Here is a 144179-nt window from a genome sequence, read left to right as displayed (position 1 = left end):
TTAATAGTGGGTACATTCTTCATTGAGCTCTGAGGAGTGTTTTTAATGATTTTTGAAATAAAAATCCTGGTTGTAACAATTCAGATACTTTCTAGAAACATCCTTATTTAAAACCCCTGTTTATTTCAGTTGATGTAGAAAAAGGATAAGGGCTGGTCAGGAGTGGGGGATAAGCAGGAAGAATACATCAAACCAATTCTTGTGGTCTGTGTTCTTCCAAGTGTTAAAAAAGAAATAAAAGGATTCTTTTTTGAAACAGTTCCAATCAAATCCTCAATAATCTGTTATAAGGCAAAACCTTAGGAGTGGGACCTGTGTTGAACAAGTTACCTGATAATCAATCATCTTCAACTCGATGTCATGCTGGTTTTAAAATGGCCCCACCTCCTGATTTTCCTGTCACACTCAATGGCATAGTCATTGTCCTACATGCCTCGAGTGAAAATCTTGAGTCATCCTTGAACCTTTAGTCTCTCAATTCTATATCCAAAATACTTCTTACCTATTTCTTCTTTCCCATTCCTCTTATAACCACTCTAGGTCAGCATCTCATTGCCTTTTACTTTGACCAGGGGCTATCTTACTGTTATTGAGAATGCATACGGGACAAGGGAGAATTGGAAGTGGACCAGAGAGGGACGTGTTAACCAGGACTCTGAGACCCATCTCTGCTTCAACCTGATGCAACTGGCAGAGTTGTGGGTAGGGTTGTCAGACTGAGCAAATAAAAATAGAGTATACCCAGTTAAACTTAAATTTCACAAAAATAATGAATAATATTTTAGTATAAGTATGTGGCAACTATTGCATGGAGCATACTTCTGTTAAAAAATTATCTGTTGTTTATATAAAATTCACCTTGAACTGAGCATCTTGTATTTTATCTGGCAGCCCTACTTGTGAGTGGCAGGAAGGGGGGAGGAAGTGGTACCTGAATCAAGGATCAAAGTGCTTCACCTGTGTCTTATCATGTCTAACATATGTCCACATGTCTTGGAACCTAAAAGCCCAGGCAGTCGAACTCCATGAGATATAGATAAATGTTTGAAACCAGGTTCGAAGGTCTGTAGAGAATTAGATCACTTTATCTGCTTAATAGTGAATAGCAGGAATTAGACTTTATCTTGAAAACCACGGTAGTCTCAAGCCAAAAAAAAAAAAAGAGTTTTGAAATATAGATTTTAAAATATTTTACAACGTGAAGTTCACTGAAAGAGTAGGATACAAAACTGTATGTGTGTATATAAGATGTATCAAATATACAGAGATAGAATAGATATATTGATATATACTGTCATCATTACATATTTAATACAAGCACACAAATATACATACATAGAAATAGTAAAAGACTAGAAGGAAAGACACGGATATATTAACTAGTTATTTCTGGGTGGTAGGATTATGACTGAATAACTTACATATTTTGGCATTTTCCAAATTTTCTCTACAACCTTCAAAGAACGGTTGTCTAATACTGCTCGGTCTCAATGTGGAATTTTCTTCAAATACACAGCATGACTTTTTAAATCCTATTTCCCCCAAATACTCTTAAAATCCCAACATACCTCCCAAAGTCTTTCTTTCTCCCCCTCCCCCTGCCCCCACATTCCAAAATCTCCTCAAATCTGCTGTATTAGTCAAAACATGTTCTATTCCAAGTCTTAGAATAACCAACTCAGAGTAACTTACACCTTAACTGAAAAGTCCAAGGATGGTTTTGACTTTAAGCATAGCTATATTGTCAAGCTGAGTTTTTTGGATGTCCTAGAGGGTGGATTTTTGAGTCAAAACAATTATTCACTGGGAACCTTGGTATATTATTATTCCCCTTTTTTAAAGTTACCAATTCAAAACACTTCTTTCTTAATCTTTCTGTTCAATTTATAAATCTCATTATTCTATGTATTAACTGAGCCTATTTTAATAATCATTGGCAATAGAGATTTTACAATGTAATTATGTATATTTCCCTTCAATATTTTAAAACTGTAGTTACAAATGTAATAAATTTAATTTCCTTTTGAAGGACACCCAGATGATTAGAGAAGCCTTCCTATGCACCTCAGTAATTCTCATAAAGACATGCTTATAAATACAAGCTTTGAGATTTTTTACACGGTCAAATCTTATTTTATAATGTTGTAAGACTTCAACTAACAATCAGAAGTTTAAGCATTCGTTACTCAGTTATTCATTTGTTACCCTACCAGGATAATATCTCCATAAGTTTTTTTAAAAGATTAAACTGCTGAAATCTGCACAAATAATATTTCACCACCAAAAACTGCAGTCTTGTAGGTTTGGTTGCTGCATCCCTCAATGCTCAATTCTCAGAGCTAGAGTTTCTGTTCTCCTTGGAGTTAAAGACATTTATCTCCTAGGAGGCAACCACCTTCTCAGCTGGTGAGGCTGAGGTGGCTTGAAAACCCGAGGTTTTGTCTCAGGTGTGAAATCTGGAATTGTAGTTATCCAGGGTCATTTTTGTCAGGACTCTAAAAACTAAGCTAGGGCTTCCCTGGTGGTGCAGTGGTTGAGAGTCCGCCTGCCGATGCAGGGGACATGGGTTTGTGCCCCGGTCCGGGAAGATCCCACATGCCATGGAGCGGCTGGGCCCGTGAGCCATGGCCTCCGAGCCTGCGTGTCCGGAGCCTGTGCTCTGCAACGGGAGAGGCCACAACAGTGAGAGGCCCGCGTACCGCAAAAAAAAAAAAACCACACAAAATAAAAAAATAATAAAAACTAAGCTAAACTTATTTTTATGACTAATGTGTCATGGGATCTGCTTAGAAGTCCACAGAGTTCATGTCTTTGGGTTAAATCTTATTATTTCCTAACTCTTCCACCTTATCCCAGAAAACTAAAGCCTTTCAGATAAACTACTTCTCAGAGTGAACAGTGGATATCTATATATACATGATACACAACAACATAGTGTATATGTATGTGTGTGTGTGCGTATACGGGATATATATGTAGATGTATGTATGTGTATACACACACACACACATGAAATTAACTTCCTTAAATGATCTGATGGTCTTGTGTTCTTCAGCCCTCTAGAAGTATTTATGTGTCTCTCTGGCAGCTCTAATACTGCATGACACATAGCACATGCACAACCCCAGGGGCACCAGAGACCATAATGTGAACCAGACATTCTGAAACTGTGCATCTCTACAAAGATATTAAAGCCATTGCATGGGGTTTTGACATTTTTTTAATTGGAAGAAATCCTGCATTACTTTATGTTATTCTCATCAGCTAGGTTTACCACCCTTAAAAATATTAAAATCTTCTGATTAAATTCTCTCATGTGTCTTAACCTTCAGTGACAGCTTCTAAGATCATTCTAAGGACAACCACAGAGAAAATAAAAAATCCAGGAGACATCAGTCTTTAGATGCAACCTGACCCGGTACAATCAGGGCTGTCTCTTCCCATCTCTCAGTTCTCAATTCTGGTTTCTCTCTTTGTCTGTCTCTCTCTATTTCTCTCTGTTTCTCTCCCTCTCTCTCTCTCTCTCTCTCTCCTACTCTCTCTTTACCTCTTTACCTTCTACTGAATATATTGTCCTTTGTTCTACTAGTATCTTTCTTCCGCTTATCAAAGAAATCCCCAATCCACTTTGATTTCTTTCCTTTTTTTTACTCCATTTATTATTCTAGCTTACATAACAGCCTCACTGAAGCTTCTTCAGTAACTCAGACCTTGCCAAGTTTTATATTTAGAAAATATCAATGCTATAATTTTTGAGAAACACAAATACTTTTCTTAGAAAATATCTTTAAATTCTGTCTATAAGAAGAAATTGGATCAAACACCAACAAAAGAAAGTAATAGCTCTCTCAGAACAAGACAGCAGAGGAGTAATATGCAGATCACCTTCCTCCCACAGATACACCAGAGATATATCTACACGTGGAACAACTCCTACAGAACACCTACTGAACATTGGCAGAAGACCTCAGACCTCCCAAAAGGCAAGAAACCCCCCACGTACCTGGGAAAGGCAAAAGAAAAAAGAAACAACAGAGACAAAAGAACAGGAAGGGGACTTGCACCTCAGGGAGGGAGCCGTGAAGGAGGAAAGGTTTCCACACACTAGGAAGCCCCTTCGCGGGCGGAGACTGCGGGTGGCGGAGTGGGGAAGCTTCGGAGCCACAGAGGAGAGCGCAGCCACAGGGGCGTGGAGGGCAAAGCGGAGAGATTCCCGCACAGAGGATCGGTGCCGACTGGCACTGACCAGCCCGAGAGGCTTGTCTGCTCACCCGCTGGGGCGGCCAGGGCTGGGAGCTGAGGCTCGGGCTTCGGTTGGAGCGCAGGGAGAGTACGGGGGTTGGCGGCGTGAACACAGCATGAAGGGGACTAGCACGCCACAGCTAGCCAGGAGAGAGTCCAAGAAAAAGTCTGGAACTGCCTAAGTAGCAAGAGACAATTGTTTCGGGGTGCAAGAGGGGAGGGGATTCAGAGCACCACATAAAAGAACTCCAGAGATGGGCACGAGCCGCAGTTATCAGCACAGACACCAGAGATGGCATGAGACGCTAAGGCTGCTGCTGCCGCCACCAAGAAGCCTGTGTGCGAGCACAGGTCACTCTCCACACCCCCCAGGAGCCTGGGCAGCCACCACTGCCAGGGTCCTGTGATCCAGGGACAACTTCCCCAGGAGAATACACAGAGTGCCTCAGGCTGCTGCAACGTCACACTGGCCACTGCCACTGTAGGCTCGCCCCCCATTCCATACCCCTCCCTCCCCCCCCCAGCCTAGGTGAGCCAGAGCCCCATAATCAGCTGCTCCTTTAACCCCGCCCTGTCTGGGCAAAGAATAGATGCCCTCAGGTGACCTACACGAACAGGCGGGGCCAAATCCAAAGCTGAACTCCAGGAACTATGTGAACAAAGAAGAGAAAGGGAAATTTCTCCCAGCAACCTCAAGAGCATCAGATTAAATCTCTACAATCAACTTGATGTGCCCTGCATCTGTGGAATACCTGAATACACAATGAATCATCCCAAAATTTAGGCAGTGGACTTTGGGAGCAACTGTAAACTTGGGGTGTGCTTTCTGCATCGAATTTGTTTCTGGTTTTATGTTTATCTTAGTTTAGTAATTAGAGCTTATTATCATTGGTAGATTTGTTTATTGATTTGGTTGCTCTCTTCCTCCTTTTTTTATAGATTTATAGATTTCTTTTTCCTTTTTCTCTTTTTTTGAGTGTGTATCCTTAGGCTTCTTTGTGTGACTTTGTCTGTATAGTTTTGCTTTTACCATTTGTCCTAGGGTTCTGCCTGTCCGTTTTTTATGTTTGTTTGTTTTGGTATAGTTTTTAGCACTTGTTATCATTGGTGGATTTGTTTTTGGGTTTGGTTGCTCTCTTCTTTCTTTTTTTTTTCCTTTCCTTTAGTACTTTTTAATTTTTATAATTATTTTTTATTTTAATAACTTTATTTTATTTTATTTTTTTCTTTCTTTCTTTTTATCTCACTTCTCTCCTGAGCCGTGTGGCTGACAGAATCCTGATGCTCCAGCCAGGTGTCAGGCCTGTGCCTCTGAGGTGGGAGAGCCAAGCTCAGGACATTGGTACACCAGATACTTCTTGGCTCCTCATGATATCAAACAGCAAAAGCTCTCCCAGATATCTCTATCTCAATGCTAAGACCCAGCTCCACTCAATGACCAGCAAGCTACAGTACTGAACCCCTGTGCCAAACAACTAGCAAGACAGGAACACAACCCCACCCATTAACAGAGAGGCTGCCTAATATCATAATAAGGTCACAAACACCCCAAAACATACCATTGGATGTAACCCTGCCCACCAGAGAGAGAAGATCCAGCCTCATCCACCAGAACACAGGAACTAGTCCCCGCCACCAGGAAGCCTGCCTACACAACCCACTGTACTAACCTCAGCCACAGGGGAAGACACCAAAAACAATAGGAACTATGAAACTGAAGCCTGTGAAACGGAAACCCCAAACACAGTAAGTTAAACAAAATGAGAAGACAGAGAAACACACAGCAGATGAAGGAGCAAGGTAAAAACCGACCAGACCAAATGAAGAGAAAGTAGGCAGTCAACCTGAAAAAGAATTCAGAGTAATGATAGTAAAGATGATCCAAAATCTTGGAAATAGAATGGAGAAAATACAAGAAATGTTTAACAAGTACCTAGAAGAAGTAAGGATCAAACAAACAATGATGAACTACACAAAAAATGAAACTAAAAATACTCTAGAGGGAATCAATAGCAGAATAACTGAGGCAGAAGAACGGATAAGTGACTGGGAAGATAAAACAGTGGAAACAGCTACTGCAGAGCAGAATAAAGAAAAAAGAATGAAAAGAATTGAGGACAGTCTCAAAGACCTCTTGGACACCATTAAATGCACCAACATTCGAATTACAGGGGTGCTAGAAGAAGAAAAAAAGAAACAGACTGAGAAAATATTTGAAGAGATTTTAGTTGAAAACTACCCTAATATGGGAAAGGAAAGAGTCAAACAAGTCAACGAAGCGCAGCAAGTCCCATACAGGATAAACCCAAGGAGAAACATGCCAAGACACATATTAATCAAACTAGCAAAAACTAAATACAAAGGAAAAATACTGAAAGCAGCAAGGGAAAAGCAACAAATAACATACCAGTGAATCCCCATAAGGTTAACAGCTGATCTTTCAGTAGAAACTCTGCAAGCCAGAAGGCAGTGGCAGGACATATTCAAAGTGATGCAAGGGAAAAACCTACAACCAAGATTATTCTACTAAGCAAAGATCGCATTAGATTCAATGGAGAAATTAAAACCTTTACAGACAAGCAAAAGCTAAGAGAATTCAGCACCACCAAACCAGCTTTACAACAAATGCTAAAGCAACTTCTCTAGGCAGGAAACAAAAGAGAAGGAAAAGACCTACAATAACAAACCCAAAACAATTAAGAAAATGGTAATAGGGAAACACATATCGATAATCACCTTAAACGTAAATGGATTAAATGCTCCCACCAAAAGTCATAGACTGGCAGAATGGATACAAAAAGGAGACCCATATATATGCTGTCTACAAGAGACCCACTTCAGACCTAGACAAATAGAGACTGAAAGTGAGGGGACAGAAAAAGATATTCCATGCAAATGGAAATCAAAAGAAAGCTGGAGGAGCAATTCTCATATCAGACAAAATAGACTTTAAAATAAAGACTACTACAAGAGACAAAGAAGGACACTACATAATGATCAAGGGATCAATCCAAGAAGAAGACATAGCACTTGTAAACATTTATGCACCCAACATAGGCACACCTCAACACATAAGGCAAATGCTAACAGCCATAAAAGGGGAAATCAACAATAACACTGTGATAGTAAGGGACTTTAACACCCCACTTTCACCAAAGAACAGATCATCCAAAATGAAAATAAATAAGGAAACACAAGCTTTAAATGATACTTTAAACAAGATGGACTTAACTGATATTTATATGATGTTCCATCCAAAAACAACAGAATACACGATCTTCTCAAGTGCTCATGGAACATTCTCCAGGATAGATCATATCTTGGGTCACAAGTCAAGGCTTGGTAAATTTAAGAAAATTGAAATTATATCAAGTATCTTCACTGAACACAACGCTATGAGACTAGATACCAATTATAGGAAAAAATCTGTAAAAACTACAAACACATGGAGGCTAAACAGTACACTATTTAATAACCAAGAGATCATCAAAGAAATCAAAGAGGAAATCAAAAAACACCTAGAAACAAATGACAATGAAAACAGGATGACCCAGAACCTATGGGACACAGCAAAAGCAGTTCTTAGTGGGAAGTTTATAGCAATAAAATCCTACCTCAAGAGACATCTCAAATAAACAACCTAACCTTACACCTAAAGCAATCAGAGAAAGAAGAAAAAAAAACCCTAAAGTTAGCAGAAGGAAAGAAATCATAAAGATCAGATCAGAAATAAATGAAAAAGGAATGAAGGAAACGAGAGCAAAGATCAATAAAACTAAAAGCTGGTTCTTTGAGAAGATAAACAAAATTGATAAACCATTAGCCAGACTCATCAAGAAAAACAGGAAGAAGACTCAAATCAATAGAATTAGAAATGAAAAAGGAGAAGTAACAACTGACACTGCGAAATACAAAGCATCATGAGAGATTACTACAAGCAACTATATGGCAAAAAAATGGACAATCTGGAAGAAATGGACAAATTCTTCAAAAAGCACAACTTCCAAGACTGAACCAGGAATAAAGAGAAGATATAAACAGACCAATCACAAGCATTGAAATCTAGACTGTGATTAAAAATCTTCCGACAAACAAAAGCCCAGGACCAGATGGCTTCACAGGTGAATTCTATCAAACATTTAGAGAAGAGCTAACACCTATCCTTCTCAAACTCATCCAAAATATAGCAGAGGGAGGAACGCTCCCAAACTCATTCTATGAGGCCACCATCACCCTGATACCAAAACCAGATGAAGAAGTCACAAAGAAAGAAAACTACAGGCCAATATCACTGATGAACATAGATGCAAAAATCCTCAACAAAATACTGTTAAACAGAATCCAACAGCACATTAAAAAGATCATACACCACAATCAAATGGAGTTTATCCCAGGAATGCAAGGAATCTTCATTATACATAAATCAATCAATGTGATAAACCATATTAACAAATTGAAGGAGAAAAACCACATGATCATCTCAACAGACGCAGAAAAAGCTTTCGACAAAATTCAACACCCATTTGTGATAAAAACCCTCCAGAAACTAGGCATAGAGGTAACTTACCTCAACATAATAAAGGTCATATATGACAAACCCCCAGCCACCATCATTCTCAATGGTGAAAACCTGCGACCATTTCCACTAAGATCAGGAAAAAGACAATGTTGTCCACTCTCAACACTATTATTCAACATAATTTTGGAAGTTTTAGCCACAGCAATTAGAGAAGAAAAAGAAATAAAAGGAATCCAAATTGGAAAAGAAGTAAAACTGTCACTGTTTGCAGATAACAAGATACTATACATGGAGAATCCTAAAGATGCCACCAGAAAACTACTAGAGCTAATCAATGAATTTGGTAAAGTAGCAGAATACAAAATCAATGCACAGAAATCTCTTGCATTCCTATACACTAATGATGGAAAATCTGAAAGAGAAACTAAGGAAACACTCCCATTTACCATTGCAACAAAAAGAATAAAATACCTAGGAATAAACCTAGGAGACACTCCCATTTACCATTGCAACAAAAAGAATAAAATACCTAGGAATAAACCTACTTAAGGAGAGAAAAGACCTGTATGCAATAAACTATGATACAATGATGGCAGAAATTAAAGATTATATCAACAGATGGAGAGATATACCATGTTCTTGGATTGGAAGAATCAACACTGTGAAAATGACTATACTACCCAAAGCAATCAAGAGATTCAATGCAATCCCTATCAATCTACCAATGGCCATTTTTCACAGAACTAGAACAAAAACTTCCACAATTTTTATGGAAACACAAAAGACCCCGAATAGTCAATGCCATCTTGAGAATGAAAAATGGAGCTGGAGGAATCAGGCTCCCTGACTTCAGACTACACTACAAAGCTACAGTAATTAAGACAGTATGGTACTGGCACAAAAACAGATAAATAGATCAATGGAACAGGAGAGAAAGCCCAGAGATAAACTCACCCACATATGGTCACCTTATTTTTAATAAAGGAGGTAAAAATATACAATGGAGAAAAAACAGCGTCTTCAATAAGTGGTGCTGGGAAAACTGGACAGCTACATGTAAAAGAATGAAAATAGAACACTCCCTAACACCATACACAAAAATAAACACAAAATGGATTAAAGAGCTATATGTAAGGTTAGACACTATTAAACTTTTAGAGGAAAACATAGGCAAAACACTGTATGAGATAAATCAAAGCAAGATCCTTTTTGACCCACCTCCTAGAGAAATGGAAATAAAAACAAAAATAAACAAATGGGACCTAATGAAACTTCAAAGCTTTTGCACAGCAAAGGAAACCATAAACAAGACAAAAAGACGACCCTCAGAATGGGAGAAAGTATTTGCAAATGAAGCAGCTGACAGAGGATTAATCTCCAAAATTTACAAGCAGCTCATGTAACTCAATATCAAGAAACCAAATAGGGCTTCCCTGCTGGTGCAGTGGTTGAGAGTCCGCCTGCCAATGCAGGGGACACGGGTTCATGCCCCAGTCCGGGAGGACCCCACATGCCATGGAGCAGCTGGGCCCGTGAGCCATGGCCGCTGAGCCTGCGCGTCCAGAGCCTGTGCTCCACAACGGGAGAGGCCATGGCAGTGGGAGGCCTGTGTACCGCAAAAACAAAAAAGAAAGAAACCAAATAACCCAATCCAAAAATGGTCAGAAGACCTAAACAGACATTTCTCCAAAGAAGATATACAGATTGCCAACAAACACATGAAAGAATGCTCAACATCACTAATCATTAGAGAAATGCAAATCAAAACTACAATGAGGTATAAGCTCACACCAGTCAGAATGGCCATCATCAAAAAATCTACAAACAATAAATGCTGGAGAGGGTGTGGAGAAAAGGGAACTCTCTTGCACTGTTGGTGGGAATGTAAATTGATACAGCCACTATGGAGAACAGTATGGAGGTTCCTTAAAAAAGTAAAAATAGAATTACCATATGACCCAGCAATCACCCTACTGGGCATATACCTGGATAAAACCATAATTCAAAAAGAGTAATATACCACAATGTTCATTGCAGCACTATTTACAATAGCCGGGACATGGAAGCAACCTAAGTGTCCATCGACAGATGAATGGATAAAGAAAATATGGCACATATATACAATGGAATATTACTCAGCCATAAAAAGAAACAAAATTGAGTTATTTGTAGTGAAGTAGATGGACCTACAGTCTGTCATACAGACTAAAGTATGTCAGAAAGAGAAAAACAAATACCGTATGCTAACACACCTATATGGAATCTAATAAAAAATAAAATGGTTCTGAAGAACCTAGAGGCAAGACCGGAGTAAAGACTCAGACATAGAGCATGGACTTGTGAACACAGGAAAGGGGAAGGGGAAGCTGGGACGAATGGAGAGAGTGGCATGGACATATATACACTACCAAATGTAAAACAGCTAGTGCAAAGCAGCCACATAGCACAGGGAGTTCAGCTCGGTGCTTTGTGACCATCTAGAAGGGTGGGATAGGGAGGGTGGGAGGGAGATGCAAGAGGGAGGAGATATGGGAACATATGTATATGTATAGCTGATTCACTTTATTATAAATCAGAAACAAACACACCATTGTAAAGCAATTATACTCCAATAAAGATGTTAAAATAAATAAATCAAAAAGTAATAGCAAATATTTTAGTGCCATTTCCTGATTTCTTTTACATTTAGAAGGCTGTCTTTAAATCCCTGGGTTTTGTTGACTTACAGTTGGACAACCTTAGCCTTGTTTCATATGAAATCACTGTTTTCTTTGAGCTACTAAAGTTGATGATAAGAAGATGATAAGAAGTCTAAATGGCAATCAGCTACCATGATTTTTACTCATCTTTGTATTCTCCCAAGTCCTGGCACAGGACCCAGCATATGCTAGCATTCATTTAATGTCCTGTAAAAAATGCAAGGAAAACATAGGCACTTGGGCTTCCCTGGTGGCGCAGTGGTTAAGAATCCGCCTGCCAATGCATGGGACACAGGGTCAAGCCCTGGTCTGGGAAGATCCCACATGCCGCGGAGCAATGAAGCCCATGCACCAAAACTACTGAGCCTGCGCTCTAGAGTCCGTGAGCTACAACCATTGAGCCCACATGCCACAACTCCTGAAGCACACGCACCTAGAACCCCTGCTCTGCAACAAGAGAAGCCTCCCAATGAGAAGCCCATACACCACTACGAAGAGTAACCCCTGCTTGCCGCAACTATAGAAAGCCCATGTGCAGCAATGAAGACCCAACGTAGCCAAAAATAAATAAATAAAAACATAGGTGTAATATGCTTATCAAATTAAAAAATGACCTGGAACCAAGGGGACCACTCAATTTGATTAACTGACTAAAATAAGATGCACAAAGGATCTAGGATACCATAGAAAGATAGGGAAATCTAACAAGACAATATGTAACAGAATAAAGTGTTTTCATTTAGGAAATATTGAGAAAGTATGTACAGGTGTGTCCAGAAATCAAAATTAGAACCATTTCAGGAAAGAAGAAAAACTTTTACTCACTGCAAGAAAGAATATCCTAATAAATTTTTAGAGATTGATCAGAACAACTTATTCTAGAATTGTTCATGCTGAGAACATTCCCTCAATCTTTTCCCACCCCTGGTTCTCACTCCAGACCTTCTGAACTCATCCTAAAGTTGAAAATGACTGATCTTAGGTGCAACACTATATTCTAAGCAGTTTTCTACCATGGGTCAGCTTTTCCATTGAAAACAGAAAAAAAGGGATTACTTAAATAATATATTTGCACAGCATCTCACAGATTAAATTTGTTTTACAAGTGTCATTTTATTTGACCTTCACAGTAACCTTTTTTAGTTTTCAATGGAGACATTATTATTCTCTTTTATTTTTATTTTTTTTAATTTTTGCGATACGTGGGCCTCTCACTATTGTGGCCTCTCCCGTTGCGCAGGCCCAGCGGCCATGGCTCACGGGCCCAGCCGCTCCGCGGCATGTGGGATCTTCCCACACCGGGGCACGAACCCGTGTCCCCTGCATCGGCAGGCGGACTCTCAACCATTGCGCCACCAGGGAAGCCCTATTCTCATTTTTATATGAGCAGGTTTAAATTCAGAGAGAATAGGATTTGCCCAAGGGCAGAGTAAGAGACAGAGCCAAGGTTAAAATCAAAAGTGACAGTAAAATAAAGTTGGTATTAGATTCCAAATATGGGTGTTTCCTAATTACAAGGGAGTAAAAATATATGCTCTCTCATGGAAATACAGATAGAATTCATTGACAGAAGCACAGAGATAAGCTGCCCAGGAAAATACCAGACTTTGCCTAGCTCTGAAAATGACCTTGAGTGAATTCTTTATCTTTTAAAAACCCCTTCTTGCTTTCTTGTCTGTCCATAAAACTTAACTATTACATAACTAATAAAAGCTAGTAGTTAAATGCTAGAAATAAGTCAATAAAGGAGTTAATGAAAAAATTAATAACCCAAAATGTGCCTTCCTGAATATTCATGTTTTTCCTATAGAGTTTTTCATACAATAATACATTATATATTAAATAATATTACAGTAATATATATAATAGTCCTTGCAGACAAATCCAGCCCTATAAATAACTCCACTAAACTGAAAGGATATTTTGCTATAGTAATAGTGATCAGTCAACACATAAATAGCTACCACTGAATTTTAGAGAATTTCAGTGTTTAATTTGAGGGTATGGTTTGGCTCGTATGGCTGGGCTGTCCTACCACAAGCGTGACCAGACCATAGGAACTGAGAAAAACATTTATCAAAAGTGAAATATTCAATGACTCCTTTTACTATGTACAAATATACTATGTACCTATCATGATTATGAGGTTGTGAATGAACATTCAGTCTCCTGGTTTTGAACAGAAAAGGTCTTCATTCACATACCAGATGAGATTTTTCAGGTGATGTGTGAGATTTCCCCAAGGCAAGTAAATTGAGACTATATAGAACCCATGGAACTACTAGATGATTAGTGATAAAAATTCCACCATTTTTATGGAAACTGTGGGAAAGTTACAATTTGTTAAGTAGCAGACAAGAGATATATGGCTCACAAGTGAATTCATCTTCACTTATTATTTACTGTCATTTGTTATCCTATGATTCAAAATATTAAATTCAGTCAGAGTGTGGGGGGCTGATTCACTTCTTGCCTTTAATGTTACGTGTCATGTGTGAAAGAATTGCTTTTGCAATATCTACACAAACTGCATCATAGCTCACTGTACTTTTCCCTCACATCATTTAGCATGGCTTGCACTTTGTATTTGTGTGATGATTTCATTGAATCTTATACCTCTCATCCCCCAACCAGATCCTATGAGTACTGGGACCGTGTGTCTGATTTGCATATCATTGCATTCTAGAACCTAGCTAGAGGTGGGGAGTGGGTGGATGACCAGAAGACAGAACGTATGGCTTTCTCCAGTGCACTGGATGCAAAAATGGCACATCTAAGATGGCACACTCGTCCTTGGAAGAAGTGGTGACCAGACTTACAGAAAAAGAAAAAAAAAAAAAAAAATATATATATATATATGTATGATTGCAATGTCATGGGACTTTAGCCCTCCTAGCCATAATTCTCTAACCTTCTCGTTCTCTTTGTTACATTTTTGTTTTAACTATTTTCCACTCACAAATAATGTCTATTCCTGAATATCCATAATTGTCTGTGTGAAAGGTGAGGTTGAGGACACTGCAAACTACAGAGATGTTCATGGAAAAAAAGAGTGATTTAGGACTTCATGGGAATAAAAAAATGAATGGGTCAACAGAGTGCTGTGGCTAGAGGAAGACCAGAGTGGAGTTTTAGAAAAGAACTGAAGCACTGTGTAGGGAATGAAAAGAAGTCCAGTATAAACTGCCCCTAAAACTGACAGAAGCAGCCTCTAGTCTACACCCCCTCTCATAAAGCACATGGGACACTGAAGGAAATCTGCTAGCTTCTGTGGACCTCAGTCCAAAAACAACTGCAAGAGGGCATGTTGTATTCTTTACAGAAAGAGACAGCCTGTCATATTAACCCAGGTTGTTTCTTTACAATTTTGAAAACCTCAACGTTGTAGACAATGAGTCCTCCTTCTAGGGTGGACATTTCTACTTGTTCTCAATGCATAAATAGTATTTTTAAAAATAACATTTTATACACAAGGGTACACAAAAGTAGTCGTCCATGCTCATATCCATAGCTTCTTCAACCCTATATTTTTCACTTCCTTTTTTGACTTTTCCCATTTAGAGGAATTCCCAACTACATCAGAATCACAGTGGCTCGGTGATCTGGACTTGCATGTGTCCAGGCAGACATTCCTATAACGAAGCTCACAACCTGTTTACTCTGCTCTCATATCATCTTTAAAGTTCCCCTCTATTTTCTGCATTTTGCATTTCTTCAGGAATACATGAGTTGTACTTAATGGGACAAAATTAAAGTAAAAATACACTTACTCTGCTTAACGTGAAACTTTCTGAGCAGGCTCAGTGCCTTTATCAGTCATCTCCTCGCTAGGACTCTTTCATCAGATGCTCCTCAAAGATTCTGTCTCTCTTGTATGCCATCGCCAACATCTCACCTCCACCTTTTTTTTTCCCATTTACATCGACGATAAACCTCCACTGTGGATGCAGTCTTTGCTCTGGGATTAGTGTTTTGAACAGATTTCCTAAAGCTCAACTCCCACCTCAGTCTCTCATAAAGAACTCAGATCTTGTTTTTGTTTTGCTCATGCCTGCAGCTGTAGGTTAGTCCAATCCCATCCAGCCCCAAATTCCAGGGATCCCTGCATTGGGCACAGCTCAAGACCTTTTACTTCCCCAACAGGGCCATTCATGACTGTAGGGCCTGGGAAGGGTCCCAAGATGCTAAGGGAGCCTCTGTGAGTTTAAGGTCTGAAAGTTGGAATCAACACACTAATAAAAGAATAAAGAAATTGAAAATCAGTTTGTAAGGTTGTCACTGGGTAAACCATAAAACGTGCTCAGAGGAACCTTTGAAATCACAGTGTTTTAAACTGATATTTTTAAAACGTCAGATTTTGCGTAGACCAAAGAAAGCACTCTGAGTCGACTTCTCTCTTACTCTCATATGTGCTCTAATGACAAGGAATCCAGTGATGGCCTAATATGCCTCACAGATTCAATCAGGCATGGAGTTTAAGAGTAAAGTCAGGTAAATGGGGAAGACCCCCTAAGGTTCCCACAGTGTTTCTCCACCTAAACTAGTTTTAGTGGATAATACTAATACCTGCCTGTCAAGAACAAGCATCAGCACTTTTCTTGACATTCCCTTGAGTTTATTATTTCCTGAAAGTCAAAATATAAATACATTGCTCAGAACCAGTAGAGCACCAAGCCCCTAACCACCATTGATATGTTACCAAAGGATGCATATTGGAGAACCCTGGAAGGGCTGGAAACAGGACAGTTTTTATATTTTGCTATAAGTTGGAAACTCATGGTACATCATGGCATGGGAGGCTGGGTAAAGGAGGAAAATGAGAGCCCTGGGCTATAGAAATAAGGAGAGAGGGAAAGAAAAAAAAGAGGAGGAAGAGGAAGGTGATGGAGAAGAAGAAAAGCAAGAACAAGAAGAAGAACAAGAAAGAAAAGGAGGAGAAGAAGGAGGAGAAGAGGAAGAAGAAGGAAGAGAAGAGGAAGAAGAAGAAGAAGGGGAGGAGGAGAAAAGAACATTAGAACTTTACACCTAGCTAAGCAGCTGCAGGAGGAAGAGTGAGGATCCATGACCATCATACAGGCTTTGCTTCCTTCTCCATTAGCGGGGAGATACATCGGGCAGGAAAGCATCATGAGCAGCCTGAAGAGAAAGAGGTTCAATGACTTCACTGCACAGTGAAGGAACTTGAACTCAGCCACTAGAATCAGGGTCCCGGATGTCGATGTTTGGTGGAATCTAACTGCCAGCTGATCTTTGAGAGCTGCAGTGATTTTCTCAGTGACATAGAATGTAAATGAGTGTTTTGAGACTAGAACTCGTGTCTTCTGACGCCTACTTCCGAACTCTTTCAAGCTAAGCATGGCCTGGTAAGGGACACATCTCTGTCAGCAGACACTAACTTGAGATGCCTTGATCCTGCAGTCCTCCACAACAGACACTATGAAGGTATCATCTCCCTCAGTTCCAAAGTCAGTATCTTTCACTGTAACTTAACAACAAAACAAAATCAAAGAGAGCCTGTGGGATTTACAATAGGTAGAATAAAGATCTAGGGTATGGGGTGTAAAAACTTTAATGAATATTTTTTAAAGGTACCGTGTGATCTGATGAGATTTAACCTGTTCATTATTTTACCTTAACCATCTGGAACTCCTCTGAAAAGTTCCAAAATACACTACACTTGAACAATTTACAATTGCATGGGTTAGTCAAAATCAAACTTATGTAAAGAAGATTAAAGGGCAGCAAAAAAGTTACTGTTTAACTGAACTTTACTTTTACATACTTCATAAATTTAAATTAAAAAGCATGAACTGTGGTTGTATAACTCCCTTGTTTACTTTAAGAAAGAAATTCTACAGAGGAAATTATATCAATGGAAAAGGAATCATGATATCAGTCATTTATTGCTTTAGTTCCTCATCTAACTTGTGTATTTGAAAAATAAAACATATGTATGCCATGTTAGACTAATACTGATAATGTTAAATAATGAATAAGTTATTAATTTGAATAAGCTTGTTAGTTATACCTGCAGAAACATAAAAGAGAAGCATACACTATTTAAGGAAGGTAACTAAAGTAATGACAAACTTCTGTAGAGGTTTTCTTTCCCTACTCCCATTTTGACTTATATTCTAGTGGTTTATGATCACAGTTGGAGTATAACATCAGATAGTGAGTGTTAATTGCCTGATGCTATATTACCATGCTAACAATATTTTTATACTTCAAGTGCCAAATTCTTGAAATTATAGGTGAATCAGAAGGAGGGCGTATAGGCTGAGTCCTGGAATATGGCAAGTCTGACAAGGAGGAAGACGCAAAGGGATATATCAACTCATAAAAAGATACTCAACAAAGGATGCAGCTGCTTGCCAGATCATTTCCATCATCACCACGACACTTCCATCACTCGCTTGCTAACAATTCGAAATGGAGATAACACAATCACAATGTCACTTTATCTAAGGACCACCCCAAAATCTCCTGAGGGCTGAAACAGCAAATTTTGCCAACTTATTTATTCCACCTCTAACACAGAAAAAAAAATGAATTAACAAAAAGTTCAAATGCAAGTTGTCATTTGAAAAAGTGTGACATTAACAGAACTACATATGTTCACCAGTGTTGACACTTATTGCTCTGTAGGCATGCAGAAAAGGTAGAAAAATTCTGGGCAATCGGAGGGGCAGAAAAACACTTTATATTATACCTCTCAAATGGCAAGAGCTAAAACAAGATTTTTTTTAATTCAAAATTGCTTTCTGCAAGTTTCTTAACTAAACAGAGGTCTGAATCACTCTTACAAAATACACAGCAGCACATCCTCATACTAGAGTCTCTGGAGGGGATGGGCCTGTCAGGAGTCACATATTGAAACAATTTGTTCATGGATGTTTAGTTATAGATTTCATATTTTTACCCAGGAAAAAATTAACAGTATTTCCATGTTACAGAATATGTTGGGTATAATCTACAGTCTGGCAGATGCTATATTCTATTCATGATGAAAGAGAATTTGTCAGATGCTTCTGAAACATGTTATTTGCCAGATTATATTCCCTTTCTTATTTAATGAAACCCAATCACCTAAGACAGAAATCTGGAAGTCATTCCATTTTCTTGACTCTCTCTCATCATCCATTTCACATAGATCATAAAGTCCTGCCTACTTTTTGCCTTAGCATCTCTGAAATCCCTCCTCTCTTCTCCATCCTCACTGCTCAGAATTACATTAATTTCTCCCTTAGACCATTTAGGAGCCTCCTAACGCTTTATTCTGTCTCTTTTCTTTCCCACATCCTTTCCACCCTGTACATTCTAGCCCAGCAGAATAGCTCTAGAGCTTGAATATGATTAGTTTACTTCCTTCTGGAATAAGAGCCCTGCATGTTTTCATTGCAGTCTCCCCACCGGTATACACTGCCAGCACAGCCACTGAAACTTCTGCCATTCATTGTATGCGGACTGTTCTCTTACATTTTACTGTTCTCTCTGTTTGTAAGGCCCTTGCCTCCATTATTCTTCTTTACCTTCCAACTCTTGCTTATCTTTCAAAATTCTACATGTACCTCTCCTCTATAAAATCTTTCTTGTTCTATTATTTTCTGAATTCACTTCCTTCCTCATGTTCTCCTAAGCCCCTATATGTCTCTGCTAGAGCATGTAAATCCTTTCGCCTGAGAACTATGTGAAGGCAGGTTCCCATGGCCCCACAAATGCAGCACAGAACAGACACTCAATAAGCTCGATAAGTGGCTGCAAAATTGAACTGATGAACCAAGTCAAATATTTATCAAGACTGTTCTTAAGTAACATTTACTAAGGGAAACAAACAAAGATAAACAGAAATATAATCAAATGACTAACACTGCAAGCAACTGAACATTTCACTAACACAACATTTTACATCAACTATACTCCAATAAAAATTTTTTAAAAACTACTTAAAACATAAAAAGAAAAAAGAAAGTGTATCTTTAAAATATTTTGACACCTATGAACTAAGCTACGTACAACACACAGTTATATGGTATTCTATACAATACAAATAAATAAGGTCCCTCTAATGACATGTCAAATTTGTTGGATGTTCTTCTGAATTACTGTTGTTCCTAGTAACATATGACCTGAATCTTGGACTCAAATTCATGCAGGGTAGTAACAGAGTTCCTGAAAGCCCAGAGCATTTTCTTCAGCCTATGAGAGGCTGGGGTGAAAGTAGCCAAAAAGACCTCAAACGCAAGTTCTGAATTTTAAGCCCAGGTGTATTACTCCACAGGTAAGCTATGGTCTGCTCCCTAGCTCCAGTTCATCCCTTTATCCGAGGTTTCCTAAAGTCTTTAAAACTATCCATTCATCCACTAAATGCATTATGATCATTCCTTTAAGATACTGCCAAAAGGAATGCTTTCCAGACCTGCTCCATGATAAATATAAGTAGAAGAAGAGCAGACTTCTTTCTTTCACATTAATTTTGTGCTTAGGGTCTTGAATGCCTTTATAGTACCTTTTCTTTATATACGGGATACACATAACAGAGTTGGAGACATTGCAAATTTTTAAACTTTTAAATATCTTAACCACCTGGCTCCATGTCAATTTCTTCTGCTTCCCTTCTTCACTCAAATCCATTGAGGTCCTGGTTTCCTTCTTTGTTTCAGAGGATGAAACTCATGGAAAGAGCCCTCTCTGTTTTATACACTACTGTACTAAAACACTCTGGAAGGTCCTTTGCAGCCCAAATAGTTCTAAAATATTGTTCAATATTGTATCATTCACATTTTGTGGAATTATTTTTTACAATATTATACAAGCTTCAGGTGTACAACATAGTGATTCAGAGTTTTTAAAGATTATACTCCATTTCTAGTTATTATAAAATATTGACTATATTTGCCATGTTGTACAATATATCCTTGTAGTTTATTTTGTACGAAGTAATTTGAACCTCTGAATCCCCTACCTTTATCTTGTCCCTCCCAGCTTCCTCTCCCCACTGGTAACCATTACTTTGTTCTCTATATCTGTAAGTCTGTTTCTTTTTTGTCATATTCACTAGTTTGCTTTATTTTTTAGATTCTGCATATAAGTGATATCATACAGTAGCTGCCTTTCTTTGTCTGACTTATTTCACTAAGCATAATACCCTCCAAGTCCATCCATGTTGTTACAAATGGCAAAATTTCATTCATTTTTGTGGCTGAGTAGTATTTGACTGTGTGTGTGTGTGTGTGTATATATATATATATAAAAATATATATACACCACATCTTCTTTATCTATTCATCTGCTGATGGACACTTAGATTGCATATCTTGGCTATTGTAAATAACGCTGCTATAAAGATTAGGGTGCATTTATCTTTTTGAATTAGTGTTTTTGTTTTCTTCAGATATACACCCTGGAGTGGAATTGCTAGATCATATGGTAGTTCTATTTTTAGTTTATTTATTTATATTTATTTGTTTGTTTTACATCTTTATTGGAGTATAATTGCTTTACAATCGTGTGCTAGTTTCTACTTTATAACAAAGTGAATCAGTTATACATATACATATGTTCCCATATCTCCTCCCTCTTGTGTCTCCCTCCCTCCCACCCTCCCTATCCCACCCCTCCAGGCGGTCACAAAGCACAGACCTGATCTCCCTGTGCTATGCGGCTGCTTCCCACTAGCTATCTACCTTACGTTTGGTAGTGTATAGATGTCCATGCCTCTCTCTCATTTTGTCACAGCTTACCCTTCCCCCTCCCCATATCCTCAAGTCCATTCTCTAGTAGGTCTGTGTCTTTATTCCTGTCTTACCCTTAGGTTCTTCATGACATTTTTTTTCCTTAAATTCCATATATGTGTTAGCATACTGTATTTGTCTTTCTCTTTCTGACTTACTTCACTCTGTATGACAGACTCTAGGTCTATCCAGCTCATTACAAATAGCTCAATTTCGTTTCTTTTTATGACTAAGAAATATTCCATTGCATATATGTGCCACATCTTCTTTATCCATTCATCTGTCGATGGACACTTAGGTTGCTTCCATCTCCAGGCTATTGTAAATAGAGCTGCAATGAACATTTTGGTACATGACTCTTTTTGAATTATGGTTTTCTCAGTGTATATGCCCAGTGGTGGAATTGCTGGGTCATATGGTAGTTCTATTTGTAGTTTTTTAAGGAACCTCCATACTGTTCTCCATAGTAGCTGTACCAATTCACATTCCCACCAGCAGTGCAAGAGTGAAATCAAGAAAACACTCCCATTTACCAATGCAACAAAAAGAATAAAATATCTAGGAATAAAACTACCTAAGGAGACAAAAGACCTGTATGCAGAAAATTATAAGACACTGATGAAAGAAATTAAAGATGATACAAATAGATGGAGACATGTACCATGTTCTTGGATTGGAAGAATCAACATTGTGAAAATGACTCTACTACCCAAAGCAATCTACTGATTCAATGCCATCCCTATCAAACTACCACTGGCATTTTTCACAGAACTAGAACAAAAAATTTCACAATTTGTGTGGAAACATAAAAGACCCCGAATAGCCAAAGCAATCTTGAGAATGAAAACCGGAGCTGGAAGAATCAGGCTCCCTGACTTCAGACTATACTACAAAGCTGTAGTAATCAAGCGAGTATGGTACTGGCACAAAAACAGAAAGATATATCAATGGAACAGAATAGAAAGCCCAGAGATAAACCCACGCACATATGGTTACCTTATATTTTTAGTTTTTTCAAGGACCTCCATATTATTTTCCACAGTTGCTGAAACAATTTACATTCCCATCAACAGTGTACAAGTGTTCCCTTTTCTCCACATGTTCTTCAACATTTTCCATTTGTGTTCTCTTTGATGATAGCCATTCTTACAGGTGTGAAGTGATATCTCATTGTGGCTTTGACTTGCATTTCCCTAATGATTAGTGATGATGAGCGTTTTTCCATGTGCCTTTTGGCCATCTGCATTTACTCTGGAAAATGTCTATTCAGGTTTTCTGCCCATTTTTTTGTTTCTTTTTTATTTATTGAAGTATAGTTGATTTACAGTGTTTCAGGTTTACAGCAACGTGGTTCAGTTATACACATGCATATGCCTATTCAAAGTCTTTTCCATTATAGGTATTACAAGATATTGAATATAGTTCCCTGTGCTATACAGTAGGTCCTTGTTGTTTGTAGTGTGTATCTGTTAATCCCAAACTCCTAATTTATCCCTCCTGCCATTTCCCCCTTGATAACCGTAAGTTTGTTTTCTATGTCTGTGAGTCTGTTTTGTAAATAAGTTCATTTATGTCATTTTTTTCGATTCCACATATAACTGATATCAGATAATATTTGTCTTTCTCTGTCTGACTTCACTTAGTATGATAATATCTAGGTCCACTCATGTTTCTGCAAAAGGCATTATTTTCTTCTTTTTTATGGCTGAGTAATATTCCTTTGTATAATATGCCACATCTTCTTTACCCATTTATCTGTCAATGGACATTTAGGTAGCTGTTTATATATTTTGGGTATTAACCCCTTAATGGTCATGTCATTTGAAAATATTTTCTCCCATTCAGTGGGTTGTCTTTTCATTTTGTCAATGATTTCCTTTGCTGTGCAAAAGCTTTTAAGTTTAATTATGTCCCATTTGTTTATTTTTGCTTCTGTTTCTTTTGCCTTAGGAGACAGATTAAAAAAATATATTGCTACAATTTATGTCAAAGACTGTTCTATGTTTTCTCCTAGGAGGTTTATGGTTTCTGGTCTTAAATTTAGGTCTTTAATCCATTTTGAGTTTATTTTTGTATATGGTGTGAGAAAATATTCTAATTTCATCCTTTTACATGTAGCAGTCCTGTTTTCCCAGAACCACTTATTGAAGAGACAGTCTTTTATTCATTGTATATTCTTGCCTCCTTAGTCATAGATTAATTGACCATAAGTCCATGGCTTTATTTCTGGGCTCTGTATTCTGTTCCATTGATCTGTGTCTGTTTTTGTGCCAATACCATGGTGTTTTGATAACTGTTGCTTTGTAGTATAGTCTGAGGTTAGGGAATGTGATATCTTCAGCTCTGCTCTTCTTTCTCAAGATTGTTTTGGTTACTCTGAGTGTTTTGTGTTTCCATACAAATATTAAAATTATTCGTTCTAGTGCTGTGAAAAATTCCATTGGTATTTTGAAAGGAATTGCACTGAATTTGTAGATTGCCTAGGGTAGTATGGTCATTTTAACAATGTTAATTCTTCCAATCCATTAACATGGCATATCTTTCCATCTGTTTGTGTCATCTTCAATTTTTTTCCTCAGTGTCTTATAGTTTTCCAAGTACAGGTCTTTTACCTCCTTAGGTAGGTTTATTCTTAGGTATTTTATTCTTTTTAGTTGTAAATGGGATTATTTTCTTAATTTCTCTTTCTGATAGTTCATTGTAGATGTATAGAAATACAACAGATTTCTGTACATTTATTTTATATCCTGCAACTTTGCCAAATTTATTGGTGAGCTCTAGTAGTTTTCTGGTGGCATCTTTAGGATTTTCCATGTACAGTAACATGTCATCTGCAAACAGTGACAGTTTTACTTCTTCTTTTCCATTTTGGATTACTTTTATTTCATTTTCTTGTTTGATTGCAGTGGCTAGGAGTTACAATACTATGTTGAATGACAGTGGCAAGAACGAGCATCCTTGCCTTGTTCTTGACCTTAGAGAAAATACTTTCAACTTTTTACTGTTTAGTATGATGTTAGCAGTGGGCTAATTACATGTGGCCTTTATTAGGTTGAGGTATGTTACCTCTATACCCACCTTGTTGATAGTTTTTATCATAAATGGACGTTGAATTTTGTCAAAAGATTTTCTGCATCTATTGAGATGATCATATGGTTTTCATTCTGCAACTTGTTAATGCAGTGTATCACACTGATTGATTTGTGGGTCTTGAGCCATCCTCACATTCCCTGGAACAAATTCTACTTGATCATGGTTATAATCCTTTCAATGTATTGTTCGATTAGTTTGCTAATATTTTGTTGAGGAATTTTTGCATCTATGTTCATCGGTGATATTGGCCTGTAATTTTCTTTTTTGTGTGTCATATCTTTGTCTGTTTTTAGTATCAGGGTAATTCTGACATCTTATAGTGAGTTTGGAAGTGTTCTTTCCTCTGCAATTTTTGGAACAGTTTAAGAAGAATAGGTTTTAATTAAATAGCATGCATAACACATTTATTTACTTAATAATTAATATTGATTAAAGTTGGTGATTTGTTTCCTTTGCTGATCATTGAGAATTTAATGACTCCTCCCTAAAAGCATGCCCATTCACACAAAAATCTCATATATAATTAATTTCAAGTGCTTCAAGCACCCTCTGGAGCTTGACCACACTGTGTCTAGAATTGTTTATCAAAGTTTTAACATCAATGTTCCACTTAATGGATTTTGGTTTTCCTGCAGAAAAATCCACAGTAATTCACAAAAATTAAAATTACATCTAATTTGAAATTATTGTTAATAACTATTTCATATCTGTGAGAATTCTGCAAAGTATTTGATGTCTCTGTCAGATAGTGTTGCATAATTGGATACATGTGGACCCAGGAAAAACCAAACAATGTCTTACTGAGGAGTATTTTCAAAGTGCCATTAGTTGATAATTGAATGACTATTTCCTCCTCAAATGCTGGAATGTTGACTGTTAACTTGGAATAGACACAGATTCCTTATCTACTCTCTGGTTGTATTTGGCTCCGGAAAACCATTACTTCATATGCTGTAAAAATATTTGGAAGTTTTTCTAAATTATGATAAGGCATATGACCTTAATTTATCATTTAGGTGAATGAAGAAATTTATCAATCTGTGGGCACATGCCTGTAGCAGAAGCTATAACACTAACCAAATATGCCCACCAATTATTCCCTTACATTTCCCTGTCTCCCCACAATTAAGCAGAACCATGTGTCTCATTCTGGCCAATAAGATGAAAGTGACATTTATGCACATCATTTCCAAGCCAAGGTAGTAAACAGCTGTTGTGTGCATATCCAGGCTCTCTCCTCTGCTGTAGTGACTGGGAGGTTGTGTGCTCCAGATGAGGCAACTAGAGTACGGCAGAACCTCTATCAGATTTGATTTCTCTGTGGCTATATGAGGCCAAGTCTTGGCTGCCTTACAACGGCCAGAATTGAGAGTAAGAAATAAATCTTTATGACTTTAAGCCACTGGAGTTTCATGGAAACTATTACACTGCAACACAGACCTAGCTTGGTCTAACAGTGTTGTGATGGTAGCTACTGGAACATTTGCACTCAGGTCCAATCTGTTTTAGCAATCTCGATATCCTCAGCTTTTACAAATCATGATATTTCAGAATACTGAGCATATCATGCCTATATGTGACCACTGGAAATCTTAGACATGTTTTTATTAGCTTTAGTGTCACTTTAAAATATTTTAGTATTTCCTCACTTCAAAAATATTTCATACCTTTTCCCCTTCATCAGCAGGCATAGTTCAACGTCAAAAGCAGAGTCATCTTGTATTTGCAACAAGTGTCATTATCTTGCATGCTTAAAAGACATGTGATCTAGACTAGATTCTTAATTTTCATGTTTTTCTTATACCACTGAACCAAGATCCAGAGGAAAATTGTTGTCATCAATAGTTAAATAATGTATGGACTGGAATTTAGGTTATATAGCATAAACACTGTGACTAGCAGTCCACCAAAATATTTGCTTCCCTTCGTGAATGCCAGATTTGAGACTGGAAAGTAGCTGGCCATCCAGGCCTCACATCTCTCAGTCTCCTTGGAATTAAGTGTCGCCATATCATGGACTACAAACCACTGGGGTGTGAATGGAAGTCATGAATGCCATTTACAGGACTAGCCCATAAAGTTCCCCAATATAGTGCTCCTTTATGCTCCTGTCTGTTACTGGCAAGCTAGTATGAAGAAGACCCTCAGAGTAACCTTCAAGAGGGAAGAGACTGTCACTCTTGGTCCCTGATGAGCTAGCTATATAAAGCAAGGATGCCCCCAATGTTTTTATCTATCCAGTACTGCTAGTAGGACAAGAAAAATCTAATATAACCTATGATAATTAAATATTGTACACATTTGGGTCTATTTGTTACAGAAGTTAACCTTTTCTAGCATTCTTTGTTGAATACATAAATGGTGCCCAATGGGTAATAATTATCTTATACTTTTTCAAGTGTGTACTAAAAGCATAATATATATCTTAAACTAATTTTTAAAAAATATTTTATCATACTATAGGTTTTCAGTGGTGAATGAAACAACAAATATTGGAAAGTACCACTCTCTCATATAGGCACCAACCTACCCCCAGCACTGATTCATATACAGCATATTACCATGCTTGTTTACTCCATATTCTCACTAGTATTCTGTTAGTATTGTTGGCTCAGATAATTTTCTAAATTATGGCATGTAGAATACTATTTACATCATAATGATGATGATGCTTTAATTAACCATTTAGTGGTAACTACTATTTAGGACTCTAGAAACACAAAGATGAGCAGGACATAGTTTTCCCATTTGTACTTGCTCACAATCTAGCCCAACAATTCTTAAATGTCTTTCTACACACACTTCCTCTTAGAAATGTTAGTGGTTTTTATATGAACAAAATGCTACTGGTCAAATAAACTTGGGAAGCCCTTCAGTAAGAGCATCAGCTCTGGAGTCAGATTGCAGACTCTACCCCATAAGAATCCATGACTTTGGAAAAGCTGTTTAACCCTTCTATTTTTCTGTTCCTTTACTTGTAAAATGGAGATAAAATTTTACCCCTTACTTTATGGATAAAATTAAATGATGAATTTAAAGTGCTTAGCATAGTGCTCGATACATGGAAAGGGCTCAACAAAAGTAGTTATGATTGTTAACCCCTTTTATCTCCATCTTAGAGACTCAGAGTATACAGTAGCGTAGTATAATCTCTGAGAAATCTTGCAATAAACTAAATCAAACCCAACTAGAACAACAATTTTAAAAATGCTGCTTACCAGGGATTTTATAATTACCTGTTTAGATATAGTTATGGGGAAACTATATATATACACATAATTAAAGGGGAAGACTTTATTAACCTTATCTTTATGCTTAATAACATTCAACATAACAATTTTCTATTAACCAAAATTCTGGTTGCACCAGTCAATTCACATGTAGAAGGGCACCTGCTCAACACAGAAACAGTCCTCTTAGAAGAGAATGTCTTCTAAGCTGACTGTATCTTGGAAGATTCCACTGTACTTGAAATGTTAGGCATTTAGTGACAGTTTAGTTAACAAACCATATCATGCTCATTTCTGCTTCATCAAAGATCTGTTTCTTCCTTCACAGATTGAACCTTTTCTTGCATATTGTCGCAGGCTAGACCCAATACGAACTTGCGACAGGTGCTCAGATTTGATTTTCTGGTCAGTTTCACCTAATCAGCTCACTGCTCCTCCCTGATGAGAGTTGCTGGAATGCCTCACTGCTCAAGACCCTTTGGGAGTAGATTTCATGATGTGTGTCTCCAGTTTACTTTCTAATTTTCTCTTGCAAATTTCCTGGAAAATTAGCCAAAAAAATTTTTTTTACTAAAAAAAAGTAATAAATTTAAGTCTGGCAGAGTAACAAGCCCGGAACAGACACTCAATAAATGATGGTTTCTTTTCTCCTTTTTGACCCCCTTCTTGTATCATAGTAATGGTCACTCTAAGGTGGTTTCATGATTATAGGAAATCCTCAAAAATAGGTTTTGGCTAATTAAGAATTTCAGTTTCTGGTTGACTCCTTTATGCAGCAACATTATTTATTATTCAAATAAAAAATTGGTAAAATAGTTGAAATATATTTAATTCATTTATATTTTATATTTAAATCATCTTTAACATGTATGCCATTATTATAAACATCAGTTATTACAATGTAATACTTGCAGGAACTAACAAAAGAACAGAAATTTGCCCCTGAACTAAATGATCCTAAGTTACATTTCTGTGGTTCTTTTTGCTATTATTGTTTCTTTTATTGTTGTTACTATTGTTTGGTTTGATTTGTGAGAAGATTACCCTTGATTTGTGATCTGCTCTGCATTTCTCTATACTATTTCTCAGATCTGTCATCAGCACTTTCAGTGTGCCTGGCTACAGCAACTCTGGTTTCCACTTCCAATATTATTTCTCATTTTTTATCTTGGAAAATAAATAACCAAATTATTAAACTTGAGGTTAAAAGGCACATAAATAAGTTATGAATGCAGGACTGAAATATCTCACGCACAAAGGACATAAATTTGGGGTCAACTAATATGATGACCAGAGATTCTGTTTGTTAATGTTTAGATTCTCAGTGGAATTCCAGAAAATTATTTTGTTAGAGACTTGAATTCTGGATAGGAGCTATTTACTATAGGATTAATGGAACAGAAAACACGAGAAAGCAAATACTTGTTAAAACAGAGTAATCAAAATGAAGAGATGGGACTTCCCTGGTGGCCAATGCAGGGAACATGGGTTGAGCCCTGGTCCAGGAAGATCCGACATGCCAGAGAGCAACTAAGCCCGTGCGCCACAACTACTGAGCCTGCTCTCTAGAGCCCACGAGCCACAACTACTGAAGTCTGCGCAGCTAGAGCCCATGCTCTGCACAAGAGAAACCACCGCAATGAGAAGCCTGCGCACCACAACGAAGAGTAGCCCCCGCTCGCCACAACTAGAGAAAGCCCACGTGCAGCAACAAAGACCCAATGCAGCCAAAAATTAATTAATTAAATAAATTTATTTTTTAAAAATGAAGATATAAGAAGATAATTTTTTTCATAGCTTGTCTTGCTATTTTGCAGCTAAAATACTGTGGGTACTGTATCAGATGTGTTTAATTCTATAAGGTTGAAGATTTCTTCTGCAAGGTAATAAGTAACATTATCATTTAGAAATCATTTTCCCTTTATTGAACATAAACCATGAAAATATGCCTTGAAAGTTTCTGAAACTATCTCTTATTTTAGCGTTTTTTTCAGAGGAAGTTTTATTGGTGAACAGAAGCAGTTTTATTCCCTAATGTGCATAAAATAATTTCTTTTCAACATGAAATTTTCCAATATGAAGCAGAACATAAAAACATAAAATAGGGTTATCTCATAACATCAAATATATAGTAATTAATGTTGAATATAACTACTTTGATTTGTAAATACATAAAAATATGAGTCAATGGAATCACTATTGAAAATGTCCTTAATAGTATGTAATAAACTCATACTCTAACAAAGTAGAAGAGAGTCAATGATTCCTCAGATGGCTAAATTTGAAGTCTGTCTGATTCCAATTTATTATAAGCAAAGTACAAATTTACAAAAGAATTTAATTAGAAAGCAAATTGTGAAACAATTTCTGTACCCTGTATTTAGAAGTCTTCATTACTAATTTAGACTCCTACTACAAGCAGACCTCTTTTCATCGCACTTTGCTTCATTGTACTTACAGATCTTGTGTATTTTACAAATTGAAGGTTTGTGGCAACTCTGTGTCCAGCAAAGCTATTGGCACAATTTTTCTGACAGCATTTGCTTACCTCATGTCTCTGTGTCACATTTTGGTAATTCTCACAATATTTAAAACTTTTTCATTATTAATATACTTGTTATGATGATCTGTGATCAGTGATCTTTGATGTTACTATTATAATTGTTTTGGGATGCCACGAACTGCACCCACATAAGATGGTGAACTTAATCAATAAATGCTGTGTGTTCTGACTGCTTCACTGACCGGCTGTTCTCCAGTCTCTTTCCCTCTCCACGAGCCTCCCTATTCTCTGAGACACAACAATACTGAAATTAGGCCAATAAATAACCCTACAATGGCTTCTAAGTGTTCAAGTGAAAGGAAGAGTTGCATGTCTCTCACTTTAAGTCAAAAGCTAGAAATAATTAAGATAAATGAGGAAGGCATGTGGAGAGCTGAGACAGGCAGAAACCTTGGCCTTTTGCACCAAAGAGCCAAGTTGTGAATGCAAAGTAAAAGTTCTTGAAGGAAATTAAAAGAGCTGCTCTAGTGAATACACAAATAATAAGAAAGCAAAACAGCCTTATTGCTGATATGGAGAAAGTTTTCATGGTCTGGATAGAAGATCAAATAAGCCACAACATTCCCTTAAACCAAAGCCTAATCCAGAGCAAAGTCCTGGCTTTCTATAATTCATAAAGGCTAAAAGAGGTGAGGAAGCTGTCGAAGAAAAGTTTGAAGCTAGCAGAGGTTTGTTCATGAAGTTTAAGGAAAGAAGCTGTCTCCATAATATCAAAGTGCAAGGTGATGCAGCAAGTGCTGGTGTAGAAGCTGCAGCAAGTTATCCAGAAGATTTAGCTAAGAGAATTCATGAGTGTGGCTACACTAAACAACAGATTTTCAATGTAGATGAAACCAGCCTTCTATTGGAAGAAGATGCCATCTAGGACTTTCATAGCTAGAGACGAGAAGTCAATGCCTGGCTTCAAAGCTTCAAAGGACAAGCTAACTCTCTTGTTAGGGGCTGATGTAGCTGGTGACCCGAAGTTGAAGCCAATGTCCATTACCATTTTGAAAATCCTAGGAGCCTTAACAATTATGCTTAATTTGTTCTGCCTGTGTTCTATAAATGGAACAAGGAAGCCTGGATGACAACACATCCGTTTACAACATGGTTTACTGAATACTTTCACCCCACTGTTGTGACCTACTGCTCAGATCAAAAAGGTTTCTTTCTAAATATTATGGCTTGGGTGACAATGCACCTGGTCATCCAAGAGTTCAGATGAAGATGTACAACAAAATCAATGTTGTCTTCATGCCTGCTAATACAGGAGTAATTTTGATTTTCAAGTCTTATTACTTCATTATTTTAGAAATACATTTTGTAAGGCTATAGCTGTTATAGATTATTAATTCCTCTGATAGCACTGGGCTGAATAAATTGAAAACCTTCTGCAAAGGATTCACCATTCTAAATGCCATTAATAACATTCATGTTTCATGGGAAGAGGTCAAAATATCAACATTAACAGGAGTTTGGAATAAGTTGATTCCAGCCCTCATCCTCATGGATGGCTTTGAGGGGTTCAAGACTTCAGTGGAGGAAGTAACTGCAGATATGATGGAAATAGCAAGAGAATTAGAATTAAAAATGGAGCCAGAAGATGTGACTGAATTGCTGCAATCTCATGATAAAACTTTCACGAATGAGGAGCTGCTTCTTATGGATGAACAATGAAATTGGTTTCTTGAGGTGGAATCTACTTCTGGCAAAGATGCTGTGAAGATTGTTGAAATGAAAACGAAGGATTTAGAATACTATGTAAATGTACCTGATAAAGCAGCAGTAGGCTTGGAGAGGATTGATTCCAATTTTGAAAGAACTTCTACTGTGGGTAAAATGCTATCAAAGCACATTGCAGGCTACAGAGAAATCATTTATGAAAGGAAGAGTCAATAGATGCAATAAACGTCACTGGTGTCTTATTTTTAAAAATTGCCACAGCCCCCCCAGCCTTCAGCAACAACCACCCTGATCAGTGCAACCATCAAATTAGGGCAAGACCTTGCACCAGCAAAAGGATTATGACTCACTGAAGGCTCAGATGATAGTTAACATTTTTAGCAATAAAGTATTTTTTAATTGCTTTTTAGACATAATGCTATTGCACACTTAATAGACTATGGTACATTGTAAACATAACTTTTATATGCACGGAGAAACCAAAAAAATTGTGTGACTTCCTCTATTGCGGTGGTCTGGAACCAAACCCACAGTATCCCCAGGTGTGCCTGTTTACCTTTTGCCACATATCTCTACAATATATTTTTAACAACATACATAAGGAACATACAATTAATTATCTCAAATGTATAAAAACATGGTAAGGGACAGTTAAAATAGCAGATAATCTTAAAGATAACTAGTTTAGTTTCTTAGAACTTTGGAGTATTGGATAGTGAGTTTTCCATTTGACTATAACTTGAAAAAATGAATTTTAGTCTCTTTTCTCTCAACATGCCTGAGGTCCAGAAAATTATTCAAACTGACTAAAGCCTATACTTTACACACCTATAAATAAGACTTCCTGATTATCAAACAGTGGCTTCCTCACTTTATTCACTTACTTCACAAATAAGTATGAAGAGCTTACTACATGTCAAGTGTAACTCTAGAGTTGCAGATATGTTATGGACCATACCCTCATGAATCATCAAGTGATAAAACAGATGCTCAGACAAGCAGAAATGCATGATGCCATGAAAGCACGGGGTATCTGAGGAAGCCCTGCCCCAAATGAGGGAGGCTGGGAAAGGCTTCCCAGGGAGATGAGATCTGAAGAAAGAGGAGGATTTAAACCGTACTTGTTTGTTGTGTTGCTTTGGGAAAACTACTTAGATTAAGTAAGACTCATTAATTTTTTCTGAAAAATAATAGTACCAGTGTCACAAATTACTGTGAAAATTAAATTATATCATGCTTAAAAATCACTTAATATAATGCCTGCCATATAGTAAACACTTAAAAAATTTAGAAAGGCTGAACCTCAAACTCTTTGTTAACAATTATAATTATTTCAGTAATAATCACTATTTTAAATAACCACAAATTAACAGATACTATCTTCTGGACACCTCACTGATGTTTTTAGAAAGATTGGTGTCAACACTAAAAATAAATGAAAAATAATAATATCTCATTGTTTAGAAAGTGGCTGATAAATACGAAGTTGCCATTTTTGTGTGTCGAAAATGGTCAAATACTAGCAACTTACCTGGTTCAACCTAAATATTTATGTCATTGTTATTCTCAACGTGAATACTAAGTTTTATCAATATTTTCATGAACCTCAGGAAAGGGCTAATTAATACATACTAGCCCATCTCAAATACTGTGTGAAAAAAAATTTACTCTTGCCAAAAGAGGGCAGAGATATTTAGTACAAGCTAAATTCAGACTTTAGAGATCAGCATTACAAATCATTTCACTTCAAAGTGTGACTGAAGTGATAAATCACTCGTGACAAGATAATGTTTAAAAAGAGCTTGCATTTTCCTTGTAAATATGGATTCGATTTGCAAAGTCACTTTCTTGAAAAGAAAATTAGAGACAACTTAAACTTAAAGAAATTGCCTTACAATTTTCCTGTGATCAAGTAACTAAAAGAAATTGTTGCCCCCTCGCTCTTCTGAGCCCAACAAGTTCACCTATTTTTGTGACTGCAGGTATGAAAAAGGAAGTTCCACATAAAACTCTCCAAGATACAGAAGAGAATGAGATTCTGAGAGATATATATTTAGTTAATGATAAATTTGTTCCATGATATACGATCAATGGCACATTTCCATGAATGCAAAAAGCAAGGGCCCCTTAGCCACAAAGACAAAATCATTAGTGTATGTCACTTCAGTTGAATACTTAATTAGCTTCAAATCATCATCAGTCTAAAACTTAGGTAAATCTTTCCTGTTATAACTGAGTGAAACATTTTGAAGTGTATCTAATCTTTTGAGTAATTGATAATTATGTGAGAGGAAATACTGTGCTAAAAGACCTCAGGATTATGCTTTAGTCCCTCTTGCCACTAGTTTAAGAAGCGCCACTTTCACTTTACTCATATCAACATGTATCCAATGTAAAGTTTCAAATCTATTGCTTTATTTGGAGAAGGTGGTTTTACAGCAATCAAAACCATATTTCATTATGCAGCAGAATTTTCAGAGATGGGGAGGTTAGTGGTGATGCCAAAATCTAGCATGTGGTGCACCCCAATGTTCATAACAGCAGTATTCACAATAACCAATACATGGAAACCACCTAAATGTCCTTTGACAGATGAATGGATAAAGAAGATGTGATATATATGTAATAAAAGAATGTCATTTGGAGCAACATGGCTGGACCTAGAGATTATCACACTAAGTGAAGTAAGCCAAACAGAGAAAGACAAATATCGTATGATGTTACTTATATGTGGAATCTAAAATATGACACAAATGAACTTATCTACAAAACAGAAACAGACTCAAGGACACATGGAATAGACTTGTGATTACCGGGGCAGGAGGTGGGGGGAACTGGTGGAGTGATAGATTGGGAGTTTGGGATTAGTAAATACAAAGTATTATATATAAAATAGATTAAAAATCAATGTCCTACTGTATAGAAAAGGGAAGTATATTCAATATCCTGTAATAAACCATAATGGAAAAGAATATGAAAAGGAATATATATATATATGTGTGTGTGTATATATATATATAAAACTGAATCACTTTGCTGTGCAGCAGAAATTAATGCAACGTTTTAAATCAACTACATTTCAATAAAGTAAATTGTTAAAAAATCTAGCATGTGGAGTGATACCTGTGAAAAAGGCAGAGTAAGAAAGTCCAAATTCTACCACTGCATTAAATCAATGAAAACAGGGCAAAAACTTTCAGAATCAACTTATTTGGAACTCTGGAAATTAACTAAAGACTTGTAGCAACATAGGTGGCACTTATTCAAGGAAAACAGCTGATTTTCAGTAAGAATAGTGAAACTTGTGGCATTTTAACTTACCCCACTCTCATTTCCCTCACCTCAGCTCAGTGGTAGCCTTGAAAATAACAGCCTGCATTCCCAATGCTGGAGGGAAAAGAATAAATCTCATTCTCAGAGAATTTCAATTATTTGTTTTGACCTGTCTGATGGCTCCCTGGAGGAACAACCCAAAACTTTTGTCTTTACTTTGCCTAATTTGAAACTGACCCAGTGCTAAAGTTGCTTCCTGGGGGACATTTGTCGAAAACATTTGTAGGCTGATGTCTTGGTTGCTGCTGCCTGAGATAATGGGTGACAGTTGGGACTATCAAAGACTGTTGTATACTAGCCGAGGAGCTTAAAAAGTAAGGCTGAGGAGTGAGATGTACATGGGGGCTTTGAAAAGCTCCAATACACTGCTGGGAATATAGAAGGTCACACACATGATTAGACCTGTGCAAATGCTCAGGCAAGACCTGAGAAGGTCCTGAGCTTTCATTTCCTGCTAACCTTGAGGTTCTGTGGAAGCAGGAAGGGAAGGCTAAGGCAGAGTTGTAAATGCCCTGGCTAAGCATTGAGAGTAAGAAGGAATTTCCCAACAGAGAGCCAAACTGCAAAAATGAGAAGATTTTTTGTTTGCTTTTGTCTATAGTCATTTAAGGAAATTTCCGTAAAATCACTAGCTAACAGACTTCAAAGGAGACTTTCACAGCCATATACAACAAAGAAAACAGAACTGACACAATCAGTTTAGAAAAGTCACAAAACAACCAACCACTAAAACAAGCAGCAACAACAATAAATCTGGGGAGAGTTGAGAATCTGATTTCCAGAGTTGCCACATTCTAATATTCAAAATGTCTAGTTTTCAAAAAAAAATTAAAAGGTGTGCAATGAAACAAGGAGTATGGATCATACACAAGAAAAAGGAAAGCATAGAAACCTCTTGAGGAAGCCCAGACACTACTAGACAGAGACTTCAATCAGCTATTCTAAATCTGTTTAGCATGCTAAAGGAAGCCATGTCTAAAGAACTAAAGGAAGTATGAGAGTGATGTCTTATCAAACACAGAACATCAATAAAGAGATAAAAATTATAAAAAAGGAACTAAATAAAAATGTGGGGGCTGAAAATACAACTGAAGTGGAAAATTCAAGATGGATGGAGCAGATTTGAGCAAACAGAAAAAAGAATTAATGAACTGTAAAATAAGTCAATTGAGATCATACATTCTGAGGAACAAAAAGAAAGACAGATAAAAAGAAGTGAACAGAGCCTAGGAGACCTGTGGATCACCATCAAGTGAAAAAACATGCATGTCATGGTAATCTTAGAAGGAGAGGAGAGAGAGAAAGAGGTAGAAGAAATATTTTGAGAAAAATAATAAATGAAAACTTCCAAAACTTGATGAAAAACATTTTTTCTGCACTTTCAGGAAGCTCAACAAATTCCAAGTAGGAAAAACTTAAAGCGATCCACACCAAGCACACTGAAATCAAACACTGAAACCCAAGATAAAGAGAGAATCTTGAAAGCAGCAGGAGAGTAATGACTTATCACATACAAGGAATGCCTAATAAGATTAACATCTGATTTCTCATCAGAAACTGCAGAGGCCAAAAGGCAATGAGGTTACATATTTAAATTACCAAAAAAAAAAAACCTGCGAAACAAGAATTCTGTATCTGGCAAAACTAGCCTTTAACAATGAAAGAGAAATTAAAGCATTCCCAAATAAACAAAAATTGTGACAAGTCATTGCTGGCAAGTCATTGCTGAGACTCTAAAGGTAGTCTTTCAGGCTGAAATGAAAGAACTTTAGACAGTAACAACTCCACATGAAGAAATAAAGAACACTAGGAATGGTAACTATACAGATAAAGATAAAAGACAATATAAATGTATATTTAGTTTTTAACTCTTTTTTTCTATCTAGTTTAAAAGAGAACTGCATAAAGCAACAATTTTAAATTGAGATTGATGGTCACACAATGTATAAAGATATAATTTGCAGCAATAACAGCATAAAAGTTGAGGGACAAGTTATATAGAGACAAATTTTTTTTTACTATTGAAATTAATTTGGAATTAATGTGAACTTGAGGGACTTCTCTGGTGGCACAGTGGTTACGAATCCTCCTGCCAATGCAGGGCACACAGGTTTGAACCCTGGTCCAGAAGATCCCACTTGCCACAGAGCAGCTAAGCCCGTACCCCACAACTACTGAGCCTGTACTGAGCCTGCATACTGCAATTACTGAAGCCCATATGCCTAGAGCCCATGCTCCACAATAAGAGAAGCCAACACAACGAGAAGCCCATACACTGCAACGAAGAGTAGCCCCTGCTTGCTGAAACTAGAGAAAGCCCATGCACAGCAATGAAGACCCAACAGAGCCAAAAAATAAATTTAATTAGCTTATTTTTTAAAATCTGAACTTGATTGTTATATATTAAGGTGTTAACTATAATCCCCAGAGCAACCAGGAAAAAATTAACAAAAAGATATAGCAAAAGAGATGACAAAGAAATTTTTTTAAGTACAATAGAAAATATCTATATAACACAAAATAAGGCAACAATGGAGAAACTGAGCAACAAAAGACATAAAACACATTGAAAACAAAATCTAGCATATGATCGTGGGAGTGGATGGGAAAGTCATATGGAGAAAATGATTATTGGAAATGAAAGGTCAAGTAATGGACAATTTGGGGGTGTTACAATTTTTATCCCTTTGGGTGTTAAGGTGGCAGAAAGGATAAGAGGTTTTAGGGAGGAGATGAACGTCCAGGAGCAAAAGTCTCCACTGGGTGAGGAAGAAAGGAGGTGACACCAACAGGGAGGGAGAGAAAATGTTCTAGTCCCAAAGGTTCAGGAGGACAGGCGCCAAAGTTATGGTTGGCAGCAGTGAAAGGAGGTAAGAAGACATACCCCTGATACTGGCCTGTGAGATGAGAGAGAAAAGAAATAAGATACTGAGAAGGCAACCAGAAATCATAGTCTTCTGGGCTGGACAGGGTGGGTCTCAGTAAAGCGAGTAGGTGACAGAAATAGTCACACACACACAAACACACACTGACCTAAGTCTATTTTCCTCCTCTTTTAGCATTATTCCTACAATGTTTCCTTTTCAATATGCGGCAGTGTTAGGACTTGGGTTCTCTAGGTAATAACCAGTAAGTACCGCATAAGAAGAAACACAAAAACAATGAAATATCATGGACTCAGTTCATTAGATTAGTCTTCTAAGTAGCAAAACTAAAAAAAAAAAAATTAGCTCTGTTTTAAAACAGACAAAATATTCTCAAGCATACCTATATTAAGACACTAGCTATTGTAGTAAAAACAAAACTATTTGGCAACGATTAGATATTCCATATTCAAAAGACAATCATATCACTTGTAGTTGAAAAAGGGAATCTGAAAAGCAAAATATTTTGGTAGGCTGAATAATCATTCAGAGAAAACTGCAGTTAGATAAGCAAAGGCATTTACTAAAGATGTTAATAATTACATACTACTATTCACTTTCAAAGAGCTAATCTGTTGAAAAGAGCTTACAAGGCTAAAATTGTGCAAGAGAAAAGATAGGGATATTCAAACGAAAGGGTTCCGTTGCACTGTTGCAGTACTGAAGCATTTAAATGCTGTTTGCTCCAGTTCCTGTTCCTGGCAGCTCCTACACATAAATAACATCACATCAGAAAGGAATTTTGTTTATTTTCCCAATGAATTATTCAAATTCCAGAACAATCCACATATCCTAATGTGTTCTATTCACATTTTGAAACAGCACCTTCTCATTCTCTGAATTTTATCACCTTAATGAACAGTTAAAATCACAGACTAGGAGAATGACAATTACTATATACGTAACCTTGGCTTAGTTTCTTAGCCTCCCTGTAACTCAGCTTCCTTATATGTAACATGCAGAAAATAATACAGTTGGCCCTCCATATCAGCAAGTTCTACACCCATAAATATGGAAAGCCCACTGACCACTTTACAAAGGGTCTTGAGCATCTGTGGATTTTGGTATCTGCAGAGGTGCTGAAAACCCCTTTCCATACTGAGGGACAACTGTATTATCTATCTCATAATATTGGGCTAAAACTAAATTATGTAATACATATAAAATATTTTGCAAAGTTCTCACACGTCAAGCATCAAATGTTAGCTGATATTGTTTAACAGACAAATATTTTTATTTATTTTCTATTTTCTATTAAAAGTAATAAATGCACATAGCTAAAAAAACACCTTTTTTTAATACTCTTTCCTATATCTAGACTAATTCCCCAAAAGCAACACTCTAGGCCAATGATAAAAGCTCAAGACTTAGTGAATTTAACTTGTATAATTTTGTCTGATAGAGAATATTACCAATTTTAGTCCAGTGCAAAAGATAATCCTAAAGGATACAATTTATTGGCCTGTAGGACATTAAGCAATTTTGTATTGACTCAGCATCTTATCCTAATATTTCTTTCTTCAATTGCCTAACAATATTTAGCTCAAACGCTCTTTGAACTTGTCATACCACCTTACTAGTTCCCTCTTCAATTAATGAGTTGAATAATATATTTGACATGCCTTCATTTTATTGTTGTATGAGAGACATTCTTTTTAAAAATTACACTTTAACACAACTAATCCTAATTATTTAACTGTTTTCTCCAGTGGTACTCAATATATGTAAAAATTATTCTAGTGCAACTTCACAATTTATTAGATTTAGATATCTGAGGACAGATTTCTTTATCTAAGGATTTCCTGCTGCGATTGATGAGGAGTCAGTCTCTGTAGGCCAGCAGCTTTTAATATATTTCTGATGACATAATATTTTAATTCCTTTCTGACTGTTACAACATTTAAGTAATAAAATCATTTTATTTTTGGTTTCTTCAGCTTAAAAAAGTATCATTTGATCATTTTACAAGAGGAGACTATTTGGACCATGCCTTACCTTTCCATATATTCTCATTATCTTTAATGAATATCAGTTTGAATAGGATGTGTATAAGGTGATTTTGTGTGTGTGTGTGTGTGTGTGTGTGTGTGTGTGTGTTTTAATGCCTTTCATTATTGGGGGAGAAATTCTCAGCTATGATCTCCTCATATATCTTCTTCTGCCCCATTATCTTTCTTGGACTCCAGTACTAAAGAGAGTTTGGTATTGTTTCATACCTCATGAATGCTCTTTTTTTTTTTTTTAATGTGTTTTCTCTTTGTTTTCATTTCAATAATTTCTGTCAACCTGTCTTCAAGTTCATCAATTTCTTTTCCTGTACTGTATTGAATTTTTTAATAAATACATCTCCAGAATTCTTCCTGATATTCTGTGTTTTGAAATTTCTATTATTCCTATTTGCCTCTTTTTATATTTTGTATTTCACTGCTGAAATTCTGTTTATGAATTTGCTTATCCTTTTCCACCAGATATTTAACATGCCATTCAGTTATTTTAAATTCCTTAAGAGTTCATACATGTGGGTCATTTCTGTGTCTAGTTCTGTTGATTGTTTATTTCTTGAAAAGTTGGGGGGTTTTTCCCATTCTTTTTGAGTGTGTCAATTTTTATTTTTTTTTATTGAATGTGGTTTTTACTTCATTGTGTTAAGGAGAGTAGAGACTGAGTTAAGTGATATTTATGCATCAGTATGTCTCTTCTGTCTTCTTCTGTGGGATATCCACTACCTATACTTTTAAAATATGAGCTTCCGGGCTTCCCTGGTGGCGCAGTGGTTGAGAGTCCGCCTGCCGATGCAGGGGACACGGGTTCGTGCCCTGGTCCGGGAAGATCCCACATGCCGTGGAGCGGCTGGGCCCGTGAGCCATGGCCGCTGAGCCTGCGCGTCCGGAGCCTGTGCTCCGCAACGGGAGAGGCCTCTCAACAGTGAGAGGCCCGCGTACCGCAAAATATATATATATATATATATATGAGCTTCCTGATACCTACTATCATATTTACAAGTAAAATTTAATTTGAGGAATCACTTGTTTCAGACTTAGAACTATTCTACTTCTCTAGAAACATCACTCATGATGCTATTATTATCTTTTCTTTTTTTAGCCTGCATTGAATTGCCAGAACCCATTAAATATTTTCTTAAGTTCTCTGTATAAATTTAAATCAATTTTTGTTTCCACATGAAAATAAGTCATCAGCAATATGCTCATGATGAATATTTCCAGACACTACACAGGAAGTGTTCACCAAGTATAATTCAACTCCAGTATAACGTCATCTTACACATAAATGAATAGTTCCAAGAAGGTTAAATAAATGAAGTCAATTTGGCAATGTTCCTTTTTGAAGTCAGTGAATCATGAAAAATCTTAATCTAATATTTCTTTTCAAAGTATTCTATTGCCCATTATTTATAGAAGATTTAAGATATCTATGTTAAAGAGGGAAAAAATCAAATATAAAGATTTTGAACCATTTAGAAATTGATTAGGACATGGGACAATTTGATTTTTTTTTCTTTTTTTTTTTCTTTTTTTTTGCGGTACGCGGGCCTCTCACTGTTGTGGCCTCTCCCGTTGCCAGAGCACAGGCTCCAGACACGCAGGCTCAGCGGCCGTGGCTCACAGGCCCAGCCGCTCCACAGCATGTGGGATCTTCCCAGACCAGGGCACGAACCCGTGTCCCCTGCATCGGCAGGTGGATTCTCAACCACTGCGCCACCAGGGAAGCCCGACAATTTGATTTAATTCGGTAATCATTGACACCCCAAAATAATGTAAATAGAAACTACAAAAATATCTCAAACTCATGTGATTTTCATTCCATGGCACTAAAAAATTAGAATATAAGAATTAAATTGGATAAACTACCTAGAAAAATTATCTGTATAAATATAAACTAAACAGTATTGCTTAGTTGCCAGATAACATATAGGTCACCCAGTTGACTTTCAGATAAACAAATAATGTTTTAGTATACATATGCCCCCAAAATTACAAGGACAATACATTTTGTATGAAAAAAAAAGACTAATTGAGTAGGAATGAAACCATATAAAAGGGAATATATACATAAGAATTATAGTAAGACAGATTTGAGTTCTGCCCTTATCTAACTACAAACTCTTGGGTGCATCCTTCAATATTCTCTTTATATTAAGACTGTATCTATCATACTCAAGAAGTCTCAGTGAGTGGAATTGGACAAGGCAACATACTATAGGACTTTAGATTCACCTATATGTTAAATGAAGCTCTGCGCCTCGTATTGTGCCTGGTACATAATTAATGCTCAATAATAGATAGTACTATTATATATTTAACTTAAGATGTGCGTGTTTGTGGGAAAGAGAGAGAGACTGACTTAACCTACAAATACTCCCCACTAAAATACTGATGCAAACCCTAAGTCAAGGGGATGCAAAATGCTACAGTCATTCTGAAAACCACTTTGGAAGTATCTCAAAAATGCAAATATACATTTACCAAGTGACCAGCCATCCCACTCCTACATATTTACCCCAAAGCAATAAAAATGCAGGTTTATACAAAAACCTGTACATGAAGTTTTATTGCAGCTCTATTCATAATAACCAAAACCTAGAAACAAATGTTTTTCAACAGGCAAATGGATAAACAAATTGTGGTAAATCAACACAATTCCACTGAAAACTACTGAGCAAAAGATTGAACTATTGCTATACTCAACCACTTAGATCAATCTCAAGGAAATGTTTCAAAAGTTTATATACTGTATGATATATATTTCTATTACTTTCTCAAAAATACAAATTTATAGTGACAAAGCACTGATTAATAGCTGACAGAATTTGGGGTTGTAAGGAGGCTGCAACTAAAAAGAAACAGCTTGGAGGCTTTGGGGGGTTTACAGGAACTGTCTGTATCCTGATTTTGGTATTGGCTATTCATATTTGTAAACGTGTTAAAATTTATAGAGCTGTACACCAAAAAAAGGTCAATGTACTAAGTGTTAATTTTTAAAATAGTATTAAAAATGAATAAGTACATAAGTGGTCTAGACATTCCAATTAAAAAGCAAAGATTTGGGGGACTTCCCTGGTGGTCCAGTGGTTAGGACTCCATGCTTCCACTGCAGGGGACATGGGTTTGATCCCTCCCTGCTCAGGGAACTAATATCCCCCATGCAAAAAAAAAAAAAAAAAAAAAAATTAAAACTTTCAAATTTTGTTGACTAAATATAGAGCTGTATTTATGGAAAATGTATAACATTAAATGCTTATTCAGAAAAAGCAGGAAGGTCTAATATCAAAGACTGATAAAATTAGAAAATTTAAAGCAGATGAAACCCAAAGTAGATAGAAATAAAGAATAATACAAAGAAAAGAGCAGCAATCAATGAAATAGAAAACAAAAAACAATACATAATAAAAATCAAAATCCAAAACATTATTAGACAAGATCAATATATTAATAATTGATCTATCTATGTCTATACTTAGAGACAGAAATAGAGACAGAGGTGAAGGGGGAGAGAGAGCATAAAAATTACCAATATCAGGCATGAAAACTGGAACTCTGACTCTGGTCCTATTAATATTTCAAAGATATTAAGGAAATTTTATCAATAAATTATGCCAATAAATTTGATGAAATGGGTAAACTTCTTGAAAGATACAAATGATCAAAACTGACACAGGAAGAAACAGAATATCAGAATATTCATCTATCTTTAAATATTCAATTTTTAATTAAAAGCTTTCTAACAAAGAAAACTACAGGTCCAGTCACTTCACTCGTGAATTCTATCAAACATTTAGGAAAGAAAGAACACCAAGCCTCTAAAATCTCTTTTATAACAGAGATAAGGGAATACTTCCCAAATAATTTTATGAGGCATCATTACCCTGATATCAAGACTGATCAAGGACATGATAAAAGAAAGGATAGACTTCATAAACATCATACTAAAAATTAAAAGAGAGAAAGTGACAGATATTCATGAACATAGAAACATTCCTAGCAAAACATCACCAAATTAAATCTAGCAATATATAGGAAAGAACATCATTACAAACTAGGGTTACTTGGCAATGAAAAGAAATAATAACATGTATATTATATAGAGAGAAGTAAAACTATTGATTTTCATAGGAAATGATATGCACATAAAAACTAAGGAATATACAACAAAAAGCTGCTAGTGCTAACAAGTGAATTTACCAAGAAAACAGAATACAAGTTCAGTGCACACAACAATAATTATTTTTCTATATACTAGACATAAACAATTGGAAAGTAAAATAAAAACTGGTATTTTATAATAGCATCAAAAATACCTAAAATACTTAGCGATAAACTTAATAAAAATTGTGCAAACTTCCACACAAACTATAAAACATTGTTGAAAGTTATTAAAGACCTAAATAAATGAAGCAGTAGACTATGTTAATGAATTGAAAAAGTTATTGTCAATTTTCTCCAATTTGATCTATAAATTTCAAACAAAATCCCAGCAAGTACTGTAAAAATTCACAAGCCGAATTTAATATTCAAGTGAAAGAACAAAAAATCTAAACACCCAAAACAACTTTGAAAAATAACAAAACTGGAAGACTTACAATACCCAATAAATCTACAGAAGTCAAGACAGTGTGGTACTAACATAGATAGATACATACAGACAGATACATAGTCAATGAGACAGAATTTAAAGTAAAAATAAACACAGACACACACACACATGATCAGTTTATTTTCAACAAAGGAATTAAATTAATTTAAAGTGAGAGGAGAATCTTCTCAATAAATGGTGCTGGAAAATCTATAATCTGTCCAAATGAAAAAAAGTGAATGGCAATACTTACCTCTCACCATGCACAAAATCTAGCATGGACTCAATCATACACCTAATCCTAAACCTAAAACTATAACCAAAGGAGAAAAATCTTTGTGATATTTGAGGAGTCAGAGACTTCTTAGACAAGACACCAAAAATTCTAGCAACAAAATAACAAAATTCATACAGACTTTTTCAAAGCGAAAATATTCTGTTCTTCAAACTAAAAGATCAAACTCTAATTTGGAGAAAATATTTGGTATCCAGAGTATAAGAACTTTAAAACTTATTAATAAGACCCCCCCAAAAAAAAACAGAAAAAAATGAACAACACATTTCAACAGATATTTCAGACAAAAAGATATAAATCTTAAATATGTACATGAAAAAATTCTCAGTATTATTAGTCACCAGGAAAATGTAAATTAAAACCATAATGATATACCACTACACACTCACTAAAAAGGCTAAAATTAAAAAGACCAACAAGTGTTGACAAGGATGTGGAAAAATAAGAAATTTCAAGCATTGCTAGTGGAATATAAAATGGTATTATCACTTCAGAAAACCACTGCTGAGAGTTTAGGTAAACGACCCCATGATATTGCTGCCTTGACATCCATTTTGTGTGATCAAGCAGCCTGCAGGGGCTTTGAACTGACCCTACACTCTCCCCCAAACTCATGCTCTAGATAATAGCCCAGAGAAATACAAGTTCCTGATATGACTCCCCCAGTGGCCCTGTGCTAAACAGTCTCCTCCCACCTCCCAGGGCCTTTCCTCCTGTATACTTTTAGATAAGACCCCCAAAAAGCTTACCAAAACCCTGATCTTCTGGGTTTGAATTGATCTATCTGATCTTAGCCCAGGAATCCCAAAGCACTCCATCCAGGAACCTAATAATGGCATATGCCCCAGGCACTGTCACTTTCTCTGCCTAGATCCTGCCCGACCTCCCTACATGGCCTTTGGAAGCAGGCCCTGTACTTGCTCCAGGACCTGTGAGTAACAAAGTTCTCTCTTTCAATTTCCTTGTGGTCTTTTGTTCAGAAGGCTTACTATCTGACTCCCTGGGGCTCAACTTAACAAATGTTAATCCAACAAAGTCACAACAACCTTGTATATGATTTTTTTTAAATAATGTTAAATATTATGATAGATCTCCAGGCTAGGACTATATAGCCTTCCTAGGAATTACTCAAAAAAAAAAAATGAAGACCTATGTCCACACAAAGACTTGTACTCAAATGTTCAAGGCAACTTTATGTATAATAGCCCCAAACTGGGAACTTCCCAAATGCCCATCAAAACATGAATGGAATGCATGCTTGCAGTAGACAAAATACGGGGTTAATTGTGCACACTGTCTTGATGTCTCCTAAATGCAGCCTCATCAAGAAACAGCAAATTTACTGACTGAACCTGAGGGAACAAAAGTTTCACCACTGGCAAATAAAGACTGTGAGCAATAAAATGGCACTTGTCAGTCCAAATACAAATAACAGCCTGAGGCTCTTCATTTTATCTCAAACCTAAGTCCCCATGGGAATTTCTAATGTGTAGACCAAATTATGGCAATAACCAATGAAGAGGAAAATGCCATGAAGTGTGATCAATAAGGGTTTACCTGAAGGCAGTGATGCTGATGGCTAGAAAAATCCATGGATGTCCAGGGGTAGTAAAAGAAAGCGACCCAATCTAGTATACATCTTTGTGAAGATTTAGCGATCATCGATCTGATCATATAAATTGACAGTTTCTTCTGTTAATTCTCAAGCATCTTTATTCAATGTGAGCATCCCAAAATATAACATGATGTCACAAAAAGACCAAAAAGTGTGTTTTGCATCTCATTAAGTGATCATAAAAAAACAGTTCACTCTTTTGAACTCTACATATGATTAATTCTCTCCACAGGAAATACTCGTATAATTTTCACCTATTCAAAACAGCTACTACATATCATACATTTTCTAAAACATATTTTACAAATTGATTTTCACGAAAAGGAGAGTAATTGCTGGGGAACTGCCATGTTCCCAGAAATGGCAGATAAGAGAAGGGAAACCAAGTCAATTGAATTATTCTTGCTTTTCTGAGCCATAGTCAGAGTCTCAGTCTATTCACCAGAGTCATGATAAACTAGTTCATCTAACATCAATCTATTAAATAATTTCTCCACTAAAATAAATTTGCCAGGTATAACCCAGTGTGATATCTCCAATGAGGAAAGGAAATGCTGATTCCGAAGTAGCTGGTAGAAAGTATAAACACAGTCCAGTCGGGCAACACTGGCAGTCCCTTTGCCCTCACAGTCATAGTGATGAATGAAGGAGGGAACTAAAAATAACTGCACCACAGCTGGTGAGAAGAGGAGCAACAGCACCTGATTTTCTGCAACCCTTTTTGTGGATGCTAACCTGTATATGGCAGAATGAGAAAACTGATGCAACTTAAAAGATGAGGCAGCGTTCAGAAAACTCTAGATATTAAAGAGTAGCATAATAAGCATGGATGACTTGTCCCTAGCTACTGGCTAAGATTTTAAATTCCAGGAGCTTAGGAAACCCAGCCAAAGGATGTAGTCTTTCTTCATTGTCTGTGACAAGATCATGCAGCTGTTCCAAACACAGCACATATCACATGACCAGTGTGTAGAATCCTATCTTGGCAACATACCATGGTGTGAAATGTTACAACTTTGACATAGCAGTCAAGAAAAATATGAAATGAAATGAAATGTATAAAAACAAGCTTGTGCAAGCATGGAAACAGTTTTTGAAAAAATTAGAGTCTTACTCCATAACCTACTCAGGCCAAAAAAGAGTCAAACCATTTGAAGCTGGTTCCATTGTGACCACAATTTCAATGACAGTCCTACTCACTAAATTGTCTACTTGTTGCTTCCTCTCTCCTCCACTTTTCTGCTCTTATTTGCCCATAGATATAGACACTATATTGTCAGGACGATCTTGTTCTTTAGGGGGTTAAAAAAGATCTTAATGGCATTTTTCTCTTTATGATAAAAAAAAAATCTTGTGAATTCAAATAAAGATTGAAATAAATGTAACTATTGCTTGAGGGCCTATTACTAATTATATAAGTGCTGGATACTATGAGCAGGGTTGTACATAGTTTGTGCAGTTGGGCATGTTGGTACCCAGCCAAAGTGCAAGTGGAGGCTGAAATCTTCCCCCAGGATGAAGAGCCTCCTTCCTCTAATTTGTCTGTCCACTGATGGTGCCTAATTGCAATTTGTCTGCTGAAGGTGATTCTGGCAGTGGCACAGCTAGAAGAAGGACCTCAGTCCTGGTTTTCCTTGAAAAAGGAATTCAGCAAAGAGACCAAGATTGTGAAATAGAGACCGCATTTATTAGAAGCAAAGTACATGTGGAAGAGCACATGGGCAAAACTAGGAGCGAGTTGAGCACAATAGGGGTGGCTTAAGTTCCTTACATGGGGGCAGTTTTCGAAGTTGTCTCTGACCAGTCATCTGAGGACCTCTTCTGTGCATGCTTTGGGCTGGGAAATGCCCTTGACTACAAGAATGAGAAAATTATGGTTGCTTTGTCTTTTACCTAATAAGGCCCAACGCTCCTGCTGGTATCTCAAAGTGTCAGCAGGAGACCACTTGCAGCTGCTCAGCCTGGGGCCTATCTATCTCCTACATCAAAGGGGCTGTCTTCTATTAAGTCACACAAACATAGTGGTATGCAAGCAAGGATCCCAAATATGATAAGAAACTAATCAAGTGTAGAAACAAAACAAAACAAAAAACCAAAAACTTGACAGGTTTATAAGGGCCAAGGAAATAAAAAAGAACTGAAAGTGGAGAGTATTGTTTTTATAAAAGGCCCAGAAGGCTGGACCTTGAAGTAAGAGCAAGATTGGGTATCTGGAGAGAAAGCTGTAGGTCAGTATCATGGGGCATTGGAGTTAGATGGGACCCCAGTGAGCATATCCGCAAGAGCTACATCATTCATTCAAATTTGCGTGAGATTACAGCTGTGCTCAGCAACTGAGAAGATACATGTTCCTGTCCCTGTACTTTTATTGCTACAGAAAACTCTTTAAAATTTTTAAGAAAGATATCCCAAAAAAGAGGACGAATTTTTATACGTTTAACTGAAAATATATTTCTGCTCTGAATTTTGCCTCAGAAGAGTACAATTCAGGGTTTTATAAAAATAAAAACTGTCAAAGAAAAGAATGAGTTGATTGGTTGGGAGGAAAAGTACTGATTCCATTGAAGAGTCACATGTACATGTTGTAGAAAAAGATTAAGTAAGGTAATCACAGAGGATGGAAAAAGATATAAAAGATGTAGGCCATGAAGATTTGCCTAAAAATCAAGTGAATGATTTTTAAGGTGAGGAAATCATGCATCTTTTAATGTGGGAAAATGCATCTCTTTTTTCTTTACATAGATGTAGTACTTTAAAATAGCTTTCAAATAACAAATCTCACAATAATGACAGCGATTGCTACATTTCTTCTATTTTAATAACTCAAAGCCATGTTGATCACACCAGTGAAGTTCATCCATGTAAGAGGCACCTTATTCATTTTCTTCCATGCCTCTTATCCTTTCATGAACATTACTGACTCCCTTTCTTTTCAGTGTCTTCATCTTCTGCTTGCCCTTCACCATATTTCTCCCTCCCTAATGTCCTAACTCACTTCCTAACAACCAATAGTGTGAAAAGTCCAACCCAGTACAATGTCTTTATTATACTCAAATATGTGTAGAAATGAGGTCAACTATTTCTGTGCTCACTGGATTTCTTTGTTATAAACCTACACATCCAAAGTCCTAAAGTGTAGCCAGACTGGAACAGATCCAAAAGAATCAACCAGGAACAAAAGAACAATATAAATGAACAATATAAATGAAGCCTCTTGAGGAAAAGAAGTGTTCCTCCAGGGCCATGCATATGCTGCTGCTTTCTCTACCTACGACATCACTCTCCCATGACACGTGCTATTCGGCAGGCTTTCCGACAAGTCATCCTCTAACTTGGTGTCATCCCCTCTGCAAAGCCTGTCCCGACTTCTTACTCTGGGGGGCTCTCACAGCAGTCCATTTAACTAACTGTTAAAGCATTTACCATGAATCCTTGGTGAAAGAGGATCAGGTCTACCCACCTCATCTACGTTGAAAACCTGGTAGAAACAAGACGAAGGAGGGAGAGAATAAAAGGAAAGGAGAAAGAAAAAAAAAAGGAAGGGGAAATGAAAGGAGAAGGAAAAAAGGCAATATGTTTAATTCTGAAGAAGAGAAGCTATTAAAAATATAATAGCTTTATTGAGACATATGAAGAACTGTCACATAAAAAAGAAGCCTCATTCTACATGGTTTAGCAAGAAGACGAGTGACCAGTGATAATAAGATTCAGACAGGCAGTTTCTGACACACCATAATAACAAATTTTATGAAACTGTAGTTGTCGGAAATAGGATAAAGTACTATGTTCTTTGTCTCTGGGTATATCCATAAAAAGCCTGGAAAATTACTTTCAAGAGATGTTGTTGGGGGACGAGGGGAAGATGGCGGAAGAGTAAGTCGCAGAGATCACCTTCCTCCCCACAGATACACCAGAACTACATCTACACGTGGAACAACTCCTACAGAACACCTACTGAACGCTGGCAGAAGACCGCAGACCTCCCAAAAGGCAAGAAACCCCCCACGTACCCGGGTAGGGCAAAGGAAAAAAGAATAAACAGAGACAAAAGGATAGGGACGGGACCTGCACCAGTGGGAGGGAACTGTGAAGAAGGAAAGGTTTCCAAACACTAGAAGCCCCTTCCCGGGCGGAGACTGCGGGTGGCGGAGGGGGAAAGCTTCGGAGCCGCGGAGGAGAGCACAGCAACAGCGGTAAGAAGGGCAAAGCAGGGAGATTCCCGCACAGAGGATCGCTGCCGACCGGCACTGACCAGCCCGAGAGGCTTGTCTGCTCACTCGCTGGGGCGGGCGGGGCTGGGAGCTGAGGCTCAGGCTTCGGTCGGAGCACAGGGAGTGGACTGGGGTTGGCGGCCTGAACACAGCCTGCAGGGGGTTAGTGCACCACGGCTAGCCGGGAGGGAGTCCGGGGAAAAGTCTGGACTTGCCAAAGACGCTAGAGACTTTTTCCTTACCTGTTTCCTGGTGTGCGAGGGGAGGGGATGAAGAGCGCTGCTTAAAGGAGCTCCAGAGACGGGCGCAAGCCGCGGCTAAAAGCGCAGACCCCAGAGACGGGCATGAGACGCTAAGGCTGTTGCTGCCGCCACCAAGAAACCTGTGTGCGAGCACAGGTCACTGTCCACACCCCCCTTCCGGGGAGCCTGTGCAGCCCGCCACTGCCAGGGTCCCATCATCCAGGGACAACTTCCCCGGGAGAACGCACAGCGCGCCTCAGGCTGGTGCAACATGACGCTGGCGTCTGCCGCCGCAGGCCCGCCCCGCACGCCGTGCCCCTCCCACCCCCGGCCTGAGTGAGCCACAGCCCCCAATCAGCGGCTCCTTTAACCCCGTCCTGTCTGAGGGAAGAACAGACGCCCTCAGGCGACCTACAATCAGAGGCGGGGCCAAATCCAAAGCTGAGCCCCGGCAGCTGTGCGAACAAAGAAGAGAAAGGGAAATTGCTCTCAGCAGCCTCAGGTGCAGGGGATTAAAGCTCCACAATCAACTTGATGTACCTGCATCTGTGGAATAGCTGCTAGACAACCAATCATCCCAAATTGAGGAGGTGGGCTTTGAGAGCAAGATTTATGATTTTTTCCCCTTTTCCTCTTTTTGTGAGTGTGTATGTGTATGCTTCTGTGTGAGATTTTGTCTATATAGCTTTGCTTCCACCATTTGTCCTAGGGTTCTATACGTCCGTTTTTTTTTCTTTAAAAAATTTTTTTTCTTAATAATTATTTTTTATTTTAATAACTTTATTTTTTCTTACTTTATTTTATCTTCTTTCTTTCTTTCCTTCCCTCCTTCCCTCCCCTCTACATCCGTCTTTCTTTCTTTCTTTACTTTTTCTCCCTTTTATTCTGAGCCGTGTGGATGAAAGGCTCTTGGTGCTACAGCCAGGAGTCACTGCTGTGCCTCTGAGGTGGGAGAGCCAACTTCAGGACACTGGTCCACAAGAGACCTCCCAGCTCCACATAATATCAAAAGGCGAAAATCTCCCAGAGATCTCCACCTCAACACCAGCACCCAGCTTCACTCAACGACCAGCAAGCTACAGTGCTGGACATCCTATGCCAAACAACTAGCAAGACAGGAACACAACCCCACCTATTAGGAGAGAGGCTGCCTAAAATCATAATAAGTCCACAGACACCCCAAAACACACCACCAGACGTGGACCTGCCCACCAGAAAGACAAGATCCAGCCTCATCCGCCAGAACACAGGCACTAGTCCCCTCCACCAGGAAGCCTACACAACCCACTGAACCAACTTTAGCCACTGGGGACAGACACCAAGCACAACGGAAACTACGAACCTGCAGCCTGGAAAAAGGAGACCCAAACACAGTAAGATAAGCAAAATTAGAAGACAGAAAAACACACAGCAGATGAAGGAGTAAGATAAAAACCCACCAGACCTAACAAATGAAGAGGAAATAGGCAGTCTACCTGAAAAAGAATTCAGAATAATGATAGTAAAGATGATCCAAAATCTTGGAAATAGAATAGACAAAATGCAAGAAACGTTTAACAAGGACCTAGAAGAACTAAAGATGAAATAAGCAACGATGAACAACACAATAAATGAAAGTAAAAGTACTCTAGATGGGGTCAATAGCAGAATAACTGAGGCAGAAGAACGGATAAGTGACCTGGAAGATAAAATAGTGGAAATAACTATGTGCAGAGCAGAATAAAGAAAAAAGAATGAAAAGAACTGAGGACAGTCTCAGAGACCTCTGGGACAAAATTAAACGCACCAACATTCGAATTATAGGGGTTCCAGAAGAAGAGAAAAGGAAAGGGACTGAGAAAATATTTGAAGAGATTATAGTTGAAAACTTCCCTAATATGGGAAAGGAAATAGTTAATCAAGTCCAGGAAGCACAGAGAGTCCCATACAGGATAAATCCAAGAAGAAATATGCCAAGACACATATTAATTAAACTGTCAAAAATTAAATACAAAGAAAACATATTAAAAGCAGCAAGGGAAAAACAACAAATAACACACAAAGGAATCCCAATAAGGTTAACAGCTGATCTTTCAGCAGAAACTCTGCAAGCCAGAAGGGACTGGCAGGACATATTTAAAGTGATGAAGAGAAAAACCTGCAACCAAGATTACTCTACCCAGCAAGGATCTCATTCAGATTTGATGGAGAAATTAAAACCTTTACAGACAGACAAAAGCTGAGAGAGTTCAGCACCACCAAACCAGCTTTACAACAAATGCTAAAGGAACCTGTCTAGGCAAGAAACACAAGAGAAGGAAAACACCTACAATAACAAACCCAAAACAATTAAGAAAATGGGAATAGGAACATACATGTTGATAATTACCTTAAATGTAAATGGACTAAATGCTCCCACCAAAAGACACAGATTGGCTGAATGGATACCAAAACAAGACCCATATATATGCTGTCTACAAGAGACCCACTTCAGACCTAGAGACACATACAGACTGAAAGTAAGGGGATGGAAAAAGATATTCCATGCAAATAGAAGCCAAAAGAAAGCTGGAGTAGCAATTCTCGTATCAGACAAAATAGACTTTAAAATAAAGACAATTAGAAGAGACAAAGAAGGACACTACATAATGATCAAGGGATCGATCCAAGAAGAAGATATAACAATTGTAAATACTTATGTACCCAACATAGAAGCACCTCAATATATAAGGCAAATACTAACAGCCATAAAAGGGGAAATTGACAGTAACACACTCATAGTAGGGGACCTTAACACCCCACTTTCACCAATGGACAGATCATCCAAAATGAAAATACATAAGGAAATACAAGCTTTAAATGATACATTAAACACGATGGACTTAATTGATATTTGCAAATGAAGCAACTGACAAAGGATTAATCTCCAAAATTTATAAGCAGCTCATGTAGCTCAATAACAAAGAAATAAACAACCCAATTCAAAAATGGGCAAAAGACCTAAATACACATTTCTCCAAATAAGATATACAGACTGCCAACAAACACATGAAAGAATGCTCAACATCATTAATCATTAGAGAAATGCAAATCAAAACTGCAATGAGATATCATCTCACACCAGTCAGATGGCCATCATCAAAAAATCTACAAACAATAGATGCTGGAGAGGGTGTGGAGAAAAGGGAACACTCTTTCACTGCTGGTGGGAATGTGAATTGGTACAGCCACTATGGAGAACAGTATGGAGGTACCTTAAAATACTACAAATAGAACTACCATATGACCCAGCAATCCCACTACTGGGCATATACCCTGAGAAAACCATAATTCACAGAGTCATGTACCAAAATGTTCATTGCAGCTGTATTTACAAGAGCCTGGAGACGGAAACAACCTAAGTGTCCATCATGGGATGAGTGGATAAAGAAGATGTGGCACATATATACAATGGAATATTACTCAGCCATAAAAAGAAACGAAATTGAGCTATTTGTAGTGTGGTGGATGGACCTAGAGTCTTTCATACAGAGTGAAGTAAGTCTGAAAGAGAAAGACAAATACCGTATGCTAACACATGTATATGGAATTTAAGAAAAATGTCATGAAGAACCTAGGCGTAATACAGGAATAAAGACACAGACCTACTAGAGAATGGACTTGAGGATATGGGGAGGGGGAAGGGTAAGCTGTGACAAAACAAGAGAGTGGCATGGACATATATACACTACCAAACGTAAAATAGATAGCTAGTGGGAGCATAGCACAGGGAGATCAGCTCGGTGCTTTATGACCGCCTGGAGTGGTGGGATAGGGAGGGTGAGAGGGAGGGAGACGCAAGAGGGAAGAGATATGGGAACATATGTATATGTATAACTGATTCACTTTGTTATAAAGCAGAAACTAACACACCATTGTAAAGCAATTATACTCCAATAAAGATGTAAAAAAAAAAAAAGATGTTGTTGTGAGATTTATATAGTGGATAATGGTTGGACCAGATTAACACTGAAGATACTTTCAAGCTTGGATTATATTCTTTTGTTGAACTTCAACATCTTCAGATGAGGTACTGCATTGGTTAAGGCTATGTATTTTTTTCCCTGTCTCTGTCTCTCTCTTTTTTTAAGTTATTGAGCCCTGCACAAAGGGTAATATTTTCAACAAATATTTATTTTACAAATCTGCAAAGATTTGGAAGAACAAAAAACATTTCATGAAGTCCTTATGGTAAGTTATCACATTACACAGATTGACATCTGAAAACAGTTTTAAAAAGTACAAGGCAATGAGACATACCGCAAGCCAATATTTTTTATGCCTACTGTACATGAGAAAAAAAGAATTTCAAAATATATAAACCATATTCCACAGAAAAATATTTGTGATGCATAAACAAAAGCTATGAGTAGACGACATACAAATAATTATGATAATTTCTAAATATAGGCATTACACATTAATATCATGTGTTTAGCTTGTTACGTGTGGGTATATCGAGATTGTGTTGTGTTGATCAAAAGTTGTGTGACTTTTTTTGCCAATATTTGGAAACTGGAAAAACTTAAAGTGAATTTTTCCATTATTTATTAAGCCCATATGAATTTCAAGGATTATTTATGAGCACAGTTTGATACATTTATAAGGTTCCCAGTGATGGATTTGTTTATAAAAGTATGTTAATGCCTAGAAAATGTACTCAAACAAAATTTTCATGTGAACTTTTCCATCAAAAGGAACACTAATTCTGAATTTATCCTAACGACTTGGATTCCAATCCCTCTTTGGCCAGGTTTCCTTAATGGGTTAGCCATTTCCTGAGCACCCACTCCATGCCAGGGATTTTACATGTGTACCAAGGAAGCCCTGGCTGAGTTCATGCCGTAAGAAATTTCTTTTTCAATTGAGAGAAAACTAATTAGGAACTGGACTGGGCTTGATGTAGCCCCATGTGAACTAGACATCTGATGTCCCACAGATGGTCTTACTTAACACTGAAGAACTTAGATTTTAGGAAAAGAATCTGACGTTCAACTACCGTGGGAACTGGGCACTGCATTGCTAATGCCATGGGTCCAAACTGGAGTCTTACTCCTAAAAAATGATAATGAAAAACCAGCATTTTCTATAGACCTTGAAACTATGCTTTTCATCCGAAAAGTGACAGAGAGTTCAAAATCATGAGCATACTTTATCAAAAAATAACCAAAAATCATGAATCTATGAGTAACAGCTAATTCCTGCAAGCTTCTGAACACAAAGGAGACTTAGAGCTACAACCCTTAATTGTCATGTAGAAAAACAGGTTGTGCATAATTTTATGAATAAAGGCAAACTAATGTCGAGTAGCTTTAAAGAAGATTTTTTTTTTCCATGAAAATGTAATGTTAAATTGATGGTTCAACTTTCAGTAGAAGCCATCTTTAACATTTTTGTTCTAATTTTGGGGGAGCTAGTTTAATCAAATATTGTGGTCTGGTATAGTTTTGACCATTTCCCTCCCCCCACCAAAAAAAAATTTTTAAACACATTAGTGGTATTTTATTCAACTGTGGAACACACGTCCGCCACAGTGCTCTGACTGTTCCACTATACTCTGTATCAGACTCTAGGCAAGCAAAGGGCGTAGATCTAAAAAGGAAGGTTTGTGAAAGGAATCACTATGCATAGTAGTCATCACTGAATAGGCAGAAAGCTTAGCAGACTGAGATGAGGGCCAGGAGGTTGAAGATTTAAAAAATCAAGAGGGCTTCCCTGGTGGCACAGTGGTTGAGAGTCCGCCTGCCGATGCTGGGGACACGGGTTCGTGCCCCGGTCCGGGAATACCTCACATGCCGCGTAGCGGCTGGGCCTGTGAGCCATGGCCGCTGAGCCTGCACGTCCGGAGCCTGTGCTCCGCAACGGAAGAGGCCAAAACAGTGAGGGGCCCGCGTACCGCAAAATAAAATAAAATAAAATAAAAAATCAAGAGATGATTTTCTTTTTTTCCCAACCTTATTGATAGGTAATTAACAAATAACACTGTATAAGTTTAAGTTGTACAACATGATGATTTGATATATGTATATATTGTGAAATGATTACAACAATAAGGTCAGTTAGCATATTCATCATCTCACATAATTACCGTTTTGTGTGAATGTGGTGAAAACATTTAAGAGATGATGTGATTTTGAATGATATGATTTTGAATATGATTTTATGATTCTGAACCTTTCAGTTCCAAGGATTGTTTTTTATTTCCTTAACCACTTAGTTACTAGCCTCCACATCTCTTTTTTGTTCCCTCTTTCTCTCAGGGTTTTTTTTCAAATGTTACGGGATTCTCCTGGGAACATAACCTTTGTAATATGAGTCATATTTTAGAACCAGATCTGATCCAGTGACTATGGGATCAGAACCATTCTTTTATTCCTCATGGAACATAATGGCACCGATCATGTTTTAGAATAAAAGAGGAAGGTAAACAAAACACCTTTCCAACTTTCAAGTAACATACAACATAATGGGCAAAGATCTGGAAAGCGGACTTAACTATTTTTCAGTCTACAAAGAGTTTCAATGGCATGACCGTCCTTCGCTGCACTGATGTCTCTCCTAATTTGCTGAGGAGCGGGGTTGATGGCAGGGGATGGAATCCAGGAAGCTGTATATAAGCCATTGCTATTATTTTCTTCTTTTGAGGAAGCCTGGCATTCTAGGGATAAGGAAGATGTCTGAGCCAAAACTCGAATCTTACTTGATTTACTTCCTTCTCCATAAACTTTTCAACTTTGTGAGTGTTACCCTGGCTCTACACACTTTGCTTCTCCTTTCCTTACTTCCACTAGATGGTAAACTTCTTGAAGACATAATGGTGTCTTTTTTTTTTTCCTCTGAGTGTCCCTCAAGTTGCCATCATCATGCTTTGTACACAAATGCTTAGTGAATTCTTCTTGGATTATAAAGTTTGCATTAATGAAAAGGAAACCATAAACTACTACTATCAGAGTAGTAAAATAAAACTTTCCAAAAGCTACTAGAGTTTAACAGGCTTCTTATCAAAAAGTAAAGTGTTTGTACTCAATTGCCTATAATGTCGTGTGCACAGTAAGCCCATTCAGTGTCGTGTTGAATTTTCCACTGGTCAGATAATGCATGGATAGGGGTGTTCAAATTAACGAGGAAGAGAGAGAGAAGCACTGTAAACATATTAATTAAAAATTACTCCTCAGAAAATCTATAAGATAAAATCTATTTTTATTTCAGCATACGTGGCAGATAACCGTAGGTTGCCGAGAAAAAGCTATTCCCCTCCTGTTCCACTGGCTATCCTCCCTCCCTCCATGATAATTTGAAAATGTCAGCTATTCAAGTTACCAGCTTCAAATGCGTGTAGATGAGACATAAAAGGATTCCACAGAGAGGCTCTTAGTCCTAAGGTTCACTCCCTGATGAAAAGAGCAAGACCCATGAGGACATTTCTCTCAGCCAGTATCCCCTTCCTTTGTATTTCTGTGGGTCCTACAGTGGCAGGCATCTTGCAACCATGAGAAAACATGTGGAGGATGAAAGGCAGCACCCAGAGGCTGGGGAAAAGTGAGGACTGAAGGAGGCTGGCCTCCCAATGCTGGACTCGTGAAGTGGGACAGTGTAAAACCCCATTGTTTAAGAGACATTTATCCAAGTGTGCTGTCCTGCATGTGAGATGCTCCGCTAAAAAGTTTACATACATCACCTCATTTTATTCTTTTCTTTAATTTTTATTTTATAATGGAGTATAGCTGATTTACACTGTTGTGTTAGTTTCAAGTGTACAGCAAAGTGACTCAGTTATACACATACCTATATCTTCTCCCATATAGGTTATTACACAGTATTGAGTAGAGTGCCCTGTGCTATACAGTAGGTCCTTGTTAGTTATCTATTTTATATATAGTAGTATGTATATGTTAATCCCAAACTCCTAATTTAGCCCTCCCCCCTCCACCTTTCCCCTTTAGGAACCATAAGTTTATCTTCTAAGTCTGTGAATCTGTTTCTGTTTTGTAAATAAGTTCACTTGTATCATTTTTTTTAGATTCCACATATAAGTGATAGATGTGGCACATATATGCAATGGAATATTACTCTGCCGTAAAAAAGAATGCAATAATGCCATTTGCAGCAACATGGATGGATCTAGAGATTATCATACTAAGTGAAATAAATCAGACAGAGAAAGACAAGTATCATTTTATTCTTAAAACAGCCCTGTGAGAAGATGTCTGCAGTCTGTTTCAATGAATAAGGAAATCGGGGCTCAGGAGGTTCAGTTCCACCCCAAGGCCATCCTATACGGCAAGCTTGGGGTTCAAAGCCACAACTACCTGAGACCAGACAGTCTATACTTTAATGATACTTTAAAACTAAATGATTGGCTCAATTCTCATTGTTGCTCAATTTCAAAAGGAAACCATGCACAAGCATCTAGTTCAATGCAATTCAGCTTTACTTTAAAAGAGATGGCAGGCTTCCCTGGTGGCGCAGTGGTTGAGAGTCCGCCTGCCGATGCAGGGGACACGGGTTCGTGCCCCGGTCCGGGAAGATCCCACATGCCGCGGAGCGGCTGGGCCCATGAGCCATGGCCGCTAAGCCTGCGCGTCCGGAGCCTGTGCTCTGCAACGGGAGAGGCCACAACAGTGAGAGGCCCGCGTACCGCAAAAAAAAAAAAAAAAGAGATGGCAGAAGACAGCAATATTGGGCAAAGGTCTTTGGGGATGGCTGATAAATCAGGATTCATCATGATGAAGAGTTTTCTGATTTCACACCCTATAACTTGGGCAGGTAACATAATCCCCCAAGAGGCTCAAGTCTGGGACTATGCATTTGTAGTATTCAGTAAGGGCGTCTGCATAAGAAGCACTCAGTAAATATCCGTGTATGAATGAATAAGTGAATGACTGCTGACTATTGGGATAAGTGAGGAAGTACACGCATAAGGATCAGGTCAAATTCATTCTCTGAGTATCCACAGGAGGCTCAAGTAGCATGTAGTACGTCAACTGTTTATTGAAGGAAGGAAGGAAGGAGAGAGAGGGAAGGAGGGAAGAAAGAAGGAACCTAAGAGAAGTCACTGTCATAATTGAATGGCAGCCACACCTGAATACTGAAGCACTGGTCCGGGTCCCTCCCACCACTCTCATTGATTTTTAGGGTCCCAGTGATCACACAGACAATACTTCAATCCTACCATCTCTTCCAGGGGTTTTCCTGATCTTGGCTTCTAATCTCCTTGATCTCCAGTGGCTGGAGACATGGCCCTACAACTGGATCTCTTTGATGCCATTTGACTCCATGTGAATTTGTACAGATGGCTGCTATCTGATCATTGACCTGCCTACTCAGTCTTACATGAATTTTCTGATTCTTGAATATCTATCATGACTTTAGTGCAATACACTCCTGCCCTTTTTACCTTTTTCCTTAGATTTCTTTCTCCTCAGAGTTGCTTCTGGACCTGTGTCCCAACATGTTCCTAGGTATTCTACCTCATTCCCATCTACTATGGTCTGACTGTGTGTCATCCCAAAATTCACATGATGGAATCCTAATGTCCAATGTGGTGATGTTAGAAGGCAGGGCCTTTAGGAGATGAGGGTGGAGTTCTCATGAATGGAACTAGTGCTTTTACAAAAGACATCCCACTATATACACTACTATATATAAAATAGATAACCAACAAGGACCTACCGCACAGCACAGGGAACTATGCTCAATATCTTATAATAACCTATAATGGAAAAGTATCTAAAAAAGAACGTGTATATATATACATATATGTGTATATATATATATATTTACGTAACTGAATCACTCTGCTGTACACCTAAAACTAACAAAAAATTGTAAAACAACTATATTTCAATAAAACATTTTTAAAAGAGAGAAAGAGAGATTCCACTGAGTTCCCTAGCCCTTTCCACCATGTAAGGATATAATGAGAAGTCTGCACCCTAGAAAAGGGCTCTTATCTAACCATGTTGGCACCCTGATCTTGGATTTCCAGCCTCCAGAACTGTGAGCAGAAAATTCCTGCCATTTGTAAGGCGCCCAGTCTGTGGTGTTTTGTTAGAGCAGGCCGAACTGCTTAAGACATTCATACGCATTCATTCTCATTCAAGGTGTTGCTTGAACCTTAGGTGTGTTCATTTACAACACACTAATGCAGTGGTTCTCAGGGTGTGGTCCCAGAAACAGCAGAACAAGCATCACCTGGAAACTGGTGAGAACTGCACATTCTTAAGCTCTACCCCAGACCACCCAGACCTACTGATTCATTGGAATGGGGCCCAGCAATCTGTGTTTTAACGAATCCTCCAGCAGATTCTCATGAGTTCAAAAGCTCGAGGAGCACTACACAAATGATACTAATGGATTTTATTTTGAAAGAAACACATTTGTCGTTATCTTTTAGGTACAGAAACTATGAGAAACACTTTTATTAAATCACTGAAAAGGAGAGGTAATAGACTGAATTTCTGGGCTTAGTTCGGACTTGAAAGCAAAGACTGATATAACAATGAAAACGTTGGTAGTTTTTCTGGGAAGTAATACCAAGAAGTAGGATTTGGGAAGCACTGAGGTCACTGTCCTCAGCAACAAAAATTCAGCTTTGCTAGGGCCTCTCAGATGAGTACAGGAAAAACAAAAACAAAAACAAAAAAACCCACCATAAACAAAAAGGAAAGACAACTGATGGACTGGGAATAAATATTTGCAAATGATGCAACCAACAAGGGCTTAATTTCCAAGATATACAAACAGTTCATACAACTTAATAACAAAAAACAACCCAATCAAAAAATGGGCAGAAGACCTAAATAGACATTTCTCCAAAGAAGACATACAGATGGCCAACAGACACATGAAAAGATGCTCAACATCACTAAGTATAAGAGAAATGCAAATCAAAACTACAATGAGGTAACATTTCACATGGCTCAGAATGGCCGTAATTAAAAAGTCTACAAATAACAAATGCTGGAGAGGGTGTGGAGAAAAGGGAAGCTTCCTGCACTGTTGTAGGAATGTAAATTGGTGCAGTCACTATGGAGAGCAGTATGGAGGTTCCTCAAAAAATTAAAAATAGAGTTGCCAAATGATCCTGCAATCCCACTCCTGGACATATATCCAGACGAAACTATAATTCAAAAAGATACATGCACACCTATGTTCATAGCAGCACTACTCACAATAGCCAAGACATGGAAGAAACCTAAATGTCCATCTTCAGGTGGAATCTAAAACGTAACACAAATGAACTTATCTATGAAACAGAAACAGACTCACAGACATAGAGAACAGACTTGTCATTGCCAAGGGGGAGGTGGGGTAAGGGAGGGATGGATTGGGAGATTGGGATTAGCAGATGCAAATAATTATGTATGTGTATAACTGAATCACTTTGCTGTACACCAGAAGTTAACAAAACATTGTAAATCAACTATACTTCAATAAAATAAATTTTTTAAAAAAGAAAAAAACCCCAGAACATTTCATCCAAAGTCTAGGAGTGTGGAACACTTACCCACTGATTCCTGTCCCCCAGTCTTTTAAGGCTTGCCCAAGGACTACCAATGCCCTTGCACTATGGCTGTGCCTGTGTGGAACTGAGGTTGGCAGCTTTGGTTGTAGAAAGTCCTGAGGCAGAAATGTGGAATGAAGCATGGGAGGCCCCTGAGGCAGGACCCTCCCTGTGCACAGACATGCCCATCACAGCTAGGACTCTAATTCCATGTGGGCTGAGAGGTTGGAACAAAGTGGGGCATCAAAGACTTCTGCTACCACTCCTGTTATAAAATTACCCTGAAGTGTTTATAGGGTTGCAGAAGGGCAAGCCTTAGTAATAGGAGACAAAAGATTGGTAAGTTGCTTTTCTTGTTTGCTTGTTTTTAACTCACAGTAGTTCCATTTTTACTTTAGTTATATTTGACCTGACTGATGAGAGTTACACTTTATGAACAATTACTATTTTTTACATGAGCCATGCTTTATAACCAACCACAATTATCTGATACATGTTTCACAAACCTCGACACCCAGACAAACTTAGACGGGAGTCAGGGTCTGAGAACATGGCTTAGATAATGATGGATAGTCACGAAACATGATAAATAAGTCTACTGATTAAAAGGGTTTTTCACTACATCAAAAATTATGAGTATTTACCACTACTATATATAAAATAGATAAACAACAAGGACCTACTGTAGAGCATAGGGAACTGTATGCAATATCTCATAATAACCTATAATGGAAAAGAATCTGTAAAAGAATACATATATATATATAAGTAAAGCACTTTGCTGTACACAGGAAACTAACACAATATTGTAAATCAATTATACATCGATTTAAAAAATTAGTGTATTTACAAATATAGAGTAGAGACAATGCACAGAGTCATAAGCAGAAAAAAACTGTGGATCAAAGAATTTGCTTTATAGTTTTTTAAATTGTTTTCCTATTTATAAAGGAAGATTCATATTTCTGATTCTTATTTTCCTTTCTCAAAGAGAAAGCTTATGGCATATTGTTTTTGAAGGAGGCATTTCCCTTCTCTATGATTTAAAAAAAATAGGATTTAGTGACACAGTAATCATGCCCAATCATGTGGTCAGTGAATTCAGTTCTTCTGTCTCTTCACCTCCACACTCTGCACACTAAACACCAGAGCCTGCCGGTTGTCCTGCAGTGTTATTTTCCCCTTCCTCCACAGAGAAAGAACCCCCAGTTTTTAGCTAGGCAGTTGACTGATCAGCAAAAAGCCTGCTAATCCCAGCTTCCCTTGCAGCTAGTTGTGACCGTGTGATTAAATCTGGCCAGCGAGATACAAGGAGAAATGTCACATGGCAGCTTTTAGCAGCTTTCTTAAAATCCAGCCTGAACATGCCCTTTGCTCCCTTTTTCTTCTTCCCTTCCTTCCTACTGACTGATACAGCTGTGATGCTTTAGCAACCATTTGATCCTTTAGATGATCTGGGGCAGGGGTCAGCAAACTACAGCCCCAAATTACGCCAGCTGCCTATTTTTATACAGTAACAAGCAAAGAATGGATTTTACATTTTTAGATGCTGAAAAAGCTCAAAGAAAAATAGTATTTCATGACACATGAAAATTATTTGAAATTCAAATGTTAGCACCCATTAAAAAAATGTACTGAAACACAACCACATTCATTAGTTTACTTACTGTTTACGGCTGCTTTCGCACTACAATGGCAGCACTGAGTGGTTACAAGAGACCTTATGATCCACAAAGCCTAAATATTTGGTATCTAGCCCTTTAGAGAAAAAGATTGTTGACACCTACTCTTGGCAACAGTATGCAGAGTAATAAGATAGAAAATAGAAGGAGCCTAGGTCCTTCAGGTCTTTGTGGAGTGAAACTGCTATGCATTCTGGACAAGGTATCACCAGACCTCCCTGTGATAGTGAAACAAACACCTATCTTTTTAAGCCACTGTTCCATAATGTAGTACACTGAATATTGGCCCCAATTCCTCACCTCTCCCTGTATCCCACCTGCTATGTGTCTTTACAGTTCTTCCCACAAAAGGCATAGTATTTTTCCCCAACCCTTACCTTTGGCCTTGGCCAGTGGAATATTAGCAGCTGAGGCTTGAAATGTATTTGTGCAGTTGAGCTTGTCCTATTTTGCTTGTCATTGTCATGAGAAGAAATTGGCTTATTAGCCTGCAGGTCCCTGAAGAATGAGAGACAGAAGGATTTGAAGTTCACCTTCAGATCTGCAGGTGAAGCAGAACTCCACCCAACCCCCGCTGATGCACAGACCTTCAGCCTTAGCTGGAACCACCCCAAGACCTGTGAGCATGATAAATGCTTGACTGCTGCATGCCATTAAGTTTTGGAGTGGTTTGTTTTGACTGATACAGGTGGTCCTTTTTAGTCTCTGTTATTTGCAGCCAAAGCTAAACCTACACTGTGGTCTCTGTCAATTATCCCATAACTGAGAAGACAAAAAATTCTAAGCTTTCTGAAGAGGTATTATGCTATGGAATCCAGCAGACCTAGGTAATAATAATAATAATAATGAAGCCCACCTCTGTCCCATAACATTTGTGTAATCATAGACATGCTATCAACTGAGCCTTAGTTTCCTCATCTGAAATAAAACAATTATTCTATCTACATCATGGTGCTCGCTCAGAATTTAATTACAGACCCCTGGAATTCTCACTCCCGAATCTATCATCTTAATTTCTAACATTTAGTTTCTTCAACCTTTCCTTCCTTACAATCCTTGTATTCCTTGTAGCCTAATTAGTATTTACTTTCAGGAGAAAATCATCCTTCTATATCTGGTAAGCTAAATGCACCACCAAGTGTTGACTCTGAAAGCAAAGAGTCAATTCCCACCTTTTTAAGAGCAGACTTGGTGGCACCCAGGTGTACCCTCAAATCAGCGGTGTCCTGGTAACTCACCTCCACACCCACCCGCCATTTATAGCAGTTGTAGATTTCCATGGTGTAAATATCACAAGGGCTGAGTTCAAGCTACCAAGCTAAGTGTTCCTGATCAGGGCTTGGGAAGAATGTGCATAATGAGCTGTCAGGAGGCAGCTGGCTTACCACTGCCTTCAAGCTCACCATGTAAAGAGGCTACTCACATCTAGAAAGAGTCGAAGAATGAGTGCAAGCAACTGAACTTCCCTTCAGATGCCAGAGGCAGGAAGTAGCCTGATGGGTTACAAACTGACAGGCACAAATGCCTCAAAACCTGGACAATTAATATCACTGTAAGGCAGCGCAAAAGTGTTAAGACAGAAATGGTGGAGCCAGTGATGAGCCAAGGGGTTGTGTAGGTTACTGAAAAAAGGTATTCAAAGTCAGAATTTTCAAACGTGCTCACTCTACACGTTCACACCCACACCCACACAAACACACACAGAGACATTAAAAATATATACTGGAGGGCTTCCCTGGTGGCACAGTGGTTGAGAGTCCGCCTGCCGATGCAAGGGACACGGGTTCGTGCCTCGGTCCGGGAAGATCCCACATGCCGCGGAGCGGCTGGGCCCGTGAGCCATGGCCGCTGAGCCTGCGCATCTGGAGCCTGTGCTCCGCAACGGGAGAGGCCACAACAGTGAGAGGTCCGCGTACCGCAAAAAAAAAAAAATATATATATATATATATACATATATATATATACTGGAATGAATGAGGTGTTTTCAAGTTCTGCTTCTCTGTGACTCAAAAAAGGAGTAATTAGACTCTGTGTTGGAGGACTGTATGCAAAACAATTATTCAGGAATCTTCAAAATTAATTCTGCTCATGTAGCCTTTATTGTAATCCTGTGAAACAATATTATCTTCTCTGTAACAAAACAAACTCTTAAGTGACAAAATTCTATTGATGTCTTCATTCCCTGTTATCCTTAATTAACCCAATATAATAAGCCAAATGTCTGCTTTGAATTTCAAGCTGCTTTTTTTTTTGTAGATTCTATATTTTTTATGAACAAAGGTGCCCTGCTTGAAAATGTTAATCTCCAAAGCAGTATTAGTTACTAAGCTACCAGCTCTATTTCCATGGTTTTAAAAAATACCTCAGACAGAGATTTGGAATGAAGATTTCCAAAATCTGGAACCAATCAAGAAATCAATCCCTAAAAATCTTGTTAGCTCGATTAAGTGTTTCCATCTAAAAAACAAGTTTTACTTTAGAACAAATCCAAATCCTCTGAATTAATTTTCCATTTTCCCTTTTTACTGTTCCAGCACTTCTTTTCATATATGCCTCTGTTTTTTCCAACATGGCAGATGTCTAAAAATTTTAATGAGGGCAGCTTCAAGATGGCGGAAGAGTAAGACACGGAGATCACGTTCCTCCCCACAAATACATCAGAAATACATCTACAGGTGGAACAACTCCTACAGAACACCTACTGAACACTGGCAGAAGACCTCAGACCTCCCAAAAGGCAAGAAACTCCCCTTGTACCCGGGTAGGGGACAAGAAAAAAGAATAAAGAGACAAAAGAATAGGGACGGGACCTGCACCAGTGGGAGGCAGCTGTGAAGGAGGAAAGGGTTCCACACACTAGGAACCCCCTTCGCGGGCGGAGACTGCGGGTGACGCAGGGGGGGGAGCTTCGGGGCCGCGGAGGAGAGCACAGACACAGAGGTGCGGAGGGCAAAGCGGGGAGATTCCCGCACAGAGGATCGGTGCCGACCAGCACTCAGCAGCCCGAGACGCTTGTCTGCTCACCCGCCGGGGCAGGCGGGGTCTGGGAGCTAAAGCTCGGGCTTCGGTCGGAGCGACGGGAGAGGACTGGGGTTGGCGGCGTGAACACAGCCTGCAGGGGTTTAGGGCACCACGGCTGGCCGGGAGGAAGTCAGGGGAAAAGTCTGGACCTGCCGAAGAGGCAAGAAACCATTGTTTCAGGGTGCGCGAGGGGAGGGGACTCAGAGCACCGAATAAACGAGCTCCAGACACGGGCGCGAGCCCGCGGCTATCAGCGCAGACACCAGAGACGGGAGTGAGACGCTAAGGCTGCTGCTGCCGCCACCAAGAAGCCTGTGTGCGCGCACAGGTCACTCTCCACAACTCCCCTACCAGGAGCCTGTGCAGCCCGCCACTGCCAGGGTCCCATGATTTAGGGACAACTTACCCGGGAGAACAAACAGCGCCCTCAGGCTGGTGCAACGTCACACAGGCCTCTGCCGCCGCAGGCCCGCCCCGCACGCCGTGCCCCTCCCTCCCCCACGGCTGAGTGAGCCAGAGCCGCCGAATCAGCTGCTCCTTTAACCCTGTCCTGTCTGAGCGAAGAACAGACGCCCTCGAGCGACCTACACGCAGAGGTGGGGCCAAATCCAAAGCTGAGCCCCGGGAGCTGTGCGAACAAAGAAGAGAAAGGGAAATCTCTCCCAGCAGCCGCAGAAGCAGCGGATTAAAGCTCCACAATCAACTTGATGTACCTGCATCTGTGGAATACCGGAATAGACAACGAATCATCCCAAATTCAGGAGGTGGACTTTGGGAGCAAAGATATATTATTTTTTCCCCTTTTCCTCTTTTTGTGAGTGTGTATGTGTATTCTTCTGTGTGTGATTTTGTCTGTATAGCTTTGCTTTCACCATTTGTCCTAGGGGTCAGTCCATCCGTTTTTTTTGTTTTTTTCACTTTTTAAAACTTTTTTCTTAATAATTATTTTTTATTTTAATAACTTTATTTTACTTTACTTCATTTTATCCTCTTTCTTTCTTTCTACTTTTTCTCCCTTTTATTCTGAGCCGTGTGGATGAAAGGCTCTTGGTACTCCAGCCAGGAGTCCATGCTGTGCCTCTGAGGTGGGAGAGCCAACTTCAGGACACTGGTCCACAAGAGACCTCCAGCTCAACGTAATATCAAATGGGAAAAATCTCTCAGAGATCTCCATCTCAACGCCAACACCCAGCTAAACTCAACAACGAGCAAGCTACACTGCTGGACACCCTATGCCAAACAACTAGCAAGACAGGAACACAGCCCCATCCATTAGGAGAGAGGCTGCCTAAAATCATAATAAGGCCACAAACACCCCAAAACACACCACCACACGTGGACCTGCCCACCACAAAGACAAGATCCAACCTCATCCACCAGAACACAGGCACTAGTCCCCTCCACCAGGAAGCCTACACCACCCACTGAACCAACCTCACCCACTGAGGACAGACAACAAAAACAACGGGAACTACGAACCTGCAGCCTGCAAAAAGGAGACCCCAAACACAGTAAGATAAGCAAAATGAGAAGACAGAAAAACACACAGCAGATGAAGGAGCAAGGTAAAAACCCACCAGACCTAATAAATGAAGAGGAAATAGGCAGTCTACCTGAAAAAGAATTCAGAATAATGATAGTAAAGTAGATCCAAAATCTTGGAAACAAAATAGACAAAATACAAGAAACGTTTAAGAAGGAATTAGGAAGAACTAAAGAGCAAACAAACAATGATGAACAACACAATAAATGAAATTAAAAATTCTCTAGAAAGGATCAATAGCAGAATAGCTGAAGCAGAAGAACGGATAAGTGACCTGTAAGATAAAATAGTGTAAATAACTACTGCAGAGCAGAATAAAGAAAAAAGAATGAAAAGATCTGAGGGGAGTCTCAGAGACCTCTGGGATAACATTAAATGCACCAACATTCGAATTATAGGGGTCCCAGAAGAAGAAGAGAAAGGGACTGAGAAAATATTTGAAGAGATTATGGTTGAAAACTTTCCTAATATGGGAAAAGAAAGAGTTAATCAAGTCCATGAATCACAGAGATACCTATACAGGATAATTCCAAGGAGAAACACACCAAGACACATATTAATCAAACTGTCAAAAATTAAATACAAAGAAAACATATTAAAAGCAGCAAGGGAAAAACAACAAATAATACACAAAGGAATCCCCATAAGGTTAACAGCTGATCTTTCAGCAGAAACTCTGCAAGCCAGAAGGGAGTGACAGGACATATTTAAAGTGATGAAGGAGAAAAACCTACAACCAAGATAACTCTACCCAGCAAGGATCTCATTCAGATTTGATGGAGAAATTAAAACCTTTACAGAGAGAGTTCAGCACCACCAAACCAGCTTTACAAAAAATGCTAAAGGAACTTCTCTATGCAGGAAACACAAGAGAAGGAAAAGACCTACATTAACAAACCCAAAGCAATTAAGAAAATGGGAATAGGAACATACATACCGATAATTACCTTAAATGTAAACGGACTAAATGCTCCCACCATAAGACACAGATTGGCTGAATGGATACAAAAACAAGACCCACATATATGCTGTCTACAGGAGACCCACTTCAGACCGAGAGACACATACTGACTGAAAGTAAGTGGATGGAAAATGATATTCCATGCAAATGGAAACCAAAAGAAAGCTGGAGTAGCAATTCTCATATCAGACAAAATAGACTATAAAATAAAGAATATTAGGGCTTCCCTGGTGGCGCAGTCTTTGTGAGTCCGCCTGCCAATACAGGGGACGCAGGTTCGTGCCATGGTCCGGGAGGATCCCACATGCCGCGGAGCCGCTGGACCCGTGAACCATGGCCACCGAGCCTGCGCATCCGGAGCCTGTGCTCCGCAACGGGAGAGGCCACAACAGTGAGGGTCCCGCGTACCGAAAAAAATAAAGAAAGAAAGAAAGAAAGAAGAATAATAATAAAGAATATTAGAAGAGACAAAGAAGGACACTACATAATGATCAAGGGATCGATCCAAGAAGAAGATATAACAATTGTAAATATTTATGCACCCAACATAGGAGCACCTCAATACATAAGGTAAATACTAACAATACATAAGGCTAATACTTTTTCCCATAAAAGGGGAAATCGACAGTAACACGTTCATAGTAGGGGACTTTAACACCCCACTTTCACCAATGGACAGATCATCCAAAATGAAAATAAATAAGGAAACTAAAGCTTTAAATGATACATTAAACAAGATGAACTTAATTGATATTTATAGGACATTCCATCCAAAAACAAAAGAATACACATTTTTCTCAAGTGCTCATGGAACATTCTCCAGGATAGATCATATCTTGGGTCACAAATCAAACCTTGGTAAATTTAAGAAAATTGTAATCGTATCAAGTATCTTTTCTGACCACAACGCTAGGAGACTAGATATAAATTACAGGAAAATATCTGTAAAAAATACAAACACATGGACGCTAAACAATACAGTACTTAATAACCAAGCGATCACTGAGGAAATCAAAGAGGAAATCAAAATATACCTAGAAAACAATGACAACTGAGACACGACGACCCAAAATCTATGGGATGCAGCAAAATCAGTTCTAAGAGGGAAGTTGATAGCAATACAATCCTACCTTAAGAAACAGGAAACATCTCAAATAAACAACCTAACCTTGCACCTAAAGCAATTAGAAAAGAAAAACAAAAAAAACCCAAAGTTAGCAGAAGGAAAGACATCATAAAGATCAGATCAGAAATAAATGAAAAAGAAATGAAGGAAACGACAGCAAAGATCAATAAAACTAAAAGCTGGTTCTTTGAGCAGATAAACAAAATTGATAAACCATTAGCCAGACTCATCTAGAAAAACAGGAAGAAGACTCAAATCAATAGAATTAGAAATGAAAAAGGAGAAGTAACAACTGACACTGCAGAAATACAAAAGTTCATGAGAGATTACTACAAGCAACTCTATCCCAATAAAATGGACAACCTGGAAGAAATGGACAAATGCTTAGAAATGCACAACCTGCCAAGACTGAACCAGGAAGAAATATAAACAGACCAATCACAAGCACTGATATTGAAACTGTGATTAAAAATCTTCCAACAAACAAAAGCCCAGGACCAGATGGCTTCACCGGCGAATTCTATCAAACCTTTAGAAAAGAGCTAACACCTATCCTTCTCAAACTCTTCCAAAATATAGCAGAGGGAGGAACGCTCCCAAACTCATTCTACGAGGCCACCATCACCCTGATACCAAAACCAGACAAGGATGTCACAAAGAAAGAAAACTACAGGCCAATATCACTGATGAACATACATGCAAAAATCCTCAACAAAATACTAGCAAACAGAATCCAACAGCACATTAAATGGATCATACACCATGATCAAGTGGGGTTTATTCCAGGAATGCAAGGATTCTTCAATATATGCAAATCAATCAATGTGATACACCATATTAACAAATTGAAGGAGAAAAACCATATGATCATCTCAATAGATGCAGAGAAAGCTTTCGACAAAATTCAACACCATTTATGATAAAAACCCTGCAGAAAGTAGGCATAGAGGGAACTTTCCTCAACATAATAAAGGCCATATATGACAAACGCACAGCCAACATCATCCTCAATGGTGAAAAACTGAAAGCATTTCCACTAAGATCAGGAACAAGACAAGGTTGCCCACTCTCACCACTATTATTCAACATAGTTTTGGAAGTTTTAGCCACAGCAATCAGAGAAGAAAAGGAAATAAAAGGAATCCAAATCAGAAACGAAGAAGTAAAGCTGTCACTGTTTGCAGATGACATGATACTATACATAGAGAATCCTAAAGATGCTACCAGAAAACTACTAGAGCTAATCAATGAATTTGGTAAAGTAGCAGGATACAAAATTAATGCACAGAAATCTCTGTCATTCTTATACACTAATGATGAAAAATCTGAAAGTGAAATTAAGAAAACACTCCCATTTACCAATGAAACAAAAAGAAAAAAATATCTAGGAAAAAACCTACCAAGGAGACAAAGGACCTGTATGCAGAAAATTATAAGACACTGATGAAAGAAATTAAAGATGATACAAATAGACGGAGACATATACCATGTTCTTGGATTAGAAGAATCAACATTGTGAAAATGACTCTACTACCCAAAGCAATCTACAGATTTAATGCAATCCCTATCAAACTACTGGCATTTTTCACAGAACTAGAACAAAAAATTTCACAATTTGTGAGGAAACACAAAAGACCCCGAATAGCCAAAGCAATCTTGAGAACGAAAAACGGAGCTGGAGGAATCAGGCTCCCTGACTTCAGACTATACTACAAAGCTGTAGTAATCAAGACAGTATGGTACTGGCACAAAAACAGAATGATAGATCAATGGAACAGGATAGAAAGCCCAGAGATAAACCCACGCACATATGGTCACCTTATCTTTGATAAAGGAGGCAGGAATATATAGTGGAGAAAAGACAGCCTCTTCAATAAGTGGTGCTGGGAAAACTGGATAGGTACATGTAAAAGTATGAAATTAGAACACTCCCTAACACCATATACAAAAATAAACTCAAAATGGATTAAAGACCTAAATGTAAGGCCAGAAACTATCAAACCCTTAGAGGAAAACACAGGCAGAACACTCTGACATAAATCACAGCAAGATCCTTTTTGACCCATCTCCTAGAGAAATGGAAATAAAAACAAAAATAAACAAATGAGACCTAATGAAACTTCAAAGCTTTTGCACAGCAAAAGAAACCATAAAAAAGGCCAAAAGACAACCCTCAGAATGGGAGAAAATATTTGCAAATGAAGCAACTGACAAAGGATTAATCTCCAAAATTTATAAGCAGTTCATGCAACTCAATATCAGAAAAACAAGCAATCCAATCCAAAAATGGGCAGAAGACCTAAATAGACATTTCGCCAAAGAAGTTATACAGATTGGCACAAACACATGAAAGAATGCTCAACATCATTAATCAGAGAAATGCAAATCAAAACTACAATGAGATATCATCTCACACTGGTCAGAATGGCCATCATCAAAAAATCTAGAAACAATAAATGCTGGAGAGGGTGTGGAGAAAAGGGAACCCTCTTGCACTGTTGGTGGGAATGTAAATTGATACAGCCACTATGGAGAACAATTTGGAGGTTCCTTCAAAAACTAAAAATAGAACTACCATACGACCCAGCAATACCACTACTGGGCATATACCCTGAGAAAACCATAATTCAAAAAGAGTCATGTACCAAAATGTTCATTGCAGCTCTATTTACAATAGCCAGGACATGGAAGCAACCTAAGTGTCCAGCAACAGATGAATGGATAAAGAAGATGTGGCACATATATACAATGGAATATTACTCAGCCATAAAAAGAAACAAAACTGAGTTATTTGTCGTGAGGTGGATGGACCTAGAGTCTGTCACACAGAGTGAAGTAAGTCAGAAAGAGAAACACAAATACCATATGCTAACACACATATATGGAATCTAAGGGGAAAAAAAGGTCATGAAGGACCTAGAGGCAAGATGGGAATAAGACACAGACCAACTAGAGAATGGACTTGAGGATATGGGGAGGGGGAAGGGTAAGACTTGACAAAGTGAGAGAGTGGCATGGACATATACACACTACGAAACGTAAAATAGATAGCTAGTGGGACGCAGCCGCATAGCACAGGGAGATCAGCTCTGTGCTTTGTGACCACCTAGAGGGGTGGGATAGGGAGTGTGGGAGGGAGGGAGACACAAGGGGGAAGAGATATGGGAACATATGTATAACTGATTAACTTTGTTATGAAGCAGAAACTAACACACCATTGTAAAGCAATTATATTCCAATAAAGATTTTTAAAAAATAATTTAAATGAGGAAATTCAAGTTCTTACGTTAATTCAGAAGGATGGGATTATACTAATCTATGGCCAGTAAATTATCAATTTAAATCACCAGGCAACCAGAATCCATATTACTCTAAAAATTCATCAAAATACACCAGAGACTGTCTAAACACTTCATAATGTTTTTGGAATTTGCTGTTGCCAGTTTTCATAATCTATATAAATGCATGGGATTTTGCCAGTGAATACAACCTTGAATGGTCTGCTGTCCTAATCTTATCAAAACCCATGTAAAGGAGAGTGATATTTATAGCATGTGATTTGAAGCAGAGGTGGCACCCATTCCTCTAAAGCAAGGCCTTCCCTATTATGTTCTAAATTCCTATGGTTGGGTTTCAAGCACAAGGGCAGGCCAAGGTGGCAGATTTCAGAGTCTCTCACTCCCGTGTAAATCAAGGGAGTTTGATTTTATATACTGACTTTCTGCCAAAGATTTCACTTGAAAATAGAAGATGGATTCTGATAACTAAAAACTATGAAAACCAGTGCTGTAATAGTGTTAGATTTTATACTTAAATCAACTCCAAGCACCGGAAATCTACACCACGTTGATTCCAGGATAGTAATGATCTTGATTACTGTGATTAAGGAGGAACTACACTGTGAACTACTGTGATTAATTTAGGAACTACACTGTGAACCCTCTAATACAACTGCTGTGAGTAGTTACTGAGGTCCCTGTTCACTGCATATGTCATTGCAACACTTGTCATATGTCAAGTAGCAAGACATGAAGAAATTGTTTTAGAATTAAGTCATAAGCCAAGCTTTACCTTATGATATTGGAGAAAGTGTATCTAACCATGTACTTTTTACTTCTACCTCATAGAAACTTGGAACGAAATGCATGTCTCAGAGATAACCATTTTACATAAATAACTATGACTTAAGGTTCTGGTTTCTATTTTGGTCTTTATATATTAACTTATATTTTTACCAGGCTCTATGCTTTATTTTATTTTTTTACAATTTTATCATGTTATGTTATTTAAGATATAGCTTGATAATATATAATGGAGATCTGAAATAGCTAGATAGAAATGTCTCTCTGTCTCGTGAAAGGGCTCTGCTCCATGAGAATGTCCAGAGACTCTGACTCCCTCTATCTCGCTGCTCCCTCAAACCTACAGTGTGGTCCTTATTTGCAAGGTCTATGATGGTGCACCCACCATGTCCATATCCCACCCACGCAGCAAGATGAAGGCAGGGCTGGAAAAGCAGCTCAGACTGTCTCCTTAAGGACAATACGAGGAAGTTATATATGTCAGTTCCACATATATAATATTGGCTATATCTAGTCACACGTACAATTTTTATAACTGTGTCTTCATTTGTGGGTTCCACTGATATAAAAAAGGAAGCAAAGAATAGATATTGGAAGAGGAAAAGAAACATCCATTTTCTTAATATCATAGCCTGTACCATTGATTCTCAAACAACTACCATGCACCAGATTCACCAGGAGTGTGCTGGTTTGAAACCCAAATTCCTGTGCAACCAACGCTGGCTTTCTAAACTAGGATTTCAAGGCAAGAGGCCTGGTAATCTGTATATTTAACAATCATTCCAGATGATGTTGATCATCAGATATATTTGAGAAACTGTAAATTATCTTTCGTGTTTTCAATAAGATATCTGTGCTGAACTAGGTCATTCAGGTATCTTATCCCTTTAAATCATGTTGGAGGTAAAAAGTAACATAAATAATATAGCCCCCAGGCTTATCTGCAACAACCAAGACAGAGCCTTCAAAGAGCCTCTTCTCTAAAGTCAGTGTCTTTTTTTAATGCATAGCAGCCACTTCCTCCTAAATTAGGCTTTTTCATCACTGTTCTACTTGAGTCCACCTCTTTTTTCCTAAAAGCAGCCCCGCTGTAAATTCAACATCACCCTTGACAGTACATGGTGTCCTCAGGAAATTAACAAATAATTACATTGCACCATGACAATTGCAATTTTGGAGGCAAGTGCAAACTGCCCTAGATGATGAATAAAGTGATGGCATCATGGAAGTCTCAAAGTGAGCCTCCGTATGAAGTCTGGTTGGAGTAACTGGAGAGAAGAAGAAAGAACAAAAAAGCCCGGGCTATATGGACAGCAGTCAAAAAAGGCAAAAAGGGTACCAAGGCTTTTTACAGCTCACAAGCCTACATCAAAACCCTGATCAGAAACCTACGGGGAACTGGTATACACACCTCTCTTAATTCCTTCTAATATCATTTTCCTGCTATTGCTGGGGTGGCTCACAGACTGACATGTCTCTAGAAAGCCTCTGCATCAGCTCCCCACGGTGCTGACCTGGTCATCAGCAGAACGGATCATCTTTTCTGTCTGAATTCTTAAGCCAGACCACTCAGAGTGTCAAAGGAAAAGTTCTCACTGTCTCTCCTGAGGCTCCCAAATTCTGCGTGTTATACACAAGCAGACCTCATGGCCAGGATAAACAGTGCTTCCTCCCTGTGCCCCATTAGCCAATTCCTGATTTGTTCCAATAAGTTTGTACTTAATCACATTGATTGTGTGTTTAAAACTCCACAGTATTCTAAAGTAAGTTTATTTCCATTTGAAAATGATGTCTTATTTTTGACTTGACAAAGAAATCATGAGAAATCTGAATAGTATTACAGAAATATATTTGTTGTCACATTTTTAGGCTCATACATATTCCAGAAAGATCGACTTATCCTTCTATCATCAGACTAAAAACCATGCATTCTCAAAACCACACTGACTAGGAGGTTAATAATATCACGTAGGCTGATATATATAGCTAGTAAGGGGTTAAAGCTGTGTCACTAAACAAGTGATATAAAGAAAAAAAGATTCCCATTATAGGTCTTCTAATAGACCTTAGCAAAAAAAAGGAGTCATGAAAGAGGAAAATTTTCTGAGAAAAAGAGCCTTTGGAACCAACATAGACAGAAATGGTAAAGAAGTTTCGGGAGTTGATGCCCAGAAATGTACATTCAAAATGCTGTCCCTGGTACTAAAAAGTAATATTTGATTTGTGTCATTGATTTATATTCAATTGTAACACTAAAGAAGGTGATATTTTATATATAAATATATATGTAAGGTGATATTTATATATAACTGAAATTAGTTTGTGATACAGAATTTAAAAACACACAGGCCTTTGTAGCAATTAAAGCTTCATCTCATTTTCCACTGTGAATTTGATATACAAGATATTCACTAGAGCTAAAATAATTCAAAAATATTTTACATTATTTCTGCAATAAAATATGATTTTTAATATTAGAAATAAGGAGTTAAAAGCATTATATTTTTAAGATGATAGAATTATTTAACAAAGAATTTCAGACAATCAAAATAAAAATTACTAGACTTGATAAGAAAGTTGACTAAGTGACTGGATACCAGAAAATAAAAAAAAATAAAGAATTTTCCCACTATTATTTAGAAAATTGAAAATAAAACACTAATTTAAATACAAAGAAAATGAAAACAATTCTATAAAATGCCTGGGAACAAAAAAAATATTAATTTTGGGCTTCCCTGTTGGCGCAGTGGTTGAGAGTCCACCTGCCAATGCAGGGGACACGGGTTCGTGCCCCGGTCCGGGAAGATCCCACATGCCGTGGAGCGGATGGGCCCGTGAGCCATGGCCACTGAGCCTGCGCGTCCAGAGCCTGTGCTCCGCAACAGGAGAGGCCACAACAGTGAGAGGCCCGTGTACCACAAAAAAAAATATATATATATATATATATACACACACACACATATATATTAATTTTAAGGAATCTATAAAAATAAAAGTCTAATACTTTATTGAGGGATATAAAAAGATTTGAATAAGTTTTTTAAATTTTTTTTTAATTAATTTATTTATTTTTGGCTGCATTGGGTCTTCGTTGCTTCACGTGGGCTTTCTGTAGTTGTGGCAAGAGGGAGCTACTCTTCATTGCATTGTGCAGGCGCACAGGCTTCAGTAGTTGTGGCTCATGGGCTCTAGAACACAGGCTCAGTAGTTGTGGCACATGGGCTTAGTTGCTCCACGGCATGTGGGATCTTCCTGGATCAGGGCTCGAACCCAGTGCCCTGCAATGGCAGGCGGATTCTTAACCACTGCACCACCAGGGAGGCCCAATCTGAATAAGTATTGAACAAAACTAGTTTCATAATTTGGAATACTCAATGTAAAAATACTGATACTCTATGCTTTGGTCTTAAACAGTTACCTAATATAATTCCAGTAAAAGTCAATATGGAACTTTCTCACATATATTGAACTGATTCTACAGTTTCTTAGAAAAAGAAGACAATATAAAGAAAAAAACTGGGGGCTAGAAATGAGCAGGGAAATGTTAATTAGCACTTTAAGATTTTAAAATATAGAATAAAATCAAAATATCATCATATAGTATGGTCAATAATATACAATAAAGTAAAAGAGATGCTGAAAATATAATTAAATATGAAAGCACATATCCTTAGAAAGCAATAGGACTATTCAATAAACTGGTTATAGTATAGAAAACTGGTACCAGATAACTGGTTATAATGTACAAAAATATAGACTTCATGTCACATTTTTTTTAGCCTTGCCATGTGTTGTGTTTCTTTTTAATTCCAGGTTTTTTTTAGATATAATTGACATACAGCACTGTATAAGTTTAAGGTGTTCAGCATAATGATTTGACTTACATACATCATGAAATGATTATCACGATAAGTTTAGTGAACGTCCATCATCTCATATAGATACAAATAAAAACATTTTTTTCTTTTGATAAGAAATATTAGGTTTTATTCTCCTAATAACTTTCATATATAACATATTGCAGTGTTAACTATATTTATTTATATTTTTAAATATTAGAAATAAGGAGTTACATGATCACTGTGATAAGTCTAGTGATGATATGTCACCGTAGAAAGATTATTACATAGTTAGTGACTATAATCCCCATACTGTATATTTCATACCCATGACATTTATTTTGCAACTGGAACTTTGTACATCTTAACCTCTCACACCTATTTCTTTCTTCCCCCCACCTCCCTCCCCTCTGGCAATCACATGTTGGTTCTCTGTAACTATGACTCTGTGTTTTGTTATGTTAGTTCATTTGTTTTGTTTTTATATTCCACATATAAGTGAAATCATACAATATTTGTCTTCGTCCAACTATTTTACTTAGTATAATACTCTCTAGATTCATCCATACTGTCACAAATGGCAAGATTTCATTCTTTTTTATGGTTGCGTAATATTTCATTGTATATATATACAACTTCTTCTTTATACATTTATCTATTGATGGGCACTTGGGTTCCTTCCACATCTTGGCTATTGTAAATAATGCTGCTGTGAACATTGGGGTGCATGTATCTTTTTGAATTAGCATTTTCATTTCATTTCATTTCAGATACCCAGGAGTGGAATTACTAGATCATATAGTAGTTCTATTTTTAGCTTTTTGAGGAATCTCCATACTGTTTTCCATCATGGCTGTACCACTTTGTATTCCAACCAACAGTGCACAAGAGCTCTGTTTTCTCCACATCCTCACCAGCATCTGTTATTTGTGGTCATTTTGACAACAGCCATTTTGACAGGTATGAGGTGATATCTCATTGCAGTTTTAATTTGCATTTCTCTGAGGATGAACAATGTTGAGCATATTTTCATGTGCCTGTTGGCCATTTGTATGTCTTCTTTGGAAAAATTTCTATTCAGATCCTCTGCCCATTTTTATTTGGTTGTTCTTTTGACATTGAGTTTTATAAGTTCTTAGTATATTTTGGATATTAAGCCCTTATCAGATATATCATTTGCAAATAAAGTATCCTATTCCGTATGAAGCCTTTCCTTTTTGTTGGTATTTTCCTTTGCTGTGCAAAATCTTTTTAGTTTGATATAGCCCCATTTATTTTTGCTTTTGTTTCCCTTGCCTGAGGAGACATACCCAAATGTATATATATTATTAAGACCAATGTCAAAGGCCGTACTGCTTATGTTTCCTCCTAGAAGTTTTATGGTTTCAGGCTTACATTTAAGTCTTTAATGCAGTTTGAATTTATTTTTGTACATAGACTGAGAGATCAGTCCAGGTTGATTCTTTTGCATGTAGCTATCCAGTTTTCCTAACACCATTTATTGAAGAGGCTATCTTTTCCCCATTGTATATTCTTTCCTCCCTTGTCATAGATTAATTGACCATATATGTGTGGGCCCATATTTGGGTTCTCTATTCTGTTCCATTGATTGATGTGTCTGTTTTTGTGCCAGTACCATACTGTTTTGATTATTGTAGCTTTGTAGTATAGTTTGAGATCAGGGAGTGTGAAACCTCCAGTTTTGTTCTTGTTTCTCAAGCTTGTTTTGGCTATTCAGGGTCTTTTGTGGTTCCATACAAATTTTACTTTTTCTAGTTCTGCGGAAAATGCCATTGTCATTTTGATAGAGGTTGCATTGCATCTGTAGATTTCCTTGGGTAGTTTGATCATGTTAACAATATTAATTCTTCCGATCCAAGAACACAGTATATCTTTCCATCTGTTTGTGACATCTTCAATTTCTTTCATCAACGTCTTATAGTTTTCTGAGTACAGGTCTTCTATTTCCTTAGGTAGATCTATTCCTAGGTATTTTATTGTATCCCTTCAGCCATTCCAGGTCTTTTAATTAAAACATTTAAACATTAAAAGGAAGATGACAAGCTGAGGACAAAGGTTCATAAAATATATAGACAGGAGGTGGAAGGCTGATATTCTTGATAAATACACATTGTTTAGAAAAATTAAATACCCTGAAAGAAAAATGAACTACTGTAATAAAAAAGAAAAAGAAATATTGATGGCCATCAGGTAAGTGATCTGTTGAGGGCCTGAATAGAACAAAAGGCCAAGGTAAGAGGAATTTGTCCTTTTTTTCCTGCCTCAGTGATTGAGCTGCTACATCTCACTCATTTCTCTGGCCTTGCATTGGAATTTACAGGATTTACTCCCCTGGTTCTCAGACCTTCAGATTTGAACTGAATCACACAATCAGACTGCCAGCTTTCCTGGTGGTTCTGTTTCTCTGGATAATCTTGACTAATAAAACACCTCTAAAGCAATCTAAACACTGGAGGAGAAGCATGGATTCCTATGCTCCTGAATTAACCAAGAAAGTTAAAAAATGGTTATTACACGAAAGTAAGTTATCCAGCTGTTTAGCATCACTCAAATAAATATCTAAATAGGTGGCTGGAATTTCCACTTGAAAATTTTTGGTCTGGTATTATGTAGGCACAGGCTGATCTGTAAGTTCAGAATGTGTCCAATTGACCATGTGACTAGATCCATATATGAAACAAAACAATCTGAACAGCTAATGCCTTTCTCATCACCCTGTTGTGCCTGAAGAGATCACATACAACATTTCACCAAAATCAAAGTGGCAGCCGTTCTCAGCAGGCCTCTGCTACCACTGGGGGAGCCAAGGGAGGTGCTGACTGAGTTACCAACTGAGCAACAAACTGGAAAATGGAAGATCAAATTGCTGGATCCGAGAAAGAATGCAACAGTAACCCACAGCTTGGAATCAAGTGGAAAGTTTACATGTCACCAATTCTGGAGCTGTTGGAGGTATGCCCTTTGTGCTATACCTGCACATAATTTCTTCTGTATTCACTGAAGTTTATGTCAAAGAGTGAGAACTTCTATAAATTCTACCTTCCATATAATTCCACTTTCCCTGTCCTCGTTCAGGAGATTTGTTTTTTACCTGCCTTCTGCCATGACCTTCTCATCCATCTGCTTTCTTCACTCTATCACATCTCTAATCTAGGGGTCTCCAAAGTGAGACCCACATAGCCCAGGGATGATGAAGTCAATGTCCTAGAGTACTGGAAGAAATATGAACTCTTCTCTTTACATTTATTTTTACCTACAAAATTTAATGAAAATAAAATTTTTAAATGATACATTACTTTATATATAATAGGAAGATAACATTAATACTTTTCCCATAGAAAAATTCTCCTATGCGAGAATTGATTAATAAAGAACAGTGCATGGGAAAAATAATAAGTTCTAGGTAAAGCTTAGCTATAATTATTAATAGGGAAGTCAATACTAGCACCCCCCACCGCCTTTGCCAGATGTTCCCTCTAACATGGTAATTCTCCTTTGGGAAAAGAGGGTGTTCTGGAGTAGAGGGGTTGACAGTGATAGTCCCTTCAACATATTGCTTCACAAAGCTGTTAAGGTAGCGTTTTGATGATATTCAGTTGTAATCACACTGGTCATCACTAAATAGTGATAAAAAGATTTCCACACCAAAAATAAATAAAATGAAATAGAACAGTCAACTGAAGAGAGCACTAAACAGTCAAGCCAAAGCCCAGAGAAGAAAATCGGAGCATCGATGTATTTAAGAAGCTGCATTCTGAGGTAGAAACATGATGAACTAGACAAATTTAAGATGGTTATACAATTTTCCCCCAGATAGTAATACCAGCAACCATAAAAATTCTTACCCACACATTTAGAAACTCAGAATACATCTTGCTCACTTATTAAGAGTTTTTACAAATAGTATCAGTGGGTATAGAGCTGATTTATTAAAAATTTAAAATCCTACAACTTCCAATTAGCTTAAAACAACTGCCCAATATTAGGAAAGATGGAAATTTCCTAGGCAAATTTTAATGCAAAACTTTTCTTAATTGGAGGACGGGATTTACATATGAATGAATACCATGAAAATTGAATAAATATTACAACAACCGTCACAGCAATGGAATTAAAGCATCAAGACAAACTAAGACAAGCACTTCATATAGCTCCAGGACAATGTGTAAACTATAGAGTTGTTGGGTTTTTTTTAAGAAATGTATTCAATCACACTGTTCTCAACATAAACAGACATAAATTATATATAGTAGCAAAACTGTATGACTATCTTATTTTATATTAGAGGCATATTTTACTGTTAATAATAAAATTTAAAAGAATTAAAGATGGAATCTTTATTTCATTTCTCTCTTTTGTATAATTTTATAATATACATAATTTTAGTACTATAATATAGTAACATAATTTATAAATAGTAAATATGTAGTGGATTCATGAGCAATCAAAAAAGCCAGAAAAATAAACACTGCTCTAGTCTTTAATTCTCACAGCTGCTAAAGTTATTCTCTTAATACACACTTGAACCATGCCTTATGATTCTTTAAAAATCTGTTAATGGCTCCCCATGGCCTAATGATCAAAAAGCAAACTTCTTAGCAAAATATATGAGTGACCAGGTCAAACATTTTCGGCCTTATAGCTATCTGGTCTTTCCCACTCCCTCAGACATGATTAATTCCCCATATTTCCATAGCACTTGACCTGTAACTCCAGCAAAGCACTCATTTTACTCTGCAGTATTATTAGAAGTATCTATGGAATAGTGACTAGAAGAGGGAACAGAGTCAGGAAACCTCTGGTCTCACGCAGTTCTACTATCGCCAAACTATGAGACCCTGACTTGGCACTTTCTGAGCTTCAATTCCTCACCTTTAAAATGGGATAATATGAGACTCAGAAATAATATACACAATATACATTTTCTAATAAAGTTGTCTGTTTCCAGCAGTCACTCAATACATACTAGTTGAATCAATACACCAATGAGTAAATGATTCATTTTGAGAAATGGACTTATATGTAGAATTTGACCCAAAGTAAATTACATTCTTATTTATATAGATCTCTAAAGGAATCAGGGATTCTGATTAAATATACAACTTAATAGAAGTACTATATGTTACACAGGAATATAATTTTCAAAAAATGTAAACATAACCAACTCAACACTTGTTACTTCATTTAATCACCTTTAATTATTTCCAAGAGACAGTCAAATTATGTTGCCATTTAACACCTAAATCATTTGATTTTTTTTCCTATTTTGGACAATTTTATTTTAGGATTAACAGAAGTTGTACCTATTTGGTTTTCAAAAAGATTATCACTCCTCACCACTAATCCAGAAAAAGGGGGCATTTGGGTTTTAAATGGCCTAGAAGTCTCAATCTACTGTATGTCTTCTCTCTAATGTTCTTCAACACACAGCAGAAATCACTATGGGTGAAGTTTATCTTAGGCCCTTTGTAGGAAATTTAGTTAACCAAGCAATTAAAATAAGTGTAACTAAATTTTTACAAAGTATGTGACCATGTAGCCTGGTGGATGGTGTACGGTTCTGAAAATTGATTACGTTCCTTTACTGATGCAAATCACAAAAGATCCCACCTGTGGACCAGGTTAGTTGATGATGCTTTGAGCCTCTGGAAACCAAAAAGAGCAATGAAAGGGAATTGTTTCTGACTTAAATCATTATGGCTTTTCTCTACACTCCACAAACTAAGAGCAGAAAGCAATTTTTTACCGCACAAACTCTTCCCAAATGCACACATATATTAGAAAGGAGGAAAAATACACAACGAGCATATGCATGACTTAAAGGACAAATAAAGCTTCAAACTCTTGTCTGGGCTCAGGTTGATGACTCAAAACGCTGTTATGACATGCCATGAAGACATCTATTTATATATATTTATGTATTAAATAAATGTAGTGGGATCCATATTTTGAGTAAAATAAAATATGAACATATGTCTGTAAGTATCCCAGAAGCATTTCTCTAGGTGTTGCATGGCTGTGTTTTGCAGAAACTGTCAGAGAAACTCATATGTGTGTAGGGTGGATACAAAGAGAAAAGCAGTAAGTCATTCCCTATAGAATATTGAATGGTTTTAATGCCTCTGGTAGAATCTAAGCTAGGAATATACTGAAATCCTCTGGCTAAAAACATTATTAATAAAATTATTTATTTTGAAAGTCTTTCTTGTTTCTAAAAATGGTACAAGACTCTGGCAAGCCCACCACTAAACTTTACTAGCATGCTTCAGATCTAAGAGCATTCACCTTCATTTATCCATCAAATAGAACAAAGACAAATCCTGAAACTCATGAATTCTGGAAACAGAGAAAAAGGATGTGGAGAAAGGAAAGTAGACAATAAGGTTCTAATATCGTTTACAGACTTTAGCTTTCAACTTTCATTTCAATAGGTGGATAGAAGAATCCTCGACCACAGATTGAAGATATCCTATAAGAAGAAACTTTGCTATTAAGGTAAACAAGACTCTTTAAGAATCACAATAGTAATCTGGGGAAAAAACATCTTAACAAGTTTCATAAGCACTTAAGATTTTCTAATTTTGAATTTTCCAATGATTTTGAACCTGCTGGCATTGAAAAAGATCTTTGGAAAAATTAAGTTGTGTTTACAAGAAACAATATTTCAAAGATGTGCCGTGACCACTCCCCACCTTCCCCACCACCTACAAAACTAATTCACAAAGATGAATAATTAATTCAATGAACAGTTAATTTTTTCCTAAAATTTATATGGATTTAAATATTGAGATGAATCATCTATAATGGAAAAGAATCGGACAAACAATATATATACATGTATAACTGAAACACTTTGCTATACACTTGAAACTAACACATTGTAAATTAACTATACTTCAATTAAAATAAATAAATAAATATCAAGATGAATATATCATGAAATTCATCTTGAAACTTTTTAAATTACTTTCTGTGAACTGTGTTAATTATTTGATAAATCTATCAAAATAAATTTGGTATATTGGGGTGTAGTGGGTGAGATGGCAGTAGGCCATTATTGAACATACCCCACGTTGAAATAATTTATCAAATTGAAAATAGGGTTCTTCTTCGAGTTCATTTTTATTTCTAAAATATATCCTAGGTATATGCTCAAAGTAAACAAAATCCTATAGAACAAGATTCTTTATGCTAAGAGACATATACTCAAATATTTACTGATTAAATGATATCCTGTCTGGGATTATATTCAAAGTAATTCAAAGTAACCCAGAGATGGCGATAAAAGTTGGAGTGGGTTATAGAAGAAACAAGATTGACCATGGGTTAGTAAATGCTGAAGTGAGATAATAGGAAAATGTCAGTGTATTACATTACCCTGTCTCAATTTGAAATGTTATATAATAATTGTTTAAACATTATGCAGATATTAAGTACAGCACTCTTTGTTGAAAAAAAAGAATGGTAATAAGCTAAATATTCATCAATAGAATAGAAAACTGATATAAAAATGTATTGCAACCTTTATCAAAATAGTACACAGCTCTTAAGAGAAAAGGTATATCTATTTGAGCTGACAAGACTGTATTATAAAATAAAATGGAAGGTGCTTAAGTGCATATAATATGTTCTTATTTCCAGAAAAGATAGAAATGTGATATGTATGTGTGTGTGTATATATATGTGTATATATATATATATATACCAATAGAAATATAGATTTATTAATTTGCTAATGCTGCTTAACAAATGGCCCCAAACTTAGTGACTTAACACAAATTTATTCTGACAGGTTGGAAACTCAAAACAGGTCTTACTGGGCTAAAATCAAGATGTTGGATGGGTTACATTCCTTCTCTATGTTCTAGGGGATAATTAATTTCCTTGTTTTTTCCAAATTTCAAGAGGCTACTTGAATTTCTTGTCTCATGGCCCCTCCACCATCTTTAAAGCCAACAGCAAAGCATCTTCAAAGTAGTTTCTCTAACTCTGACCCTCCTGCCTCCCTCTTATAAGATAAGGACCCTTGTGATTACAATGGACACACCTGGATAATCCAGACTACTATTCCCATCTCATGATCCTTAAATTAATCACATCTGCAAAGTCTCTTTTCTCATATAAGGCAACATATTCATAGGATTTGGAGATTAGCATGTGAATGTCTTTGAGGTGGGGGCATTATTCTCCCTACCACAGTTACGCACATATATATCTTTCTAGAGATACATCAAAACTGGTAATATTGGATTCCTCTGGGGAGAGAGGCTATGGCACTGGTGGTCTAAGATAGGAAAGAGATTTACTATTTACTCTATGTCATTTTGCACTTTGCCCTTGAGAGCTTGTTTGGAGGTTCTAGGAGGGGAGTGCAGCTACTTGTATACCCTTGACCAGAGAACGGTCCTCCTCTATCAGGAAAGGTCGTCCTCTTCGACTGAGTGTGCAACTTCAGGAGGGATGCACATGGAGCGGTGAGGGAGGATGGGGACACGCACCTAGCCAGTCGGATCAGCTGAATCCACCCTGGCGATCAATGGGGTGACAGATGTCTCAGCCAGATCACCCTCACATCCTGTCATTTTGCACTTTGAATCTTTCCCTTGTGTATGCCTTATTTGAAAGCATTGTGTTTAAAAGGTCATCATTTAGACAATGTTTTAGGAAGCTATAGTTGCACCTGTCAAAGAAACTCGAGTAAAAAGTTAAAATTAAAAAAAATGACTTCAATGCAAAAAAGACCCTTGGAAGGTTGGATATTAATTTTAAATATTCCTTAAATTCTAAATCTTTTTGTAGCATCTGTTTCCATTTATTTTAAGATGACCACAGTCTGCTTTAAGCCTGAATGTGCATACAGAAAATCTAGCCACAAGCTTAAAAATAATCACCCTGAGTTTAGGATGTACTTCTGAAGAAGTACATCCCACTAAATTATTTACTGTTTAATTAACTCAAATGAGTATCTTGTTCTTGGAAACATGAAAAAGGAAAAGTTGAGTAACAATAGAAAGGAATTTATTACGGGCTATCCCAGATATCAGCCCCACACTCAGGTACCTGAAGTGGTAGGTGCCACGATTAGGAGAGCAGAAACGTGCTCTCATTTGCAGTTAAGAGAATGAAGTGGAGCTAACAGCTACTCTGGTCCATGAAGATGGACAGCATATGTGGAAGTCATCAGGGCAGTTGAGGACAGAACTTTAAAGGCTCAAAATTATAGAGAAGAGTCAGAACCTTGAGCAGTAGTGTAGTGTATGGACGGATGGCAATACAAACATATGGCATGTGCACAAGCATTGTTTGCCAAGTCCTACTAGAAAAGTGACCAGAAGCCACAGACCTTATTTACCTTCCTTTAGTTCTTGGTACGTTTATTTTTAACAATGGCCATTGAATTGCAACAACCAAACCTCTTTTCCATTCTTTTACTCCCATTTCCCTAGACGTTGAATGTTGCAATGAAAACATCCAGTTTTAAAGGCTGTTCTCTTTTTGTTTTTGATCATTATCATTCTACACAGCATGTCTCAGGAAGCGTAAAATGAGATGTTCAGATTCTAATTTATATGAATGAGTTAATGAGGGAGCCAGAAAAAGGTGGTAGCTTAGATACCAGATTCAGGAATGAATGATGTCACATCTCAGTGTGAGATTGATATCTCAGCTGCAATTCCTCCTGCTAACTTCATTCTTAAGTCTTATTCAAATCTTTCCCATGTTTGAGAAAAAGATAAAAATTCATTCATGGGTTTAAGTCGTTTGTACGTATGCCAATTTTGTATTCTATCCCAAAGGTGGAGATAAGCAAACCTTGCTCACAGTTAAAAAAAAAAAAAAATCATCCAACATTTCTGAGATTTTATAATATAGCGTGTACATAAATCTAAGTAATCAACCGAAAATATTTTCATATTAAGTGTTTCATCCTATAAAATACATATAGGCAGATGGGCTATTTCTCAGTGGCACAAAAGTTATTTTTAATTGCTATACTCTTTTCCCACCCCATATTAGTAAATTCAGGCTATAAGGGATTTTGTCCTAGAGAAGGAAATGGGAAATAATATTTTGAGCCCTTGTTTGATGTCAGCACTATGCTCTTCTATGTACATCATTTAATTCTCATGAACACCTTGGGAGGATGGTGTCATCCTCAATTTACAGATGAGCAATACAGAGCACAGGAATTAACTAATTTGCTTGAGAGTGCTCAGTTGGTGATTAAAACCCAACCTAAAGAATTTCGAATCCTCGCATGCCATGTCCATGCACAACATAATTATTCCCATAATATTTTTCATGTGGAACTAGGAGTGTATCTACTAAGAATTATTTTGTTCATTTATTCAAGATTAAAGCACACACCAACATACCTATACAGGTAGTCAAGAACATTCTGTCCTATTGAAATTTTAGAATCTTAAACACCTTTAAAGTTTTCATTAATAAAAAGAATCGGAAGACAGTAACAACTATTCCATCCTGATATCACTTTGATACATTACAATTACAACCATAATTTAAATTATATCTAGAGTGAGCATGACAGTACAGACAACCTAAAGAGACTAAAATTTGACGGCACTTGGCTAAGGTTGAAAAGTTCAGTAAACTGATACATTTTCTAGAGTTTTTTGGTTGAAGGGGCAGAAATTGCTGACTTCCACTAAGATAAGCACACTGTCAGAGGAGCCCCTGTTATCTCTACGGAGGCTATTTAGGCTGATTCCTGTGTGGGCGATTCTAAGCCAAACAAGAACCCCCCAGGCAGCACTTTCCTTAAAGAGTGAGCCAGTAACATTGTAAGATGAGTCCCAGCCTAACAAAAGCTTGTTTCAATTTACAGTTCCTTGCTATTTCTATTGTGTTTGGATTATTAGCTTTTACTTCTCCTTTTCCTATTGGTTTCCTATAGCCTTTGAGACGACTTGCACTCAAAGCCTGCTGAGAGAGGAAGGCTGGGAAAACCACAGGCATTTCCCACGATCACTACGCCTAGAGAGCAGCGAATCTTCCAACTGAGATCCGAGCGGAAGGGTCTAATGTGTCTGCTGGCAAACAGGCTTCAGTGTTTTACCCTTTCTCATCCCTTCTGTCCTGGCCCCAGCCACGCGGTGGCATTCCAAAAGTGTCTCATCACACTTTTCAATTCTAAATCAGTCTTCATAAATCTCTTTCACAGCTTCATCTATTTTCATCAGCAATTTGGACCGGCCCTTTCAAGACCTTTTGACACAGTTCTTTCTAATCGCTGGCCTTGTAGAGCAGCTGTCACTGACAACGAGATGAAGTCTAGTGAACCACTGAATGCCAGCCCTTCCACCAAGTTCTGGCGTCATTATAGTTAGAAACTCATCTACCCAGTACACATTCTCAGCGGGCAGGCAAAGGAAACTATGATTTCCAAGTGGTGTTGAGGAGTTGTATGTGAAAATGATATGCATGCCATTATTTGAGCTATATTTTTGTCCAAGCAAGCTTTCCATGAAAACGATGGTCTGCATTACATTTGGAGGAGGTGGTCAACACTTAGGTAATCACACTAACCAGTGTGTGAATAACAGTAGTAAGAACTCACAAGAATTCATCTTCCAAGCATTATCTAACAAGTACAGTAAGTCCCCTATATATGAACCTTCAAGTTACAAACTTTCAAAGATGTGGACGCCCGTGCACATATCCAATCACGTAAGTTAGTTCACGTGTTTGGTGTCCATTGTCACGTGCATGCAGCCTCTACGAGTGGTTGTACTTTTGTGTACTTTGCTATGCAGTACTGTATATACTACAGTAGTACAGTATCTTTATTTCAAGCCCAGGATGTCTGGAAGCAAGCGTAAAAGCAGCGGATCGGTTTTTCAAGATGGTAGATAGAATTGAACCCAGCAAGGAACCAGAACCTGTGCCCTCAACGTCAGGTGTGAGTGAAATTGCAGCTCGCCCTCCATTTCCTACTGCTGACAATCCTTCAGCTCTACCACCCATCTCTATACTATCCCATCTCCTCTCCCTCCTCCAGTCAGTAACTCTTCTTGCCTGTTCACTCGATGCCAGCCCCTGGATGCCAGCTGTTGTACTGTACTACTGTACTTTTCAAGGTACTGTACTGTAAGATTTGAAATGTTTTCTTTATTTTTTGTGTTTGATTTTTATGTATTATTTGTGTGAAAAGTATTAGAAACCTGTTGCAGTACAGTACCCTATAGCCGATTTTGTTAGCAGGTACCTAGGCTAACTTCATTGGACTTACAAACAAAATTGATTTATGAACACGCTCTCAGGACAGAACTCGTTCGTATGTAAGGGACTTACTGCAGGGGCTAGTTCGCACTGATTGTCATCACCTAAGCAGCCTGCAATGTTCTGAACCATCCCTCCAGATGCTCTTGGAAAAGGGACATGGGGAGGAGAAGAGGTTCTTCTGCTGTCTCCCCATCAGCCCAGCCCCAAGGCTTGGTTCTTCTCACCATCAATGTGAATCAGTGCTAATCAGCTTTATTACTCAGTCAATTTCTCACGCCAGGGATGAAGCTATAGAACCCAAGATGACAGAGAGCTGACTTTTATTTTGTTTTAAAATCCATCTTGGATTAATTCTCACATTTCCCTTCCATCCTACTGGTTGCCACCATGACCTTGGTTCATCAAGATTCATGATATTTTGCTCCTTGGGATGATTATAATGGTAATAGTAAACTTTTCTACATAACTGCTTTTTGATTTATTTGAACCTCACAGTAACCTAGTTGGAATAGATGATAAACCAAGGCTTACAGAAGGGTAGGTATCTAAACTAAAGGCACTCAACTATTAATTATGGAGCCAACTCAAGCCCAGGTTTTTTATTTCAAAACTCTCTGCTGCTTCCTCTATGTTATACTACCTTTCCTTGATGGAAGAGCATGTGACCCACTCAGGGAGATCATTATTTAACACAGAATCCACTTTAATTCTGAATGTGAATCTCTATTTGAAATATACCTAGTTCAATAGCTCCTAAATATGGTAATAATGTTTCACCATATGCTAATATCCTTAATTAATGTTGATTTTAAAATTCTGTTCAAAATGTTTAAATGACCTGTCTGTGGATTAGCAAGCTAGGTTTTCCTGTGTCTGTAATATCTACAACAAAATCTGCTAAATTTGTTCTGAAGGCTCATAACTCCCAAGGAGAATACATATAGCAGATAAACAGCTTCATTTTCTCAAAGAACTTGGATATCACACTTGGACTTGTTCACTGAGACATTGGGAAAACTTCCCATAAAAGCCAAGGGAAGAAAATAAATTTGGAACTTAATTGTGGAGCTTTTATAAAACCTTGGTGACTCAAAGCTAACATTAAAAAAAAAATTATACTCTAGGAAACAAAACAAGGACTTATGACACTACTGTGTTGTTAATGAAATGGAACAAACATTTACTGAAAGCATATTATATAAACACTCATAAAATTAGTACAAAGATTCACAACCCTAACATATGGAGTTGTCCCACTTTCAAAGGAGATGAAGAGTTTTCCAATGGTCCTATAAATTGTTAATGTCAAATCTCTAATTAACACATAGGTGTAACAAGATTAAAAACTCTATGCTCTTTTATTGAGTGCATTCAGCCATTGTGCTGACACTGTTTTCCTCAAATATTAAGTGTTTTACACTCTGCAAGTGAAAATAAACAATTTCCACGAAGCGTAGACAAAGTTTTTCTTTAGTGGGTCCCCCCTTTCTCCTGGTATGCCTCCGGCTACCGTCACCACCTCCACACCTTAGCCTTTCCTTTCTGATGTTTACTGACGTCATCAGCTCAGTGACTCTTAGATATGGTCTCTTCAGTTTATTATTAGAGTTCAAGATAAATTTTACCTTCCCAGTACCGTAGCCCATTAAAAACTTGCTCAAGATAAGTGACAGTTGAATGGTGAATATTTTATGTACTGCAGCAGTCTAAGTGGACAATTTGTCTTCTCTAAGTTGGCTTATAACCAGAAATTTTTCTGGAAAGGAATGGAGCTATTTCAGACTCTCCTTCACAAATACAGGCACCCTGAGTACAAAAGCCAGGGGAACAGGACCTGAGTTAGTGGGTTTCACAGACTACCATTTTCCAAAATCATTACTGGGTCATAGTCATGTTGGAAGGAAAGTGATGTTTTTACTTCTCTGGTTCTCTCTAGACAGGCAAGATGGGGGTACACATATTTGGGGTTAAATCTCAGCTTTAGCCCTTATCAGCCAGGTGATTAAAATAGGCATTAGTTCTATCTGTCTCTATCTCCATCTCTCTTTATCTCTCTGTCTCTCTTTCCCTCTTTTTGAAACTCTATTTTGCTTTCATCTGTAGAAAGATGATAAGACCACCTACCTTAGGTTAAAGTTTAAACAAGGTCATGTATGTAAAGCTCCTAGTACAATGCCTGATCCATAGAAGACGTTTAAAAAATGGCCAGTCCTCATATCTGAGTTTGCATATAAATATTCTGGCCACTCACTGACAAAATGTGGCATATTGTCCTATTTTCATGATGCCTAACCTACACATTGGAGGCATTCATTTTATTTTATTTTTTTATGATTTCTCCAATACCAAGTTTATTATGATGATGATGATGATGATGAATAACAACTACTTCGATTTAGAAAGCACCTTTCTCCTAACAAGCTCAAAGACAAAAATAACAAGTGTTGGCAAGGATGTGGAGAAAAGGGAATCCTCTTGCACTCTTGGTGGGAAAGTAAAGCGGTGCAACCACTATGGGAAACAGTATGGAAAGCCTTCAAAAAATTAAAAATAGAACTATCATATGACCCAGCAATTCCACTCCTAGGTATGTATCTGAAGAAAATGTAAACACTAATTAGAAAAGGTACATGCACCCCTACATTTATTGTAGCATTATTTACAATAGCCAAGATATGAAAGCAACCTAAATGCCCATCAATAAAGATGCAGATGAAGAAGATTTGATGTATATATATATTTGATATTATATATATATATAATGGAATGCTATTCAGCCATAAAGAAGAATGAATGAAATCTTGCCATTTGTGACAACATGGATGGACCTAGATGGTATTATTCTAAGTGAATAAGTCAGACAGAGAAAGACAAATATTGTGTGATTTCACTTATGTGTGGAATCTTAAAAAATAAACAGGCATAAAACAGCAACAGAGGTATAGAGAACAAACTTGTAGTTCTATCTTTAGTTTTTTTGAGGAACCTTCATATTCTTTTCCATTGTGGCTGCACCAATTTACGTTCCCACCAACAGCGTACGAGGGTTCCCTTTTCTCCATTTCCTCACCAACACTTGTTATCTCTTGTCTTTTTGAGGATAGCTATTGTCACGGGTGTGAGGTAATATCTCATTGTGGTTCTAATTGGTTTTCACTGATGATTTCAGTGATGTTGAGCATCATTTCATGTAGTTGCTGGACTTCTTTGGAAAAATATCTATTCAGATTCTCTGTCCATTTTTTAAATCAAATTATTTGGGGTTTTGCTATTGAGTTATGTTAAAGTTGTTTAATAATTGTTTCTGTGTCATTTGTTTAGAATGAACTCAGATTACTTTAAAGACTCTATTCTTCTATTTAATCTCTCTCTCTCTCTCTTTGCCCTTTCTCCCAAGTGGAGGAGCAGGAAAAAAAGACAGAAAAGAATCTTGCTTAGACTGTCAATAAAGAGTCTGACTTCATTTTTGGTGTTTGACTGCCAATAGCGGTCAGGCCCCACCACTCCTCCTTCCTTTCTGCCCCCCAATTGGCAAGCTGATACAAAAGCCCACGTGCTTCCTTCTTCGGTGCCAGCAGGAAGTTCAAACCAGGTAAGCCCCTATCCTCAAGGGAACCTCATCCCAGCTCCACTCCCTAACCACAATAAAAACCCCAAGCCACTCTCCTTTCCCTGCTCTCTTAGGCCATTTTTCTGGACATGCTTGGAAGCTTTCCTGCTCTCTCTGTAAAGCCTCATTACATTGTAATTAACCTCTTTGTGCATGTGTGGTATCACCAGTCTGAACCAGATTTGGGGTGAGGGTCGTTTTGTCTCTGCAGTGTCCTCCTAATAGATTGCCTTCAGGCATTTTTGCAGCCAATAGCAAAGAGGAGGGCAATCTTTGATGAAATTCGAAATCAGAATTTGAACTATAGTGAATGGATTCATAAGATTCAAAAGTAATAAAAATAATTTATGAAATCTGCTCATTATTTCACTAAAGGATTGGAAGCAAATAATTTACCAGGGCAGAGTTGGAGCAGGATTAGAGAAAATAAATATAGTTTACCCCCTCTGTGTTGTGGATCCTCAATTTAAAAGTTATATTTATATTAGGAAGAAAAGCACTTTCAGTTCAAGTGATTTTATGTGTATTCTTTCAGTATAAGTACTTTGTGTAACTTAATAAATAGTATGAGAGAGAAGTGTCTGACAGAAGAACTACATTTTCAGTCATTCTAGAGTTACTGTGCTTTTGAATGACCTATTACAACTATGCAACCTAAATTACCCCCAAATCAAGTTTTTCAGAATTTTTGGGTTTCTCTATATAGACCCAACATACTCATCCACTTATCCCTCACAACATATATAAGCTTCAAGAAGGAGTTTGTTGTCTTAACTTTCTAACTTATCCTGAAAACCTTATACTGTGCTTGGAAAATAACAATCATTCAACTCAAATATTTGTTGAATGAAACACATCCAACCAGATTTATCAAATAACTAAATGTCAGGCACTGTTCCAATTACAGCTACTAAATATTTTGGATTCTTTAGACACAGAATATTATAAATAACAATTAACTGGATGCATTTGGTTACAATGATTTTCCTTTTACTGAGAATGTTCCAGAAACACAGAGAGAGATATGGTGATCAGAATCATGACTTATTTCATGACCTCAAATCTCTGGCCAAAATGTTGAAAGGGGGAGCTTTAGACAGATAGCCAAGTCAGCCCAGTCAGGATCATTCTCCAGAGATTTTCCTAACTGGAACAAAAGGAAGATGGCCAACCCATCTCTGATGTGGAGGATACAGGACGTAAAGTTCAAGAGCTAGAGACAGACTTGTTTTTTATCCTTTGGGAAGCCAGTCTTGAGTGGGAGAGCATAAAATCGGCCAAAGAGGGACTTCCCTGGTGGCGCAGTGATTGGGAATCCTCGTGCCAATGCAGGGGAAACGGGTTCGATCCCTGGTCCAGGAAGATCCCACATGCTGCGGAGTAACTAAGCCCACATGCCACAACTACTGAGCCTGCGCTCTAGAGCCCGAGAGCCACAACAACTGAGCCTGCGTGCCACAACTACTGAAGCCCATGTGCCTAGAGCCCATGCTCCGCAACAAGAGAAGCCACGGCAATGAGAAGCCCACACACTGCAATGAAGAGTAGTCCCTGCTTGACGCAACTACAGAAAGCCCACGCACAGCAACGAAGACCCAATGCACCAAATAAATAAATAAATAAATAAATAAATAAAACATGCACATGTTTAAAAAAAGAAACCACCAAAGAGAGAATAGCACACCAATAGACTGCATCAGCAGCATCATTCCTTACCCACGTCTGTAATGATACCCTCTACCTCATGACTTTGCAGTTTCACCAAAGAGGCCAGAGTCTATCTACCCATCCCCTGAATCTGAGCTTGACTATATACTCAATAGTCAATAGTCTACACAATGAACAGGTTAATGTGCACTAATTGCAAAGCCTTGTTTCTGTTCTCGCTCTTGTGCCTCTGCCGCTGCTGTAAGAACAGGTCCAGGCTAGTCAGCTATAGTACAGAGTCAAGTGCCCTGATAGCCTCAGCTGACAGCCAGAAACCCTCAGACACATGAGTGAGCCCAGGCAAGGTGAGCAGAGCTGCCTCGCCATCTTATAACTGATCACAGACACAAGACCAATAAAAAACTTTGATTGTTACAGACCACTAAATTGGTCTAGAATAGCAATACTGCACAGCATTCTTGTGGGTATAACCAGTAAAGTCCCCTATCCATATGTTTATTGGCCCTTTGGATATCCTTTTTTATGAAGTGTTTATCCATTCAAGCTCTCTGAGAGCTTCAAGAAAACCTAAAAACTTTCTTGTTGTTGGGTTTTTCATTATTGCAAGGATGGGAGCTAGGTTCTTTCGAGTCTCTGCCTTCCTTAAGTCAACTGCAAACATCCTGATTCTTCCTTCTCTCCTAAATCAAATATTTGGGTGACTCGGGAGTCTGTTTATATCATCTGTGTGTTTTTTCTTGATTATCAGCCATATATTCTTGCCTTTTCATACATCTAATAATTGTTTATTGCATGCAGGACGTAGTGTAAATAAAAGAACTGTATAGGTTCCAAATGGTGTTATCTACTATGAGACAGAATTTCCCCCACTCCTTTCAGATAGACAGGATAAAGATCTGATGAACTCAATTCAAATCAGACACTGATCCTGTTGGGAATGAGTTTCAGTTGTAATAAATCTCTGTCTATATCTAGCTTTCTCTCTAAGATGGAACCCTTCCTGGATTTTGATTAAGAGTGCAATAGAGATCCTTCTCCTTAGTCCTGAGATTCCTAGGAAGATCCAGATCTAGATCGCCCCTACAGAATCTTATAGCTTGGCTCTCTGCCCTCCAGCCCCCACCCACCTCCAAACTCTAGCAAATGTCTTGAAAAGGATATTAGCTCTGTCTCAATTCTAGACACCACCTGTAATAAGTCTTGTTTCCTAAAAGCACCATGAGACTGGGAGGTTTCACTGTACCTTGTAATAGTTCCAGCCTAGCTCCTCACAGTACTAGAACTTGGCAAATATCCAGTGGAAAAAGCCACCTGTCCCTTCCACGGTCTCTCTTGTTTCCAGTTTGTGACACCAGCCCTGCATGATCAATGAAAGCATGGCTGGTTTCTCTTTCCCCCAGCAAGTCCAATGGACACGATCAGCTCATCTCGGAAAATTCTTTCACTTCGGACAGTTCGGTTCATCTAGTCCTTGTTGTTTTCAATGTCCTCTGATTTCTTTAAAAGTATCATGTTATTATTTATCTGGCCTTATTCAGTTGCCTCCATGAAGGCAGTGGCCTGCCATAAACTAACATGCCATCCGGAAGTAAACATCTTCTATATCTGTTCCTAACAAATATTTTCAGAAAAAGAAAAAATAGATAAACTTGAGCATGGTATCCAACAGAAATAAGTTGGGAATATATTTAGAAGTTAAAAAAAAATTGATTAATCAAAATATAATATTTCCAAGGTTTGGAAATACCTTAAATGTAGCAATTTTCCTAAAAGCAAAATACTGTAAAATATATGCTCAGATTAAAATATGGGATTTGATTTGCAACAACACCTTTTGTGCCTTACCTATAACACCTCCAAGACCTAAATGTTACCTTATTTCTTTCCTCATCCCTCTACTGACTATTCATACCAACTAATTTCTTCTACTTTTAAATTCCCTCAAGCACTGAAATAAGTGGCATCTCTGAGCAGCCTAATAAATTGGCCTCCCGTGTCAACATTCTTAAAATATCTGTATAATATTTACATAGTGTTTATAAGGAGAGACATTTTATTTTATTTATTTTTTTGTGGTACGCGGGCCTCTCACTGCTGTGGCCTCTCCCGTTGCGGAGCACAGGCTCCGGACGCGCAGGCTCAGTGGCCATGGCTCACGGGCCCAGCCGCTCCGCGGCATGTGGGATCTTCCCGGACCGGGTCACGAACCCGTGTCCCCTGCATCGGCAGGCAGACTCTCAACCACTGCGCCACCAGGGAAGCCCAAGGAAAGACATTTTAAATTAAGGGACTATATCTCTTTTATCTGAAAGCTGGTAGTCCATATATCAGCGGAAACTTGATGTCCTTCTTTGCTCTTCCCCAAAACAACACTCCACTTGGCACAAGGTTATTGTTGAAAGGAAAATTCTATAGAGAAGACAGAAGAGGCCATTTACATTGTGGAGTATACGGTATTTTATGAGAAAGATTGTACATAGATGTGTCCCTATGGTCTCACCTCCATGAAAAAAATACTTATAAAATAATATATGAAAGACAGCAGAAGCAAGAAGAATTAAAATCCTGCAGCCTGTGTAACAAAAACCACATTCACAGAAAGACAGACAAAATGAAATGGCACAGGACCATATGCCAGATGAAGGGACAAGATAAAACCCTAGAAAAAGAACCAAATGAAGTGGAGATAGGCAACCTTCCAGAAAAAGAATTCAGAATAATGACAGTGAAGATGATCCAGGACCTCAGATAAGGAATGGAGGCAAAGATCAACAAGATGCAAGAAATGTTTAACAAAGACCTCGAAAAATTAAAGAACAAACAATACAATAACTGAAATGAAAAATACACTAGAAGGAATCAATAGCAGAATAACTGAGGCAGAAGAACGGATAAGTGATCTGGAAGACAGAATGGTGGAAATCACCGCCACAGGAGGAAATAAAGAAAAAAGAATGAAAAGAAATGAAGACAGCCTAAGCGACCTCTGGGACAACATTAAATGCACCAACATTTGCATTGTAGTGGTCCCAGAAGGAGAAGAGAGAGACAAAGGACCCAAGGAAATATTTGAAGTGATTATAGTCGAAAACTTCCCTAACATGGGAAAGGATATAGCCACCAAGGTCCAGGAAGCACAGAGAGTCCAAGGCAGGAGAAACCCAAGGAGAAACACACAGAGACACATAGTAATCATGTCTCTACAGATGACACATCTTTGTTCTCAACCAAGGGTGATTTCTCCGTCAGGGAACATTTGACAATGTCTAGAGAGATTTTTGATTGTCGTGACTAAGGGTAATACTGAATCCCAGTGGACCAGGGATGCTGTTATATATCCTACAATGCATAGGATAAACTCCCACAACAAAGAACAGTCTGGCCCAAAATGTCAGTGGTGACGAGGTTCAGAAACCATGCTTTAGAGCAAAGAGCAGACATGCTTGCTGCCCACTATAAAATACTAAGTTTCCCTAAGCTCAAGGTTCCCCTCCTATACTGCATCCCACTGTCTATGCAAGTGTCATCTGTCCATTTCTGTGTCATCCGTGAGAACTGGGGCTCAGGGAAATCACCCAAAAGTGCTGACACTTTTGCTACTGCTTTTGTCCCTCAACTCTGACCGAGGAGACTCATTCTTCTACCAGCATTTATGAAACTATGGCAGTTAGACTAAAAGCAGGGTAAAATTAAACACCCTTCACATTTCTTGATAGACTGTTCTATATTTTAGACAATAGAAAATAAATGCAAAAGCAAAGTGCTTTTATTATTTTTTTTACATCTTTATTGGAGTATAATTGCTTTACAATGGTGCAGCTCAGTAACAAAAAAACAACCCAGTCCAAAAATGGGCAGAAGACCTAAATAGACATTTCTCCAAAGAAGATATACAGACTGCCAACAAACACATGAAAAGATGCTCAACATCATTAATCATTAGAGAAATGAAAATCGAAACTACAATGAGATATTATCTCACACCAGTCAGAATGGCCATCATCAAAAAATCTAGAAACAAAGTGCTTTTTAAAAGTGTTTTTCAACCTAGATGGCATAACAAAGGATTCATTTGTTAATTTCTAAGCACTTTTATAAAACTATTAAAAAATAAGCAACCCAAAAGAAAAATGGTCACAGATATATGAGTTACATATTTTAAAAATATAATAGGTTTATGAACAATAAAAAAAAATCTGCCTTGGGCTTCCCTGGTGGCGCAGTGGTTGAGAGTCTGCCTGCCGATGCAGGGGACATGGGTTCGTGCCCCGGTCTGGGAAGATCCCACATGCCGCGGAGCGGCTGGGCCCGTGAGCCATGGCAGCTGAGCCTGCGCATCCGGAGCCTGTGCTCTGCAACGGGAGAGGCCACAACAGTGAGAGGCCCCCGTACCGCAAAAAAAAAAAAAAAAAAAAAAATCTGCCTTGTTCGTAATTAAAGAAATACAAATAGAAATGAAAAATCTTTTTCTCTGATTGGCAAAAATTTTTAAGATTGATCATATCCAGTTTTAAGGGGAAACACTGACTGAAACCACCCACCCTGGCCAGGCACCACAGTAACCATTTGCATGGGTTATTTTACTACAGGAGGTCCTGGCAAGAAACATGGACTAACAAGCCACCACCAACCAGAAGAATTTGGGAAAGGTCAAAAGGAGACACCAGTCCATATGTCCTACTAACCTCCCAGAATCCTCTTCGCTGCAACCCATCTTGGCCGAGTGATGCGTGCACCACCGAGAAGGACGCTGAGTCAGAATGACTGGCCAGAGACAACCCGGAAATTAACCCCATCACCATAAAACCCGAGACTGCGAGCCACTTGGTAGAGAGTTCCTCCTGCGTTCCCGTACCCTCCTGCTCTCCACCCAGGTGCCCCTTCCCAATAACGTCTCTTGCTTTGTCAGCACATGTCTCCTTGGACAATTCATTTCTGAGTGTTAGACAAGAGCCCACTCTCGGGCCCTGGAAGGGGTCCCCCTTCCTGCAACACAATCCTGATGAAGCTTGGGGAAAAGGCACTCTTATCTACTTCAAGTGGAAATATGATTTAGATTAAACATTTTGAAGAAAAAATTTGATTAACCAAAACTTTTTATTCAGTAGTCAGATTTCTAAGACTTTATAGACATACTCTCAAAGTTCACCAAGACCCAGTACATGGATGTTCATTGTATGGTCTCTTAAAATAGAAAAAAACTGGGCTGCCCTAGTGGTGCAGTGGTTGAGAGTCCGCCTGCCGATGCAGGGGACATGGGTTCGTGACCCGGTCCAGGAAGATCCACATGCCGCGGAGCGGCTGGGCCCGTGAGCCATGGCCGCTGAGCCTGCGCGTCCGGAGCCTGTGCTCCGCAATGGGAGAGGCCACAACAGTGAGAGGCCCACATACCGCAAAAAAAAAAAAATTAAAGCAGTCTAAATTTATATTATTAAAGCAATGGTTAAATAATGTTTGGTACATCTAATTATATAATCATATGCAGCCACTGAAAGAATGGTCCAGGTATGTATGCGCTATTACAGAAGGAACTCCAAGATGTGTTAGTAAATGAAAGGAAAAGAATAAAAAAGCCAAATATAACATAGGTACCCTTTTCAGGAAATAAAAGCGAGACACAGACAGATATTGAATAGATAGATGGAGGAGACAGAGAAGATGGTGAAAAAGGGGATGACACAGGTTAGCTCTGAATGTACAGAGTTTAGAATCAAAAGTAAAGTTTTCTATAGTCATGAACTCAAGGAATATAATAAGAATAATGGCACTGGCATAAAAGGGAAAAGGATATAAAATAAAGTAGCATCTGGGAATCACTTACATTGGATCAACTTAAAGTATACCTGAAAATTATATTTTTGTGCCGCTCTCCTTGCCCTTCCACCATTGTCCCTGGCCTCCCTAATCTTCTAGTTCAGAACCTCTGGGTTCCAGGGCTCAGAAATTGGCACTTTCAGCAAGCTTCCAGGTACCCTTGACCTCACAGGGCCTGAAAACCAATAGAGGAGCTCTGAGTTTTATATTGTATGTTGAAACCATCTAGTCAGAATCTCGTGATTGTTTTTCCTCCTGGCTGCGCCATCCAGTCTTGTTCAAAGTCCACTCAACCTCTTCTATCCCTCCTGTGTAAAAGGAAAGGTATCCCCTCTTTGTCAAGGTGTTCTTAACCCCCACCTGTTCATGATCAATAGCTCCCTTTCTCCTTCCCTAGCCCATAACTTTAGTCAACATAAAGAACCACTGGATCATATTTTTGTGGTCCTGAAGGTATGGTTGAATCCATCTTGCAGGTTGTTTTAAAGTATGGGCTTAAGAGGCAAGATAAAAGTTGAACGCAGGATAAAATAAGAGAAAAACAAACGGTTGTTTAACCATCAACATTTAAATGCACAGCTGGGTCCTTGATGAGTTTCAGTCTATAATGGTCTTCATACCAAAGAGAAAAAGAGAATGAACTGGCAGGGATAAGGATAAAGATTGCCTCACAAATAGGCAGCCCCTTTCAGTTTAAAATGAGACGTTGGATAAGAAAGAAGAGTGTTCTGTGAAGAGAGCTGTGGTTCAGGCTTGTGTCGCTTTGAGTCTTCAGAGTGCACACAGTTACAACTGCCGGGGAGGTTTTGTAATAATAAAAGACCTGCTTCTAAAGCCTACCCATCTTTGCAGTACTGAGTAATTTTTACTATTACTCAATTTAGATTGATATGTCACTTTACAAATCATAGAAGGTTCCTTTCCATTAATTTTGCTAAACATTTAAAATGTTTTTGATATCACTTATATGTGGAATCTAAAAAATACAGCAAACTAGTGAATATAACAAAAAGAAAGGAGACTCGCAGATATAGAGAACAAACCAGTGGTTACCAGTGGCGGGGGGAGGGGCAGTATAGGGGTAAAGGAATAAGACGTACAAACTATTAGGTCCAAAATCAACTAAAAGATATAGTGTACAACATGGGGAATAGAGCCAATATTTTATGAAAACTATAAATGGAATATAACCTTTAAAACTGTGAATCACTATACTGTATACCTGTAACATATAATATTCTATAGTAACTATACTAAAATAAAAAATAAAATAAAATAAAATGCTTTCCATTTAGATTTACTCCCATTTGGGGGTGAGTTTCTTTCGTGGGCGTTTTTAAGTATAACTTTTGGCACTTTTAGTACTAAAATGTTAGTCATCATATTTTTAATGTAAAGTCCTTCAAGAAATTAATTACAGGTGATGCCCATTAGACCCAAATACTTGTTACGCAGAGTCCCTCCCAACTTGTAAATGTTTACTGACCTTTTCAGACAAATTTTTCTTACTACTCAGTGTAGAATAGCAGTGCTTTGCCTGAGCAACTGGTTTGTTTTCATCCTATAGACACTGAAGGAATAATTCATCATATTGTCCTCCTACCATGATTTCCTAAAAGCTCAAAGCAGACACTATGCCCCACCTCTAGTGCATGTAAGGGCCGCCTCAACCATGCAAACTGTGAACTAGCTTCTTCCCATATTTATTACTTTTTCATCTTTGTTTTCTCTTTTGCTCAATCAGCTCACTTGCTTGTGTCACATCTTCTTTCTTTCCTTTTTTTTTTTTTTTCCTGTTCAGCGTCTTATAGTTTCTGAGTACAGGTCTTTTACCACCTTAGGTAGGTTTATTCCTAGGTATTTTATTGTTTTTGTTGCAGTGGTGAATGGGATTGTTTCCTTACTTTCTCTTTCTGATCCTTCTTTGTTAGTGTATAGGAATGCAAGAGATTTCTGTGCGTTAATTTTGTATCCTGAAACTTTACCAAATTCATTGATCAGCTCTAGTAGTTTTCTGGTGGCATCTTTAGGATTCTCTATGTATAGTATCATGTCATCTGCAAACAGTGACAGTTTTACTTCTTCTTTTCCAATTTGTATTCCTTTTATTTCTTTATCTTCTCTGATTACCGTGGCTAGGACTTGCAAAACTATGTTCCTGATCTTAGAGGAAATGTTTTCAGTTTTTCACCATTGAGAATGATGTATGCTGCGGGTTTGCTGTATACAGCCTTTATTATACTGAGGTAGGTTCCCTCTAGGCCCATTTCTGGAGAGTTTTTATCATAAATGGGTGTTGAATTTTGTCAAAAGGTTTTTCTTCATCTACTGAGAATGATCATATGGTTTTTATTCCTTAATTTGTTAATATGGTGTATCACATTGATTGATTTGCGTATATTGAAGAATCCTTGCACTCCTGGGATAAACCCCACTCGATCATGGCATATGATCCTTTTAATGTGCTGTTGGATTCTGTTTGCTAGTATCTTGTTGCAGATTTTTTTAATCTATAATCGTGAGTGATATTGGTCTGTAATTTTCTTTTTTTTTGTAGTATCCTTGTCTGGTTTTGGTATCAGGGTGATGGTGGCCTCGTAGAACGAGTTTGGGAGTGTTCCTCCCTCTGCTATATTTTGGTAGAGTTTGAGAAGGATAGGTGTTAGCTCTTTCCCAAATGATTGATAGAATCTGCCTATGAAGCCATCTGGTCCTGGGCTTTTGTTTGTTGGAAGATTTTTAATCACAGTTTCAGCTTCAGTGCTTGTGATTAGTCTGTTTATATTTTCTATTTCTTCCTGGTTCAGTCTTGGAAGGTTGTACTTTTCTAAGAATTTGTCCATTTCTTCCAGGTTGTCCATTTTATTGGCATATAGCTGTGTGTACTAGTCTCTCATGATCCTTTGTGTTTCTGCAGTATCAGTTGCTACTTCTCCGTTTTCATTTCTAATTCTATTGAGTTGAGTCGTCTCCCTCTTTTTCTTGATGAGTCTGGCTAATGGTTTATCAATTTTGTTTATCTTCTCAAAGAACTAGCTCTTAGTTTTATTGATCTTTGCTATTGTTTCCTTCATTTCTTTTTCATTTATTTCTGATCTGATCTTTGATTTCTTTCCTTCTGCTCACCTTGGGGTTTCTTTGTTCTTCTTTCTCTAATTGCTTTAGGTGTAAGGTTAGGTTGTTTATTTGAGATTTTTCCTGGTTCTTGAGGTAGGACTGTACAGCTATAAACTACCATCTAGAACTGCTTTTGCTGCATCCCATAGGTTTTGGATCGTCGTGTTTTCATTGTCATTTGTTTCTAGGTGTATTTTGATTTCCTCCTTGATTTCTTCAGTGATCCTTGGTTATTTAGTAGGGTATTGTGTTTCTACTTTTTACAGTTTTTTTCTTGTAATTGATATCTAGTCTCATAGTGCTGTGGTCAGAAAAGAAACTTGATATAATTTCAATATTCTTAAATTTACCAAGGCTTGATTTGTGACCCAAGATATGATCTATCCTGGAGAATGTTCCATGAGCACTTGAGAAGAAAGTGTATTCTGTTGTTTTTGGATGGAATGTCCTATAAATATGAATTAGTCCATCTTGTTTAATGTGTCATTTAAAGCTTGTGTTTCCTTATTTATTTTCATTTTGGATGATCTGTCCATTGGTGAAAGTGGGGCGTTAAAGTCCCCTCCTATTATTGTGTTACTGTCAATATCCCTTTTTATGGCTGTTAGCATTTGCCTTATGTATTGAGGTGCTCCTATGCTGCGTGAGCATTCTGTAGGTATTCTGTAGTAGTTGTTCCACATGTAGATGTATTTCTGATGTATTTGTGGGGAGGAAGGTGATCTCCGCGTCTTACTCCTCCGCCATCTTGAAGCTCCCTCCACATCTTTCAAAGAGTGACTTAAATAATTTGGGGAACCAAGAAGAATATAAACAAATAAATTAGATTTGAGCCTTGCAAGATCTCCCACTGAATCAAAGTTTTTCCTTATGATGCCCACCTCCTCCTGGTTGATAAATATAATTCTTAAAAATAAAAGTGTCCCTCAGTGAATGCTTAGCCACTCCTCAAGGCTTCAGCATCGTTCGTTCAGTAACAGAAACTTGAAATCACAATTTGTTTCCATTAGTATCCCATGGACATAAAATGCTTCACTGCCTTCCCAGAGGCTAATTAGAAATCTTTGTACCATCTGCTGTTTGTTGACTCTTCAGTGCTGTGAAGCTTTCCTAGGAAAGCCCTAGAGCCACAGACTTCTCCTTCCTTTCTTCCACTGGCAGCATCTGCAGTTAGGAAGGCACAAAACAAATCCCACAGAGCAAGGCTCTTACGGGGTCGCATTTACTGTTTCTCTACTCTTAGCTGCCTAGTGGTTCTTGGTTTTACCTGCCTCTTCATGGAATGTTTCTTTATATTTGTATAGAAAAAAACAGGCTTGCTCTCAATTCTATTTGTTTGGCTTTCTGTTCTTGATTAAGCAGTACCTTTTAAAAGGGTCTGTTCTCTTAGCTTAATCTTATTCATTGAAGTACATTTCAAGCTGGATGCAAATCTCAATATGGGGAGGTAGATGCACGAACGATTTCACGAGAACAAATCAGTGCATCCTTTTAAAGGGGCACCTTCAGATCAGCCGTCTCCCAGCAATGGACAAACACAGACCATGATTTTTGCCTGGCTGGGAAGGAACCAGTGTCAGTGGTGACGCAGGAGGCCGGGCAGGCTAAGTGTACGGGTGACTCACATCCATTTGCGTGTCAGCTTGCTTGTAGTTTGCTCATTAGCATCAGTGCTGGGGGCTAATGGATACTCAGGAGGAAGTCATTTTTCTCTGAAAATGTTTGGCGAAAAGTGGAAATGAAAACCCAATGAGGGTTCTGTTCCTGACAAAGCTTTCCAAGGCTGATAGGGGGAGTGCGTTTGGGGAAGTCTGGTTACAAAGTTCACAGGTGAATTTTGTGTTCTTAGGACTGCCTTCCTCCTGAGATAGGCTTTGAATCACAAAAAAATATTTGTATGAAAAATAAGTAAAGCTAAGTCAAAGAGGGTGTGTTTCTCTCAATTGTCTATCTGTTTGTTTTGTTCAAAATTATTAGAGGGAAAATTTTAACTACTGTGCATTCATTATGTATTCAAGCACCCAGTGGTGTGTTCCTAAATGTTTGACAACTGCCTCTGGGGAAAAAGAAAAGGCCCTGATTTCCACTGTTCCCTGATTTCCATGGTATAAATACACTCATCATGGCCAATTTCAAGCTACAGCACGAGTCACTGAATGTAGAATGGGAAAAATTGCAAACATTCAGCACTCTTGTGAGCTGGTAAGTGTCAGCTCCAACAGTACTAGCCCCCTAAATGCAAATGGCGGCCCATCTTCATATAGAATAAAAGATCACTATCCTTTTTCACAGAGGTACCCAGAAAATCAAACTATGATTCTCTTTGGGTAAAAGATAAAGACACACACACACACACACACACACAGGTACTTTTTCAAGTCTATATTTTTTATTCTCATTCCTGACTCATTCAGCTCTCTTGGGTCCCTCTAGTTGCCCTATGAGTAATATTTGAAAGGTTATAGAAATGGTCAATTCACTGAAGATAAAAACTGTGTCCTCTGCTATTAGGAAGGTTTTTAAAACAATGTGTTTTTTTGTACAATAAAACTTATCACGACACAGAACCACTGACACACTAACCATATAGAGTAGTTTATTGCCTGCCATTGCAAGCTTTTCTTAGATTTTTGCTTTTATATCCAAATGTTTAATGCTTTTGGGTGGTGATTATTTTCATGCAGGTTATAAGAGGATGTGATATAATTCTGGGAATACGTAGAGACTCTATATCTTCATTTGCCTTTGGAAAATGAAGTGAAAATACTGCTACTCAAATAAATAAACTCTAACACCTGATCAATTTGACATCATGGTTGTGGATCTATTGTGCAGAAATCAAGATGAGCTGTAGGTAAAATACTATCAAAATGTTCTATGTTATAATTCCAGAACACCGAGGATCTTAAGACAAAAGACAGCTAAGAAGAAGGATTGTGAATCAGTCTGAAAGGCTTAGAATAATGGCTTAGAGCTTGGGCCCTGGAGCCAGACTGCATGGTCTGAATGCCGGCTCTCTTGCCTGCTAGCTGTGTGATCTGAACGAGTTGCTCATCCTCTCTGTGCCTCAGTTTCCTCCACTGTTAAGTGATGATCATAATAAAACCCAACTCACTGGACTCTAATGAGGATTAAATGTGTCAATATTTTAAATGCCTACATTTAAGGCATTTTATAAATGCCACAGAATGTTCTCTAAATAAACATACACACGAATTTTCAAGGACTACAAAAAACAAATGGATTTGAGATCTAATTTAAATCTTTCAAGGGAGCTGATTTATAGAAGAAAGTGCACTTTAGTCTAATGACTTACATGACCACTCAATATTGCCCCCACTCTCCTGACTCTGCAAATTAATGCTAATACTGCTCTCTGGGTTGCAAGTTTTTAGCAGTCTAGATGAAAGAAGTTTCCTCTCTCTTCCCATCAACCTGGAGAAATGTCTTAAATGTGAACATTCAGGCAGTCTACAGGGTACCATTCTTTTTTTTTTTTTTTTGTCTGTGTTGTGTCTTTGTTGCTGCATGCGGGCTTTCTCTAGTTGTGGCGAGTGGGGACTACTCTTCATTTCAGTGCACGGGCTTCTCATTGTGATGGCTTCTCTTGTTGCAGAGCACAGGCTCTAGGCACGCGGGCTTCAGTAGTTGTGGCACACGGGCTCAGTAGTTGTGGCTCACGGGCTCTAGAGTGCAGGCTCAGTAGTTGTGGTGCACGGGCTTAGTGGCTCCGTGGTATGTGGGATCCTCCCGGACCAGGGCTCGAACGCGTGTCCCCTGCATTGGCAGGTGGATTCTTAACCACTATGCCACCAGGGAAGTCCCCTTTCTGATGATCACAAAGACATTCATGGAACCATGAAATATCCCCTTCTCCACAGTGTGTAATGGCAGTGGTGGGGGTAGGGGAGGGCATGTATAAGGCTCTAAGGAGTTCTGAGGTATCGCTGGTCATATCTGGAATGACCCTCAAAGTATTTCATGAAGCAATGATTCATAGTTCCTGTCAAATATCAGAGTCCTTGAGTTAGATTTAAGTCAAGTATTCTTTCTACTCCGTGAACCTAGGTGATAATAACAAAGTGCTTCAGTGTTAGTACTGCACGTGGATGCGTTGAAAGAAGAGACAAGCTTATGTCTTCTAGATGTTTGACTTTAATTTTCACCTGCCCTCTTTTGGTTCCTCCTAATCTCTTCATACTGCTGACCTCCCCCTAAGTTTCAAATCTTCCTTTCCCCAACCAAAAAAATGGACTTTGTGTCCACCATGTTTCATAGCAGCCTATTCACTGTGAAACTGAGCAGGACCCTGTGGGGCTCCTGGGCGTGAGAGCCTTTCTGTTCAGCCTCTGTGACCTTCCCTGAGTTCCAAAGGGCAGATTCAAACAGTTGAAGAGACAGGGGAGGAGCAGTCAGGAAACAACAGTGCAGACTTGGGGCAGGGTCCTGGTTCCTCCTCAAGGGATACACATGACAATATCTTTAAGCTCTTTAGAGAACTAAAACCCAACAAATGGAAGATGTCAGCATTCTTCATACCAGAGAAAAGCACCTGAGGCCAGATTAAAGGAACCAGAGAAGCTCAGCAAAAGATTACCCAGACCAGATTAAAAGAGTGCAGGCCCTGCACACACCCTGATCCTTATCAGCAACACCATCATTGAATCCTTGCTATAAAACTCCTCACCAAATCTTCCCGGGTCGGGACACACAGTTTTCGAGGGTAGGAGCCCGCTGTGCCCGCCTTTGTCTGGCAAAGCAATAAAGCTATTCTTTTCTACTTCACCCAAAACTCTGTCGCCAAGATTTGATTCAGCACTGGTGCACAGAGGCTGAGTTAGTAACATACATATATAACTAATGTCTCAGAATTTCCTTCCAGCTAACACATTTTCAAAGGACACTGTGGAAATATATCCTCATAATCTAACCATGGGCACATCAGGTGTATGGCAGACTAACAAAAGAACTCAAGGAAATCATTTTGGGTAAGGATGCATTTCCAAAGAAAATATGCTCTCCAGTTTCCTCTGAAACCACACTACACAAGGGATAACTTACTCTAACTGACAGGATTTTCTCCCATATTAAGGCTCCCCAAAGTATTAAACATTTCCCCAAGTTAATTTGGTTTTATTGCTCATTTAGATTGTTCACATTTACGATTACTGAATACAGATTTCTGCAATTTATTTAGTTCTTTTTATTTTTAATATCTAACACATCAGATGAAAATGAGATACCTGATTCTTGAGCCACATTGGATAACAACCAGAACTGATGGAAAAAAGCTGGGATATAGACACTTGTTACATTTTTTTAGACATGTGGACTTTTAAACAGACATTTCTTACATTTTTTAGACATATGGATTTTTAAATGTAACAATAATTAAATCATTCAAGCACCATGATCATTGCAAATAGTCACTACAGCATAAAATAGTAATAACCACAAAATAAGGAGAGGTCATTCTTTGAGGGCCCAATATGTATTCTGTATCTCACATGTGTCATTTCATATGACATCTCAACAACCAGTGGAAGTTAGCTTTTCCTGATTGCAGACATTGATATTGCCTACAGATTATCTATTCCCACCTTCTTTCTGACTAGCCAAACTAGGATTTTATTCAGGATGTCAATATATTCAGCAAAACTATAATGCCCTAGATTCCCTCATTTCTGGGGATAAACTTGTGTCACAGCTCTGGCTAATGAAGCAGAAGTGGAAAATTCTTGGGTTGTGAGGTTTGTTTTCCCCGTGAAAATTCACCTGGCATATCCCTTTTGAACTCCATCCTTCCCTTCTTCTTGCCTAGAATACAGATACTGTGCTTGGCGGTGCACACCCTTCCCTTCTTCTTGCCTAGAATACAGATACTGTGCTTGGCAGTGCACTCATAAAGGTGAAAACCACACACTAAGGATGGTGGAGCAGACCAGTAGAAGCAGCCCAAGGTAATAATTACACGTAGGAAAAGGCTCACCAGCTCTGGACCACCTATGTCCAGACATCTTGATAAATAAGAAAAGTAAACCCCTTGTTTGTTCAAGCCATTGTAGTCAGTTCTGTTATATGTAGCCAAACACAAAAACATCTATACCCCCTTTTTATGAATAAGAAAATACAAGCTTGGGAGTTCCAGTACAAGATGGCAACCTCAGAGTCTCCTGAACTCACCTCCCGCTACAGACACACTGAATCTACAGCAACACATGGAAAAATTCTCTCTGAAAGAAGTCCAGAAACTAGCTGAGTGATTCCTACACATTGGGTGAACAAGAAAAAACCCACATGGAAATGGGTAGGAAAAGCCGAGACACACTCTTGCCATAAACCTCACTCCTGGCACAGCAACATACAATTGAGAGGAAACCCACAATTCCCAGTTTCTTCCTGAGGACTGAAGGATGTGGACCTGCCTGACATCTAGCATCCCAACTTTTAAGACTTCCACCTCAGGGACAGGATCCCAAAACACCTAGCTCTGAAAGCCAGCAGGGTTTGCATCCAGAAGACCCAGAAGACTACCATAAACAAACAGTTCTTAACGATTATAGAGGACTTATCATGGCTATCCCCCTGGGGCTCAGCACAGAAGGAACAGAAAAATAAATGCCCACCTCCCAGTCTTTCCCTGAAAAGGGTCTGTCTGTTTACATTAAAAGTCGTTGCCTGGGGCTTCCCTGGTGGCGCAGTGGTTGAGAGTCCGCCTGCCGATGCAGGGGACACGGGTTCGTGCCCCGGTCCGGGAAGATCCCACATGCCGCGGAGCAGCTGGGCCCATGAGCCATGGCCGCTGAGCCTGCGCGTCCAGAGCCTGTGCTCCGCAACGGGAGAGGCCGCAACAGTGAGAGGCCCGCGTACCGCAAAAAAAAAAGTCTATGTGCATATTTTTGAAGCTGTTGCCTGAAGGTCCAGCTTCCAACCAGCCTGCATCTAGGTGCTGACTGAGATCCTTCCCTTTGGGATAATGACAGTCTTAGGCACACCCTCAACTACTGGGAACCAACAAGAACAAAGAAGGTCGCTTAGACAATCACAAAGGTTTGAGAGACAACCAAAAACTAAGGTGAGGCTGAAAGATAAGGTTCTTCTTCTACGCAAGACCTTTCCATCAAGACTGGGAGAGGTGGCTGTTTTATCTAAGACACAGAGCCCAACAAAGAGAGTTAAAAAAAAGAAGAAGAAACAGAAGAATATGTTCCAAACAAAAGAAGAAGATAAAACCCCAAAACAGATCTTAATGAAATGGAGATAAATGATTTACCTGATAAAGTGTTCAACATAATGGTCATAATGATGTTCAACAAGGTCAGGAGAAAAATGTATAAACAAATTGAGAATTTCAACAAAGACATAAAAAATATAAAGGAGCACCAAAGAGAAAACACATAACTGAAGGAAACAAGAACTGAACTAAAAATTTTTGCTCAGAGGAGAAAAAGGAAAATAAATGAAAAAGAAAATGCATGTCTGAAAACAGTAAGCGGCAAAGTCAAAGTCACAGAGCTCCAAGATTTGCACTCAGCTTTCTTTGATGCAAAGCCCATGCTCTTTCTATTCTTCCATACTGCTTTTATGGACATACAGACATTCCACGTTAGCTCCAGAAAAGACCAGAATCATCATTTTAATCATAAGGAACTTGAGGCCCAGAACAGTTAAATGGTCTGTCCTTCTAAAGTGTGATCAAGAATGAAATACCAAACATAAAAAAGGATAGCTAGTGGGAAGCAGCCACATAGCACAGGGAGATCAGCTCGGTGCTTTGTGACCGCCTGGAGGGGTGGGACAGGGAGGGTGGGAGGGAGACGCAAGAGGGAGGAGATATGGAAACATATGTATAACTGATTCACTTTGTTATAAAGCAGAAACTAACACACCATTGTAAAGCAATTATACTCCAATAAAGATGTTAAAAAATAATAAATAAGAATGACATAGAACAATCCAGTGCATCATCACTGAATATATTCAGAAATCATTAAGATAAAACAAATGGAAAATTAACTTGAAGCCAAAATCAAACATCTTTGATTCAGGAAAAAGTGAGTAAGATTAAGAACCCTGAAAACACAAGAAAAGAAAAAAATGCAAGTTCATTACAACAGATTGTGTTGGCAATGGTGAGGTGTAGTGCTGCAAAAAGCAGATATTTTGGTATCACAGAGGAGGATCTGAGGATTTCCAGGAAACAAAAAAGCTGTAACTGAGGAGCACAGCCTCTGAATGACCCAGGATGGGTCTTGCCAGGAAGGCCCTGTGAAGAATTTCACTTGTATACTCTTACGCAGGTAAGGCCAAACAAAAATTAGCTTCTAAAACTTAAGAATTCAGCATTTAAGATGTATCTTTTGAATATGTCCATAGTCCCAGGCCCTTTTCTTGCTTCACAATCATATCACTATACATATCCTGTGAATAAAAAAGCAGGTTGTTAAGTAGTGTACATAATAGTACACAAACACATGCATGTATACATGCATGTACATAGAGGTAAACAGAAAAAAAAAAGCAATACATCAAAATGTCAATAGTGGCTATTTCTGGAAAGTAGAGTCATGACTGATTTCTTAATATGCCTCATTTGCTTTTCTATATTTTTAAATTTCTACACTGAATATATACTACATTTATAATAAGAAAGTGAATGAAAACATTTTAAAATCCATCTGATGACTGTATGGTACTATAGTACAACACAAATGGACAAATAAAACTTGGGACTTTTAAATATATTTTCACATTAAATATCAATTTAATTCTCACAATGAACCAACGCATAAGATATCCCAGTAAAACCATTCAACAATGAGTTTTAGTATACTTGTTCACCACCATTTTCTATAAGGAGTGAAAAATGTATCAGGTGCAGTAAAAGATGCTTTATTTAAAAATCAGATCATTACTATCTTGCTTAATTTTCCAAAACTGTGAGCTAAATTACAACCGTATGTTATATTTGAACATCTATACGCCACACCAAAATTTAATAAGCCACCTACTCTCACTTAAAATAAACTATCATCGATGTAATTTATTAAGTATTAAAATCATTTACTGGTAGTTGTTTGCTTTAGAAAAGAGCATTTGAACTTAAAATCTCTAGCCTAATGTTGGGGAGGAAGTGATCATAGCATATCCTAAAAGGAATTTTGTCTCAAAATATTGAAAGAAATCTTTTCGTATAAACAGTTTGAATGTTTATTTTGGAAAATGTTCGCTACTGAGAAAATAAATAACTAGGTGAATGTCAGTGCAAATACTATTTAAATACGAAAAATAACATTCAATTCATAGATTCACAGATTCAGAAATATTTTATTTTCAAGAAAGCGGCATTAAATATTAAAAAAAGACAATAACAAACTTTTTTAAACTATTTAAATATTGATGCAAGGAAAAATACGTTACAGTAGACATTTGTCATTTTGGATTGACATTTGGAAGGATCATTTAGGTATCCTATTTGAGGGAATCTCAAACCAACTAAAGAAGCTAAAGAAGGTAAAATAGTCCCTTTTTCAACTCCTAGGCTTGACAAATCAGACACTCAGTCCGTTACTCTGCTGTAAGTGACTCACAGCCTTGACACAGTCTGCATTATTTGGAGTGCCTGATGCTGAATTCAAAATCCTGTGCCTTGATGGTGAGTTTCTCTGAGGAGCAGGGTCCAGAGGCTTCAGTAAGTGGTTATTGGTAACGGCACCAGTACTGGCATCAGACACAGCCACTCCTATGGCCACATCCTTGGCTGGCTTTGTGTCTATTGGTTCCCGCCATTTTCCAAGTCTAGTTCACAATCAATTTTGTGAACTACTCAACAAATATTATTCTCCTTTTAAGAAAATGCTCATGCATTTTAACTGGCCCCGTCAAGACTAAATACTTAACCATGAGCTGTATAGGACGCAAATAACGCAAATTTTATTTAGTTAGGCAAAAAAACTTTGGATGGAGTGAAAGAGGTTATAAGCGAAAAATGTACATGATGATTGGGGAAGCCAAGGCAGTGGACTGTGGTGAATATTTGTCATTTTGGAAGCCCACCAAGTAACACCCTTTCTATCTGGTGTCAATCCCAAAACAAATGGGAATCAAGGCCTCAGCTCACAATAGGGAAGTCAGAGAGACTTCTTTCAGATTCCAGATAATCAGTACATAGCCTCAACCATTCAAGGACTTCCAGCTAGGACGTGGAATATGGAAGTCATGACCTAAAACCTCAGAAAAAGTCACAGCTTACTCATTACGAGTTTGGCAGAGTTGAATGTACATCCACAGAGCAGCAAGTATACAGGAATAACAGAGTCGACTCAGGGCAGTGGCTCTTCAATGCAAGAGCACATGTGGTGGTACCCTGACCATTGCTGTGGAATGATGTTGAATGCTACTAGCCTCCCTTGGTGCCTGTCTGTTTTCTAAGCTTGGTGTTCCCATGTCCCATTGCCTTCATGAGCTACCCAATTTCCTTACAACAAAATTCCTTTTTATCTATTTAGACAGAAATTTCTGTTGCTTGCAATCTTTATCCTTTACTTTTCATCAGATCACTTACCGATTAGTGAGTTTTTTCTTCATTCTCTTCCTTCTACCCAGACTGGTCTTCCCTCACTTTATCCCCTGGTTAATGTTTACTCATTCTCTACTCTTAGCTCAATGTTTGCTTCTTAGGAAGACTTCCTGATTTTTCCCAGACCAGGTCAAATCTATCTATTTGTATATTAACTTATAGCAGTAAGTCCTCTTAAGCATAGATCTTGATTATTCTTCATTTAACAAGTACCTAATACATGCCAAACACTATTCTGGAGGTGTACAGGTCAACAAAAAGTAATTAGGATCTCAGCTTCCATATATCACACATTCTAGAGGGTGACTGGCCATAAGTAAGTAAATAAATTTCATCCAGGAATAAATGATATAAATACATTTAAAAGGAGATGAGATTACGAGTGAACAGATCTTTAGCTGGTATAGTCAGCACAGGCTTATCTTAGAAGTAACTTTTGAGCCCAGACATAAAGAATAGAGACAGATAAGCGAAGTTCTAAGGGAATAACTCTTCAGGAAAGGGGAATAAAATACATAAAGACCCTGAGGCAGGAATGAACCTGAGAAGTTCAAGCATCTCAAGGAAACCCAGTGTGACTGGAACATAGTGAACATGGAGAACGGTTTGAGATAAAGTCAGATAGAGAGAATGTGAAACACTACTGTCTAACAGAAATATAATGAGAGTCAAAAATTCCAGCTATATTTGTAATTTTAAATGTCTTAGCAGTCATGTTTTTAAAAAGTAAAGAGAAACAAGTGAAATTAATAGAAAGAAATACAGAGCTGGAGGAATCAGGTTCCGACTTCAAACTACACTACAAAGCTACAGTAATCAAGACAGTATGGTACTGGCACTAAAAAAGAAATATAGATCAGTGGTACAGGATAGAAAGCCCAGAGATAAACCCACACACATATAGTCACCTAATTTATTACAAAGGAGGCAAGAACATACAATGGAGAGAAGACAGCCTCTTCAATAAGTGGTGCTGGGAAAACTGGACAGCTACATGTAAAAGAGTGAAATTAGAATACTACTTAACAGCATACACAAAAATAAACTCCAAATGGATTAAAGACCTAAATGTAAGACCAGACACTATAAAACGCTTAGAGGAAAACACAGGACGAACACTCTTTGACATAAATCACAGCAAGATCTTTTTTGACCCACCTCCTAGAGTAATGAAAATAAAAACAACAACAACAAAAAAAATGGGAGCTAATTAGAGTTAAAAGCTTTTGCACAGCAAAGGAAACTGTAAACAAGACAAAAAGACAACCCTCGGAATGGGAGAAAATATTCGCAAATGAAACAACGGACAAAGGATTAATCTCCAAAATTTACAAACAGCTCATGCAGCTCAGTATCAAAAAAACAAACATCCCAATTAAAAAATGGGCAGAAGACCTAAACAGACATTTCACCAAAGAAGACATACAGATGGCCAAGAGGCACATGAAAAGATGGTCAGCATCACTAATTATTAGAGAAATGAAAATCAAAACTACAATGAGGTATCACCTCACACTGGTCAGAATGGTCATTATCAAAAAATCTAGAAACAATAAATGCTGGAGAGGGTGTGGTGAAAAGGGAACCCTCTTGCACTGTTGGTGGAAATGTAAATTGATACAACCACTATGGAGAACAGTATGGAGGTTCCTTAAAAAACTAAAAATAGTTCTATTTATATGAACATACCATATGACCCAGCAATCCCACTACTGGGCATATACCCAGAGAAAACCATAATACAAAAAGAGACATGTACCACAGTGTTCACTGAAGCACTATTTACAATAGCCAGGACCTGGAAGCAACCTAAATGTCCATCAACAGATGAATGGATAAAGAAGATGTGGCACATATATACCATGGACTATTACTCAGCCATAAAAAGAAACAAAATTGAGTTATTTGCAGTGAGGTGGATGGACCTAGAGTCTGTCATACAGAGTGAAGTAAGTCCAAAAGAGAAAAACAAATACTGTATGCTAAAATATGGAATCTAAAAAAAAAAAAAAATCGTACTGATGAACCTAGTGGCAGGGCAAGAATAAAGACGTAGACATAGAGAATGGACTTGAGGACACGGGGTGGGAGGGGGAAGCTGAGGTAAAGTGAGAGTAGCATCGACATATGTACACTACCAAATGTAAAATAGCTAGTGGGAAGCAGCAGCATAGCACAGGGAGATCAGCTCACTGCATGACGACCTAGAGCGGTGGGATAGGGAGGGTGGGAGGGAGGCTCTAGAGGGAGGGGATATGAGGGGATATGTATGTATATGGCTGATTCACTTTGTTGTACAACAGAAGCTAACACAGTATTGTGAAGCAATTATACTCCAATAAAGATGTATTAAAAATATATGTATATATTAATACTGTATTTCCACTATAATACCAAGATATTATCCTTTCAGTCTGTAACCACTATTTGAAAAATTATTAACATATTTTATATTCTTATTTTCTTACCAAGATTTTAAATGTTTTGTAGATTTTCTATAAGCGACATGTCTCATTTTGGACTAGCCTTATTCGAAGTCCTCAGGAGCCACCTCTGGCCAGTAGCTACCATACTGGACAGCACAGGAGATCAGGCTGGCCTTCGAAGTCATTGTACGGTTTGGAATTTAGTCTAAATTGAATGAGAACACAATGGATGGTTTTTCAATGAAAAGATAATATAATGTGAAGTATCCGCTAGTAATTTATGGGTTCTTTTGTCCTAACATTCAAACACAATAAAAAATATGTTAGAAAATATTTTGGTATGGTATATGAACCTAATGTTTTCAGCCCAAAATACAGTCAGTGATACTCTACCACTTATTGGGAATAATAGAATATATATAGAAACCAACCAGTTCTCACCTCCCCCACCACTGCCATTCTGGTCCAATCTACCCACCATCACGTCTGGTCTGGATCAGAGACTTTCCTCCCTGCTTCTCTCTTACCCTCTGCTGTCTATTCTCAGCTCAGGAGCCAGAGTGATCTTATTAAAACCTAAATGAGATCCTAAAACCTTCAATGGCTCCCCATATCCCTCCCTACCTGCCTTGGCCTCCTGTTATGTTCATGACTTCATCTCATATTAGTTGCCACCTTGCTCTCTCTTCCTTGGCCTTTCCGGCCTTCCTGATGTTCTGAGAATATACCAGGCATCCTCCTGTCTCAAGACTTTACCCCGTTCCTCTCTCTTTGCTGAGAGATATAACTCTTGCCCTCACTTCCTTCTGTTCTTTGCTCAAATGTCATATTTTCTGTGGAAGCTTAGCAACCCCTTCATTTAAAACTGCACCCATATATCCCACCACTTTCCATATCACCCTCCTGCTTTGTTTTTCCCCATTTTCTCATTATCATCTATCTTTTCTTTTTTTTTTTTTTTTTACTGTTTTTCAATTGTTTATAGACTCTTGTTTCTCATAAGAACATGAGCTCAATGAGGCAAGGAATTTTTTTCATAGGTCTTTTTTATCTCTACATCCTCAGTGCCTGCAAAAATTACCTGGCACATAGATGTACTCAATAAATATTTGTTTAATAAGTTAAGATTTCACCAATGTCTATCATCCCCCTACATTCTAAGCATCCACGAGGAGAGGACCATACCCTCTTTTGCTCACAATTCTATCTCCAGGGACTAGTGCCCTATAAGTATGTATTTATTTTGTAGAAATTCAATAAATATGTATTAAACAAATAAATACACTCATTCTCCTATATTAGATAATATTACAAAGAGAACAATAATTCTTCCATGATAGGTGGACAGAATGACAAACAAAAAGCAACAGGTGGCAAACAGCAATTAAACCGGCTTTCAGTTACGGCACCTCAAAGATGGTGGCGGTTCGTTTATGTGGACTATTTATTATTTTGGCTGGAAAGGAAGAAAACAGTCTGAAAAAATATTAACCTGAGTTTCCTTTATTTTTCTCCAATTATGACAGCTCTACTTCAAGAATATGAAAACCTGGTACCACAGGTTACCATCATTCGCCTCTGATGAAAAGAATTTAAGAACCAGGAAGATGTGAACACCTCAAGTAAAAAGGCTCAAATAGCTATTAACCGTTCCTATCTAGATACGTTAATAAATTTTTCTTTGTAAAACTGAGGTTATCAGTATAGGTTCTACTCTATTTTCACCTAAATCTATCTCTTAATGTTTCATTTGTTAAAATGCAGTTAAAGCAATTTTATAAAGGGGATTCAAATTTGTATATGATTCATGGCATTTTGTCAAATAATGAATTTTTCAGAAGAACTGAAAACAAAGATTTAATGACTTGCCCGGCTTCCTTGCCAGTGTCAATAGGACATGCTTGTTGAGTAATTTTTTCCAAGTGTGAGGAGGGATTTGCTCTTTTCCATTCACATTGCACTTTGCTTTCAGCTAATAGTATGCATTAGCAAGGAGGTGGGCTGAGGTCAAGGGTGCAGCGTGACTAAATAAACGGACCCACACAGGCACTGAATCCATAAACGTGACTTCATTCCTATGGTGCTTTAATCAACTGAATTAAGCAACCACAGTTCATTAAAGATCTAATCTTCTCTACCACTCACACACCTCTGACCTACACGTCAATCCATGCGCTGTCTCTCTGCACCATTGAAACGCCTGGTTTTGGGATAGGCTTAATTAACAGTCAATACCAGAAAACAGCCATAAAAAAACATGTCACATAGTTTTCCTTTACTGTTCTACTTAGCGGAAAAAGATCTTACTGAGAAAATTGCTGCCTTCCCAAACTGACAATTTCATGAGTGACAGAAACATCAAAATGAACACAAATTGTAATGCCGTCTGATTGGCTTGAAGAAGCAGTGTGGTGTAGTAGTTAGAGATGCAAATGGGGTTTCAGACGTTAAAGGTTCAGCTCTGGCTCTGCCTCTTCCTGTTGTGTGACCATTGGCAACTTGGTTTCTCTCAGCCATAATTTTCCTTGTCTAACAAAATGGAGTAATGATATTACTATGAGAATCAAAAGGCCTGATGTATGTTAAGTGCCTGGAATAGAGTAAGCAGTCAGTGCATTTTATTATTATAGACACATTTACTCTGGTAGCTGTTTCAAGAACAGATTCAATAAATCAAGAACGGAGGAAGGGGAACTAACAAGGTGTCGTTGCAACACTTCTGGTCCCCAAAACAGATCTGAGAGACGTTGAACCGACAGAATCGATCATCGTCTGGCATGTGGTGGTCGGGAGTGGTGGAAACAGTGAAATTCAGGGAAAGGGTGCCAAAGAAAGAAGAGTCTAAAAGGGATTTCATGAAAAGGGTATTCTACAGAGTTCTGGAAGAAGAGGTGATAAAACCAGCAAAAGTTGCATGAAGTATTGTCTTTATGCCAAAATCCAGTCTTCCCAGGCTCTTGGCAGCTAGATTCATCCTAAGAGATATACTATAAATCTATAAGAACTCCAAGCTATCCTTGTAAATGAATTGAATACTATTCCCTTCATGTGTTTTACTATTATTTTTCTAATTCATGTCAATGCTGTAGTGATTAATAATTACAATTTCTTACGCATTCTTAAAAAGCAACTTTTATTCTTATTTATACTTTTTAATTCTCAAATATCATGTCATGTTTTGGTAAATGGGCCAGAATATAATTCTCTTATTTTCTTTAATAAGAGTCCTTGCCTTGAAAATAATGGTAACTATGTATAGCCAGTCCTTGGGAACCACTTTCAATTTCAGAATTTTTTTCTGATTATTTGAGATTTGATAAACACAACCATAATGGAGAAGAATTAAGAGGGAAGTCATGGAATCTTCTGCTGTATCCAAACAGTGTCATATTTGTTTCATAATTACTTTTCTTTGCATCCATTATTTCAGTCACTGTGACTGTTCCCATAAATAACTTGTACACAGATGTACATAATTCTGCAGTGTTTATTTCCCTGTTAAAATCTCTACTCAACCCAACGGACCTCCAACAAATACTTGAGTGGAGATCCCTCCAGGTATTTGCAAGAGAATCTGTATCTGTCTGTGAAAGGACTTAGATTGATGAGTCGAGAGGAAACTAATCTAGAAAGAGAGGGAAATGTGAAGAAGAGAGATGAGTTGCAAACACTGCCTTCCTGGCATTTTGACACACCCGGGACATTAGTCACTGGATCTGCATTTTTAGTTAGGTTGTATACAACCAAGAAAAGTTAGCATTATGCAAGTCAGTGAGGACATGGGGAAATAATTGCTACCCGCTCATCTTTCACCACCAACCTATTTCATAGCCTATTTAATAGCTCCCTAAAAAAGAAATTGACTAAGAAAAAATACTCAACAATTATTCGAATAGGATGACAGTTTTACTCATTTTATTTTGTTCCTGGAAGCTCAGAACAAATGTATTCTTAGTCTAGTTAAGTCAATTAGAGTGTGCGTTCCCCTATCCTGCCCACCCCATCACCACCACCACCACCTACACATACACAGAGACAACACACACACACAGGCAAAACACACACTTTTTTGTTTAGAAATATTTGGGTGGAATTTAATATTTGGAGAACATGTTTACTACATGGTATGCATTGTCAGCTCTATAGCTGTGCTTTTCAAAACCAAGGACAACAGTTGTGGACTTTTGTTCTTGGTGAAAATAGCAGAGGTGAATTTGCAATAAGATCCAACTACTCCACCAGAGGTCTATGAGGCCTCAAATTTATTAGAAAAGTTAAAGGACTAAGAGTCAGGAAATCAGGCTTAAATCCAGCTCAGCTACAACTGTGGCCTAAGCTGAGGCCAGTCACCTTGATAACCTGGGCCTCTGATTCCTGGCACAAATGGAAGACTCAGCCTAGATGGTATCTAGTTTCTTGCAGCTGTTGAGTTCATTGCTTCTCTGAGAGGCCTGTCTTGCATATTACATATATATATATATATATATATATATATTTTTTTTTTGGCCGTACGCGGGTCTCTCACTGCTGTGGCCTCTCCCGTTGCAGAGCACAGGCTCCGGACGCGCAGGCTCAACGGCCATGGCTCACGGGCCCAGCCGCTCCGCGGCATGTGCGACCTTCCCGGACCGGGGCACGAACCCGTGTCCCCTGCATCGGCAGGCGGACTCTCAACCACTGCGCCACCAGGGAAGCCCGCATATTTTATATTTTACCAGAGAAGAGACAGCCAGGCTCAGCACCATCCTGATCCTAAGAGAATGCCTAAGCCTCACCTACAAAACACAAGTTTCAATTATTTCTACATTTGTCTTACCCTATGATGAAAACCCAATTCTATTTTGTCAGAGAAGGATGTGTGAAAAATACATATGAAAATGTGAGTAGAATGAGGTTAAAAGTGTAGGCCATGTGAAGACTCCTGTTGACTAAATAGAACCAGTGAAATACCTGAAACATGTATGGAAGGGAAAATTGGAATAAATGACCCATTCAGTCCAAAGAGTTAGCCAGAGAGGTTAAAACAGAGCAATAGGGGGCTTCCCTGGTGGCGCAGTGGTTGGGGGTCCGCCTGCCGATGCAGGGGACGTGGGTTCGTGCCCCGGTCCGGGAGGATTCCACATGCTGCAGAGCGGCTGGGCCCGTGAGCCATCGCCGCTGAGCCTGCGCATCCGGAGCCCGTGCTCCGCGATGGGAGGGGCCACAGCGGTGAGAGGCCTGTGTACGACAAAAAAAACAAAAAAAAAAACAAACAAAAAAACAGAGCAATAGGGACTTCCCTGGCAGTCCAGTGGTTAAGACTTTGCCTTGCAATACAGGGGACGCAGGTTTGATCCCTGTTCTGGGAGCTAAGATCCCACATGCCTTGAGGCCAAAACACCAAAACATAAAACAGAAGCAATATTGTAATCAATTCAGTAAAGACTTTAAAAATTGTCAACATCAAAAAAAAATCTTTATTTAAAAAAAAAAGAACAGAGCAATAATTACCAAATTGTGTTCCACAAGGTGTTAAATATGTTCCTTTTTTTTTTTTTTTTTAAAAAAGAGAGAGTTTGGTTATTATGCTCAAATTAGTTTGGGACTAGATGGGTTAAATGAGTTAAGCAAATTTATTTTTGCTGCAGGACCTCTGAGACTATGGTTTGAAGCCTTTCCCAAACTAACTGACCATGGAACCCTTCTTTCCAGGAATACCTCATGGGATCTCTATGAAAGAAAGACCCTTTAGAATATACTAAGATAAATCAGGGAAACCAAAATATATTGACAAAACATGTCAATCTGCTTTCTGACATATATTAATGAATTGACATATCATCTTTAAGAGATGCCTCCAAATTTGATGTCTACTGGAGATTTTATCCAGCCAGGAATAAAATCATTTGTTTCAAACTGACATTTGTTAAATGTCTGAATGGTTCTCAGAACCCCTGCTATTATATTCCAATATAAATATGGTATGTGTACCTTTTGAAAGTGGTCTTTGATATTTATGGACTGAAGAGCCAAAGAGAAATGGGAGAAAAATGACTTTTGAAGTGATCTATGTTTGTCTTCCATGGAATTTTTTCCATCTTTTTAAAAAGGAGTTCCTTGGCCAATTCTGGCATCTCTCGGGAAACTACAAGCCAGGGTAAACCAGGAGCCTGCTATAACACTTCATTCTTATGCATCATTTAAAAGGCATGCATGCTTCATGTGAATCCAATAACACTAGGCATACGGAGAGCAGGGGTTATGTTAGGACCCCATAAATAATGCTTCATCTCGTCTTTTAGGCTCGACGAACAAAGAAACCTTGTAGAAGGGAGAGGTTACATTTTAGAATAAGGCGTCCTACTTTGTGAATACGTTGAAGAAGCCTTCAAGCCTACAACCACAAAGATAAATAAAAGTCTATAAAACAACACCCTTACTTAAAAACACTGAGATGGATATTTTTGGCAGCAATGATGGATGAGAGGGCTGTCCATGGCCCATAAGCATATGAAGTACTAATATAAACATGAGAGTCTTCTCTAAGAATCAAACTAAGGGAAAAGGCTCAAAGTTGGCATGATCTAGAGATTTTATTGGGGTATTTGGGGCACAGTAAGTGTATCAGTTTAGCCTAAACAATATTCACCTGTGTCTAGCAGGGTGCTACGGGGTGCCTAGTAGGGAGTATTACGTGGGAGATTAAAACCCTTCCTCGGCTAAAACTTACAGAGAAAAGGAACTGAGCACACATGTTTGGTTCACGAATGATGTGCCAGAATCAAAGGGAAGAGATAACTAGGGGGACACCTCAATGTCAATCACTCTTATTTCCCTCATCCCAGAGCTTGCAGGCTCACGGCCAAGTACCAGAATGTGGAAGCATCCACTGAGAAACAAGGGAAAACAAGAACAGCTGAGACAGACTTTCATCACTCAAGCACCAGCAGCACCGGGGCCAGTCTCACCCCCCATAGTAGGAGACACTGGTGGCTGCTGCTGTGACAGATTCAGCAAGACACTCAGCGACAGGCACTGGCAGCCTGGGCACAGACGCTATTGCTTCTAGAATCATCCCCATAGGGCAGCATTGGCAATAAAGCTGCTGTTTTTAATACCAGAAGGCAGTGAGCATAGAATAAGGAGTCAGGGTAAGAGACAAAGAAAGTAGAACAGAGGATGCCACTGGGTGGTTAAAAGGATAAATTTGCTGATGGTAGATGACATACATCTGAAGAACGTCATACAACTATTTAGTAGACGTATAAGTGTGGTCTAGAGTTCTCACATGGGGAATAGGAACAGTGCCAGAGAAATACCAACTGGCAACAATCATAATATTCTATTTTTATCCCCACGTGAGTCTGGCCTGAGAATCAAGAATTACATAAGAAAGGACTGCATAATATTGAAACTGCTTGTATTGGAATGGAGTCCTGGCTGGCTGTGGTCTTCTTGGTAAACAATGGAAAATCTCGCTTAATTAAATTGGCTTAAACTTGGTCCATTGTGCGAGGTTATGAATTTGATAACCTATTAAGGTCATCTCCCTAACCACTATAAAGGTTCTAATGAATATTGCATTTTTCCCATCTTATTCCCAAAGATCAGAGCACTTTGGCATAGTCCTAGTCAAGTTTTATTATTTTCAAACTATAGATTCTAGAGTATAATAAAAATGCATTTTTTGGGCTTCCCTGGTGGCGCAGTGGTTGAGAGTCCGCCTGCCGATGCAGGGGACACGGGTTCGTGCCCCGGTCCGGGAAGATCCCACATGCCTTGGAGCGGCTGGGCCCGTGAGCCGTGGCCGCTAAGCCTGCGCGTCTGGAGCCTGTGCTCCGCAACGGGAGAGGCCCCAACAGTGAGAGGCCCGCGTACCACACACACACACAAAAAAATGCATTTTAAAAAGCCATAATGCTCATCTACTTGAGTATTTTTAATATCAACAAGTAATTTTTATAAAGATAGCTCATATTTTTATAGGTATTTTCAAAGTTCCTCCATCTGATCATGTTATCCTGTAAGAAGAGGTAAGAGATTTAGCACGTAAGGAAACAAATGTGCTGAACTGGCCAAGGACGGTCAATCACTAAGTGATAAAGTTAGGTCTAGAACTGACATCTCTGGACTGCTAGTCCAAGCCAACTCACTGAACCACACCAGACCACCTTTTTTCTGGTACCTTCTCCCAATCTCTGCGTCACTTCAACAAGTTCAAATATTATCCATGCCAACTCCACCAAAAAACTTAAAACCATGAGCTTCTTTAACCTACATTAACCAAGAAGTACCAAGCAGTTAAATCTCCCTAGGGCTTTAAATTCTTTTCAAGTAAAAGATGCTTTTTGACTTTGAGTTTTCAAACTTTGCTTTATTAGTGTCTTTCATGAAAAGAATGCCGTCATTAGTTTATTTGTTTCTGTTCTGGATGTTCTTACAAAACTCTCTGTGGAGTGTTCTTCTCAAGCCTTAACTTTGTTCTTTCCATGAGTTGCACAACCCAGCTACCCAGCCAGAAGACAGACAAGGTATCCCCTATAGAGGTCAGGTTACCCTGTGATTTTATACCTCCAGCACAAGGAATGACCACATTCTAATAGAAACTAATTCACTACAGGATAGAAAGAGACAACAGGGGAAAAAAAAGACTTTCACAGCAGTAAGAAAGTTTGTTTCTTCCTTGAAGAAGCAAATATTAAAGTTATTTCTGTTGCTGAACAGTCACACAAACACTTGGGTGCGCGCACACACACTTATCCAATCTGCTCCCTCATAAAAATAATCTCATTAGTCTCAGTCAGGGGAATCTCTGTACGACTTGTTTTTTGAAGATCAACTCAAATAACTAAATCTAACATAATCCTACCTAAAGTAAAAAGTTATTAAAATGATGAAGATGTCCAGCATGCCAGGATATCTGGAAAGTCCCAAGTTCGTGTTATATCTTGTTGATATAAGAGTTTATACATCCCCAACACAAAAGAAACTACACAGACATTATTTATCATTATCTTCTCTTTAAAAATGAAATGCTTCCTTTTTCTGATATCCTTCAGCAGATGAATAAAATGATTTGCATTAAACTCACATTAGCTCTGCATTATCACAGATTTTTCTTCTTTTTTGCTTCTTCACTTCCCCTGTGGCTGTACTTTAATATAACTTTATTAAATTCAAGGAACAGTTTGGGAAACTAGATCTTATACATCCAAGGAGCCCTCATACTGAGCTCATCCAAAGAATTCAAGAAATGACATTCCTAAAATTTTGCAAGGGATGTTGTAAGCCGCACACAACTCTTTGGCCTTCTTCATGATTATGCTTGACAAAATTATGTAAACCAAAATGCTCAGGGTAATGAGAAGCTCTTTTGGCCTATAATGTTTTGATAGACATTTTAAATGGGAATGTAGACACATTATGTACAGTATAGGTACTGTATGTGTATACATATATACTTAAACACATATATTTGAAAGATTCTTTTCAGAAGGACCTTCTCTATTTATTTTCTTGATCGAATATAAAATACAATTTTATTGTGAATGCAGTAAAATCTCCAATGTAGAGTATGTGTGAAAATCTCTTCAAAAGTTTCAGACAACACAGATAATAGAAAAAATTTATTATCATTTATCCTAAGTGATAGCTCGAAAGCTTTTTTTTTTACACATTCAAAATCCCTTTGATGTAGTTCCTAAGCTACCTAGGGTTTTGAAGGCCTAAAATTTTAGTCCTGAGTTTTCACCTAGTAGCTTTAGAGGTTTTCACGGGACTCAAGATTGTAGAAAGAAATCCTGTAGGTAGAATCTCTCAGAACTGACTTCACAGGTGCATGGTAATTATAAAGAAGAATTTCTGCCTTGGGATGACGGGGAATATATATTAAAAACATAGCCTAGCTCTAGAGAGCAACCATCCTGGAAGGTCCGCAAGCAGAAACAAGGACACTTAAACATCTCTTTTGCTCCCTCTGCTGGTTACTTTCATAAAATAACGAATGGGTACTTTGATCTCTTTCCAGAAAGGCTGATGCATTTTAATTTTCCCAGACTTTCAGAATTTGAGTGTCAAGACTTATCTATTTGGTTTGTTATAACTAAGCTTTTGTGACTGAGTTGCTATGACTCAGTTGAGGCTTTGCTTGTCTAAATTATAAAGGAGTGTGAAATAGAAAAAAAGATATCCTATGAAAATGGAACTTCCATTAGATTAACAGTTCAGAGGTATTGAGCATGGTACAAAAGAGAATGTAAGATATTCTCATTTTAAAATAATACATCAAAAAAAATTTTTTTAATAAAATAATAAAATAATATATCAAGCAGGGTATAAGCACTTATATATAAAATTCGTTAAGAAAAAGACAGTACTTCTGGGAAGATGGCGGAAGAGTAAGATGCAGAGATCACCTTCCTCCCCACAGATACACCAGAGATACATCTACACGTGGAACAACTCGTACAGAACACCTACTGAACGCTGGCAGAAGACCTCAGACCTCCCCAAAGGCAAGAAACTCCCCACATACCTGCTGCACGAGGAGAGGGGATTAAGAACGCTGCTTAAAGGAGCTCCAGAGACAGGCGCGAGCCGCGGCTAAAAGCGCGGACCCCAGAGACGGGCATGAGACGCTAAGGCTGCTGCTGCCGCCACCAAGAAGCCTGTGTGCGAGCACAGGTCACTGTCCACACCTCCCCTCTCGGAGCCTGTGCAGCCCGCCACTGCCAGGGTCCCGGAATCCAGGGACAACTTCCCCGGGAGAACGCACAGCGCGCCTCAGGCTGGTGCAACGTCACGCTGGCCTCTGCCGCCGCAGGCCCGCCCCGCACGCCGTGCCCCTCCCACCCCCGGCCTGAGTGAGCCACAGCCCCCAATCAGCGGCTCCTTTAACCCCGTCCTGTCTGAGCGAAGAACAGACGCCCTCCGGTGACCTACACGCAGAGGCGAGGCCAAATCCAAAGCTGAGCCCCGGGAGCTGTGCGAACAAAGAAGAGGAAGGGAAATCTCTCGCAGCAGCCTCAGAAGCAGCGGATTAAAGCTCCACAATCAACTTTATGTACCTGCATCTGTGGACTACCTGAATAGACAACCAATCATCCCAAATTGAGGAGGTGGACTTCGAGAGCAAGATTTATGATTTTTTCCCCTTTTCCTCTTTTTGTGAGTGTGTATGTGTATGCTTCTGTGTGAGATTTTGTCTGTATAGCTTTGCTTCCACCATTTGTCCTAGGGCTCTACCCATCTGTTTTTTTTGTTTGTTTTTGTGGGTTTTTTACTCTTAATAATTATTTTTTTATTTTAATAACTTTATTATATTTTATCTTACTTTATTTTACTTTATCTTCTTTCTTTTTTTCCTTCCTTCCTTCCTTCCTTCCCCCCTCCCTCCTTTCTTTCTCCCTTCCTTCCTTCCTTCCTTCTTCTACTAATTCTTTCTTTCTACTTTTTCTCCCTTTTATTCTGAGCCGAGTGGATGAAAGGCTCTTGGTGCTGCAGCCATGAGTCAGTGCTGTGCCTCTGAGGTGGGAAACCCAACTTCAGGACACTGGTCCACAAGAGACCTCCCAGCTCCACATAATATCAAACGGCGAAAATCTCCCAGAGATCTCCATCTCAACACCAGCACCCAGCTTCACTCAATGACCAGCAAGCTACAGTGCTGAACATCCTATGCCAAACAAGTGGCAAGACAGGAACACAACCCCACCCATTAGCAGAGAGGCTGCCTAAAATCATAATAAGTCCACAGACACCCCACAACACACCACCACACGTGGACCTGCCCACCAGAAAGACAAGATCCAGCCTCATCCACCAGAACACAGGCACTAGTCCCCTCCACCAGGAAGCCTACACAACCCACTGAACCAACCTTAGCCACTGGGGACAGACATCAAAAACAATGGGAACTACGAACCTGCAGCCTGCAAAAAGGAGACCCCAAACACAGTAAGATAAGCAAAATTAGAAGACAGAAAAACACACAGCAGATGAAGGAGCAAGATAAAAACCCACCAGACCTAACAAATGAAGAGGAAATAGGCAGTCTACCTGAAAAGAATTCAGAATAATGATAGTAAAGATGATCCAAAATTTTGGAAACAGAATAGACAAAATGCAAGAAACATTTAACAAGGACCTAGAAGAACTAAAGATAAAACAAACAACGATGAACAACACAATAAATGAAATTAAAAATACTCTAGATGGGATCAAGAGCAGAATAACTGAGGCAGAAGAACAGATAAATGACCTGGAAGATAAAATAGTAGAAATACCTAATGCAGAGCAGAATAAAGAAAAAAGAATGAAAAGAACTGAGGAGAGTCTCAGAGACCTCTGGGACAACATTAAATATACCAACATTCGAATTATAGGGGTTCCAGAAGAAGAGAAAAAGAAAAAGAAAAAGAAAAAGAAAGGGACTGAGAAAATATTTGAAGAGATTATAGTTGAAAACTTCCCTAATATGGGAAAGGAAATAGTTAATCAAGTCCAGGAAGCACAGAGAGCCCATACAGGATAAATCCAAGGAGAAATACGCCAAGACACATATTAATCAAACTGTCAAAAATTAAATACAAAGAAAACATATTAAAAGCAGCAAGGGAAAAACAACAAATAACACACAAAGGAATCCCAATAAGGTTAACAGCTGATCTTTCAGCAGAAACTCTGCAAGCCAGAAGGGACTGGCAGGACATATTTAAAGTGATGAAGGAGAAAGACCTACAACCAAGATTACTCTACCCAGCAAGGATCTCATTCAGATTTGATGGAGAAATTAAAAACTTTACAGACAAGCAAAAGCTGAGAGAGTTCAGCACCACCAAACCAGCTCTACAACAACTGCTAAAGGAACTTCTCTAGGCAAGAAACACAAGAGAAGGAAAAGACCTACAATAACGAACCCAAAACAATTAAGAAAATGGGAATAGAAACATACATATCGATAATTACCTCAAATGTAAATGGACTAAATGCTCCCACCAAAAGACACAGATTGGCTGAATGGATACAAAAACAAGACCCATATATTTGCTGTCTACAAGAGACCCACTTCAGACCTAGAGACACATACAGACTGAAAGTGAGGGGATGGAAAAAGATAATTCATGCAAATGGAAACCAAAAGAAAGCTGGAGTAGCAATTCTCATATCAGACAAAATAGACTTTAAAATAAAGACTATTAGAAGAGACAAAGAAGGACACTACATAATGATCAAGGGATCGATCCAAGAAGACATAACAATTGTAAATATTTATGCACCCAACATAGGAGCACCTCAATACATAAGGCAAATACTAACAACCATAAAAGGGGAAATCAACAGTAACACATTCATAGTAGGGGACTTTAACACCCCACTTTCTGCAATGGACAGATGATCCAAAATGAAAATAAATAAGGAAACACAAGCTTTAAATGATACATTAAACAAGATGGACTTAATTGATATTTATAGGACATTCCATCCAAAAACAACAGAATACACATTTTTCTCTAGTGCTCATGGAACATTCTCCAGGATAGATCATATCTTGGGTCACATATCAAGCCTTGGTAAATTTAAGAAAACTGAAATTGTATCAAGTATCCTTTCGAACCACAACGCTATAAAACTACATATCAATTACAGGAAAAGATCTGTAAAAAATACAAACACATGGAGGCTAAACAATACACTACTTAATAACGAAGTGATCACTGAAGAGATCAAAGAGGAAATCAAAATATACCTAGAAACAAATGAGAATGGAGAAACGACGACCCAAAATCTATGGGATACAGCTAAAGCACTTCTAAGAGGGAAGTTTATAGCAATACAATCCTGCGTTAAGAAACAGGAAACATCTCGAATAAACAACCTAAACTTCCACCTAAAGCAATTAGAGAAAGAAAAACAAAAAAACCCCAAAGTTAGCAGAAGGAAAGAAATCATAAAAATCAGATCAGAAATAAATGAAAAAGAAATGAAGGAAATGATAGCAAAGATCAATAAAACTAAAAGCTGGTTCTTTGAGAAGATAACTTGATAAACCATTAGCCAGACTCATCAAGAAGAAAAGGGAGAAGACTTAAGTCAATAGAATTAGAAATGAAAAAGGAGAAGTAACAACTGACACTGCAGAAATACAAAAGTTCATGAGAGATTACTACAAGCAACTCTATGCCAATAAAATGGACAACCTGGAAGAAATGGACAAATTCTTAGAAATGCACAACCAGCCAAGACTGAATCAGGAAGAAATAGAAAATATGAACAGACCAATCACAAGCACTGAAATTGAAACTGTGATTAAAAATCTTCCAACAAACAAAAGCCCAGGACCAGATGGCTTCACAGGCGAATTCTATGAAACATTTAGAGAAGAGCTAACACCTATCCTTCTCAAACTCTTCCAAAATATAGCAGAGGGAGGAACACTCCCAAACTCATTCTACGAGGCCACCATCACCCTGATACCAAAACCAGACACGGATGTCACAAAGAAAGAAAACTACAGGCCAATATCACTGATGAACATAGATGCAAAAATCCTCAACAAAATACTAGCAAACAGAATCCAACAGCACATTAAACGGATCATACACCGTGAACAAGTGGGGTTTATCCCAGTAATGCAAGGATTCTTCAATATACACAAATCAATCAACGTGATACACCATATTAACAAATTGAAGGAGAAAAACCATATGATCATCTCAATAGATGCAGAAAAAGCTTTCGAAAAAATTCAACACCCAATTATGATAAAAACCCTGCAGAAATTAGGCATAGCGGTAACTTTCCTCAACATAATAAAGGCCATATATGACAAACCCACAGCCAACATCGTCCTCAATGGTGAGAAACTGAAAGCATTTCCACTAAGATCAGGAACAAGACAAGGTTGCCCACTCTCACCACTCTTATTCAACATAGTTTTGGAAGTTTTAGCCACAGCAATCAGAGAAGAAAAGGAAATAAAAGGAATTCAAATTGGAATAGAAGAAGTAAAGCTGTCACTGTTTGCAGATGACATGATACTATACATAGTGAATCCTAAAGATGCTACCAGAAAATTACTAGAGCTAATTAATGAATTTGGTAAAGTAGCAGGATACAAAATTAATGCACAGAAATCTCTGGCATTCCTATACACTAATGATGAAAAATCTGAAAGTGAAATCAAGAAAACACTCCCATTTACCACTGCACCACAAAGAATAAAATATCTAGGAATAAACCTACCTAAGGAGACAAAAGACCTGTATGCAGAAAATTATGAGACACTGATGAAAGAAACTAAAGATGATACAAATAGATGGAGAGATATACCATGTTCTTGGATTGGAAGAATCAACATTGTGAAAATGACTCTACTACCCAAAGCAATCTACAGATTCAACGCAATTCCTATCAAACTACCACTGGTATTTTTCACAGAACTAGAACAAAAAAATTTCACAATTTATATGGAAACACAAAAGACCCTGAATAGCCAAAGCAATCTTGAGAACGAAAAATGGAGCTGGAGGAATCAGACTCCCTGACTTCAGACTATACTACAAAGCTACAGTAATCAAGACAGTATGGTACTGGCACAAAAACAGAAAGATAGATCAATGGAACAGGATAGAAAGCCCAGAGATAAACCCACGCATATATGGTCAGCTTATCTTTCATAAAGGAGGCAGGAATGTACACTGGAGAAAGGACAGCCTCTTCAATAAGTGGTGCTGGGAAAACTGGACAGGTACATGTAAAAGTAAGAGATTAGATCACTTCCTAACACCATACACAAAAATAAGCTCAAAATGGATTAAAGACCTAATTGTAAGGCCAGAAACTATCAAACCCTTAGAGTAAAACATAGGCAGGACACTCTATGACATAAATCACAGCAAGATCCTTTTTGACCCACCTCCTAGAGAAATGGAAATAAAAACAAAAATAAACAAATGAGACCTAATGAAACTTCAAAGCTTTTGCACTGCAAAGGAAACCATAAACAAGACCAAAAGACAACCCTCAGAATGGTAGAGAATATTTGCAAATGAAGCAACTGACAAAGGATTAATCTCCAAAATTTACCAGCAGCTCATGCAGCTTAATAACAAAAAAACAAACAACCCAATCCAAAAATGGGTAGAAGACCTAAATAGACATTTCTCCAAAAAGATATACAGACTGCCAACAAACACATGAAAGAATGCTCAACATCACTAATCATTAGAGAAATGCAAATCAAAACTACAATGAGATATCATCTCACACCAGTCAGAATGGCCATCATCAAAAATTCTAGGAGCAATAAATGCTGGAGAGGGTGTGGAGAAAAGGGAACCCTCTTGCACTGTTGGTGGGAATGTAAATTGATATAGCCACTGTGGAGAACAGTATGGAGGTTCCTTAAAAAACTACAAATACAACTACCATATGACCCAGCAATCCCACTACTGGGCATATACCCTGAGAAAACCATAATTCAAAAAGAGTCATGTACCAAAATGTTCATTGTAGCTCTATTTACAGTAGCCCGGAGATGGAAACAACCTAAATGTCCATCATCGGATGAATGGATAAAGAAGATGTGGCACATACATACAATGGAATATTACTCAGCCATTAAAAGTAATGAACTTGAGCTATTTGTAGTGAGGTGGATAGACCTAGAGTCCGTCATACAGAGTGAAGTAAGTCAGAAAGAGAAAGACAAATACCGTATGCTAACACATATATATGGAATTTAAGAAAAAAAATGTCATGAAGAACCTAGGGGTAAGACGGGAATAAAGACACAAACCTACTAGAGAATGGACTTGAGGATATCGGGAGGGAGAAGGGTAAGCTGGGAGAAAGTGAGACAGTGGCATGGACATATATACACTACCAAACGTAAGGTAGATAGCTAGTGGGAAGCAGCCGCAGAGCACAGGGAGATCAGCTCCGTGCTTTGTGATAGCCTGGAGGGGTGGGACAGGGAGGGTGGGAGGGAGGGAGACGCAAGAGGGAAGAGATATGGGAACATATGTATATATATATAACTGATTCATTTTGTTGTAAAGCAGAAACTAACATACCATTGTAAAGCAATTATACTCCAATAAAGATGTTAAAAAAAAAAGTCAGTATATAATTAAGGACTAAATTGTGTAGTATTGACTATATGTTGCAGACTTCAGAGAGTGGAAAAATTTCATAAACAAGAGACAGGAGTTGCAGTGAGACTCAAAGATGATTGATATAGAACACAGGCTGGAGCGTGATAGGAGTGGTTGCTGACAGAGCATCAGTAGTAAGTAACTACCATCAATAACCCAATCCTTGGACTTTTCCACCCAAACACAACCTTCTTCCTATACATATAATTCCAACAATAGCAATAGCAACAATAGCATGTCCATATCTGACATAAAGAAAATATCTATATTCCAAATTAAAGCATGTGCGTCTTCTCCCCAAAAGTGAATACCCACAATCATTCAGCCACCATCGCTATCTCTGAGAGATAGTCAGTCCTTCTCTATCAAGTCAGTCACAACTTTGATCTGCTACCTATGGATCAAATAAGAAAGTTAATCACCAGTAATACACACTTTATAAAATGCTAGAAAACAACTAGAAGGAAGATATACTTGAGACTGCTGCAGGGTTCTTCCTCAATGAGACAGATCTTTCCCTTCATTTAAGGAGCTCTGAGTCTATGATCTGATTCAGGTCAGGCAAGTGTGGGAGGGACTGTGAATTTCCATTGTAGTGAGTCACTCAGGACACTGCCAAACCTAGAGATTTTTTTAAGTAGGACCTTAGTAGGATATCATCAATTTCAGTCCTAGAATCCCGCATGATCAGTTAGCCACTTCCAAAGTCTTCTGTGTGTCAAACTTTATTATTAACAATCTCACCCTGGTGATTATTACAGAACCACACCACCTTCCTTGGCTTATTAAGTGCTGCTAATTTGCCCTCAGTCGACCAAGGTTACCAATGTACATGGTGGTATCATCCCCTCCTAGAGATGCTAACCACTGCAGTCTTTTTCACGAATGCTGCACTCCCCTCACCAATGAATTTCTTAATGTCTAGAAGTGTTTTCTATTATCCCCTTAAGGAACAAAGTTGCGAAATATCAAATCTCCCTAAATTCTTTGGATTTATCTTTCTACAAGGTACCAATTTATTGGGAGTTCCCTGGTGGTCCAGTGGTTAGGACTTGGTGCTTTCACTGCCGTGGCCCGGGTTCAATCCCTGGCCAGGGAACTCCCACAATCCACACCACAAGGCTGAAAAAAAAAGGGTACCAATTAATTTCTGGTATTTTAACTTCATCAGACACCTTCCATTGATGAGTCCAGGTTTGAGGCAAGCAGCCAAATAATCAATTAGAGCCATTTCCAGGTGCTCAAGCTAGTACATTTAATCTCTTTATTTATTAAAGCATTTATTCAACAAATGTTTATTCAGTTTTCATTAGGTATCTGACAATATTCCATGTGCTGGAAAGACAGCATTGGATAGAACAAATAAAATTCCCTGGCTTCCTAGAGTCTACATTTGATGGGAGAGAGGAGAAAACAATAAACAAATAAGTATTTCTAAATACATAGTGCTTCGGAAGATAATTAGATTGGTGCTCTGGAAAGAAACAGAGCAGACTAAGGGAGATTGGGAGTACTGGGGTGTATAATTTTAAGTATAGGGATCAGAGGAGGCAACTCTGAGAAAATGACCTTGAACAAAGTCTTGAAGGATGTAAAGAAATGGGCCAATGCAAATATACGGGAGGAGAGCAGGCCAGGCAGAGGCCATAACAAGTGCAAAGGCTCCGAGGCTTATCTAAGAACAGAGAGGAGGCCAGTGGTGCCAGCACAGAGTGAGCAGATGGAAAATAATTGTTAGCATGATACTTCAGATAAACTCATAGTTTTGGAAATTAAATTGAATACAAGTTGAATTTTCCTCACTCTCCCAACTCAGTTTCAGGTTTGTTAAGAACATGTGCTAAAACTTATCACTTTATATTAGCAAATACTTCATAGCCACCAGTGCCACTGGTTCTCTCAAGTATAGGGGTTAAATTAACTAGAATAATTCAGAGCCGTTCTTTCCACCATAGTCATCTCATAGCAAGTTTATCAATCGTCTGTTGTGATTCTCCCTAATCACCACAACTACGGGGGAATTATCAGTGCGAGCTGGGTGCGTATTACAAAGTAGGAATAGAATGCTAAGACTTCAGCATCCTGATCAAGGGTCATTAAAAGTTCTTTTCAAACAAAGCAATAATCTTCAGAGAGCTTATAAAAGAGCCTGGCAACATCTTCCAACTTGTCAATAAATATATACTTTTTATAGTCTGACTTTTCTATTTGTAATTGGCATGCTTTAAGGGAAACACCCAAGTCATATCTTTTGAGTGGGGAAATTAATTATTGATTTGCCTCTAGGCAAATAACTTCATTAAAGTTGTGTGCTGAATGCCTGGCTTGTTTAAGAAATTGAATGTAGAAGCTCATTTCTTATGCAAAAATTTTGTGATTCACCTCAGTTATCAAAACAGATTACATGTTGGGAAAATAATAAATAGGTTTTAATATGAAAAAAGCGTGTACTAATAATCAATAAAACCAATAGCAAAGCCTCATTGAAAAGCCAGAGCTGCAACCTCATGTTAATGGATGACGTTACAGAGAAATGACTTTTCCATGGAAGTTTTCCTCAAGTAAACTGCTGATTTAGGACTGCTCATCTGTATAGAGAGATTAAGTAAATCAGGATGGAAACAATAGAATTTCTTATAACCCCATTTCAGTGGAAAGGTTAATTTTCACTTTATTGGTTGAATCTAGTGTGTGTACCTGTCCCTGTTATTAAATTACTTACAAACGCAATCTGATGCCATCATCATAACAGTTTGGGGGGTCAGGTATTATTATCCCCATTTTACACATAAGGAAATTGAGGCTCCAGGGTAGCTGGACCTTCCCAAGATCATACATAGAGAAAGTGGCAGAACTTCTGATGCTACTTTACCACACCCCAAGCTGGCCCTGTCATTCTCTCTTGCCTCCTGGAATCAGGAGCATTTCCTGTAATGCCTTTATCAAACTATCACTTATCATCTTCCCATAACATTTCCTACATTTTTTTCCAGGTTACTATTTATTAAGAAATCCTAGTCATTGCAGAAAACTATCCTGGAACGTTGCAAACACTAAATTGGTCTATATTATAGCAAGGAATTTAACAACCAAACAAGCAAGCAGTCTTGAGATTTAAACAGTGCAATTTTCTTCATGGTTGTGTTTGCTTTTAACAGAACATGAAGCATACACAGATTCATACAGGTCTGTGGGAAGCAATCTTTTCCTTTAAATACTGAAGAAAATACTCATGTATATATGTTCATATACAAACTATCATGAAATATTAAATTAATGTTTTGGGTACAACAAATACCTACAAGATTCTATACAATTTTCTTGTGCTTATATATCACTGTATTATTAACTATATTACAACTAGTGCTATTCCTAAAAAGACTATTGTTTCTTAGTCTTTGAGTATTATTATGATTACTATCAATATTATTATTAAAAGTTAGACCTGTCATTTAGATACTTTGTTTATGTAATTTTTAGGCAAACAGCTTCCAAATAATATTTATATGGTTAATTATTTTTAAAAGGTCCACTTTAATTAGCAAATTCTTAATTCATAATATATGTGCAGTATAAAAACTACTAATTCCAACATCTTTGTGAGTGTGCTCATATTTTTTATTTTTATTATGAATCATATTTTTCTACTTATTTTCATGTCTCAGTTTTGATTTTATATCAGCCACTGTGAGTGAAACAATAGCTGAGACTGAAATTTGGTGATATTTTCCATAGAAACAGCTCCCCTTTCTTTGCCAGACATCTAGAGTAAAGTCCTGTGGTTCTAAAATTGATAAATCTATTTCATTCAAAGTCCTGCTAAATGATATACGGGAATAAAGATGCAGACCTATTAGAGAATGGACTTGAGGACACGGGGAGGGGGAAGGGTAAGCTGGGACAAAGGGAGAGAGTGGCATGGACATATATACACTACCAAATGTAAAATAGATAGCTAGTGGGAAGCAGCCGCATAGCACAGGGAGATCAGCTCGGTGCTTTGTGACCACCTAGAGGGGTGGGATAGGGAAGGTGGGAGGGAGGGAGACGCAAGAGGGAAGAGATACGGGGATATATGTATATGTATAACTGATTCACTTTGTTATAAAGCAGAAACTAACACACCATTGTAAAGCAATTATAAAAATGTTTTATAATTCCAATAAAAATGTTTTATAACTCCAATAAAAGTGTTTAAAAAATAATGATATATGAATGAGAAGAAAGAGGTGTCAAGAGAAGCAGATGAGAAAAGTGAAAGATGAGAATTACTAATTATTTTTAAGTAACAGAAGAGGAAAGACAAAGGATGATAATAGTCATCATAATACAAACACTTATGAACAGTCACCATACAGAGGGAACTCTGTATGCTTTACAAGCATCATATATATATATATATTTATATATATTTATTTATATATATACTTTTATATATATATTTATATATATTTATTTATATATATACTTTTATATATATATATATATATATATTTTTTACAAAGTAGGCAATGAAGGTTTAAGGAAACAAAGTAATGTGCCCAAAGTTACAGATAGAGAGTGACTGAATCAGAATTTGAACTGAAGGCTGTCTGATGCCAAAGTATACACTTTTACCAGTGTAATATACTGCCTTCCTAAAACTCTGATGAATCCTTAATAGATACCCTTAGCTCTAGCAGTTACAATCAGTGGTGTAGATTTAGAGAACAATGTTACACACAATATCATTTCAGTAAAAGCAAAGATCCTGCTGATGTCTGGTACATGTATTTACACTGGCTTTACAATATTAGATCACATTTTTAACTTGGAAAAAGTTATCGAACTGTCTAAGAAACAGTAACAATTTGTTTCATTATTTACTTTTTATTAATAACTAAACTCTTTAAAGGAAATGCTGTTCCCAAAGATTTCAAGCTTTTATAAATAAAACATAACTAGATGATATGAATTTTCCATGCAAATGGAAGATAAATCAAAAAAAAACCCAAAAAACTTCGGTCTAAATATCAGGGGGGAAAAATTCCTTAAGAAGTCAGCCTTCACTATTAATAACACCAAGAACCACTTTAGGCCAATGACGGACAACTCAGGTAAGAGAAACTTGTTTTCTCTCCTTATCTTTCACCTACGTCTACTCACACACAATAATGCTTTTGCATCTCACCCTTCTTGCAATTCTCTCTCTCTTTCTCTCTGTGCATGGTAACAATATTTCTTCAATCCGATGGCTTTCCCTCTTACCCATTGCTCAAGTTCACTATTTTTGCATGACTTTATAACTTCCTAAGTCTCTTCCAAGTCATACTCACTCCTTGTTCAGACCTTCGGTTTTTGAGATGTCCGTCAATCCTTGTGTTTGGCAATCTCTACATCAAACGAGATTAGTAATCATACATACTTTGAAACCTGTGCATGTGATCAGGTGAACTTTAGAAAGAAACAGATGTGTAGAAATCTGAGAGGAGGTGTAACCCTTCGGAAAATAAAATTTTCATGTGCCAATCTGTTATTCATAGCATCTTCTCCACACAACTTGTAAATTATTGCCAAAGGACTTTATTTCCCTTGGAGATAACACTTTCTAAATTGTTTAGACATGATTTACGCTACTTACCATTTTCATCTGACTTCATTAAATGAAGAACTAATGAGTCAAAGCATCATTATCATTTCTTTCCACCATCATCACAATAAGAGCTGGTAGTTTTCTGGATAAGGGGTGGAGTGTAGGAACAAAATATCAGGTAGTATTAGCCTGACCATGGTGTAGGATAAAACAACGTAGCTTTACTATAAATAATGTTACTTAAATACAGTTTTCTTAAATCATTCATGAGCACCATTTTTCTTCAGAGAAGAAAATGAACCTTCCCAAAACTGACTATATAGACATCACAGACTATCCATAGCAAAGAGGCAGTAGAACAAAACCACCAAGATAAACAGCAGTACTTACATAAGTGACTTGTTTACACCTGAGTAAGGAAAAATAAAAGTGTTTGTATCCTATTTTAAGGTAGTAGTTACAAGTATGCATGGATAGGAAAATGTATCACCCTAAACCCCAAAGTAACATTTATCACAACTCAGATCCATCTTAGGGGGGCCTGGGGGGTGCAGGTGGTTAAAAGGTGAGAACAGCTCTTGTATGTGCTGTTAATTTAAGAGTGCAACCAGGATCTATAATTACTTCTGAAAAGAACAAGTAACGACTGAGTATATTAACTGTCAACAAACATCTGCTAAAAGTGGTAATTAACACCATAAGGCTCATGGAACTCAAGACAGACATCAGATCCTCTAGGTAGCACCACAGTAAATGTTTGCTGGGACATCAGACCATCTTAGCCTTGTCTGAAAATTTCCCTAGTTAAATACTCCTGGTTTATAGTCTAAAAAGCCTGCTTCATAAAAGCGGGAGGTGTCAAAAGTCCACACTAGTAGGTGTTTTTAAACACTAAGTTCACTGGAATATTTGCAATGAAATACCCGGTGTCAGGTCTCCAAAAATAAACTAGTAACAGAAAGGGAGAAATAACTAAACAGTCAAAACAGTCATTGCATAATCCATCTTCTAAAGCCCTAATGTAATCTTATCAAGGAAACCACTCGGCCTCTATTTGCTATTATTTTAAACAACTTTTCAACAGATTGTTAGAATAGAGCTTCAGGGCCCATATTTGAAAGTGGACAGCTACACTCAGAACAGAAAGAAAAGTCAGGTGACAGTCGACACCCAGTCAGGAAGAGAAGAAGGGGAAAAACTATAAAGAGAGCATCAAGAGTTATTGAATGCAGTCATCCAGTCCACTTTTTATGTCTGGGACATTTCCTGTGTTCAGTATTGAAATGGCTTCTAACAATTCCTGAAAGATCCGTCTCTTTTCAGAAAGTCACTCAGGTCTGTGTCACAGTCAGCTGAAAATCCCAGACACTAAGACCCGCTTTAATGAGACTATCTTCATATATGTAATTGGAGGTCTACAGGAGATACACACGTAAATGTTACAGACTAGAAATTGCAGCATGTTGACATGATGTTTGCATCATAATGTTAATTTACATACACTGCTTGAGTTTTCTGTTCAATTACATTTGTTGCTTCATTTGCATAAAGGTGTAGATGAAAAATTAATATATACTCAACAACATTAGTTAGTTATTAGGGAAGTACAAATCGAAACTACAATGAGATATTCTCCAGGATGGCTATAATTTAACTAAAATAAAATAAAACAGAAATAAATGTTGGGGAGATTATGGAGAAATTGGAACCTCATCCTCATACATTGCTAGTGAGGGTGTAAAATGGTTTGGCCACTATGGAATTTGATGTTTCCTCCAAAAGTTAAAGATAGAGTTACCATATGACCCAGCAATTCTACTCCTAGGTATATACCCAAGAGAACTGAAAACATATGTTCACACAAAAACTTGTACATGAATGTTCACAGCAATATTAACCATAACAGCAAAAAGTGGAAACAACTCAAATGTTCGTCAATTGATGAATGAATAAATGAAATGTACATACAACAGAATATTGTTCAGTCATTAAAAGTAATGAAGTAGTGATACATGCTACAACTTGGATAAATCTTGAAAATATTATATTAAGTTAAAGACGCCAGACACGAAAGGGTACATTTTGTATGATTCAGTTGATATGAAATGTCCAGATTAGGCAAATCCGTAGAGACAGAAAGTAAATTTGTGGTTGCCAGGGGATGGGGGTGGGAAGCACTGGGAATAGAGCTTATTTTGGGGGGTGATAGAAGTGTTTGAGAATTAGTGGCAATAGTTGCACAATAGTGTGAATATATTAAAAACCACAGGAGTGTGTACTTTAAAATGGTTAAAATGATGAATTTTATGTTATGTGAATTTTATCTCAATAAAAAAATGAAGAAATCAAAATACGTACATTTTGTTTCCATGTTATCATTTTCTAAGTCCACTGTGTTTAAATGCTTCCACAGATAATTAAATGCATTCAAAAAGTTAATGTTCAACTCTCTGATCTGACAAGCAGGATTGTTTCTGGGTACTTCATAATGTTTCAGTTCCCAAAAGAATACACTTTACTGAAACTTATAAAATATTTAAGGGGATATAAGACTTTAATATAGAATGTGTTACCTACATAATACTCTACCATGCCATTCATATTCCTCTTGGAAGAGGGCAATCTTCTCCTCAAATATTCCATATAGTCTTAGAAACAGAGGAAAAAAAGGTAAAAATTATGGCCTATTTTCAGATAGGTCTAATAGAGTTGGTCAGTATTATCTCTTCTATGGGATATACTTTAAAGGAGAGCAATTCAGAATAGCTGAGGATTTTCTAAGCAGCCCACTCCAATTCTTCTTTAGACAGGCACTTTGTTTCCTTTAAATTTTAAATTGTCTTCAAAAAAAATTTTTTTATATATATATTTATTTATTTATTTTTGGCTGCGTTGTGTCTTCGTTGCTGTGCACGGGCTTTCTCTAGTTGCAGCCAGCGGAGGCTACTCTTCATTTCGGTGCGCGGGCTTCTCGTTGCAGTGGCTTCTCTTGTTGTGGAGCACGGGCTCTAGGCATGTGGGCTTCAGTAGCTGTGGCACACAGGCTCAGCAGTTGTGGCTCGCAGGCTCTAGAGCGCAGGCTCAGTAGTTGTGGTGCATGGGCTTAGTCGCTCCGTGGCATGTAGGATCTTCCCAGACCAGGGCTTGAATCTGTGTCCCCTGCATTGGCAGGCAGATTCTTAGCCACTGTGCCACCAGGGAAGTCCTCCCCACAAAATTTTTTTTTATTAAAAATCAATTTACTGATATGCAAACCA

This window comes from Grampus griseus (assembly GCF_964374135.1).
Source record: "Grampus griseus genome assembly, chromosome: 13".
In the NCBI taxonomy this organism is placed as follows: domain Eukaryota; kingdom Metazoa; phylum Chordata; class Mammalia; order Artiodactyla; family Delphinidae; genus Grampus; species Grampus griseus.
This window is presented reverse-complemented; position numbering follows the sequence as displayed.